This window comes from Rosa chinensis, chromosome 5, assembly GCF_002994745.2.
Source record: "Rosa chinensis cultivar Old Blush chromosome 5, RchiOBHm-V2, whole genome shotgun sequence".
NCBI lineage: Eukaryota > Viridiplantae > Streptophyta > Magnoliopsida > Rosales > Rosaceae > Rosa > Rosa chinensis.
In genome coordinates, this window is record NC_037092.1 from 7,977,909 (window position 1) to 8,099,828 (window position 121,920).

The window sequence follows — 121,920 nt, forward strand, 5'->3', positions numbered from 1 at the left end:
GCGAATTCCCATTGCTCCGGATCAATCTTTCGAAAACCCTATTGAAACACATTCGAATCAAAATTAGCAAACTGGAAGCAAATAAAGCACGACTCCAATCACACATATCCCAATGTCAAAGAACAAGGCAAAACAAACATGATCTGAACTGAAGTGGGAATCTCAGCCACTTACATATGTGTTGAGCTGCCTAATGAAGCTAGAGAAGTTGTTGTGCTTAAAATACTTTGGCAACAAATCTCTGGAGAACTCCGGAGGGTTCCAGACAATGAAGCTTCTATTACTCGCACTCCAAGACACAATTGAATCAGTCGAACAATCATCCACCATTTCATATGTCTTGGAAAGAAAAGGAGGTAGAGATCCAGAAACGCCTTGAACTTCATCCATCCTAATTCACCAACCCAATAACCCCAAATGAAAAACCCAGTAAGCAATGTATTAATCACCCCAAAAACTTTGATCCAAAAAAACCCAGTAAGCAATGTGTCAGCTACTCCGCAGAACTCCAAAATCCCAGCAAAGATTCAATCCTTTAATCTTCATCCACCAATTCAAGTCGCACAAAATCCGGATTTTCAATCGCAAATCCCTGAAATCCAAAATCCCAAATGGTGTGAAGGAAGGAAATGCTAGCCCAAGGAAATAATGGAAGCTCCGGACAGAGTAGGTTGTGCAGTTACCGTACTTTTATGCCCAGAAAAAACCACCCAATACTCGCATATTTGGTTTTTCGTTGGAGAAATTGAAGAGAACAAGATAGGAAACGCAGTTTGACTAATCGTTGAAACAGTTTCAAAGAATATAACTTCACTACATTTCAAAAAAGCTTGGGGCAAACGTAACGAGAATATTGGCGAATTATAAGACAAGGGGGACTAACGAAGTTGCAGAGAAGGCTACTGCGGTGGACTCTCAAATCCCGAAAACGATTCGTTTGGGTCGTGCTTCTCGAAATGTTTGGGCATCCTTTGTCCTCGAAACGCGTAAGAATTTTCTATCTATGTAAATTCGTTTTATTCTATATATCCCAAAGAAAAAGAAGGATATCTCATAGGAAAGGAATAAAGGAAGTGATTATCTGGATATTACCTTCGATTGGATACTGGATTAATTAGTCTGAATCTAGCATTACGAGAAACTTGTGGGTGGAGCCATGTGTTATATAACACGTCCGATTTATCTAACAAAAATGAGTGATACGTGAAAAGGTGATTTTTAGTCATGTGTAATTATGATGTTAACTTATAAGTCACTGTGAGATAATTGGCGATTGAACATGTCATAATAACCGCTAGCTATGATCTCGTTGATTTTCAATTTGGTTCAACAATCAATTTAACTACCTCCTCACCCTAACACCCCAAACAGAAACATACCACGGACTATGAAATGACCTTTTTTTTCTCAGTCAGTTGGGTTATGATTTAATGCTTTTATCGGTTCTTATTTTGCATTAGGTTAGTTAGAGACAAAATTTGGCAAGAAAAAATCTGATTAGTATATGATTCTGGTTTAGGGTTTGCTTGAGCGTTCACGTTTTCTGATTTCTATTATTGGAGTTGGGAAACGCCTGATTGAAATTCATCTGTCTTTAATATTTGCGTGCTTAGGAGGGGGTGGGAGTGACATGCGTGCTTTGGTGGGCGGCCCTCTATAATCAAGGGATTTGATTGTTTAAAGGGTAAGGCTGTTTTTTAAAGGAAAGGTAAGCATCTCCCAACGTCAGCCGTACACATGGCTTGAGATTAGCCCGTTACGCCACCACACGTTTTGGTTACAGATAAGTATAAAAATTGTATAATTATTCCTCCGATCACCGTTAAAAAAGTCTTTAGACTTTTGTGGTTTGTTTAGGAAATGTGACCTTTGAAACATAAATTATCTGTCAGGGTTAATGGGAGAAAGAGTATATCATATTGTGATCCAAATACTCAGCGCAAGATATTTCCAAAGAACAACCATCGATACCTAAAATGGTTTTGGGTATCAATCGTCAAACTCGATCGTGATAATATATGTTGTCATACGACTATGCACTAGTATGAAAACAGCTTAATATTAACTTATTTGCCGCTGAGAAATATTAATTTTCGTATTGTTGTCTGACTATCTAATAGTAGGCCGCCATCAGGGGCGGACCTACTATCATGCATGCCGGGAACAACACATCTAATTATGCATTATTAACTTATTTGCCGCTGAGAAATATTACATTTTGTATTTCCGTCCGACCTTCCAACAGTAGGCCTACTATCAGGGGTGGACCTACTATCATGCATGCCGGGGACAAGACATCTAATTATGCACTAGTACAAAAACATCCTAATATTAACTTATTTGCCGTTGAGAAATATTTCCATATGGCCTTCCAATAATAGGTTGCCATCACATGCATGTTGGGGACAAGACATCTAATTATGCACTAATACCAAAACAACCTAAGAGCAAGTCCACCGGTATGACTTTGCCCGGGCAAAGTGAGAGAATGATGATGTGGTGACCGGGCATGGAGAGAAACAGTCTTCCATCGGCAAACTCTTGACCAGCCAAACTTTGGCTTTACATGACTGAGGTCAAAAAAAGGGGCAAGCCCATGACTAAACTCTTGCCCGAAGTCATCCGGCTGCCAGCTCGGCCAACCACAGAACGTGGCTGACCTCACAGGGGCTGCAGAGAGAGAAGAGAAACAGACGCCAAGGAATTGCTTCGATCTCGGCCTGGGGTTGCTTCGATCTCGGCCTGGGGGCAGTGTCTGGGCCGGCTGACGCCACGGAGTGGCCAGATGAGGTGAGGCGACCTCGAGTTGCTTCGATCTTGGCCTGGGGTTGCTTCGATCTCGGCCTGGGGGCAGCGTCCGGGCCGGCTGACGCCACGGAGTGGCCGGACTAGGTGAGGCGACCTCGGGGGAGCCGGGTCCGTGGACGGAGGACGCCGAAGGAGGGAGAAACAGGCGGGTCGGGTCAGACGAGCAAAGTAAACAGTAAAATAGCAGAAAAGTAAACAGTAAAAAAGCATAAAAGCGAACAGTAAAAAAGCAGAAAAAAACAGAAAAGTGAACAGTAAAATGGAGAAAAAACAGTAAAAATGTGAACAGTGTTGCCCGGGCAAGAAAAAAACGGGTGCAAACCTATGTCCAGTGGCGGTGAATAGTAACTTGACTGGTCGAATTTTTGACTTCTCGACTTTGCCTTTTCTTGACTACGGGTGCACTTGCTCTAATATTAACTTATTTGCCGCTGAGGAATATTACTTTTCGTATTTTCATCTGACCTTCTGATAATAGGCCGCCATCAAGGACGAACCTACTATCATGCATGTCGGAGACCAGACAACAACCACCCCCCTCGGCGGCCCAACATTTATCCAAATCTTCAATAGTTGCCTCATGTATCATATAAAATGTGAAATCTGTCTTTGACTTAACCCCCTCACAAATAAAACTCAGCTCTTTTCAAAACTACTTAACACTATAATGAGTTAATATATAATTTTCTTTTTCAGCTTAAAGAGTTAATAATTACTATTTGTGAAATAATAAACTTATAACCTTCGACCCCTTCCAAACTTTATATCCTAATTCCACCCCCGACCGCCATTTCTCCAACCTTCAAATGTCGGACCGCCCACTTTGCGAATGGGCCTTGTCCAGGGTTGGCCTTTCAGCCCATAACATGCAACTACAAAGGCCCATTAAAAGAGCCCAAGGAGAAAAAGGTTTCATGGGTTACAGAGGAGCTGAGATTGAATGAGGGCAAGGCCTCTCAATGCCTCGTGGGTGGCGGGCATATCGGACATCACGTGGCCCCGCCGATGCGACGGACGGACATGATTAAAGGTGGATCCCCACCACAACTAATTAAAACCCCACAATCGGTGCCACGCACCACGGGGAACACAATAAACAAAAAAAGGCGCCAAAAGCCTCTGTCTCACTCTCACAGGGGAAGTGGCGGACCCGAGGGCGTGGGTTGCAATCGGGTTTTGATACGATCGTGGAGTCCGCGGCGCACGTGTAGGTGGTTGATTTTCTGGACGTGTATGACCCTGCTGTCCTTGTTTGCTTAGTTCATAATTTTGATTTCTTAAGCTTATCTTCAACGGTTTTACAAGTAGGAAGCTGCCAAAATTTGCAGGTTGCTTGCTGCTTTCCAATCTCCTAGACATAGATTAATAAGGTAGACCTAGGATGGATTACATTAATACTAAATTAAAGTATAAATCAAATCAAATCAAATCTTTATGCCCTAGATGCACGATTGGTTAAATAAGTACTTCAATGTTTTGAAAATAGAAATAGAAATATTTTCTAGTATTGTTATATTACAGACTCTTTTTGTTGGTAAATTTGATGTAATAAAATATAAACTTGGTAAATTTGATGTAATAAAATATAAATTTATAAAATACAAAGAGTGTATAGTACACTAGCATACTATCATACAAGACGAGTCCTGATCTTGAATCGAAGAATCGAAGAAGAAGTCTCATGTAAGGTGGAGTTGAACACGTCTACAGTTGTGCTCGTTACTTTGCTTCATTATCAATCTGTGTTAGACCCAACCATCATTAAGCTCCGTCAATATAATATGAGCTAAACAACCGAATTATGATTTAACGTGATAAAGATGTGCGCGCATGTAGAAATTTATTTGTTACTGATCATTTTGTATTTTTTTTATCATTGTTATAATTTTCAATCCAACATTTTCAGCATCAATGAAGTTGAACTCATTCTTTATATATTGTTAATTTTACAAATTAATGAAATGACAAACAACCTACAACTCACGGACGTCACTTCATTTTGCCCATTAATTTGTAGAAGTTATCTTTATGTAGATTTCTTCCTCAGCACTCTTGTTTAGTGAAAATATCTTACATACCCTAGATTGTGGAATACTCCATCGTGTTAACGCAGTATCGGACAGTATGGTTGATCGAATGGTAGATCGGAGTTAACGCGGTGGCATATATAAAGCCACAAATCGGCCGATCGAAGACCAAGGCATACATATGATTGGGGAAGGTGGAGCCAGACCATCCACGAGAAGCTAGCTGGCAAGGTGGCGCAAGGGCGGGCCCGTACAACGTCCCTGGCTCCGGTCCTATCAGAAAAAAGTAGTCCATCACTTCCTGGACGTCAATCATGTCAGTTTTTTTATACGGATCAGTAGCCAGAACCATACGTGAAACTAGAGAGATCGGACCTTTGTTCTCTGGTGAAGAAGCCTCATGCTATCATATCACACGTACTGCACCACCAACAAACAATTCTCCCTCTCTCTCTCAGCTCACGCATGTCAGTGGCTCCACTGACAAACGACAAAAGACAAAAGAAAGCAGCACCATCTCTGGCGTATCGTAGCCACCGCACGCCGGCAAGCAACCCGGCCCATCGGTCGCAATCTCTGTCCCACCCATGACTCATGTTTCTTTGACTTTTGATTATACACTCATCACCGCCCTAAGCTAATCTACGCTAGTTGCTCCTTATTGGCAATTAAAACCCTAAGCACCATCATTAACTTCTTTTGTTTTTAATTAGCCATAATAGTTCATGTCCAAATTTAGGCTTAGGTCCGTCCATTGCCCCAATCACACATTGACAGACTTCAAAATGGGTCGTGTAGCGGTGATAATTTCTGATTTGATATGCAATACCAAGAGATACTATGAATTGGATACGAAAGTTTTGATTTTCTCAATTGTAATTGGTGTGTCGAACAATCCTAACATTTACTCATTTAGTAGCACTTTTGTAAAAAATGTTTCAGGCTTGATGACACTTTTGAAATGGAAAGCAGATATAATCTTAAGGTTTTATGTTTGATTACTTTGTATAAAGAGACATATTAAAGCGAACTGAGGAACTAAGTCTCTGATATTTTGTCTGTACCTAAAAAAATGCAATTTTCAATTTATGATTGGTTTGTAATAAGGTTCCAATATTTTGTTTAAGATTTTTCATTCAAATAGTACTATTGCTTAAAATCCCTCAAACGAGTTCACTATCACTCATTTTTTAATTTCTTGAATTAGTTGAACCGGAAAGCTTAGTCAAATACTCCAACTAGTTTGACGGAAAACATTAGGGCTCAAGGCAGATCGTCAAAACTAGCCAAGGCAAGCTTGGTCAAACTGAATACGACCGTTTGAATTTCGATGGTCCACAGAACATTATTACAATTCTAATCATAATCCTATCCACCTCACCTCCTCAATTTCCCATTCTACCCCTCCCCTTTTAACCCCTAATCAACTTGCCCCCTTTGTTGGCAAAAACGATAATCATGAATCTAAACACAAATTAGCAAGCAATAATGTCAGGTTCTACTAAAACACCAAACGACGTCGTCTCCTCCACTGCCCGGGTGGCTACCACGAAAGTCGAAGGCCACGAGTCCACTCGCACCTCCCGGCCTTTTTAAAAAGCCTAAACACGTGTTAAGCCCCGTGATTCCGGAGTCAGAGACACAAAATAAAGCAGTGGCAGTTTCGTAGTTTTCACCCCAACCTCGCCCATTTACACCCACCACTTGTATTTAGCTCGCCTTGTCCAAACCCCCCCCTCATTTCTTCCTCTCTCTCTCTCTCTCTCCCATATTCAAAACCGCCAACAAACACCACCACCACCACCACCTCGTCGTCGTCGCCGGCCGGTTCCCGCCGGTCTGAACTCCCCGTCGGGATCCCGACCAAACCCCCGCCGATTAATGATGACGTCAGGGACGAGAATGCCTACGTGGAAGGAGAGGGAGAACAACAAGAAGCGGGAGCGGAGGCGCCGCGCCATCGCCGCGAAGATCTACTCCGGCCTCCGTATGTACGGCAACTACAAGCTCCCCAAGCACTGCGACAACAACGAGGTCCTCAAAGCTCTCTGCAACGAAGCCGGTTGGACCGTCGAAGAAGACGGCACCACTTACCGAAAGGTAAACTGTTAATTACTATTTACTACTCAATTTTCCGGTCACCGGTGCACCAATCGCTTCCGTTTCCGTTACGGATCCGATTGTATTTGAATCTTATTTCAGTTGAAGCTTCTTCTTTTTTTACTAACGTCCGCCGTGTCCGATCGCAGTGATCGGACGGTTGAGGTTGGTTTGTATATTATTGATTTGATTGGTTTCGCATCTACCGGTGTACGTTACGTTAATGACGACAGGGCGTAGCGCACGGAAAACGAGGGGACTTTGAGATTCGCTGTGTTTCGGTTTCTTATATGAACACGATGAACTGCACAGCTCAGAGGGGACCTGCAGGAGCTTTTTTCCTGTTCCCAAAATACCCTTACCTCTGAACTCACTGACACGTCTGTTTATAAAACGTACGAGTGTTTGCTGGAGGGTAGTTTTGTCATCTGGGGCTTTTCTCACCTCCCAAAACTTTCACTTGGCTTTAATGCAAGTGAATGTTCTTTTCCCTCTTTTTCTGAGTCTCTCTCTCTCTGGGGGACTGTTTCTTCTCTTTCTGAAAAAGATTCCGATAATCGGAAATTTTTTTCACCTTTTCCGTATTCTCTGCTCGTTTCTTTTTCGTTTTACTGCTTCGGACGCGGGGGCATTTCGGTCATTTTGTCACGCAAATTATTGATTTGTTTGAAAATTCTGCGGCGACTGCCCCGCTAATTACGCGTAGATAGATAACATGGGCATATATGATGGCTCGTGGAGGCGGTGCTTTTTTCTTCTTCTTCGTTTCGTTGTCAATTTCTTGACCTAGTGTTAAAGAATGTTGTTTTCGGAAATTTGGGTAGAAATTCATGGATTCCCATCTTGGGGTTAAAATTGTAATTGTGTGTTTGAGAGGCAGTAAAAGTAAAGTAAAGACTAAAGAAAAGGTAAAGTAAAGCGTGTAGGAAGAGGGAACATGTTGGGAGGTGGCGTGTCGCGGAGGGGGGCCGGAGAACCATTAAGTAGCCGCAGTTGTACATTATTTTCCTCTTCTACTTTGTCGCTGTTTTGGAGTGCAATTGGTCAATTACTTACAGTTGTGCCACCATTTTTAAGTATATATTAAATTGTGGTTGTGGGCACTAATGTTGCTTGTGTGCTAGAATGTATTTATGTGATAAAAATAGCAACTAGTATAAGTTAGGTTGGGATGGAAAAAGAGTGTACAAAAGGTAGACATTAGTTAAAGTTCAATGATTAGGAAGAATGACTCGAACACTTGGATTGTTTTTTGTTTTTTGGGGACAGTTAGGAAGTATTGTGAAATGTTAAATCTTTGAACAATTTTGTCTCATATTGCTGCAGGGATGCAAACCTGTGGATCGCATGGACATAATGGGAGGGTCGACATCAGCTAGTCCATGTTCATCATACCAACCGAGCCCATGTGCATCCTACAATCCGAGTCCATGTGCATCATACAATCCCAGTCCTGCCTCGTCTTCCTTCCCGAGTCCAGCTCGCTATCCAGCGAATGCAAACGGCAATGCTGATGCCAATTCTCTCATCCCATGGCTTAAAACCCTCTCATCGTCAGGCTCATCCTCTGCCACATCCAAGCTCCCGCAGCTGTTCATTCCAGGGGGCTCCATTAGTGCTCCAGTTACACCACCGCTGAGCTCCCCAACTTCGCGTACTCCTCGAACCAAAAGCGACTGGGATGAAGCTGTGGCTGGCTCAAACTGGGGTAGCCAGCATTATTCTTTCCTGCCCTCTTCCACCCCGCCAAGCCCCGGTCGCCAGGTTCTTCCTGATTCGGGATGGCTTGCCGGGCTCCAAAGCGGGCCATCATCCCCTACATTCAGCCTGGTCTCACGGAACCCTTTTGGTTTGAAGGAGGCCTTGTCAGGTGGTGGGTCTCGGATGTGGACTCCCGGGCAAAGTGGAACATGTTCCCCAGTAGTTGCTGCAGGTCTAGACCACAGTGGCGATGTTCCAATGGCAGATGGGATGGCAGCTGAGTTTGCCTTTGGGAGCAATGCAACAGGGTTAGTGAAACCATGGGAAGGTGAGAGGATCGAGGAATGTGTATCGGATGATCTTGAACTCACTCTTGGGAGCACGAAAACCAGGTAAAGTGGGAATCGATTCTCGGCTGGATGTTGGTGCTTGGAGAATTTCTCGCTTTTTCTGGATTTGTTCAAGGACTTATCTTAGTGCTGCAGATAGGGACAGGCTTGAGAGGATGGATTGGGAGAGTTCAACTTCATGTCCTGGGTGTTCTAAGTCAGCTAGAAGTACAGTAATTAGGAGCAGCTGTTTTTGTTTTTTTCTTCTTTTTTTCTTCTCTTTTTCATTTTTTTTCCTCAACAAAAGAGAACTAAAAATTGAATTTATAAATAGTTCATGGTGGTGTTTGCCCCTTCTTTAGACTCATTCTTCAATTTATGTACTTGTCCTCTGCCCCCATACAGTTGGTAGGATTGATTTTTCTGTCTTGGATGTTTACAGTTGGTAGGATTGATTTTTCTGTCTTGGATGTTTGTTTGTTTTGGATTCGAGATTGAGACAGAATTTGGATATGAAAGTTAACCAAAGCTATGGATTTCTGACCGATGTCATGCGACTATGTGCTAAATGTTCGCTATTCTTATTGTTTCAATTACAGTTCTGCTGGTTTACTGTGCTCAAATTCATTACTGTTTCGTTACTAAATTATCATCCAATAATAGGTTTTAGTAAGCAGATTTCAACCTTGCTTCAACCACCCCTTTCGAAAGTCGCGAAGTTGATAAACAAGAATCGGAGAGCAGGAATCGATTTTCTGCTGCTAATGTAATGAGAAATGGAACCTTATCTTTAGCTTCTTAGCCAATCGATTTGGTTACATGACATCGGAAGAGAACAGCATAGGCATCAAAACACTACGGAGAGACTGGAATTCACACTCCTTATACGTAGGCCACATGTTGTAAAGGCTTCGTTTACAAGCACACCTTAATGAACCCTAGAAGTGACATCATTAGTAAACACTTGCTGTTAAAACAAATCAGAAAAGCAGATAATGCTCAACAAATCAAAAGTCTTCTAAGAAAGATTTCTCTTTTCACCAAGTTTCTGGCTTTCTCCAATGGGTCATATTTACAAATACAAAGGAAGATGGTATGAATATATACAGGAAGTTGATAAAGGTTATTTGACAATAGAAAGCAAAGCTTTATCTATTAAGGAACGTTTTTGTTCCCTTGCTGTACTCCCCGTGGACATGCTATACCCCATTCAGTGTTTCATGGGCAAAGAATGGCAGCAAAGAACCTTCACAGCATATGCACATCAACATATAGACACAGTTCAACAATTTATTCCCCCCGCCCCCCACGATCAGTGTGATTCAGCACATAAATAAGACACGTACTCAACTTTGTCAACGATCAAGCTTCTGATATAGATCTGAAAGTGCACGATAGAGAGTGGCAGCCGCAGGTGGCTTAGGCAACGAGCCAAGAAGTATATCTGGTGCATTCAGTGACTGGCTGCCATAAAATTGTGAATTCACTTGTGTGCGGGTGGTTACAATGCTGCCTTCAAGGGAACATCCAACAAATGCGCCTGCAAATCCAAGGATGGGTGGTGGTATTAATTAGAAAACACTGCACAATATGAAAAAGACAAAGAAACACATTCCAAAAGGTAAACAAGATACTGAACTTCAATATAAACACACCTTTACTGCAGCTGTACGTATAACAAGCAGCGTAACCACCATCACCGGCTCGAAAATCAGCTTCAGCTGCCCTTCCAAAGGGGCCAACTGCAGCACTCAAGCCGGCTCCAACTGACAGATGAGCATTACCACTGAATGTCTTTACAGCATCACTTGTTCTCAAAATAATGATAAAGTCCGTCAACTCCCCTCCGGCCTGCAATAAAAACGCGGAAGTGGTACATATCTTAAGTCCACAGATATATAGAAAAGACACACAAGACTGGAACGACAAGTTTGGCAGGCTGGACATCACATTACAAACATCTTAAATGAACATGACACAAGAATGTTCAATTCAAAACGAAGATAGCAAAAGAGTTGTATTTTTGCAAAAATCATATGTTTTTCGAAAACTGTCGAGATTTAATGCTTTTGGTCTGTATTACATCTTAAATGTAGTTCCTTCCTTCTATTTGACAAAATCTGAATAAAGTATATGATCTGACAGAAAATTACAATTGAATGTTAAGAGATAAAATATTTCACCTGGGCTCCCCATCCTACACCGAAGGTTGAAACAGCAGATGGAGGGGACCAAGAGCCATCTTCTCTGCGAGCAATCACAAGTCCTGTACCTATATTGTAGGTAACCATAACTCCAACCTTGACAGCAGTGATTATTGCAAGGCCTTTTGCTTGTCTTAGAATGGCATCGGGAATTGACTTCTCAGGCTTTAGGGCACATACCTGACCAATTAAATCCATGAGGTACTTTCACTAAGAATCCATGTTAATTTCATATAGAGAAGACATATTCTGCTAATAACCAAATTAATGATTATTGTGTATGTTATGATCAGTGGAGGAACTAATTCTTGCAGCAGCAGCATTAAACTAGACAACCAATACAAATAAAGATTCTGTAACACAATTTCAGCAGTTGTACGTTTAATTCACTGTCTTTCAAAACAGTAGGCATCAAACATACATGTTAGACAGTCTTGACACTTTATACTCTTACCTTCTTATAACACTGGATTGCATTTGTCGCCTTATATATCTCATACTCCATGGACCGTCCCCAAGGAATATTAACCCATGATCTTAAAGTGCTAAGGTCAGTAAGATCATGGGTTGGCACCTGAGCAGCATGACTTACTTGGTCCATTAAATGCGGCTGTACAGACTCAAGTCTTACACAGCATACATCACAGACTCGCTGAGGATCTGCAACACGAAACTTTTTGGGCAATAGACTCCTTCCCTTGGAACAGTCACCACAAAATATTCCTCCACAAAACCGACAGTGATGCCTAGAGCACATGATTGGATGAAACTGCACGCCACAGAGCATACAAGAAGACGCAGAACTATCGGCCAGCCACTTTGGTGGATCTGCTTCCAGAATTTCGTGTACATGAGCCAGGTTAGCATCTGTGAGTGTTTGGGCCATTTCCTGCCATGCTTGCTCAAGTAGATTGTCGGACATCCATGAAAGTCTACATCCATATATATCAGGGGAAGCCAATGAACTTACTTTCCCACGGGCCGCAAGCAACATCTCGACCATCACATCCCACATAGTCATCTCCTTCTCATCCCCAATAAACTGGCCCCAACCCATGTCATTCTCGGGAAAGAACCCCCCATTTGCGGAAAAACCTTTCGCCCACTCTTCATGCTCTGTTTGCAACATAGGGGGAACGGAAACAGGTATCCAAACCCCCGTATCCTCAAAATGTGGAGCATCATAATAAAAGTACTTCTTTCGCTCCGAACGGCAGGCTTCTGATGCCTCGTTATCCTTCCCACGTACCTCACAGTCATCTTCTCTAGATTCTGTCATTTTCTGTTCATCACTACACTTATTCTCTGTACGATTTTTATCTTCTCTATCAATCTGTAATCAAAAGACAGTACAAACAACCCTTTTAGCTAATCCAAATTTTAACTAATTTGAACTTCACAAGTTGCAAATAGGAAGCAAAAAGTCAAAATTACAGCCAGCAAACCATGCTCAATCACCAAAAGACTTAAAATTTTTCCCTTCTCCCCTCTCCAATTTTGCTTCCATATCTCACACACAATCCATATTTTCACTTCAATACTGAGACTTTATTACGATTCATCATCAAATACGTCCAGACACTGATCAAATTCCAAAATTACCCAACAAATACCAAAAACTTACTTTACGATATTATAAATAATTTTATCACACACAGACAAAAACGAACAGAATCACGAAGCCCAATTTCAGAAACAAACAAAGAGAGAGTGAATATTACCGGCGGGTATTGAACTTTCGAACTGGGGATGTCTTCGTGCAGCGAGAAATCGAAAACCCTAGAAGACAAAGCGTCGGCTTCGAGTTCAGAATTGGGGTTGTGATGATCGCCGTCCATTGAATTTTAACCTAAATCGAGCTTTTGCTCTATGTTGTTGTTGGGCATATAAGAATCATGAAGGAGATTGTTGGGAAGAGACGAATTGCAAAAACCCAAGCTTTTGAGTTATCGGAGAACCAATAGAGGAATTTGGTTTGGGAATGAAGCTGTAATCGCGTGTCGGTCAGTGTTCGTCTCTTAAACGTTTTCCTCTCTCTTATTGCTTTCCGAGTTTTATTTAGTTTATACTTCACGAAAATTGATTAATTATTATTTCGAAATTACATTTAGTACTTTTATTTCACTTTTATTAGAAGATCGTGGTTCTAATACTAATTGTATTAATAACTCGCTAACGCAATTAAAAAAACACTTGCGATAAAAAAAGAATCGGAAAAGAAAACTTAAAAAAAATTACTATCCAGTTCGAGGTGTTAGTGATAACTCTCGAATTAAATAAATTAAATTTAAATTTTAAAATATCAACACCGTTAATAACTATAGTCTCATGGAATACAAATATTTTCTTGCTTTGTGTAGATTATGTTTGAGCCCAACGTCAAACAGCATATTTGATACCTAAATTACATTATTAGAGATTCAGAGTGAAGAGAGAAAAAGAAAAAGAAATCAGTAATAATAGTTACACCATTATTTATCAGAGGCTAAACTGATAATTGAAGCAAACTAAAAAACTAATGTTGAAGTTTAGATGTTGTCGATTACTGAAAAATGCTTACCTCTAAACCACTGTATTGATTAAAATTATGAAACTGGTTAGAAACACCGAACAATTAATTTTCAATCTTCAAACATGATAAATTAAGTTATTTTATTTTATTTTCTTTAAATCAACTCGAATTACTACGAATTTTATTAAATTTTTGCTCATTTAAGTTGTTCTGATAACTAGTTAGTAGCATTAAATAATTTCTTTTTGGGGCCAAGAAAGAGAATAAATAGTAAAAAATCAATTATCTCAGGTCTGACATTTATAGTTAAAGAGTCACTATTTTGTCCGAAAAAAGTCATTGAACTCTCTACACTTGCCAACATCGGAGCAAGCGACGCGGCGGAGACGAACTTAAACACAGCCTCCAATGGCGGCAACCACCACCGCCAAGACTTCCACTTCAACTCCCAAACTCAAGGGCTTCGCCCCAGTCCTCCTGCTCCTCCTCATCCTCGTCTTATCAACCTTCTCCGGCGGATCTGCGAATCGGATCCGGTTGGTTAAGAATCAGATCCCCAGCTGCTGCGACATGTCGTCGGAAGCGCAGTGCTCCCAGAACCCCAAGTGCCGGTGGTGCCGCAGCGAGTCCCTCGACGACTTGTGCTTCCCCAAGTCCGAGGCTCTGCGATTGCCCCCTCAGGTCTTCACTTGCAAATTGATCCGATTCAGCCAAAAATTTTGAGCTACTATGATTTGCATTTTGAGTTTGTTTACTAAGTTGTTGTTCAAATCTTTTCGCTTTATTCGGAATCGACTAGTATGCGTTGTTGTTTGTTCATTGAGTTATGTTCATCAGTATATGATGTACGTGTTGTGAATTCAGCTAATTTGTGATGACTGTGCTTCAGTTTGTGCAATTAATTCAACTGATTTTTACTTTCATGGCGTAAAGATTGTGGCACTTTGTGCAAATTTTGTTGCTACAATGTATGTGAGAGTTAATGAATTGTTGTTAAAGAGTGTGATTACTGATCTTGCCTGGCTAATTTAGCTGAGGATTTTGTTCTAGAAAAGACCCTAAATTGTAGGGCATTTAGGTTTTTAGAATGTTCGGATTTACAGCTCTTCTCTTGAAGATGCTCGAGGGTTTAAGTAGTTGAGGACTTTGTTTCAGAAAAGACCAGTCTTTGGATTTCGACCAGCATGGAAGTTGAGAAACAAGGTGTGATGGATAATTTAGTTTAGGACTTTGTTGAAGGAAGGAGACTTCATTTTAGGAAATTAGGTTGTCGAATTTTTGGACTTTACAGTTCCCTCATGAAGATGCTTGAGGGATTTCATTTCCTTGGCAAAGCTAGATTTGAAGTTTTGAACCCTGCAATAGCTTAGCAAGTAGCTCCTCTATTCAGACCCAAAAAAAAGGGGGTAGCTCCTCTATAGTAGGAGTTGATATGTTTGCACTCTTAAAGGCATAGGCTAGTGATGCCACAGATTGTCCTTTTAAGTAATATGTGTCACGATTTGAACCCATGACCTCTACTTCATAACTACTTTTATAATTTTTTACGCACTTGTAAGGTGCGATGCAAGAAGCTAAAAAGGAATGCTGATGGCAAAGACTATTTTTAATTTAATGCAAAACTGAAATGAGTTTAGAAATGATCATTTAGACTTTTTTACAGGGTTTTAACGCCCCCATGTAACCAAAAAAGAGTCTTGTACATGGTTACAACTCGATCATAATGTGGGATGGTTGCAGTTAGTTAAGCTATTAAGTTTCAGGTAAAAGGATAAACGAAAGACGTTTACAACAGCGATCCTGTTGGTTGAATCAAAGTGACAAAAACTAATTACAGCTTGGCTCCCGTGGAGGTTAAAATTTCTTCTTACTCTAAAGACTTATCCAGGAACTACCTTCGGAGATCGGTTGGTGAATCAAAGCAGAAGAATGTGAGGTTGTCCATATATCCAGGGCTTCGAAGACCTATATTGCAGGAGAGGTATGTGGATTCCGTAACAAATTCACAACTTCCTATATATAGCTATAGCAACACTTCAGCAGCATTAGTAGTGAGTAGTGACTAGTCAGTACCTGATCAGCATCACAAACAGAAAGCCAAAGCCTCATCCAATCTTTTGATGATTTCTCAGATCACAACTCCGCTAGCAAATGTTCCTACTCGAAGACTTCATGCATCGCCAACAGCAGCAAGAACTGGCTACCAAACTAGGCATCGTTATTCTACCTTACGAAAGATTATTCTGTATATCCGATACACTGTGTCCGCACTGTATCATGTTACTTAAGAATAGTACGTACTAGTATTTAAGTATATACAATTCAGTAGACAATACACAGATTCGATAAGCTTGGCCTGGATTAATATTGTACTCAATCGATCTCAATCACAAATTGAACAAACTTACTTAAACCATAAACCCTTTGTGGCAACTGATCTGAATGAGAACTCAGAATTAATTCAAATCGAAGTTGAACATGCCTGTTCAACTTTACACAACAGAAAATCAATGGAGAAAACAAAGAAATCAAGTCTGCAAAGTTGCGAATTCTTCGTCATTTTTCGCAACACATTCCCCAGCAGCAGCAACATAGTTCTTCACAGCATCCCTCATATCCTCACAGCAACCACACTGCTCCCCTTCAAAAAACTCCACCAACTTCCCCAGTTCCCGGTCCGCCATGTCATCCAAAAACGGCCGGACCGGTACCCCATTCTCCGGTTGAAGCGCGTAGGAGTTCGGATTGTCGTCCACGATCACCACGCGCCTCAAGTCCCTTCCCAAGCCGGACAAGTCCTTCACGAACTTCCCATCCACCTCCTTGCACGAGTCGCGGTACAGGCGATGGGATATCACGCGCTTCCGGTCCAACCGGTCCAGCACCAAAGAAGCGTACTCCCTCAGCCCCGCCGTGAACACCACCACCTCATACTTCTCGCCGAGCTTCTCCAGCAACTCGTCCACTCCGGGCCGCTTCAGAACGTAGAAATCCAACACCATGCCGTCGATCCTCGGCCGGACGACGAAGTCGTACTTCTCCGGCGGCGATCCGGCCTGCGAGTGGACCATGGTCTCGTCGAGATCGAGGACGATCGTCCTCTTCTCCGGCAAAATCTGCGGCGGGAGCGGGCCTCCGGCGAAGAAGAGGGCGCGGCAAACCGGGGCTTCTTCGGGTCGAGTCGGGTCGGGGGTTTGGGCGGTTGTCTTCTTGAGGATCTTGAAGCCTTTGTGGCGGTTGGGCGTGCCGACACGCGCTAGTTTGTTGAAGAGCTTGATGAGGCGGCGCTGGCAAGTGATCAGCGAGGAGAGGACGGCGGTTGAGGCGGCGGTCGCAGCTTTCTTCGCGGCGGACCGGCGGTGGTGACGGCGCTTGGTGGCGATGGACTTGCTTGGGCTTTTCTTCATGAACTTGGCCACCATTTTTTCTCTGGTTTATTTGAAATCGAGAGAGAAGAGAGAGAGAGAGAGAGAGAGAAGGGTTGCAGTTTGAAAATTGGTATTGAGAAAATGAGGTTTGGGGGAGTTTTTAAACTTTGGTTCGGTGCAACGGTCGTCAGGTAGGTTCGGAACCGAAGCTAAGGCTATGTTGTTGATTTGGTTAGGTGCGGTTTTTTGCTTTTGGTTTTTGCGTGATGTGTTAAAAACTTTATAATGAACCATAAACATTCTATATATGTACGGTTTATGATTACCGGTAGAAGTTCAACTCTACAATATTTCAGAACATATATCATACTATTAAGCGTAATAGAAGTGTCTTGTCTGCTTTGGGTAGGCCTATGTATGCACTCAAAGTGTTTTGTCTGCTCTGGGTAGGAGAAGGTTTTCTTGCTTTGTCAAATAGTAGTTACCGCCTAGTGGCATTGTGAGACTAAGTGTCGTTGGATCTAGTCTCCCAACAGCAACATAAGAGGAAAACTGTACTAAAGCTGGTAATTATGCTATGTTGTAATCTGGTTATATATCAAGTTATCTTTCCGCTGTGTTACTGCTATGTTAATGTAAATTGAGTAGCTATTTGTGCATTTTTTTCTAGTTGGTGCTTGTTAGAATATAAGTCTCATGTAGAGATTTCTGATATTATTTCGGAAATTACTCTAGACGCTTATTGTAATCAAGGGTTTAGGCTCAATGTCCCCCTTTGTATTTGACAGTTTCATTAATCAAAACTTGAGGGCAGCCGCACCAGCCTTTTATTCAAAAAAAAAAAAAAAAGAGTAATAGAAGTTCTCATTTATTTCCTTTTCTTTTCTTTATCAAGTCGTCAACAATGCTTTATTTAATATATAGATATCTCATTTATATTTAAAAAATTTCTAATTTAATTTGACTCTGAATAAGTAGAAGACATGATGACTAAGGTTGTAATTGCAGAAATACTCCCTTGCTTAGCCTGGAAAACCTAGAAGCATCATGACGAGGGACTCCATAATAGAAGATCGATACCAAAATAAAGCTAGATTCGCAAGGTTAAGGTTATCAGCAATAGAATGCTGCTCATGATCGATGTGAGAGATTTTGCAATTCCATTATATTAATCAACAGAACTGCTTGAAGGAATATATTGATTAGATTATCACGAACTACATGACTTGCTATATATACATATAATCAAACCTATAGCTACAAAACTGCGATCAAATTCACCAGTATGTTTTCTGTAACCTCAAGCTATATATGCAAATCTTTAATTTTTATTTGTTTGCACCAAGGTCTACAAAACCCTGCACGTACGTAATAATGGTTGAGTTTAGGATATTAGTGTGCTCGGTCACGCTTAATGATTTTATTTATCTATCTATTTTCTTTTAGCATGCTGCATAAGAGGAAGTGAGAGACTTGCTTGTTTGTGTAATGATCTGAGACTTTTTTTTTTAGAATAGATCTGAGACTTAGGAGTGCCAAACTGCGAATTTTACTTATTTTAGTGTATATTAGTATATGTAACGTGAATTGTTTAGTTCAATTTATAGATTTTACTTCGTATAATGAAAAAATCTATAAAAATTTTCAACTCTTTGATTTCCATTCATGTTACAAAAATGCCCGAAAGCAAAAAATTACATTGATAAAGCTCAATACCAAACTGCCTAAGATCACCATCTTCATCCAACTCTCCATAGCTACTGGTTTTCCCGACGGAGAATATTCATGCAGACTAATCAAGCAGCATGGTGTTGATGAATTAATGGTTGTTGGTACTGCAATATTAGTAGACTTTCCATTCCCAGTCTCCAACTAATCATCATTATCATTATCACTACCACCATTATCATCATCTTCATCATTCTCGTCATCGTCATTATCATCGGAAACCCATCCTTTGTCATGAACATACTCCCTCACAGCATCTCTAATGTCCTCAGAACAACGTGACCCCTCTCCCTCAAAAAACACCAACAACCTCCCCAGCTCCCCGTCCCCCATGTCATTGACGAACGGCCGGACCGGAACCCCATTTTCCGGTTGGAGGAAATACGAGTTGGGATTATCGTCCACGATCACCACTCGCCGCAAGTCACGTCCCAAACCGGACAGGTCCTTCACTAACCTTCCGTTCATCTCCTTGCATGAGTCGCGGTAGAGGCTGTGGGATATCACGCCCTGCCTGTCCAGTCGGTCCACCACCAGCGTGGCGTACTCTCTCATCCCCGCCGTGAATACCACCACCTCGTACTTCTCTGCCAGTCTTTGCAAAAACTGGTCAACGCCGGGACGTTTGATCACGTAGAAGGTCATCTTGGTGCCACGAATAATGGGCCGGACGACGAAGTTGAAGCGCTGGGGCACTGTGGCCTCAGTGTGTACCAGTGTTTCGTCCAGGTCGAGAAACACGGTTCTCTTCTCCTGTGAAGTTAACGGCGGGAGTGGGGGGCGTGTAGTTTGAGGTCCGGCGTCGAGGCCGGGTCAGGAGTTTGGGTTCGGGTTAGGATCTCGAAGCTGCATTTGTGGCTGCCAGTGCGGGCAAGCACGACCTGGAGTCGGCGGCTGCCTTCTTTACTGAGGAGTTGCGGCGGTGGTGCCGCCTTATGCCGTCGCGGTTCTTGATGGATGAAAACTTGCCAGCCCTAATCTTCATTATTTTGGACACCATTTTCTCTAAATTGCTCTTTGTGATTTTTTTTTTTTTAATAAAGCTCTTTGTGAATTTATCTTTTGAGAGTGAAAAGGATTGAAGCAGTGAAATGTTTTGGGAATCTGAGATTTCAAGAATGTGGGAGGGTTTTTAAACGTTTGTTTTAGATGGACGCGGCTTAGCTGAGAGGTCTGTTAATGATTGAGCCAAGGGCGGGTGAGTTTGTTTAGCGGCGGTTGCTTTGGTTGTGGGGTTTTCTTGTTAAACTTGAATATCCATGCATTCAGGGTTTGGTTTTTTGGTTACCCTGTTTAGTCTTGAGTGAGTTTTTCGCTAACAGTCAAATCGGATTCCATATTAGTTTAATTTTGTTTGACTAAGAACGTTCTACTTTGACTAACACAAAACAAAATCAAAATTACCAACTTTCGAAGCCTCGTCGTCTACTATTGTGAAAAGAAATAGTTATATATATATTTGACAGAGATAATTTTGGAGAGAAGAAGAAGAGGATTGTAAGTTTTCCGAATTTTCAATAACAAATTATATATGCTTGGGATTTGATATTAGCATATTCAGTCATCTGTTTATACCTTTATATTTTACAATAATGGCATATTTACTTACTTGAAATGGAAAATAATCATGAATCGGAGACAAGTGAAATGGGGGAAGAAAGGAATCCGTAATCAAATTCGGAGAATTGATTCCTAAACTCATCTCCCCCTTCGTAATCAAATTCCTTAGTATTCAGGAATCGATTCCTGATAAGGAGGTGAGACGTACATCCATTCTGATTTCTTCATGTGTTAGTAAACGCATGAATTTTTTTATCCAGAATCATTTCGATTCCTTTATGTGTAACGCAGGAATGTTTTTACCCCGTAATCATTCCCTCTCATTCCAAGTAAGTAAACGTGCCCTTAATGTTTTCATTCTGGTAAACACATATAATACTTATATATAGAAGGTTGCCGATTAAAGAAGATAACAAGAAAACAAATATGGAAGGCCAATTGGGAGACAAAAACAATTGTGTCCAAAATTAAAGCAAATCTAGCTAAGAGTAAATGAGTACAAAAATAATTATGTCCAAACTAGTTTGTTAAGAATTTATGAAAATATAGAAAACCAATCAATTTTAATTTCAGATTAAATGAGTACAAAAAGGTTTTTTCGACAAAGAATGAGTACAAAAAGTTACTCTCAATTAATAACTGCCAAAGTAATAAACAAAAAACAAAAAAACTAATCTCCAAAACGAATTTGCAAATTGATCATGTGTTCGGTCCTAAATATATGTTTTGAAACATATATAGTTTGAACAATCTTATAAGGCCATTGCAATCTTATAAGGCCATTGCAAGTTTGCAACCCTGCCGTACACTCTACCTAGCTGCAATCTCCAGTAAATCACCGTAGTACAATTCGACAACCACCATTCCAAGGAACGCCTCTAAACCTGCATGTGCTTTCTTCTAGCCAAAATACTTCAAGCCACCATCATCGCTGTCACCAGCTGTTCCTAAGGCGCTCCTCCTCATCGGGCCACCAACAATTCGAATTGGTAGCAGAACGCCAATAGAGAACCGCCATGGTTACGTCATCGCGCAAAGTGGTGGCAAGAAAGTTACATCTAGATCAGCAACATATGCTGCACATGCAACTAGGCTCAGGCATTTTAACCCGGAAACCCGAAAACCTGGATTGGACAAAAGAAAACAAAAGTCTTGCAACTCTACGTAGAATTGGCTCTAATTTCGAGTAAAGCCCTGCCTCTGAGTATAGGATGGAAGATTCTTCATTTGTTGGTTAGAACACGCAGTCTACTAATAACTATTAATTTTCTCCAATACCTCGAATCGTATTTTTTTTTTGGCCAATTAAATTACATTCCTAATCATCTGTATACAAAAATCTCATATTTCTAAAATAAACTTGCCAGTTGTAACACAATGTTCATGATTCATATATGCTAAACAAAGTTTTGTATAACTAACAACTTTTAAATTACATAAAAATTGGATGAATGGTCATCAGTTAACCTAATGTGTGTGACCTTTGATTCATCCTGACCAGCACCAAGCACAACCTAATCGATCTTTCGATCAACAAACTTAGAAAAATCGATCATTTCATAAATATGTTAACTCAACGAACTTGATCACACATTATCAACATGGTAGTTGATTGTGACAATAATGCATGATCAAGAATGAGGGGATATAAAAGTGGTAAGAAAATGGGTTCTTTGATTGATCATCACGCCGATTTGACTCCCCACACGGTTAGAAAAGTTGAGATCAAAGCTTAAGAAGGCCATCCCAACAGTCGGTAGTCGGAATGTCTTCGCAGTATTTGCCGATAAGTTATTCATTAGTAAAAAATAAAAATCGTTTAGCGATTTCATTTATGAGTTCTTTTTCTTTCTGACATTATCAAAGTAAAATCATAAACAATATCAAAAGTCTACTAACATTTGCATCTAAAATTACAAGTAAATTCAACAAGGAGGCTGACCATAATTGTCTCACATATAGAAGGGAAAAAAAACCACTACAGAGATGTTTTCTTTTTAACATCAACAAGCAACCACAGGACATGGTTTAATAGCCTGTACTACAACAGTAGAGCTGATCAATATGTAAAGGAACAGAAAACGCTTCTGGCTGGCACATTGATCGCTCGAAATGATATAATATCAAACTAAACTGCAAGCCTAAACCTTGATTCTGAAGTACTCCTGGTCAAAATGATTTATACGTACATAACCATCCTCACCTCCGGTTGAGAAACTGAAAATAATGTAACAAGATAAAATTAGTTTAAAAAAATAAACATATACTCTTGTTAAAATGAAACCTAGCTACAAAGCTGAACCATAAGTACCTGTTACCATCAGGATTGAAGTCCAAAGCATTAATAGGTGAGAAATGCCCTTTAACAGTTCCAATCTCCTTTTCAAGAACCTAATCATATTAAGAATATCAGAAAAACAGAGATCATGTACTGAAGACCTTCATAACTAACTGAAACGTTTATAAAAAGAAAGGAAAAAGAAAAAAGCCAAGTATGACAGACCTTGTCAAAGAATTTGGCCTCAAAATGCCCTGCGCGATGATCAGTCGTGGTGACTTTAGTGGCATCCTGGCCACCACCAAGCACGACCTGGAAAGCACAACAGGAACAAAACAATATGCATATAAATAAGAGATACAAGGAACTAGTTCAGTGGCTTGAATGAATTATAAGCATCTACTCTAGTAAGTATCATCATTAAGCAAACCAATGGGAGATTCATTACATGATCAAGCAGAGGAGACATTGCAACTGCGTTGATGGGAGGCTGTGTCACGTAGGTCTTGATAAGAGTTAATGTTCTAGTATTCCAGAGCTGAAAGAATGAATTTGAAGTAGCAATTACACAACACTATTCGGTATAATGCAGAAATTAACTAAATTGAAAACAGAAAAAAAAAGTATATGAGATGCAGTACCTTGGCAGATCTATCTCGGGAACCAGTTAGAAAGTGAGAACCATCCTTAGATTTTACTAGTGATTTTATCTCCTCCTTGTGACCAATCGCCGCCTCGTTCTTTTTGAGTAATTTCCCAGTCTGCAAGTTTCAAAGAATGTGGTAAACACAACTCATCTCCAACAAACAATTGTAATGTTGGTCACATACATGGCAATTTTTTATTATACGCATTGTGTTAAACAAAAATTTGCAAATCAATTCACTCTAAAAAAAATGTTTTGGTTCTCATTGCACTAGTCAATTTGATTTCATATAAGCTACGAAATTCACCAAACCATATATCAATACATGTAAGTTGCAAGCATTGTTAAACACATACACCAATAAGACTCACACCTAGACTAAATTGCATTAATCCAACCAAAAGCAACAGAACCAAATGTACAATTATCTTCCAATGCAAGCAACATTGAAATTTAATCAAATTAATCACCTCAGAATCCCAAATACGAATCACAAAATCTTCTCCAACGCTAATGATAGTTTTGTTCAAAGGCCCCCATACAGCTCTGTTTATCTTTCCTTGGTGCCCATTCAGTGTCAGAAGGGACTCACCAGTCTCTGGAAAAAATTACACAAATTGAAAAGCACAGACTGAAATTTCGACAATGATGAAAGAACAGTTCTTGTTCAATAAAAATAACTAAATAGATTGAAAATCACATAAATTGAGATAACATACGATCGGCGTGGTCCTTAGCGATGCGTTTGACGTGAATCGCAGAAGGAACTCCCATGAAGGGATCAGTAGTAATGACGGCGAGGCGATCCCCGACGGAGAACTCGACGGATCTCGCCGGACATTTGAAGTCGAAGGAGAATAGCTGCTCGCCGGTCCGAACATTCCAGAGCTTGGCAGTGGAGTCCCCGCTGCCGGTGATGAGGCGCGAGGAGTCTCTGGAGACGTCGCAGCACCAAACGGCGCCGTTGTGGCCGACGTAGGTGCCGAGGCGCTCGCCGTTGTCGGCGAACCAAACGTTAGGGTTGTGGTCTTTGGCGCAGGAGAAGAGGAGGTCTCCGTCCTTGTTGTACTTGATGAAAGTCAAGGGCCTCTCGTGTCCTTTCAGCAGAATCGGCCTCATTGAGAATAGCTGGTGCTCTACGGACAATGCGACTTCGCTTGTATGAAATTGAAGAAGACGATTTTGGAGGTTAGGGTTTTTAGCAACGTACCTGGTTATTTACTTAATTATGGCGGTGAAACTGGTGATGGGCTTAGAATACTAGACGACATCTAGACCCATTGAGATTCTTTTGAGTTTTGATCAACTTTTTTGAGGCTTTTACCATTGCGGTAAAAAGCACGTGCCCAATCACATGGTGAACTTTCACTACGAGCACCAATTAGGCAATTAGAATGTTCGTATCAATAACGCACAAAATTTTCAAAAAAAAAAAAATCAATATTCATGCAAAATAAGATGCCATAAATTTGTGAAATTTGAATACAGAAAAACTAATTTCTGTTTAAGGTTTCAAATTTCGGTTTCGGTTTCGATTTCGATACTTCAAATTTAAGGAAATTTCTGAGAAAGTTTCGATTTCGGTGGAAATTTCGGTTAAAAATAAAGAAATCAAATTAATTGCATTTATAAAATGATATTTTTGAATGAAATTTTTACATAGACTAAACTAACCTATAATAAACCTATTTACATTGTAACATCTCTAAAATTATACATTTATAATAGAATTATGATATTTTATATGGACAAGTAATTAACTAGTACTGTAGTAGATTGCTAAACTAGGGGTTTTGTCTATGTGTATTGATAATGTGTTGTATATTGATAAAGTAAATATGATTTACTTTTTTTAATAATTAAAAAATTACAAGGGGGTGGGGCGGGGCACGTAAAACCAAAACCCCGTGAATGAAAATGAACAAGTACAACAAAAGGAATATAAAAGCCACTACGATGTGATTCGATCTAGCTGGTTGAACTGCTTTCATTTAGTATCATACAATACTGCTCCCAAGTACATGAATTTTGGAAATGATTTTCGTACTTCATCACATGGTTATTGTATGTGTACGTGTTGTTCCCTTTCCACATGCAATCCATATATCAGATATTGTGGAATTACCTAATATGATGTTACAGTGTATGAAGCATACAATATTTTAGACGAAGCAAAAAGGAAATCATGTTATGGTTGGAGCATTCAACTTTGTAGCAGATAAAAACAAAAAAGTTTTTTGTTGTATTCAACTTGATTGCCAAAAAAAAATAATCAAAATTTCATATTTTCTCTATAAGAACATGAAATGAAGTAAAAAAATCATTGTACGTGACATAAAATTTAACAGAAATTTTAGAGAAATTTCGGACAAAATTTCAGTGTGAATTTTTAAATGTATATTGTGTGTGTAGATATTTCAGAAATTAAGAATTTCGTGGAAATGTATGGAAAATTTCGGGAAACTTCTGACGGAAATGATATAGCATATGAATTTCGTTTCGGTACTTCAAAATTACGGAAATTTCGATGGAAATTTTAGCAGTTTCGGAGAAATTTAAAACCTTGTTTCTGTTTTAGGGAAACTATATTTGAGACAGAATTGTTGCGTGTTCTCATTGATAATAGGGGTCTCTTTATATAAAGGATTACAATGCATATAATCTGAATCATACAAGGAAAGGTAATCATACATTGAATAAAAATATCTAGATCATTCTAATTAAACCCTATTACCACTAGGTCAAGTAACCTAGAGTTTGGGCCAGACACACAAATAAAGATTTACTTGAACACTCCCCCTTGTGTCGCCCAAACGCGGTGCTTCTCTCGTTGCCTCGCTAAAAACCTTGCCGAGTAACAAAAACTCAGGGGGACAAAAATAACCTTGGTCGAAGGGGAAAAAGAGCACAACACACCATTCACATTTCGAGACCATACATGTAGACACCTCCCCCTGATGTCTGCATCTCCCCCTGATGACTGCGGTCATTGGAGTTCGGATAACTTCCGCAAACGATGCTACCAACATGTTTCTCGAAAGTGGAATTTAGGCAATGACTTAGTGAGCAAGTCTGCTATACTGTCCTTAAATCGAACCTAGTTCACTTTGATCTTGAGGAGAGTTTGTTGTTGTTGATTATACTTGGTGTTGTCGCTTTTGATGTAGCCTTTGCTTCATTTGTTCAAAGTAAGTAGCATTATCCTAAATGCTCGTAGGCTCATCTGTGGTAGACTTCAAACCATAATTGTTCGAACATGTGTAACTATGGATCCAATCCATATACATTCACGAATAATTTTGTGAAGAGAAATAATCTCTGCATGGTTCAAAGATATAGCGACTAAGGTCTATTATGTAGACCTCCAACATATCATGGTCTTTTCCCATGGTGAACACTTAACCAGTTTGGGAATGACCTTTGTATGGGTCAAAGAGATACCCAACATCAGCAAAACCTTTCAAAACACTTATGTCATTTTGGGATGGGGATAGAGGAAGCATACCAGTGTTGGCGGCGTTCCTAATGTGTGATGGGTCCGAATCCATCATCTCTCTGTAGGGATAGAACAAGCCCATATCAATATTCGTACATCTCAAGTATCGAAAGATATCTTTTACAGCAATCCAATGGTGTCGCAATGGCGCAGAGCTATATCTAGCTAATAAGTTCATGGCAAATGAGATGTCCGGTCTTGTGCATTGAGTTAAGTACAATAATGTGCCTATTGTACTAACTAGGACATTTCTGCCCCTAGCACATCTTCGTCATCATTCTTTGAACGAAGAGGATCATTTTTAGGATCAAGACTATGGACGATCATGGGGGTGCTTGAAGGCTTGACCTTATCAAAATGCCTAAGCATCTATCAACACGATGCTCAAGTTCCAAACCGAGACATAATCGTGTTCTCCCAAAATCCTTCATCTCAAACTCGGATTTCAAGTGTTCAGCGGTTTCCCTTAATTTTTTAAGGGCTTCCAATGAAGATCATGTCCAACATGAACCGTGATAGAATCTGAAACTTGTTATGGAAACGCGTAGGCATATCCCTTTCCAATCAAGTAGTCAATTTAGTAATCGTTTCAATCTTATTGTAAACGCACTCTGTGGTCTAGAGCCACTTGACTTGGGTAAATGAAGTTCACCATGAACCTTCATGTATATTTCGTATCTAGATCCCCATAGAGATACGTAGTGACCACATTTGTAAGCTGCATAATCAGTTATTCGAAAACTACCAAACTAACAGGGTAGTGGAGTGCAATGACATCCATTACTAGAGAATTTATCTCATCGTAGTCGATTCCAGGGCGTTTTGTGAGAAGTCTTGCCCCATAAGGCTAGATTGCCATCTCTTTTTCTCATCACGCTTTCTAACGAAGACCCATTAATCAACAGGTTTTATGTTAGGAGGTGTTGGCATCACTGGCTCAAAAATCTTCCTCTTCGTTAGAGAATCCAACTTAACTTGGATCGCATCTTTCTATTTAAGCCAAATCTCTCTATGTTGACATTCATTCATCAACGGAGCGTGGTTCGATGTCATCGGACTCAAACAAACTCATGCACAACTAAATGCGCAACTACATCATCAATTATGATGGAGTTTCTATCCCACGTCTCATGTACACTAGTGTAATTTTCATAGAGCTCTATATTCTCAGGAATAAGTTTTGACGTTAAGGCGTCCTCCAACGATAACCATAATCTGGAAGATTTTCATGAGACGGATTTTGAGTCTTGATGATCAAAGGATTGGAATGTGTCAAAGTATCATTCGAACTCACGGGCCTCCCACGTATCCTAGCTAGGGGCATGGCCTGTAACGCCAGAGTGTCACTCTCTTTGGCGTTAGCGCCATGCCTACTTCCGTGTAGGGTGGCGCTACGTCCTCCTGTAGGGACGTACTTCCTTGCAGGCATATTTGCAGCAGATGTGTGATCTAGTCACTTTAGTAGGGATCAAGATGAGACATAGCGGGGACATGCCATAATAATTTCTGTCGTTCCTGCTGAACATTCATGTTATTATCTCCCCCTAACGACAGGAAGACTGTTTCATCAAAGTGACATCCTCAAATCTAGCGGTAAGGAGATCGCCAAGCAAGGGCATTAAGTGGCGAACGATTGTTGGAGTCTCAAATCCAACTGAGTTGCCCATTCGTCTGTAAGGAACCATTATAGAGCGATGTGGCAGCGCAATTGGCACATAAAGGCACACTCAAATATGCGTATGTACAATACTTGTATCCAGTCACTAGCGGTAACACAGAGGTATATTGAGTGGCGGTGGATTGTAGACAAATTAGCATAGCTGCAAGCGATATTGCATCACCCCAAGCAGATATAAGGAAATTAGTGCGCATTACCAATGTTCAGACTACCATCATAGTCGTTTCCGAGAGACCAATTGGGTGTCTTCATGGGAAGAAAATGTCCAACATTAGCCCCAATGCAATAACCATTAAAAGTCTTCGATGTAAACTCTCTAGTATTGTCAAGTTTAATTGACGGAAGAGGATGATCCAGGGAGTGAGCATGTTGTCATATGATATGTGCTAGAAGTGTAGCATAAGCAACATTTACAGGTGGACAATGACACAACACGTGACCAGCGTGTTTGCGTGTCAACCAATATCATGAGATATTTAAACGTCCGCAAGTTGGTTGAACACGTCCACAGAATCTCCACGGATTCTATGTAAGAACATAATGAGTATTTTCATATCCTTTGCATAGGACTGTCTCAGTCCTAATTTCCCTAAGGAACGGGCTTTGTAAAATGAGCGAGAGACTTTAAAAGCAACCAATGAGAATTTTGGTTAGGCTTGAGCGTCTGAAACTCTATTTGAAGTAAGTTGGTGATTGCAGCATCAACTGGGTCGCCATCACCATGATGGACGCTATCCATGGCGTCATGGATAGGGACTGTGTCAGCCCTAAGCTGGTGGTGGACAGAAGCGGTGCCCTAGGCAGCAGAGTCGGTCACACTTAGTGCAGGAATCAACTTTTGATTCATGCTTCATTTCGTTCGAGAGAAAAGATGTCCATGTGAAGTCTTTGGTAGACAGATCATCATATCATGACCAGGATGACCTATCCTGTTGTGACAAAGCCAATATGTGTCTAAATCCAAGAGATCTTCTCTCATAACTTCATTAGATTAATAGCTCGAATAGTGACATAGAGTCCACAAGAGAGACACATAAACTTCTCTAAGATGCACCTTTGTTCACAATCATTAGAGGTATTACAAAGGAACTCATTTTCCTTCTCTACATGCGTTTTCGCATGGAATCCTTTGGTTATAGGGTACGATTTGCCCTAAGAGCGTAGAGAGTTTCTGTGACAGTAATCAAGGTGCCATTTGGCAAGTAGAATTTGGGCTATTCCATGTCCTTGAATTAATACTGATGGCCCAGCCATCGTAGTCACAAAGTAATATGCTCAGAATCAAAATTGAGTCATAATGAAAAGAACTCGGAATTTTATTCATAAGGCAACGGAGTTACATCATTGTCTCTTTGACTAAAGAAAATCTAATCCAAAATGCTAGCTAATGTAAAACCATGGTAGTCGTCTAACTTCTTTCGGTAATTCCAAAAAAAATGTGACCAGATGAGTTAAGAGATGTCGGTGGAGCAAGGCTCGCTTAATTACCACTAATCTTAGAACCTTCCTAGACATCACACTTACTTTGGGTGAGCCTACTTTGAAGAAAAACTAAACCATTGGCATTTACGACAAAAATATATGGCAATTACCTATTATATCTCTTGGAAAAATAAAGACTTAAACAGAATTGGCGATCTATGGATCCCAGCCAGATTTGTAGTCTTCAACCCTTCACTTTAGATCATCTTCTTGATCTTCTCGTTCCACATCGTGAGCTTCTCTTGCTTCACAATATGTTTTGTAGGCGGTGACAATTTCTTCATGAGCTTTACAAATGTGTGCCCAATTACCAGATACTCCACATCGAGAACATACATCTCTTTACTCAGACTCCATTGATTAAGGCGCTTTGAAAGCGTCATTTAGATGGCTCTTAGTGTTGGTGGCGCCACCAACATGGCCAGAGGCGTTGCCTCCCTCTCTCTTTCCACATTTACCTCGTCGGTTCCATGTTCCCCTATTTTGGCGGTTACCTTCCCAAGTAGAGCGACTATATGGACCAGAACGTCCAGAAATATCCCTAAGATTAGGGTTTCGCTCTTGGCACCCTCTCTTAGAGGCATGACTATAATTAAATTCTGAAATATGCTCTGTTTCCATGGATCTTGAATTATAGTTCTTCATAAGGACGTTGTCATGCTTTTCAGCGAGATTCATAGCTCCAATAAGCTCATGAAACCTTGTGATCCGTCCTGCAGTAACATCGATTCGATAGTTCTTAGCAACCATCAATGCAGAGACGGGGAAGGTAGAGAGAGTCTTCTCAATCAACATCGCATCTGTGATCTCTTTACCACATAATTCCATTAAGGATTTAATGCAAAGTGCTTCCGAGTTGTAGTCAAGAACTGACTTGAAATCACAGAAGCGGAGGCTATGCCATCTCACTTATAGGTCAGGAAGCAGGGAGTCACGGACGTTGCCAAATCTTTCTTCGAGCGATACCCACAGCCTTCTGGGGTCTTCTTCATTCATACACTCGTACTGGAGCGAATCATCCATATGACGAGTCATTAGGATGATGGTTTTCGCCTTATTTGCGTCTGAGGCTGCTCTATTTGCTTCCAAAGCTTGCACTTACTCAACAGTTAGCACGTTCTGGCTAGGCTCGAGAATCATATCCAGGATTTCATCAGCCTTGAGATGCTGGCGGCTGTGATATTAAAATCCAGTTGTTCCCAATGGAGCAAAGTTCAATTTTTTCAGGTTACTCATCCTAAAAGAGAATAAGAAATTAGGGTTAGTTTCGGAGCATAAAAGGCTACCACGAAAACATATAAAATTTCTGAGCGTAATTACTCCCAAGAAATTATGAATTTCTGAGCATAATCACTTCTAAGAAATTCAATTCCAAGAGGTATTGGATTAGATCGAAACAATGACGTAAGTGGTTGATCATAAATTCTCTACAAACTCTAAGTTTGGAGATCTCAACAAGCTCCAAGCTTAGAGTGAGCACGAACCCCGACCGTTCGGCTTAATTAGGTCTCCCCTATGATGAAGAAAGGGGGGTAGAAGAAGAGAGTTTGCAAGTCCCCGAAAAAGAAGAAAAATTGATTTAAAAACTCTAAAAAAGGGGAAGTTTTTGTTAAAAAATACCTTAAAATAGGTCGCTAGAAAATTTGGCACGAAAAAGTGGTCGAAAAAGCCTCCGGAAAATGGCGAAAAAGACTCTTGCTGTCGTTGACTGGCTACTGACAGCTGACCGGCGTTGACTGATGACGTGGCAGTGGGGGTCCAGTGCTGAAGTGGCAATGCTGCTGACGTGGCTTGCGTCAGTGGGCCGCGACTTGGGCTCGGCTAGGCCTGCCTCCTCCTTTTTTTTTTCTTTTTTTCTTTTCTTATCTTTTCTGCCAGTTTTTTGCATAAAGTTTAGTTGGCCGGTTCACCAACTTTTAGGCCGGTTTTTGTGTTTTTTCTTTCGGTTCCTGAATCATCATATTAAGAGTTGTCGGCGGACAAAATTTGGTTGAAATTGGATGCCCGGAAGCTTGTGAACCGGTGGAATATTTGCTGAGGGTTGTATGGAGCTTCCGGTGGCCGGTTTGGTAGGTTTCCGGCCAGTTCTGTACTCCTGGGATCGTGCTTCAAGGTGTAAGGTGGAGGCAGAAAAGGCTTCAAGGTTTGGCTATTTGTTTCAGGGTTAGGGTTTCGTGCTGATAACGTATTTTAGGGAAACGATATTTGAGAGAGAATTGCTATGTGTTCTCATTGATAATAGGGGCCTCTTTATATAGAGGATTACAATGCATAGAATCTGAATTATACAAGGAAATGTAATCATACATTGAATAGGAATATCTAGATCCTTCTAATTAAACCTTATTACCACTAGGTCAAGTAACCTAGAATTTGGGCCAGACACACAAATAAGGTTTTACTTGAACAATTTCATCATTATTTTGATCTAGAAGTAATATTTTTTAGACGAAATTATAATTAAATAAAAAAATTGGGCATGAATTGTCACAACAACCGACTCATCCGAAAACGTGCATGCAAAAATGAAGATTAAGAGAATGAGATTCAGAGGTGGAGAGTAGGATTGATAGAGCTTTGTGGCTTCTTGGGCAAGTCTATTAAGTAAAGTGGCATCTTGGGCAAGTTTATTAAGTACGGACCTATTAAGTACAGGCAAGTTTACAGCCATGTAAACGATAGTTTCTACCTCTTAATTAGTGGTGGAGCCAGAAATTGATCTCAACTGGGGCACTCAAAAGATTAAAAAAAAATAATAAATTGAAACTTAAACTTAAAATATATCAAAATTGAAATAAAAATAAAAATTACAATAAGATTATCGAAAGATTAATGTTTTTTTTTGCTAAAAAAGATCAATATTTTTTTAAAGTTATATATTTTATTAATCAAACTTATAGTTTTTAGATTTTAGATAATTTTTCATAATGGAAATATAATTTTTCCTTAAACTTTGAAACTATATGAAAGAATACTATTAATGGTTTTTTTTGCTGAGAAGAAATAATACTATTAATGTTATGAAAAGAAATAAATAAAAAATCAGCATGTTGCTTAGAAGAAATAATATGTATTAACATTAAAAAGAAAAAAAGAAAAAAAAAGAATTAGCATATTGCTCCTACCAGCATTCGAAACAGAGACCAACCTAACAAATATATGTGCCCCTACCACTGCAACAAGAGAGCAGTCAATATCAAAATAAAACCAGATAACATATATATACAAATTCCCACTGGGACACAAGACTCACCATGCCCCTATGTGGCTCTGCCCCTGTTCTTAATAGTGTAAATTACGGACAAATATTATAGAATGTTTGCTAAAGTTAGTGTGAAATTTGTCATCTTTGTTTAAAAGTTTGAGAGAAGAATACTTTTTTTCATAACGTATATTCATCACTTTTGATAGTTTTTTCACAAATGATAAATAACAGTGTGACAGCCTGTGATAGCCTTCTAGTTACAATCTTTGAGTTTACATTCATTTTTCATTACAAATGGACTCGTGTAAAATTGGTAAATTGCAATTTGCACTTGCTTCACTCAAAATGGTAGTCCTTAGCATATATTGTTCTTTCAATAAAACAGAAGGGTTGGGGTGCCTAACTTCTTATGCAGGGTGCTAATTTAGGAGATGAAAATGAAAGACCAAATACATTAATTTTGTCAACATCCTATTATTATGGTGAAGAGCAGAGAAGTCATACAAGAGATTATTACACTAAAAAGGAAAAGAAACAGTACTGTTGTCTATGTGTCATTTCATGTCGGGTTCATATGATGAAAAGTTAAACTTGATCCAATTAATAAATGTGTTGGAAAATTAAACTCAAACACAACCTATTTTCAAATGGATTACTTTGTTGGGTAAACAACTCTTTAGAAGTAAAACCGAGTCAACCTATTTCACTTGTATAAGAGAGTTGAATTGATAGATATAATTTGTTTTAGGCTACATGAATGCAAGTTCACAAAAATCATCACTATAAATTTTGTATCCATGACTTACAATAAAGAAAAAAGTGACGAAATAAGCACTTGAAATTTATTAAATTTTAGTAGGTTGTGTATGTAGGTTACTTGAGTTTACCCATTTGATGAAATAAATGGGTTACAAGGTTCACTCATGAGTGGGCACTTGGCAGGTTAACTCTAGACCTGCCTACTTGGGGGTTTCGAATTGTGTTATTCTAGTCGTTTAAGAACTGACAACTCCAAATAACAATAAGATTAAGATGCTCTCCAATTGACAATTAATTAATTGACTTTGGTTATCCTTGGCTTTCAATATCAGCCGTTGATGAGGTATACAAGGGATAGTATTCCACCGTTAATCAATACTATATTTAATGGAACTTGCTTTGTCAGCCAAAATGAGTGTGAAAATACCAAATGTCCTTGAATTGAAGATAGCATCTCCAATAATAATACTTATATTCATAGCTAAAAATAGCTAAAAGTGAAATATAACTAGTTAGCTAATGAGTTATGTTCTAGCAGAATACCTAAATCCCAAGTTAAATTTAGGTTTTGGTTAAATTTTATCTCATCCGAGCTAAATATAGCTAGAGAATTTAGCAAAAGTTAAATTTAATTTCGTATTCTACTGGAGTAGAATTTTAGCCTAAAATTAGCTAAATATTAAATTTATTTTGAAATAAATAGTTTGTTGGAGATGCCTTATATGTAAATTTAATTTAATTTAAATATTGAATGAGAAATATAGTAAATCAAAAATAAAAATTAAAAGAAATAAATAGATAATCCCACGTTCTGCAGATACCTACCCATTATCCCTAAAAAAATCGATCATTTTAAAATAGTGGTAGTTATATGCAGATAATGACATCTCATCGGAGCGGAAATCTAGAGCATGCATATATCCACTTTAACGACATTCTATATTCAAACCAGTATCATTCTCATCTTACAACAAGTCCTCATTATTATGTTCAAGATCAGCATGCCTAACTACCCGTACTTAACGGTGATTAGAAGAAGATATGGAAAGCCATCAATATCGTCTCTGTAATTACGGTGGGTAGTTGAAGCAACCTTGAATGCCTTTATGCTGTTTCACACCATAAGTGGGAGTTGTCCTCCTGAGTTTTTTTTCTCACTCCAGTCTTCAGGATTGAGAAAAACAAGCACAAGAAATTTTCTCCTTCTGAGTCGCTCTGTTCTCTCTCTTTCTATCTTTCTCTTCATCAGCTGTTTTTTGTGTTCTGAAGCCATGGCTGAGAATCATGCAAGTGATGGAAACCATGTTCTCAATGTAGAAGATGACAAACCTTCCTCCAAAACCAACCAAGAATCAAGCAGTAGCTTGCTCGGTGTACTTTTTTTGCAGAAGGTGACATAAATCTATTACTAATTTCCTTTACTTTTGGTTTCAAGCACAATCAAAAATGTGATCTTTCAGTTCCAAAACCATTTCATCAAATGTTCGAAGTTGAGATCTTTTTATTTTCAGGTGATTGCTGAGGTGTTGGGGACATACTTCTTGATATTTGCTGGTTGTGGGGCTGTGGTAGTGAATTTCGACACAGATAAGATGGTGTCATCTCCGGCAGTTGCAATTGTTTGGGGACTGGTTGTCATGGTGATGATTTACTCTGTTGGTCACATCTCCGGTGCCCACTTCAATCCTGCTGTCACAATTGCTTTTGCTACTACTAAGAGGTTTCCATGGAAACAGGTGAGCTAATTAAACCAACTCATGATTTTATTTCATAATTTTTTTTTCCTTTGGAAATGGTAAACTACACAAATACACTCCGAGATCAATGTGTTATCTTAAAAAAAACTAGCATTTCTCCACACATGCTTTGCATGTGCAAGTTATTATTATTATTATTTTTTTGAAAATAAAAAAGAAAAGAGTTGGTTATTGTAGAGAAAAGAAAATGGGAGAGAAAAAAGTGGGTTGTGGGTACTTTTTTAAAAAAAAAATTATAATAAAAATACATTTTGTAAATGTCTTAATTATCCTTATGATTTAATTAATTCTCAAAGTTTATTAATCTTCTAGGTTCAATTCTGTCAAAATTTTAGATTTTGGCTAATAAAACATCTTCTCTTAATAATAGTTTAATAATAGTATAGATGTGTTACTTATTGAATAATATTAATGTAGGAATGACCAAGGTGTCCAGAAGGCAGTGTTGACTAGTTTTGGACTAGACAAGCAGTTAGTCATCATTCAAACTAAAAACCCACGTCCTTCACAACAAAAGGAAAAAGAAAAGAATAATAAAATTTACGGATTTATACAATACAATCTGTCAAAGCTCGTTTAGCATTGCTTCTGAAATTGCCCTAAACCATGCAAGAAAAACAAAATGCTCTTGCTTACAGCCTTTGACAGAAAGTTTCTGAATAAAGGGCCGGGCTTAGAGGCGCTGTGAATTTCGACAATATCAAACAGGCCCTTGTTATCGAGAAATGCCTGTACTTCATGCACACCTCAATTGATAACTACCTATCTTTTTTGTTTGTTTTGCTTTCTTTCTATAGGTACTCCCTTATATTGCTGCTCAAGTCCTTGGATCAACGCTCGCAAGTGGTACCCTTAGGCTCATATTTAACCAGCATCAAGACCACTTTGTTGGAACAAGTCCTAGTGGAACTCTGTTGCAGTCTTTCGTGATTGAGTTCATCATCACATTTTACCTCATGTTTGTAGTTTCTGGTGTGGCCACTGATAACAGAGCGGTTAGTACTATTCTACCTCTTAATCTCAACACTGGCTCTGATTTTTCAATTAAGAACAACCTAATATGGTTTGCCGGGCCTAATAGGGTTGGTGAGTTACTTTTTTAACTGATTAGGCTATTATATTCTCATATTACTTGATTGGGCAATGTTTTCCAAAATGTCTGCATCCTGAAACTTTAATATATTAAAGTATCAATAATAATGTCCCAAACTGTTTTCTTATTCAGATTGGAGAGCTTGCTGGGCTTGCAGTTGGCTCCACGATTCTTCTGAATGTGATGTTTGCAGGGTATAAACTAATTATATTAAGATAATATAATCATTCCTATCCAGTGGTATTTTATTAGTAATAAGCAGAGATATGTTTTCCCTTTAGGAAGTTTTCCATAGGTCAAACTAAGAACTTTGTCTTCTTTGTTTGTTCTTTAATCTGTGTTCATTCTATTAGTTTCTCATGTGATTTGGGCATCTGCAGGCCAATTACAGGAGCCTCAATGAACCCAGCAAGAAGCTTAGGCCCTGCAATAGTATCAAGCCATTACAAAAACTTGTGGATTTACCTTGTGTCACCAACTCTTGGAGCTGTATGTGGTGCCCTGGTCTACAATGTTATCAGATTTACGGATAAGCCACTGCGGGAGCTCACCAAGAGTGGATCTTTCTTGAAAGGCGCAGGCTGCACCTAATTGATGAAAATAGAAGAGGAATTGCGCCGTTGTGGCCGAAGTAGGTGCCGAGGCGCCCGTGGTTGCCGGCGATCCGGACGTTAGGGTTGTGATCTTTTGCACAGGAGAAGAGGATATCGCAGTTGTTGTTGTACTAGATGAAAATCAAGGGCCTCATTGTGAAATAACTGGTGCCGTACGGACAATCCGACTTGCTTGTATAAATTTTTTGGAGAAGACGATTTGGGAGGTTAGGGTTTTAGCTACGTACCTGGTTATGGACTTAATTATGGCTGTGAAATTGGTGTTGGGCTTAGCATGCTAAGACCACATCTAGACCCATTGAGATTCTTTTGAGTTTTGATCAACTTTATTGAGGCGTTTTACCCTTGCGGTAAATGGGAGCCCAGACGCCCAGTACTAGTTAGAGTGTTCTTAAGAATAGCGCACACATTCTTCAAAAAAAAATAAAGCCTTGAATTTGTAAAATTTGAATGCAAAAAATTAATTTAATCAATTTTCTTGATCCGGAAGTAATATTTTTTAAATGAAATTAATAATTAATAAAAATTTAGGCATGAATTGTTGCGACGATCGATTTATATTAAAAAGTGCATACTCCATTCATAACTAAAGTTTGTGCTTGTATTCCCCGTATCAAATTATTTTTTCCTCCCGTAGTACCCATAATTGGTTAGCTCATCTCACTAGTTGTCAATAACCTCTATAATTGATATTTGGAACTCTTCAACTTATCAAACCTCCGATTCATTTTTTTTCCAATATTTAAAAAGCTAAATACACATTTTTAATCATTTATAATTTATTACTACATCTTTCAAAATCTGCACACATTCTTCATTCATCCACGAATAACTCGCATTTAGATTAGGTGAAAGTATTTGTTAATTTTCTCCAATACCCCACAATTGAAAAAAATAAAAATAAATACCCCACAATTAATCTAAATTTTTGCACCAACACATGTATAAGCCTCATCCTAGTTATAGCACATGTATAAGCCTCATCCTCTGTGTGTGTGACTGTGTACGGAGAGTTCACATTAGATGAATATGCTAGAGACCATTGGGATGGACCATCTTACATATATTCTTCACGATCATAACCTAAATTACATATGTTTACTAAATAATATATGCAAAAAAATTCATCAGGCAACTCAGAAAAGAGATCCTCCCATATATTTATTTTGAACAATGCATATTGTCAGAGCTCGCAAGTCACTATGCATATACAATTCCCATAAATTCATAAACTTTTAGTCTTTTAGACTGTGTTAATGTAGTAGGCTTTTCTAGAACCAAATGAGGCGAAGCAGAGCATAAGAATGACATCAGTAGTGCTCATTGACTTTTATCCCTAGCATTTCTTTTGGTTAATTATTCACTTCCCTGGCAAAGCAATCCAGTTCAATAGTTTCTTCGTGCTTTGCTCCAACTTTTCTGGAAGTAACTGAAAATCAGCATGATATTGTTGGCGTTAGTCACTCTCTATAATTGTAGAGTATGATTAGGATTGTATAGTTCAGGAGAATATTATGTAGTTAACGGGGAGAATATCACGGTGTAATTAGTTTTCTATTAGAATTGTGTATACTTTGTATATGTGCTCTATCTTTGGAGAAGATCAATACATCAGAAATTCTCAAACTTTCTCTTTGCCTTTGTTATGTTTGACTTGGTATCAGAGTAGAGATCCGTCTGGACTCTGTTTGTTTGTTTCCGCTCCAAATTTGTCTTTGTATTCTTTAAGAGTTTGTCCTTTCTTCCTTTTGCCCTAAAACCCTATAGTTTTCAACACCTTGCCATCAGCCTCTCCTTCCTTAGCCGTGTCAAATTTTGTGGTTTGTGTTGTTATTTGAAGAAGAAGAATGACTTTGTCTCCTTAGAGTGGAAACCTTCAGTATCCGCCCAACAATAAAAGGTACAAACCAAATCAGAATTATAACAGGGGACCAGCATCATTCAACAGTCAGGTGATTTGCAACTATTGTAAAACTGTTGGCCACTACAAGAGTCAATGCCCCAAGTTGCTAAGATTCAACTCCAATAACTCTGGTTGGATAGGGAGTAACAATGGTCAGAAGGCAGCAATCCAACTGGTGCAGGAGCAAGAACCTGATTTCTATGGTGTGGAGGGCCAAGATCAAACTAAGGATAATGTTTCCCTAACTCAGGAAAATTGAGGTAAAATTGGTGTTACTTTAAATGTTTCTGGCTTTACTGGTAGTAACACATGGATAATTGATTCTGGTGCGTCTGATCATATGACCTATGATAAGTCTTTCTTTGTCACGTTGTCCTCCCCATCCATAACACTTGTCTCTAATGCCAATGGTGAGTACTTTCCGGTCTTAGAAATTGGGTCAGTCCAGGTTACATCGTCCATTACTCTTTATGATGTCCTCTATGTAACCTCTTTGTCTCATCATTTCTTATCTGTGTCTCAATTAAATACACAAAACAAATGCTTCGTAACCTTTTATCCTATGTATGTTATCTTTGAAGATCTGTGCACTCAGGTGATAATTGGCAAGGGAGATCTGAGGGAGAGACTGTTTCACTTGGATTGCATGTATGGAAGATCGACACAAGCACCGTGAAGTCCACAAAGTCCTATTGCCTTGACATTGAGTTCTGATCAGCTAAATGAATTGTGATTGTGGCATCGCCATTTGGGCCACCCATATTTTGGTGTCATGATGAAGTCCATGCCCTCTCTTTTTTTGGGAGTAAGTGATTCTAGTCTACATTGTGAAACCTGTACTCTAGCCAAGAGTCGTAGGTCTAGTTATCCTTCTAGCTTTTAGTCTAATATAATGTCTTTTGAATTAATTCATTCGGATTTATGAGGACCTTCCAAACATTCAACTCTTTCAGGAATGCATTATTTTGTTTTATTCATCGATGATTTCACAAGATTAACTTGGATTGTTTTGCTTAAATCAAAGGATGCAGTTTCTCTACCTTTACAGCATTCCATAATCTTGTTCATATCCAATATGATGCTCATATTAAGGTCTTTCAGTCTGATAAGGGGGGGGGGGGGGGGGGGGGGAGAGTTTGTTAATCATTCATTTCATGATTACTTCCAATCTCATGGAATTGTTCACCAAACCACTTGCCCACAAACACAAGAAGATAATGGGATCTCTGAACGAAAGAATCGTCATTTGTTCGCTAGACATGGGTCTCACCCTTCTGCTTAGTGCCAATATGCCTAAATACCTTTGGGGAGAGGTAGTGCTATGTGCCTCCCATCTCATTAATCGTCTCCCATCTTCATCTTTTCAAGGTTGTATTCCATTTGAGGTATTGTCTAGTTTTGTCTCTATCCCATCTCTTAATACCCTTCTTGCTCATGTCTTTGGTTGTGTAGCCTATGTCCATCTTTATAAGAACCAACGTTCCAAGTTAGATGCAAGGGCTCTCAAATGTCTTTGTTGGGTATGGGACTCATCAGAAAGGATACAAGTGTTATCATCCTCCCTCTCAACATTTTTATGTCACTATGGATGTGACATTCAGTGAGGACACATGCTATTTTCCACCTTCTACGACTCATAGTCAGGGCGAGCAGGGTGTTTTTTTATGAAGGATAGTACCAAACAGGGCCAACGACTGATCGCTTTATCCTAAACAATTGAACATTCAGTGAAGAGGAAAATGATCAGCCTTCCCACCACAGCCATTTTTCCCTTTCCAGCCTTAGATCTCTGTAAGAATGCAACTGCGAACAGAGCATTGTGAGTTCTGAAACAATAAAGACAATTGCCGAACCGTATATCCTTCGTCATGCAATTTCCGAACAGAGTATTGTGAATTCCTAAACAAAAAAAGACAATTGCCTAATAGTCTACCCTTCAAGAAGAAGCTCCCAATCATTCAGTCTCTCTCTCTCTTCATCAGTGGTCTCCCTGTTCAATCTTTATCTGAGGTATGTAGTAGTTTGCCTTTGTCCCATAACCCGGCCACCTTTGTCTAATAGTGTTACTCCTTTAACTGATTCTACACATGTTCAAACACGAGTCTTACCAGAACGGTCTAATCATGGTCAGCCTCCTAAGAAATATGAACCATGTGTGCTAAGACCAAATATTCTATAGCTAATTATGTGTCTACTCATAGGTTGTCTAAACCATATATAGCCTTTGTGAATCAATTATCTTTTGTGTCACTTTCTAGTCAAGTGCAGGATGCAATGAAGAACGAGAAGTGGGCAAAAGCAATGGTTGTGGAGATGGATGCACTTGAGAAAAATCAAACGTGGGAGTTAGTATCACTACCTCCTGGAAAGAAAACAGTAGGGTGCCGATGGCTGGGTGTATACAGTGAAGTACAATTCAAATGGTTCGGTGGACATATATAAGGCGAGGCTAGTAGCGAAGGGTTGTATCCAGAAGTATGGCGTGGACTATGATGAAACTTTTGCACCAGTAGCAAAGATCAATACAATCCGGGTACTTCTGTCTCTAACAGCTAATCTTGATTGACCTGTGCAGTAGTTTAATGTTAAAAATGCCTTCTTGCATGGTGATTTGAATGAAGAAGTATACATGGACTTACCTCCGGGATATGGTACTTCCACTGGGGTCAAGGTGGTGTGTCATTTAAGGAAGTACCTGTATGGCCTTAAACAGTCTCCAAGCGCTTAGTTTGGTCGATTCACGACATTCATGAGGAGGATTGGGTACAAGTAGAGCAATTCAGATCATACCCTATTCCTTAATTATCAGAAGGGTGAAGTTACAGCTTTAATTATTTATGTGGATGACATGGTGGTGATAAGTAATGATCTTGAGGAGATCCTGAGAAGTTGCAGAGTGCATTGTCAGCATATTTTGAAATGAAAGACTTGGGGAGTTTGAAATATTTCTTGGGAATTGAAGTCGCTAGAGGAAAAGATTGTATTATGTTGAGCCAGAGAAAGTATGTCCTTGACTTATTTGCAGAGACGGGCATGCTTGATTTCTTACCAGCTGACACACCCATTAAGCAGAACCATAGATTAGCTGAGTATCCAATCAAGTACCCACGAATAAGGCAAGATATCAAAGGTTAGTTGGAGGATTAATTTATTTGTCACACACTAGACCAGACTTAATTAGCTTATGCAGTTAGTGTTGTGAGTCAGTTCATGCATAATCCTAGTGAGGCTCATATAGCAGCTGTAGTTCGGATCTTGAGGTACTTGAAGTCTACTCCTGGAAGGGGGTTGGTATTTCTAAGCATAGGCATTTGGATGTTTTAGGGTATACATATGCAGACTAGGCGGGTTATATAACTGATCGACGGTCCACTTCCGGATACTTTACGTTTGTAGTTGGGAATTTAGTTACTTAGAAGAGTAAGAAGCAGAATATAAAGGACTGGCTCGTGGAGTTTGTGAGATGTTGTGGTTAAGGCACTTGTTGAGGGATTTGGGATTCAAGCCGAAAAAAGCGATGCCCTTGTTCTGTGACAACAAAGCTGTAGTTGAAATTGCTCATAATCTTATCCAACATGATCGCACAAAACATGTGGAGGTTAATAGACACTTCATCAAAGAGAAGCTGGATCAACAAATCATCTCTTTTCCCTTCGTACCTACTGAGGAGCAGCTGGCGGACATTCTTACAAAAGCAGTCTCTAGCAAGGCGTTTTATGACTCACTTGACAAATTGGGCATCTATGATCTGTATGCTCCAACTTGAGGGGGAGTGTTGTCGTGAGTCACTCTCCATAATTGTAATTAGGATTATATAGTTAAGGAGATATTATGTAGTTAAGGAGGAGAATATCATGTTGTAATTAGTTTTCTATTAGAATTGTGTGTACTTTGTATATGTACTCTATCTTTGAAGAAGATCAATACATCAAAAATTCCCAAACTTTTTCTTTGCCTTTATTTTGTTTGACTAATCGTGCGACTATAAGTATGCAAGCAAATGACTTTGACCAAACTTCACTAAAATTCAGTGTGTATAGTATCAAATTAAAGTAGTTGATCCAATATGGAGGTAATAATTAACCAACAACTAAACAAAAAGAACTAAAAGCGTAGGCATTAGATGGCAATATATTCTTTGTGTTAAGTAAGTGCAAGGTCGATCACGAGGGTCTTTTCCTGCCACTCAAGTAGTCAAACCCAGGAAGGTAGCTTTCTACATATATATCCCCATGAATCATGGAGACTTCTATGTATATATGCATGTCTTGGTCAAAGTGTGAATTCTGGTGGGAAAAGCATATACAAGATTACATGAATAATACCAGAAAAATTATGCTTCAATATTAGAATGCCAAATTGCAAATGGGGCGGTTAATATATATTAGCATGTATATGGTGTTGACTGTTCAGAAATTGGTGAATAGTGGGAGGTTAAGATTATGCATGCGCATTGAAAAATTGTTGCAATTTTTTTAGTTGGGTAACAAAATTTCTAAACTTCATCATTTTGCTCTTCTTTTGAATTTGGTGGAAGACCGAGAGAGAACTTGATGTTTGCATGCACTAATATTGTTTATGCTAATAATTAATTTTCATAATGAGTAGATTCATGTCACTAATTGATGGGGGTCAAGCCAAAATTAAGTTTTAATTATCACTTCATGACCCTAATTATGTATAATTATAGAGGCACATCTATAGCTAGATTCTTGACCGGTTCAATATATATCTTAGAGATCATATTGGTGTGGTTACACTTGTAGTTTTCTCTTTGGCATGATTTAAGGACCACATTGTTTCTACAGATTTTATCAACATGTGTATGGATTTTATAGAATGCCGCGCATTGTACTCCATAGGGAGGTAATGGTGATCATACTTGTCATTATGAATAGAGAGAGAGATTTGTCACCAGCTTAATGCTCTATTGTTTGTACCTAGCAAGGGTTTGTTCTTAAAGGTCGAGACGGATAATAGGGGTTAATTCTCTGACCAATTATCCGAAATTTAGCTAGGTGATTAAATAGCAGTTAAACATAAGAAAACAGATGCAAAAATATCATTAGTGGGATTCGAACGCCTCCTAAAAATTATCCTTTAAAGGCAACTTGCTCTATCTTAATTAAGAGTCTAAGACACTAGTCATTTGAGTGCAGAGTTTATATATATTATATAAATTATACTGAAAGTCAGATCTCCATAGCCCACCGGAAGCCTGTGGCCTGAGGCGGCTGTCTCATCATTGGGCAACTGTCAGGCCCGGCTCTAACAATGTAAAAAGTAAAAACACAAACAGCCGGAGAATATATATGCATGTAAACAATTACCTAAGTTGAAATATCATAGAGCTGTAGTCAAGTAACTTTCGACAAAATATACACAATAACATAGACAAGTATTTAAAGAGTTGTTATGGCTCCTTGGCTATATATCATAGTTTATGAAATGGGCACCAGGCACGGTCACAAGGGTGGGCTAAAGTGTGCTACAGCCCACCTCAACATTTTGGGGTTGGGAGGGTGGAATAATTATATATACCAAATTATAGCACCCTTAAAAAAAAAAAATCAAACATATATAATTGATTCAATTTGGATTATCGATGAGTTTTATGCTTCATTTAATCGAAAAGCACAACTTCAATAGTTGAATTTGTATTAACATTGAATATTTAATTTTCAATTGTCTCAATTTTCTATTTTTAGATTTGAGTAACAAAATGCATTTTGTGGATGATATTTTAGCAAGTGTTATGCAATTAAGATATTCCATCAAAACAAAGTAGACTTTGCCAAATTTTTAAGAATAATTTTTCTTACCAACATAAGATAAATTTAGCTCACCTCAAATCTAATTCCTGATTCCGTCCCTAGAAATGACCCTTGTTTGCTTGTAAGTAGGGCTGCCACTTGGTTTGGTAATTACCAAACCAACCGATATTTTAGATTTGGTAAACTGACTTTCTGGTAACTGAGACTGATAAAACCGAAATCGAAAATTACCGAAAAAGTTGGTTTGATTTTGGTAAATACCGAATCTACCGATTATCTAAATATTAGATTTATATACTATGGTTTTCAATATGTATACATGTATATAAGAAATAAACATAAAAAATTTCATAATAGTATGAACATTACTACATTAATAATACATGTATTTTAAGTAACCAGGTCAAAGATGATTAAATAACCTAGTTTTATTGAAAATGGCTAAAACTTGATGTCATATATACAAAAGAAAGCTATAATTAGTAGATGAATATAAAGTATACGACTATAAAATTGAAAAATCTTATTTTGTTCATTTTAATTTATATTATAAAGAATTAGTTATTCTAATGTTGGTAATACCAAAAACCAAAATACCGAATTAGGTAGATATATTTAAAAATCGAAAATTTTGGTTGGTAATTGGTAGCTTAGTTTTGAAACTGAAACCGAAATCTTTGATTTTTGAAGTTGATAATACCTATAACCGATTTAAACCGATCGAGTGATAACAACCTACTTGTAAGTGTTAAACCCAGAATATACTGTGACAGACTGCAAAATTGATATCATCACTCTGACTCAAGTAGGACAAATTTATTTGTCTACTTAGTAAAACTGGTTGAGGGAATAACAAACCGGCCAGAATCTTCTACCATTTCTTGGATTTCTTTCTTATTATATCTATTTGGATTCTCCGATGTTTCGAATAGTCCTTTAGGAATAAGTTTACTAGATAGTAGACATATATATATAATCTTATGACAAGGATATTCATTAGTATTTGTTGTTTTGGAAAAGTTACTTGGTATTTTTACCCTTTGATGCACACATATGCATATAGATTGTGTAGGTAGAAGGTTTGTTTATTTAATCAGGATATTCTTAATTTGTATTTGTTTTCTTAAACAATTGAAAGGTGCTGTCTTGCTGTAGTTCCAAGCCGAATGAACAATGATTAACCTATTTTAATTCAAATTTTATGTGTCTTTTTTGGGTCTAGCATCTTTTTAGATTATAAATTGACTGTGGGAGTAGTTTTCATCTCCCAAATATTGCAGTTTTCTTTTCCTTTTTTCCCTGTGGGTGGATTTGGAGCAAGTATTGGGCGCAATACCTTATCACTTTAGTTTACATACTTTGAACCTACATTTCCTTCGGTAGCTCTAAATAGTACCACACTTTTGCTAATTACGGATTTATTAAATTCCGGACAAAAAAGTATATGTGCAATAATGAATCATAGCTAATATTTTTAGTCTTTAAAAGAACACGTTACCTCTTAATAGTGTAAATTATGGAAAAATATTATGAAATGTTTGCTAACGTTATTGTGAAATTCGTCACCTTGTTTAAAAGTCTGAATAAAATACATCTTTGTTCATAAAATATATTTAGAGATCATTTTTGATAATTTTTTTCACAAATGATGAAAAACAGTGTGATAGCCTTATAGTTACAATCTTTGCATTACAAAGGGATTCGTGTGAAATTAGCAAATTACAATTCGCCCCCGCTTCACTAAATGCTAACTAAATGTTAACCCTTATCAAATATTGTTCTTTCCTTAAAACAAAAGAGTTTGGGTGTCTGACCTTAGATGCAGGGTGCTAATTGAGGAGATGGAAATGAAAGACCGATCGAATACATTTTGCCAACATCCAATTAATGTGGTGAAGAGCACAGAAGTCACACAAAGATATTATTACACTAAAAAGGAAAAGAAACAAATGTGTCGTTTCATGTCGGGTTCATATAATGAAAATTCAAACTTGATCTATATACTAAATGCGCCTTAGAAATTTATACCCAAACACAACCGATTTTCAAACGGGTTATATATATGACCTAACATGGTCACTTCGTCTGGTAAACAACTCTTCAAAAGTAGAATCGAGTTGACCTATTTTGCTTGTATAAAAGAGTTGGACTAACCAATTTAATTTATCTTAGGTTACATGAATACAAGTTCAGAAAAATTATCACTATAAATTTCATATATAAGACTTACACTAATGAAAAAAGTGACGATCTGCCATTTTTTTTTATTTTTATTTTCTGTGAAATTGATATGCCAATGTAAGCACTTGAAATTTATTAAATTTTAATATGTTGTGTATGTAGGTTTACTCGAGTTTACTCATTTAATGGAATAAAAGGGTTATGAGGGCCACTTGTGAGTTAGCAGGTTTACAGGTTATCTCTGGACCGCATGTTGACCTATTTTATAATTATGTGGATTTAGCACCTTATTTTAGGATTGTCAATTCTGATACGACTCAAAACTTGCACAATTAAAAAACGGATCATTTGCATGTCAACGTGTTAATATGAAATGAACTTGTGTAACCCATTTATTAAAAGGATCTAGTTAGGTTTTATGAAATTCACATGCATACAAAACCTATCAAAAATAAGTTTTTATTTTTATTTTTTATTTTATACATATATAGGGGTTTAATGTCCTAATTTGGTCAAGTAGTGAAGTTATGTTCTGTTATTTCAAAGATTTCATGCATCTTTTTCAATTAAATGTTTTAAATGGGTCAAGTTATTTAGTTTAAATGGATCATCCAATTCAATCCGAAACGATATATTTATTAAACAAGTTAGATGGATCATTACGGATCACCCGTTTAATAAGTAGGTTGGATTTGAGTTTGTATTTTTGACACGATTTTTAAATTGGTTGGGTTAATTTTCAAATTGATGACATTTTCTATGTTTTCTATGTTTGCCCATTCAAACCAGTAACCATTCTTTGAACCATTCTTGCATGGTTACGGGCCTGCCTAACCTGGTAGCCGTAATTAATAGCGGTTAGAGGATATGGAAAGCCATCAATGTCTTCTCTGTAATTACGGTGGGTAGTTGAAGCAGCCTTGAATGTCTTTTTGCTGTTTCACAAGCCATGCATGCCACAATTTTCAACGATATCTCCTATGGAAACCTTCATATGAATCATAAGCCCTTTTGATAAAACAAAGAAAAGACCAACAAGAGCACAAAAGCCCATCCCTGTCCAACAGGTCAACATCTCTTTCCCTCCTCTCTCTCTCCACTGTACTTGGACCGATTTGCACTCCATAAATTGGAGTTGTCCTCCTGAGTTTTTTCTCACTTCAGAATTTGAGAAAAACAAGCACAAGCAATTCTCTCCTTCTGAGTCGCTTTGTTCTCTCTCTTTCTCTCTTCAGCTGTTTTAGTACTCTGAAGCCATGGCTGAGAATCATGCAAGTAACGGAAACCATGTCCTCAATGTTGAAGAGGGCAGACCTTCCTCCAAAACAAACCAAGAATCAAGCAGTAGCTTTCTCTGGATACCCTTTATGCAGAAGGTGACATAAATCTTGTTACTTTTTAGTTCCAAGTACAATAGAAATGTCCTCTTTCAGTTTCAAACCATTTCATCAAAATTTTGAAGTTGAGGTCTTTATATTTTCAGGTCATTGCTGAGGTGTTGGGGACATATTTCTTGATATTTGCTGGTTGTGGGGCTGTGGTGGTGAATATTGACACTGACAAGACGGTGTCGTTTCCGGGGGTTGCAATTGTTTGGGGACTAGTTGTGATGGTCATGATTTACTCTGTGGGTCACATCTCCGGTGCCCATTTCAACCCTGCTGTCACAATTGCTTTTGCTACTACTAAGAGGTTTCCATGGAAACAGGTGAGCTAATCAAACCAACCCATGATTTTATTTCATAAATTTTTTCCTTGGGAAATGGTTAACTATCCTAATACACTCTGAGATCAATGTGTGATCTTAAAAAAATGTGTTACTTCTTGAAGACAATTAATGTAAGAAACTAAGAATGACTAGTTTTCGAGAAGGCATTGTTGACTAGTTTTGGCTTAGACAAGCAGTTCGTCATCATTCAAACTTAAAATCCGCGTCCTTCTTAAAAAAGGGAAAAAAAGGATATATGATTTAGGGATTAAATTATGTTGTATTGTCAAAGCTCGTTTAACATTGCTTCTGAAATTGCCCAAAATCATTTCAAGAATAACAAAATGCTTTTACTTACAGCCTTTGACAGAAAATTTCTGAACAGAGGGCTTAGAGGCGCTGTGAATTGAAGTGCTTTTGAAAGCACTTCGACAATAGCAAATAGGCCCTTGTAATCGAGAAATGCTGTGCTTAGACCACTCTGTCTTGTAAATGGGGAATTATTAGGGTGTAATAATTTCCCCTTGTAAATCAACTTCAATTTGATGGTCACCTGTCTTTCTTTCTTCTTCTTTTTTGAATGAACTACCTGTCTTTCTAATTCCATGTGTTTTTTTGTTTGTTTTGCTTTCTCTCTATAGGTACCCCCTTATATTATTGCTCAAGTCCTTGGATCAACGCTCGCAAGTGGTACCCTAAGGCTCTTATTTACCCACCATAAAGACCACTTTGCAGGAACAAGTCCCAGTGGAACTCTATTGCAGTCTTTCGTGATTGAGTTCATCATCACATTTTACCTCATGTTTGTTGTTTCTGGTGTGGCCACTGATAACAGAGCGGTTAGTACTATTCTACCTCTTAATCTCAACACTGGGTCTGATTTTTCAATTAAGAACAACCTAATATGGTTTGCCTAATACGGTTGGTGAGTAAACTTGCTTAACCGATTAGGTTAGTATATTATCATATTACTTGATTTGGGCAATGATTTCCAAAATGTCTGCATCCTGATACTTTATTATATTAAAGTATCAATAATAATATTCCAAACTGTTTGCTTTTAATGCAGATTGGAGAGCTGGCGGGGATTGCCATTGGCTCCACGGTTCTTCTGAACGTGATGTTTGCAGGGTATGATTCTTATTAATGTCTTCATAATATAATCATTCCTATCCATTGGTAATTTATTAGTACTAAGCAGATATTTATTATCCCTTTTGGAAGTTTTCCATAGGTCAGACTAAGAACTTTGTCTTCTTTGTTTTTTGTTCTTTCTTTGTTTTTTAATCTGTATTCATTCTATTAGTTTCTGATGTGATTTGGGCATATTCTGCAGTCCAATTACAGGAGCATCAATGAACCCAGCAAGAAGCTTAGGGCCTGTAATTGTCTCAGGCCATTACAAAAACCTGTGGATTTACTTAGTGGCACCAACTCTTGGAGCTGTATGTGGTGCCCTGGTCTACAATGTTATCCGATTTACGGATAAGCCACTGCGAGAGCTCACCAAGACTGGATCTTTCTTGAAAGGCTCAGGCCGCACCTAATTGAGGAAGATAGAAGAAGAGGGATTTGTTATATACAAGTCATTTCCTATCTATGTAGCTAGTTTCCGTATGTTAAGAGAGAAGAGAGGTAAAGACTAGACTCACTAGAGACCTTTATGCACACTTTTGTTTCTCTTCTCCAAAAGTGTGGTAATTAGGCTAGAAAAGGGAAAGTTGAATTCCCATGTTTGAATGTTACCATATTTGTAATTTTATTCTTATCCACATAGTTTGGGAAATCAAAGTGTGTTTTCTTGTTTTTTTTTTTTTTGTCAACTAGTGTGTTTTCTTGTTGGAATCAATGGAATGGAAAGTATGTTTTAATGTTTCTTATCATATGAGTCATAATGAATTAGTCGAATCAAAATATTTAGAGACGTACTGGAAACACGTGGGGAATGGAATGGGAAGAGAAATGATTCAAGGAAAATGCCTTGGCAGATAAGGATGAGATTGAAGATTCTGAAAATCTGGTGCGGATCACATGAGACCTGTTCATATATGGCACGGGAAAGTGGATTCTCACGCAATGGTTAATGGAAACCCTTATCGTTAACTTCCTGCCTATCACGGAATTGTACACACTTTTTTATGTAGCTGTTGGCTTGAGATTCATGGCTAGAAGAGAGATAAAAATTTGAGAATGATAAGTCTTTATATAAATTCTTTCCATCACCATGTTGTATACAATTATGTATTTACCTCTTGTGATTCCTGACTCAACATATGACACGGAGTACATCACCTGATGAGAGAATCCAAAGACATACGTAGCATGACGATAGATATACACATTTGCATACAGTTATGAGAGAGATGAAAAATTCTGGAATGAGATCATTGTAGGACTCGCATGCAAGTCATAATATTCCAACAAGACGTGCCTTTCAATTAATGAGCCTCTCATGAATTCAATTCTATCTTCAACCTTGAATTGCGCAGTCGTCCCGGAGATTAAATACCTAAAAGTCAGAATAAAATGAAAAAGAGTCCATATATCTGATTCCACGGAGAGGATTCTCGGGTCACTTGCACCAGCAGTGTGCAAGTCACGTGTGCTAACAGTTGAATACCAACGTTAGCTGGTCGTTGGTTAGCGAACAATAGTAAAACGCAGACCAAAAAAATCGTAGTGCAGTAGAAGCCAAATTTACCACAAGCAGTACCTACGTGGTCTGGGCGGCGCTGGGCATCTTGACCGTCTTCCTCACTTTCTCTCAAAACCCAGAGCGACTCTGCTGCGTTTCCTTTTTTCGGCGGGTCCTCTTCACAAATCACAATTGGTTCCACTCAAATTGAATATGAGGGTTTTGGATTCAATACCGAATCCGGAGTTCTTCTTAGCATTCAGCCCACGGAGCTCAAATTCCCCTGTAAGTCGTTTGGTTTTGGGTTTATATTTTATTCGATTTGATTTTATCCAGGTGATTTATTGATAGGTGAATCAAATTTGACACACGACTTCCTTCTTTGAATGGGTCTATTGTTTGGATTAACCCAATCTGAAATTATTGTTTCTTATTGATTGGGTATATGAAATCCATTTTTGGGTTGCTGCAGCTGCTGATTGTTTGGAATTGAATCAGTTGATGCTTCGTTAATGCAATTGCTTGTTGTTAATGTTTATTAAAACAATTACTGATTTTTTGGAAAATCCAGTGGATGATCTTTTTCGTGGGGGAGAAAATCTTGTAGAATTTCCAAACATTGAAAATGGTGGTGTTCAGTGCACTGTGTGCTTTGATCCGGTTTGAACTCAAAGTTGCAGGCTTTGTTTCTGACTTTCTATATTTTCCGACTTTCTAAGTGAGCAAGTGTGCTACTTAGCATGAAGGTTTCACTCTTGGTTAGTGGATTAGGGGCCATTGGCAAATTCTGAATATTCCAGTTTGCTCATCTCCTTATTCACTTTTTGCTGGTATTTGTTCCTGCCAGTTGCTAGCTACAGGAGAACACATATTCTGGTTCTTTCAAATTACGGATTAGTTAGTTACCTGGAAAGTCAAATAAGAGAGTTCAGTATCTGTTTGTAATTTTTCTTCCACTTATTGCCATCAGACGTCATTTGTTGTATGACCAAGTGGATTATTTAATTTTGCTGACTTACTGATCTTGTGCGCTTATTGCCAGGACCATCTGTCTTGTGAGCACTTTGGCGCCTTTTTGGCAAATGTTGAGGAACTAAACGCCCACGAGCAAAGAAAAGAGGTAAATGAGGTACATGCTCATTCTCTCAAACCCACATTCAATTTTGTGAGAATTTTGGTTATAACTTGTTTGCATTTTGTTATGGGGTGTTTGGTTGCTTTGAAAAGGAAGGGCCTTTCTCTGTAAATGGGTGTTTTGCTTTGTTGAGAATTTAAGGTGGAGAAAATGGAATGTGGGTTTGTTTGCGTTTTTGTTTTCACTCCTGGTATCCAAGAACTCTACATTTTCTTTTTCTTTTTGGGTTTTCCTTCTGCGTTTTGGTTTTTCTGGTCTCTAGTAGCTATTAGGGAGTTGTTCATTGCCCCATAAATATAATGAGATAATATATATGCATGCAGATGATGGTGTCAAATAAGGGGTGGATTGCAATCTTATCGGTGGTAATGGAATCGAAACATGTGCGAAACAATAGGGTGCAGATAACAGCCTAGTTTCGTGTTTGAGAGAGAACTCGGTGCTGCAACACCCCAACCAAGTTTGAGGGAGAATCGGTGGTATGAGACCTTTCGTGTTTCCTTCTAAGAAAAAAATAGACCTTTCGTGTCTTCTCCTGTCTGTTCCACAACAACCCAGAAAAAAAAAAAAAAAAATTTATACCCAAAATATTAAAATGTCGACTTTACCCTTCTATTAAACTGATAACAACCTTGAAAATTATTGTGAAAACAAGTGTTTGAAGTTGCCCATGAAGCAGATAGCAGTTGTTTCAGTCATGGATTTACCTTCTCAACTAATCCGTTTGATCCAAAAGTATTGTAACTGTGCTCAGTTCTTTTGCTGGTTTTCGTTTTGTTCTCCATTAGCATGTGATCTTGTTTTTAAGTTATGTAATTTGGAGCTTGATAAATCTTTAATCACATTTTGTTTTTGATATACTTAAATGTTTCTTTAAATATGAACATGTATCAATCCTATTCTTATGCGTATTTATGTCCTAATATATGGTGATTGCAATGCATCCCAATATCTAATACTATTAGGCAATATGTTAAATCTCCAGTTTCTTGGTCTCTATTTGTGGCAGTCTCATGAAGAACTGTAATTTTACTCATCTAGTATTGAGCTTTTAATAAACCTTTTTCCTGACATGTTACTGATGTTAGTACCATCCTTATGTTCTAATCTTTGTTTGAATAGATTGTTAGTCTCTTTACAGGCAATGGATAAAGTTTAAACAATGTATTCATGCTACCTGAAGGACAACTTAAAAAGATTGGAGATAGAGGTGAGAAACAGATTAGAAGCTGACTGCTCTTCAAGTAATATAGTGCAAGCATTTTCGTTGCTCATTGGTTTTTCAAATGGTTACATATTCGGATATTCCAGGTTGATAAATATGCAGAGGACTTGTGCAGGGAAAGGAGAAGATTGCTGGAGATTAAAAGGTGGCAGTTTGCATATGTATCTTGATTGCTGGAAGATCCCAGCAATCTTATTCCTTTCAAAAATAGATGCGACGTCAGTTGTATAATATAATAGTGAACTCATGCTAAGGGTTTAAGATATGTAACCAGCCAATCATGATCCAATGTGTTTTAATTGTGGAAGTTGCAATTCTGAGTATTTTGGCTTTCAAGGGGAGTTACAGAAAATGGGATTCTGATGTTGTATTCTGTGTGAAATTGAAGTTCTAGTCATTGATTGTAAACTCCAGTTTTTTTTTTTTGGCCGTTCATTTTGCTTTTCCACGTGATCTAATGTGAAAAAAGTATGCCTATTTGATCCATCAACTTGGGATGAGAAGATATTTACAGTAACCTTTTCGATTTTAAACAACAGGATCTGAATACTTAAGTCCCTATCTGGCAGTACCTTTCATGACTCTCTGGTAACCGAAAATACCTTCCATGACTATGTGAAGAGTGTCAATCATTTTGCTTTCCGCGTAATCTAACTTAAACCAAGTATGCCATAACAGTATGGAAATTTTTCCTAGCTTTCCGCGTAATCTAACTTAAACCAAGTATGCCATAACAGTATGGAAATTTTTCCTCAGAGATGGAAAGTAGAGTGTCAATCATTTTGCTTTCCGCGTAATCTAACTTGAACCAAGTATGCCATAACAGTATGGAAATTTTTCCTCAGAGATGGAAAGTAGAGCATGTATGCCATGCATAATGTTTTGGGTAACTTGAACGAAACAGAAAAATGTGCTCTCTGCTTAACTTGAAGCCGTATGGCAATTATAAAAACAAAAAACTACTGAATTCCTACTTGTACAGTTGTACTTATCCTTTGGGATGAGAGATTTAAAGAAACCTTTACAATACAAACCGGATCTAAATAATTAATACCCTACATCACAATCTAGACTATTCTCACAAGTCAGTACCTTTCATGACTCCCTCTAGTAAACGGAAATAGCCTCTTTGGTCTCCATCTGATAAACCGGAAACAGCCGCATCTTTACACGTAATATGCACTTCCTTGGTCGAAGTCACTAGCTGACCACTTTAGTCTCAATCATTCCCGTGATGTCTAGTTGCTCCTTCCTTACCCAAACCCTTGCCTCCATTTCCACTTCCAGACATCAGTGCTCTGCTTGAATCTCAAGGATCTAGAATCAAAAAACAAAATCGAAGAGTTAAAGAGACGAAATAGGACTAGAATTTTATAATTTTAAACCTAATGGAGAAGAGATTGGGAAACACTATATATATATATAGGATTTTTCTCAGGTAAGGATGTCCTTAGTTTTTCTTATGGAACGGATTTACTGTTTTCACCCACTTTCCGATCACATTTTTACATCTTAACCGTTCAGTTTTTAGGTCCTAATGTATGGATCACCTCTGCAAAATTTCAGCCAATTTGGTGATCGTTAAGACGTCCAAAACTGCAATTTACACGAACGAACCGAATCTGTCGAACCGGAACCGTTCGTTTACATTGTTGTAATTTGCAGTTTTGGATGCCTTAATGATCACCAATTTGGCTGAAATTTTGCAGAAGTGATCTATACATTAGGACCTAAAAACTGAACGGTTAAGATGTGAAAATGTGATCGGAAAGTGGGTGAAAACCGGAAATCCGTACCTAAGAAAAACTAAGGACGTCCTTAGTGTAGCCGGACTGTATATATATATATATACATACATACATATATAGATAGAGAGAGAGAGAGAGAGAGAGAGAGAGAGCCAGAAATTGGATGCGTCCAATAGTGACAGGGCTGGGGGCGACCTCTAAGACCGACTCTCCTTTTCTTCTCTCCGTCACTTTGTTTTTTATTTACTCAAATTTAGGGAGCGGGAGAACAAAATTCGTGGCGGGATTTTTGAGTTTTAAAATTTTAATTCAATTTTTCGCGGCCTCAGAACGAAGAGGATGAGAGCTGTCGGTGATGGAATGAAATATTTACAACATACTGCTAAAATTCGCCGTAAAATAAGAAATATATATATATAATTTTTTTTCTCAAAACAATATTTTCATTTAATACATTAAAATTTGTTCTTTTCAAAAAAAAAAACATTAAAATTTGTTTTAAATTTCTTGTAGTGCGATAAATATACATACAATGACAAATTTCAAAAGAACAATTAGATTTCTGCAATACTCATAGTAGTGTACTGTGTACGGTCAAAACAGCTCAAATATTGAACTTTTTAAAGTTGTTTTAGTAACAAGATATTTTGATAAAGATAAAATTAAGAACCAACCGCCTTAATTGATGCTGGAATGAAGATGTACAAGACCAATTTTTCTCACGTTATGCATATTGCTATGACAAATATATTTGGACGAGATAGAATCTATCATTTTTCATTAATTGCACGAAATTATTAATGTATCTACTAAAATTATCTAACCTTTTTATTAGTTGTATAGAAATAAATACATGTCAAAATCAATTGATTAAGAAAAAGAAAATGGTCAAATCAACCATTGGATATGATCATCGGGATGTCACAAGCACATGGTAAAATTCTTAACCGTTGTCGTCATCTTTTCGATCTTGATCCACGTAATCAACTGAATATACATGTATGCCTCAAAGGTCAACCCTATCAACACATATGAAATTTGGAAAGTTAACCGATGGATATGACAACTGGAATATTTTATAGTTATTGTAAAAATTTTAGCAAGATTCGTTTACAAGTCGACTTCGATCTATTTAGTCAACCTATGTTTTATTTATAATCCTATATTTATTTAGGGAAAACATCACCAATGGTCACTGAGTTATGACTTATTCGACACTTAACTCACTGTATTTTCAACAATATCACTTAACTCACTCAGTTTTACATCCGTCTTTCACTTAACTCATTGTCGTTAATTCTGTCTTTAAAAACTATTAAAATTGAGGGTATATTTGTCTAAACACTAAAAAAATGCATTTCTAACTTTAAAAAATATATATATAATTTTTTTTTCAAATTATATTGAAGTTAAAAAATTTATTTTTTATTAGAAATCTCATAAATTGAAAAAATTGAAAAATGTCTAATAAATGTAAATTGAGGGTATATTTGTCTAAACACTAAAAAAATGCATTTCTAACTTTTTTTTTTTGTTAAAAGACAATTTTTTTTTCAAATTATATTTAAGTTAAAAAAATAATTTTTTATTAGAAATTTCCAAAATTTAAAAAAAATAAAAAAAAAGTCTAATAAATGTAGTTTTTTTTTAAGTTAAAAATGATTTTTAACTGTTTTGACAAATATACCCTCAATTTTAACGGCTTCTAACGGTAGAATTAACGGCAGTGAGTTAAGTGAAAGACGGATATAAAACTGAGTGAGTTATGTGATATTGTTGAAAATACAGTGAGTTAAGTGTCGAATAAGTCATAACTCAGTGACCATTGGTGATATTTTCTCATTTATTTATTAGATTCTTCAAATGACAACACCTTCACGGGATATGAAACTCGGGAAATCAACCATATGATGAGATGATTGGAATATTCTATGCTTTCTGTAAAAAATTTAGCTATAGTTTCAACTTCGATCCACTTGGTCAACCAAAGTAACCTTTATAACCATTTGGTAAACTGATGTCATATCGACCACGAACGATGCCAGTTTTTCCATGTGGCGTATATAACATGGTGGATACCTGTTAAGGGTTGAAAACAAAAATTTTCAATTTCGAGTTGGCGAATCACAAGAAATACTTATGTATCTACTAGTGTTGTTTAATTTATATATTGCATATAAAGTGAATTTGACCTTCTAAAAGTGACGATGCATAGAAAAATGAATCTGACCAAACCAACCGTTGGATGAGAAGATTGGAATGTTTTGTGGTTGTTGTAAAAAATTTGGTCAATTTCGTCTTAGTTTTGACTTCGATCAACTTGATCATTGTTAACTTTATAACACTATGTTTATATATTAGATTCCTCAAAGGGCAACCCCATCTAGATTAATGAAATTGGCGAAACCAACCGTTGGATGAGATGATTTGAATATTTCATCCCCGTAGTTACATTACTATGAATTTCGTCTTCGGTTTAACTTCGATCCACTTGGTCAACCGAAGTTACATTTAAAACCATATAATTTTCAATTAGATTCTTCAAAAGGAGTCCTTATCAACTCTTAATGAACTAGGAAAACCGACTTTTGGACGCAATGATATAATAAATCAGCCGTTGAATTGTGGTTTACTTCCGTACTCTTTCTAATTAGTTTGATTTTCATAATATTTTAATATATAAAGGGTATTATCTAAAATAATTGTGATTTGACTGACAAATTCTTTTATCTTTATTAGTTAAATATATTCCTATTCAAAAAATATATATATATATATATATATATAAATAGTATAGATAAGCAACTAAAGTTTTATTGAAGTAGTAGTTTATTAATGCTCGATAAAGAAAGAAGAATAAAAAAATAAGTAATTTGCAAAGATTAGAAAATATATATATATTTTTTTTAATTAAAAAAAAAAAAGAACCTCAAGATGGTTCGAACCCATGTGAAGCTGGCCACTAAAGCAACGGTAGGCATGGCTGCTGGTTACGCTCCGATTGATTTTGATTATTATATGAATACACTTAAAACTAAATGGAAAACCGGACGCCAGACCATCTCAGCCAGTACGCCAGACCAGATCTGATTAACCTCTGCTTCAATACCAGACCCAATTACCGATTCACCTCCATAAAACCAATTATTCTAGAATCATGGGAAAGCTGAACCTGGAGGAAACCAAAACGATGACGCAGAGGAGGAAAACAGTGGCCACGAGTCCGAGCTTCCGCGCGCTAAAGAAGACGGGTCTGGCGGCGGCTTTGGCTTTGGCTGAAGAGTAGAATCCGCCGGTATATCGGCGGAGGCTATGGCTGAGCCATGACTTCTTCGGTTTCCTACTTCCAGATTTCACCCTAGTTTAATTCCAGATCTCTGTTTCTACTTTCTACCATGTTGACCAGTTTTTTTTTGGAGTTTCAATTCGTAACGGCGTTAGTGGGAATGCTAGTGTCAGATGAACGGTTGGATCAAATGAATGGCTGAGATTACATATTTACTGTCAGATCACTTGCACCGTCGGTGCGTAGAATAATTTTCGCTGATCGGATTCCAAATGTTAATATGATTCCCTTGGCATTTTGCCTTTCAGCAAATGTCCAAGATTATTAAAGTATGCTTAGCAATTCACAGATGATCATAATCGATTAACATTACTTTGCTCAGTATTCTTTTAAGTATACATAATTTACAAAACTAAAAATATAATGGCTACATCTATGAATATAGAATACAGATGTATTAACAAAATGCATATGCACTTCCCTGCATTTATACGGAAACTAAATTCCAAAACACATTCGGCCTTATTTACACTGCTGTTCAAAGAATTAAAAAAATGGATGGAAAATTTGAAGCTACAGACTAATTAATAGGCTAAACAGCGAGAACATCTATCAAGACTACCCTACTTCAATAAATACCAGCATCTTACAGCTAGTTTCGTACTGGCGGGCTGCTTTGAGTTTGAGTGGGACTGGTGCTGGCAGAAGCAGCCCTTGGCCTTGCTCTCGGAATAACTAGAGGTCTACAACAGACAAGAGTAAAGAGCATCTCCATCATAAACATCATCATACTCATCCAAACAAATAAAGTTCTCCTCCAGTTCCATATAATCCTTTTAAACAGGGGAAGTTCCGATTCAAGGGTCATGGATGCATCGTATATTTCGGGAATACCAGCGCCAGGATTGTATTCTGCACGTTGTTCGATTGTCACTTTCAAGCAGGCAGTAGGACTATCACCTTCCACAAACCCTCGGAACTTCAGATTCAGAGTTTGGGACTCTGAAATGTAGCCAGATATAAGTGGAGCCATCTTTATGAATGTCAATAGAAGGCGGATTGGCTCACTTTTAAAATATAACATGCATGGATGGCTCAAACTGGCAAGGGTTTTGCCTTCAGCAGACAGGAACTGTACCCTGACCTACATAAACAAAATGAAATTAGTCAAATAAAAATCATCCAATGGAAACAAAAACAGCAAGGACCATGATGAAAAAATTGTAACTAGCATACATCCCACAGATACAGAAAAACAAGAAGGACCACAAAAAGTGAGAGATTAAAACCATACACAAACAAAGCAAATAGCATTTCTCTCCTCCCTCTCTTTCAGATTCCTAGAACTTGAGTTTTTTGGTTTGCAATTCACATGGTACAAATGTAGAATGAACTAGTTTCCAATACCACATTATTTGTTTTTCCTTTAACTAGTGGCTTGAGGTCACACCATCCAGTTGAAAATGTGAGAAGAAGCAGTTGGCATATTTACAACCTCTTGCTGATTTAGTCCGGAGAAAAAAAAAAAACAATCTTCACTGATTTGGAAAAAAATCTTATTAGATCCTTTCTTCCCACTGCTTCAACCTATCAACAACCTAACCACCCGCTGTTGCAGCAAAAGGTTTTTCATGATGATGGTAACTGGGGACCATATCTCCAAACCAGAGGCAGCATCACCATATTCTTTTGAAGAATCCATACTAATTACTACTCTGAGGGTGCCTACATAACATTGACTGACAACTGTGATACACCTTAGGTGTGTGCATAATGCCACTTGAAGTAAATGAAGTCCATCACTTGAAGTAAACTCAACCGTTACTATTGATCACTTCAACCGGTTCTAGTTTCATAGGTGCAATAATTTGAGAATAAACGAATTCTATCACAAAACAGCAAACTAGAAAACAATGGATTTCATTATGCATCAATCACACAACAAGATTAAGGATAAAACTCTGAAACAAACAAATAGAAAATCGAAAGTACCTGAAAGATCCCAAGATTCCTGTTGTACTCCGATTCAGGCAACACAAACTTAACACTAGCCGCCAATTTGTGACCAGGAGGTATAACCCTATACCCGAAAATCCCCCCATCCCGAACCTTCTCTTTACAATCCACACCACAACCGACCCCTGCACACAACACCACCGGCACATAGGCCACTGGACTATGCTTTGTGTAATCAAAGTTCAACATTTCCTTCATCTGCAGCGGCTCAACCACAATGTACCTCATAAAAACCCCACTAAACACAAGCGACGACACCAAAAGACCACACAACAAAAAACCTACATAAAACGCCCAAACCAAACCCCACCCGAATCGCAATGCCACCTTCCAAACCGAGTCCTTGTCCTTCACCCACTCACCAACCAAAGGACTAACCGCTCCGGCAGCCAATGCCGATAAATTTACCAACTTTGCCCTCAAAAACTCTCTCCCTCTACCCACAATTTGTAAAGGGTCAACCAAAAGCATGTAAGAATTATACAAAATCCAAGCTGGGAACGTTACAATGCTAATTATCAGATTAATTTGGAGCCCAATTGCTTTGATTATCAATCCAGCTACGAACACAAGAGGGTTAAAAGAAGTGTCACCGAGTTGCATGGCCGAGTCGGCCGAGTCACCGCCTCGGTCATCGTCGGCGGCGGTAGTTACAGTCGAGCCCTCGTCTTTCTGGTCGCTCGGAGCTGGCACCGGTTCGACCGGGTCCTGAATCGACTCCGGCGGCTTCAAATTCCGGCGAAGTCTGAACTTTCTGCATCGGTAATTGAGCCTGGCGTCGTTGATTGGGTCGGTTTGGGAGGATTGTAAAGTGGAGGTCTTGGAGTCGTCGCCGGAGAGTTCTCGGCGGGAGGCCCGGAGACGGAGGTGGGAGGTCGGAGAGGGTTTGGAATCGGGGACATCGAGGGTGGAGGATGACGTGGATTGATCGGGTTGGTCGTCGTCGTCGGCGGAGGAGGGAGGGAAATCGTCGAGGGCGTCGAAGAAAACGTCGACGTTTTGGTGGTTGCTTGGGATTGGGAGTTGGGTATCTTGTTCCATTTGGAGTTGGGATTGGATGAGAGGAAAGAGTGAACTGAACACACCCAGATTGCTAATCTGAATAGGTAAAAGCTACGACGTCGTTTTGCTTCTGGTTTGGATTTGGTTGGGAGGTTCCAGGTGGGGTTGACACGTCTGAAAGGTTTAAACTTTTGGTGCCAACGTGTCCTTTCAAGAATATTTTTAGGAAAATGTATATCTATGACTCTATACAGTTTAGCTTAGGGTTTGTATGTGCTGACAAATAAAATCTAAAATTAAATTTAGTATCATGATTCAAAGGTAGATAATAATCGAAAACTATTTAGTCGTATAACTGTATCAAATTTGGGGTCTTGTTTACATTTAGATGTAGCTATGTAAGGCTATGAATATCTCAAGTCCCACTACTATGTATTTTGCACCTTCAGTGAAGATGCTTGGTCTGAAACTGCAGACTACAACAGTGGTGGGCTGAAGATGACAGTTTATAAATGTTGAATATTCAGGATATCTGAGTAGTAGGTGCGCATTAGCTGCTTTTGCATAAACCCATTAGTTTGCCAACACCATTTCCTAATTCTTGATCATGTTGGCTTGTAAACTCTTTGTTTGCTTCATCGTTGCATTGAGTTGCTTCAAGCTGATAGGACTTGCTGAGTCTAGGGTGCCTCAACAGGAAGGTGAGTAGTGTTCAATGTTTCTATTATTGGCCGGTATTTGGAAATGCCTAGAAGCTGTATGAGAATATGAACGAGAGAATAACAAACGTTGGGTCTCATCAGAGTTGCTTGGGTTAGTTGGTCTGATCTTTTGCATTTCATAAACCAAAAATGGTAGTTTTCTCTTATTTGGTTTTAGTATTTCTTGGCAACCAAACTGAAGATTGTGACTTTTTACATCAGAAGTCTATGACTCATGAGCATAGAGCTTGATTACTCTTCTTACTGTCTTGCAATTTGTTGTGTAAATATATGCTCATCTCATTCTATACTGGTTTGTTATCTGATGCATGTATTACTTGAATACCTAAACCTTTTAGTTGATGCTCTCCAACAAATTGCTACCACGATTGGCGCAATATATTGGAAGTTTAATGGTGATGCTTGCCGGATTGAAATGGTTGGTCTAACAGAGAAGCCGCCAGAGGAATCTGAGAGCACAACTGAATGTGAATGCCACTTCGAGAACAACACAGTTTGTCATGTCGTCAGATTGTACGTCTTAACTATCTTTTACATAGATTGTTCCATTCTGGCTTAAGAAAAAGTCTTCCATGACCCAAACCTATCTTTGGTATTTGTTTCTTCTTCTAATTGTAGATGGTTATTACTCTTACTACTACCTCTGAATTTCAGTAGAAATAGCTCTGTGCTTGATACTTCAGTTCTTTGTTAAATGTTTTGTAGAGTGCTCAAGCGTCATTTGCTTACACCTGAACTAGTCAAGCTCCCTTACCTCCGAGAAATGTAAGAGCTATTGTATTTGATTTACATTTCTCAAGATTTGAATGTTTATTGATTACATCTATATTTCTTTACTTGTAGTGATTTTGCTTACAACTATCTCAATGGTACGATACGGAAGGAATGGATTTCAATGAAATTAACTTCTATGTGAGCCTTGTTAATCTATATGATCAAATTTTAGTTTAGGTGCCGATGATGTATAATTATTAGTGAACTTTCTGCAGATCTGTTCTTGTTAATCGCTTATCGGGGAAAATTCCAAAGGATTGGGAAATATAACTACTCTCAAGTACCTGTACGTATTGAAATTCGGTTTGTATATCAATATTCTAGAACTCAGATAATCCTTGTTCTTAATGACCAGTGTCATCTTCGCCATCCTTTTCTCATTTCTTTCGTATACAGGTCCCTTGAAACAAACCAGTTTTTTGGCATTCTTCCTGCTGAGCTTGGTTACCTGATCAATCTGCAGACTTTGTAAGCATCCAATTCTCTTTCTCAATTTATAGAAAGGATTGTTGAGTTTGTAAAGTGTTTGGTTCCATGTCCTGCATTTTGTGAGTGCAGGGTGCTTTCCCCTATTGCGCTGACTGGAAAGCTGCCAAAGACATTTGCTCGGCTAACAAATTTGACAGATATGTAAGGTTTACACATACTTTTTGCAACTTATGTATTGATCCCTGTGTCAAATTTAACAAACCTGGTGCACAATGCAGACGTTTAAATGATAACAACCTCAATGGAACAATCCCCGATTGGGGGCAGAACTGGAAACAACTCAATAGATCGTAAGATCCTATCCGTTTGTAAAACAAGTTTTACACTGACCTTTGAATTTTGAAAATTTTATAAGCAGAAAATCATTCTTTGCTTATTGAAATCTTGTCTTTTCGAAGGGAAATGCATTCAAGTGGACTAGCTGGTCCCATTCCATCAAATATTTCTCTTTTGTTCAATTTAAATCGAGCTGTGAGTACTTTATTGGCTGCACATTCTGCACATTCTTTTTAATGACCTTTCGTTTGTCTTGACTATCGTTAAGCAAAGCCTTGTTTGGTTCCTACATCCAACTCCTATTTCTCCTACACATCAAACTCTGTCAATTTAGTACTCACGTATGCATAGCATGGCTATGAAGGGCAGCAAATTTGATTAAAAGTTCTGCACATCATGGCTTATCTTTATACAGGAGGATTAGTGACATGGATGGGCCTAATCAGGAATTTCCTTTGCTCATAAACATGACAGGAATAGTAAGATTGTAAGTTGACAGCTTCCTCAGTAAATAACTGCTCAGACAGTCACAGACACACACAATTATGCAGAGTACAAAAGTCCATTTTCATTGATTCTCAGATCAAAATCCAGTAGCTCTTTTATTCAAAAGGAAACAATTCTTTTGGGATTGCTCATTAGATCTTGGAGATCAAAATTGTGTGTGTGTGTTCCTATTTCCAAACATCATATATGAGCTGTTCTGAAGCGGATTTATTAACTAATTCTAGGGTTCTGAGAAACTGTAACATTTTCGGAGAGATCCCCACATATATCTGGTCCATGAAGAATCTGGGAATGCTGCAAGTAATGAAAGTTGCATAAACTACTTTTGATGTTTGAACATTATCACCAACAGACACAAACAATTATGTGTCTATCAGCCTTTGAAAGTAATCAATGTATGTTTGCAATGAAACACTATATTTGCAACAGTTTCCCACTCTAGTGATGAATTGAGCCGTCTGCTCAATTATATTTTGACAGAAGCAAAAAAAGAAAAATGATATAGTGACAGATACTCATTCTTATGCCGGACGAGGAATGTGTCCAACAGTGCAACCATATAATTAGTCAGTTTCTATATCTTATCAGTTTCGTGCTTTGTATATCTTATCAGTTTCTATAGCAGAAAACTATCAGTATTGATTCTTTATTTTTTACTTCTGGATAAATTAGTCATATGGTTTCAGCTTTCAGTATTCTTTCACGAGCATATGCACACTCAAATGGCCACAAACTAATCTTGAACAGTTTTCCATCTCAACACTTTACTGTATGGGCCAAAACATGTCAGAGAGATGCAACCTAAGATTGTGAAGTCAGTACTTTTTTCCTGATTTGGATTGAAGTATCATACTAATATTTGGCGTTGCTTTGATCAGCCTTCTAACAGGAAATCTGCTTAGTGGAAACCTGCCAGATTCACTCTTGCAAGATGGAAAGAATGTGTATGATCTTTATCTGCAATGTTTTCTTTTCACCTTTATTTGGTTCTTTTGTTTTTTATATCTTTGCAGCCAACCAGTAGCTGCATCTACCCTTCTATATTTAGAGTCCTTGGTTATGTTGTGAGCATGATACTTTCTTTTTATTCTTTATGCAGTGATGTGTCATACAACAACTTCACATCGCAAGGCCCTGAAAAAGGCGATTGTCAAGAACAAAAGTCAGAATACAATCTCACATTTTCTGTAGGTTATAATTTTAAAATATAAAATTTAATCTTTTAAACTGCAATTAAGCTACAAATTTATGTTTTTTCAAAACTTGAGGTGGACTGTAGCTCACCAGAGCCCCTGTGTAGGTACGCCTTTGCCATTTCTTCTCTGACATTTTCTAGACACACAGAATGTCTATGTATGCATCTCCGACACTAGCGCCTAAAATGTCTGGGAGAGCATGCTTGATTGACGAACAACAGTCATGCAATTATATACACAAAGCAAAGTCAGTCAAGTTTTTTTGAAGTTCAATCGGTACAGGTGTAGTGAGTCCCACAATTGACAATTCTTCCTATTTTAATTGATCGCATACGGAGGACTTGCTATTTGTCCTGTGATAGAAGAGAGAAACTTGCTAGGGTCAAACATGAATTGCATCTCTTTTTTTTTTTGACCTTTTTAGTTTTTAGTTTTTTATTTTTTGTTTTTTGTTAATGTGACATGTTTTTGTTCCAAATTCAAATATTCAATAGACAACTAAAAGTATATACAAATGTAAGAACTTATCTTTGTTTTGGAAGGGGAGTAAGGGTTAGTTTGGGATTGCTGTGACTTTTAAAAAAAACTGTTGTTGCTGTATTGTGAGAATAATCAGTTGTGAATTAAAACAATTTCATGTTTGGTAAATAGTATTTTTAAAAGTGCTGTCAGTACATAAAACAACAGCAGAATGTGTTTTGATCCACATCAGCTTCTAAAAGCAACTTCTAGGCTGATTTTAATTAAAACTGTTTTTTATTTATTTACCAAACACAATAAAATCTAAAATTTTGAACAAAAGCTGATTTTTTTTTAAAAGCGAAGCAATCCCAAACAAGGTCTAACAAGGGTAGGAGGGGTTTATGGTTCTACTATAATGATAACTTTAACTAACCAAATCCGAGATTCGATTCATTGTAGAAGTGTCAAACTTCCTAAGTGTGCACAAGAACTACAACATTTAAATAGACACGATATATATTTTTTTTTGACTTTGTCAAGGGGAATCCAAAGGCTTCTTAGGCCCAAGATCTCTTCGGCGCATGTGAAATGCTCCAACTGTGCATTGCAGCACAGTGCTTGGCCACTTGGACAGCTTCGAGGTTCGAACCTAAGTTAAAGAGTACACCCAATTACGTAAAAATCACTCAGCCACTTACAGTGGTTTAAATAGACACGATATAGAAAAGCACGACACAACATGAGCATGCTAATAATTACTTTGAGTCATAAATGACACAAAGCACATAAAGTAATGCGACGGGTTGAAGAGGCGTAGCAGGGCACAGTTATTCAAACCAAAGAAGAAAAAAAAATGACTTGCTAAACAAAATTGGGACTGTGTTTAAAAGTCAATCATCTATGGTAACAATGTTGATTGCTGATTGCTCTGTGTAGGTCATGGCAGAAGAATCTAACGAATATCCGATTCGGTTCAAACTATGACCACTGACTCACTGTATTATATCTGTTTGACTCTGAGTATTACATGAAAATAAACTTGTAATTTCTTTCAAAGATGTGCATGTCTGGTAGGGAAGATGACAGTAAACCATTTGGTGACACATAGACGAACACACATACAATAAAATGCAATTATGAAATGAGGCGGCACAAATACGACACGGGCTCAACCCACGAATAATAATCTGTCACTTAATCACTAGTCTAACAGCCCATAAACTCTGTTAACTCTAATTGAAAATATATATATATATTTCTCTCCCTTGATTCAGAATTTCAGATCGATTCTGATATAAAAAAATATAAAAAAAAAATTCAGATCGATCGAGCCCAGAAGAAAATGTTTCAAATCTGAACGAGTAAACTCATCTCTTCGTCCTTGCCTCAATAGTCTCATACCCATCTTTGTTTTAGGTCTCTCTGTCTCCGTCTTCATTCTCATTGGGTTCCACAAAGGCGCAATGCCCTCTTCTTCGTCTTCTTCCTTTTGGTCTCTGCTCTCGTCCTCGCTTTCATTGTCTGGAACACTCGTCATTGGGCAACCAAAGCTGTAGTCTTGTTCTTTCTCAACTCTCAACTCTCTTCCTGAGTTTGACCTTCATGTGGGTCAGCATGGAGAGCTAGCGTTCCTCAATCCAAGTGGGACGTTTCCCCAATTTTTCAATCTTGTACAATTTTTTTTTTTACTAGATTTGTTAGATCAGTTGGGTTCCTTTAAATGAAAATCTGAAGAATTCATTTGTCAGATCAATCTTACTAGTCCAGTCATATTTCTCAGCAAAGAAAATCTGAAGAATTTCAGAAAGAGGATGGAGAGTTTTGCTTTAATGGTGTGTATAGATAGAAAGAAACAGGGCCAGTTTTGATGGGATTGGAATTTGGGGAAGATGGGTTTTTGGAGGAGAGAACATGATCATCATTCATCAGGGTGACAACGAAGGAAACCCGGCCACAGGAATCTTGCGAATATTGAGTTTAATTATTTGTTATTTTTTAAATTAAAAATAATATAACTTAACAGTGTTAAGTTTCTGTTAGTGAAAAAACACATGGCAGATTATTATTCGTGGGACAGAATTAAGACATTGAATTCCCTTCCAAAAGTGAAGACTTTTTTTTAACAAAAAAAAGTGAAGACTTTTCCACGTACATACAGAGGTTGATGAAGAATTGAAGATGACGGTAATCATCCACAGCCTCACACACCCGCATCTTCACGTACATATCCTATTGACTTTCAGGCTTTCTATTATCATATATATCTGTGTGCGTTAGCTGCATTTGCAAAAACCCAATCACTTTGCCAATACTATATATATATCCTAGTTCTTGATCATGGTGGCTGTTAACCACGTTCTTTGCTTCATTATTGCATTGATCTGCTTCAAGCTACTGGGACTTGCTGAATCTAAGGTGCCTCAAGAGGAAGGTGAGCGCTAGCTATAAGCTTTCTACTATTGGCATTTGGCAATGCTTAACTAATTAGTTGGTTTATGTTAAAATGCATTTGAGGAGAAACTCATATATCAAAGTTGCTTGGACGAGTTGGCCTGATATTGCATTTCATTTACAAAATGGGTAGTTTTCTTTCTTGGCAACCAAGCACCAAAATGGGTGGTTTCTTAGGTTTCAAGTCGTTTGTATGCACATCTCGATCAGTTTACGATTTTTATTGATTTGCTATTTCATGCTCTTATTATTTCATTATGGATGCCTTTTAGTTGATGCTCTTCAAGAAATTATGACCAAAATGGGGGCAGTGTATTGGAAGTTTAATGATGATACTTGCTGGATTGAAGTGGTTGGTCTAACAGAGTCACCACCAAAGGGATCTGAGCGCAGAATTGATTGTGAATGCCACTTCAAGAACAACACTGAATGTCATGTCATAAGATTGTACGTCTCTACTTTGTTTTAGATTGATTGTTTCACTGTGGCTTAAGAAAAAGTCTATCGATCTTCCATGTCCGGAATTAGATGGTTATTACTCTTACTAGCAAGAGCTATGTGATTAATACTTCAGTTCTTTGTTTGATGTTTTCTAGAATGATCAAAGGTCATAGTTTACCTGGTTTGCTTCCACCTGAACTAATCAAGCTGCCTTACCTCCAGGAAATGTAAGAGGCTTTACTATTTGATGATGCTCTAAATACCTAGACAGTTTATTAATTGCATCTACTTTTCTTTCCTAGCAGTGATTTTGCTTACAACTATCTCAGTGGTACAATACCACAGGAATGGGCTTCAATGAAATTGACTTATCTGTGAGCCTTGTTAACCTATGTGATAAACCATTATAGTTTATTTGTAATGATGTATAATTAGTAGTGAATTTTCTGCAGATCTGTTTTTGTTAATCATCTATCCGGGGAAATTCCGAAGGAGTTGGGAAATATGAGAACTCTCACATACTTGTAAGTACTGAATTTTGGTTTATCCCAGTACCTAGGGCTTGGGCAATCCATGTTGCTAACGACCATTGTCATCTTCAACATCGTTCTTTTCAATTCTCAACAGGAGCCTTGCAGCTAACCAATTTTCTGGCACTCTTCCTTCTGAGCTTGGTTATCTGGTCAATTTGCAATATTTGTAAGGCATCAAATCCTCCTTTTTTCATTTTTTTAAAAGGATTACAGAGTCTCTTCTGTGGATAAATATATGCTGCAAGTTGCAAATGCAGGGTGCTTTCCTCTAATCGACTGACTGGAAACTTGCCAGATACATTTGCTGGGCTAAAAAATCTAAAAGATATGTAAGGTTTTATTAGATTTTCTGTTCTTTCGAAACCTATACACTGATCCTTGTGTCAAAACAATAAAATTCTAATGAACAATGCAGCCGTTTAAGTGACAACAACTTTAATGGAACAATCCCGGACTGGGTGCAGAATTGGAAACAACTCAACATACTGTAAGATACTTTTATTTTTCCATTTTGTTGAATAATTTATTCCCATTTGATTTTGATTTTGAAGTTTCTATAAGCATATAGTAATCCTTTGCTTTATGAAAACTTGCCTTATTGAAGGGAAATGCATTCAAGTGGACTGGCCGGACCCATTCCATCAAATATTTCTGGTTTGACCAACTTGCATGACTTGTGAGTAATTTGATTCCACATTCTGCTCAGTACTATAATATGATCATCTTTCCTTGAGGTATTTGGTTTAAGATTTTTGTGCATCATGGCTTATCTTTATACAGGAGGATTAGTGACATGGATGGGCCAAATCAGGAATTTCCTTTGCTGAGAAATATGACTGGAGTAGTAAGATTGTATGTTTGGCAGCTTCATCATATCAATACTCGAGGGTTTCATATTTATCCATACACACTGTCACACACACACGCACACAATCAGGATCTCTGCTCATAGCGTGCAACAAAAGTCCACTTTCACCGATAGTCAGATCAAAATCCAATGGCTGTTTTATTGAAACGAATTATTGTATTGGGAATTAATTACTAGCTGCTGGAGATCAAATTGTGTGTGTTAATAATTCTTTTTCCAAACATTGTAGTTGTGCTGTTCCTTTTATTTCCAATAGAGATATATTTGACTCTAATTTCTTTAACAAAATTTAGGATTTTGAGGAACTGTAACATTTTCGGAGAGATCCCCACATATATCTGGTCCATGAAGAATCTGGAAATGTTGTAAGTAGTCGAAGCTGCATTAACTTTACTTTTGATGTTTCAATTTCACAAACGCACACATACAGTTATGTGTGTATGTATCTGTCAATGCACAGAATACTGTAACATTAGCTAGCCCTTTAGCACCATGAACTGGAGGAGGAATATGTCTAGAGAACGACCATATAATTAGTCTTTTATGATTTATACATATCTGGTTTGATTATCAGAGATCCTATCAAATGCAACACATTTTTCTGGTTTAATGAAACCTGTGTTAGGATGGAGATTAAGTGATTGTTTTGTTGTGATAGGGATCTCAGTTTCAACAAGTTAGCAGGTGAACTTTCATCCACCGCAGGCATTACTGAGCGCCTGAAATTTGTGTAAGAATTAATGAAGCTTCTTGAGTTGTTTCTCATCATATCACTTCCAGAATTCTGGATGGTCATATTATTTCAGTATTCTTTGATTTCTTTCGTACTTTTCCATAGGCACACTTGAGAATGTGGAGATACTGATATTGAACAGTTTTTAATCTCAAACACTTGCTTTTTGGCCAAATACCATGTCATAGACATGCAACTTAAATTTATCAACAATTATTTTTTGATCTTGTATTGATGTTCCATACTAATATTTGGTGTTGCTTGCATTAGCTTTCTAACTGGAAACCTGCTAGGTGGAACTGTGCCGGATTCACTCTTGCGTGATGGAAATAGTGTGTACGTGTTTATCTCCAATGATTGCTCCTACTTTCTGGTTCCTTTGCATATCTTTTTATATTTTCAGTCATTGGTTTTGTTGTAAAAATGACACTTTCTGTCTATTCCTTTATGCAGTGATGTGTCGTACAATAACTTCACACTGCAAGGCCCTGAGAGCCCTCCTTGTCAAGAACATAAGTCAGAATACAATCTCATATTTGTATAGATTAAATTTTTAGATTGAGGTGGTTTAAGAAAACTGATAGGCTGATAGTTGTTTCATTCAACAGGAATCTAAGTCTAAACTTGTTTCGAAGCTCCTCAAAGGAGAATGACTTGTAAGATGCATCTTTTTGCTTGTTGCTCAATTCATATTTATTTTGTCAAATTTCAAATTACCTATGTACAAGATTGTGGAGAAAGAAGTTATAAAAAGAGAGTAAAAATAACATTTGCACAGCACCACCAATTTTTGCTTATTTATACTTCCTTTCATTCTGTGACAGAAGGAGTGTTCTTCCATGCTCGAAGAATTTTCACTGCCCACGATGTAAGTAAAGTTCTTTCATGCTTTGCTTATCTCTCATATCTAATCCTCACAAATTTCAGTTTTGGGGGACAGATTCAAACTGTATGCATGTCAATTGTGGTGGAAATGACATAACTGTCAAGGAAGAGAATAACTCAAAGGTCATGTATGAAGGCGATGGTGGAGTTGAAGGTGGTAGTGCAAAATATTTTAGAAATGACAAAAGTATGTGGGGATTCAGTAGCACTGGTGACTTCATGGATGTCTATGATTGGCAAAACACACGTTACTCTATGTCCGTGGCATCTTTGGGTCTCTCCGAGTTATATACAACAGCACGCATATCACCAATTTCACTTAGTTATTTCTACTATTGTTTAGAAAATGGGGTATACACTGTTACTCTCCACTTTGCGGAGATTAAGATCACGAATGTCGGTACACATAGTCTTGGGAGGCGGTTTTTTGATATTTATGTTCAGGTAAATAGTACACTAGCTAATCAAATCTCTCTTGATACAGTTGCAACTTGAGGTTTTGATAAGTCCACTTTGTCACAGGAGAGATTGGTTTGGAAGGATTTCAATATTGTGAATGAGGCAGGTATGGCTCAGAAAAGAGTAGTTAAACAATTATCTAATGTCAGTGTGACAAGTAATGTTTTAGAGATCCGATTCTACTGGGCTGGAAAAGGGACAATGAGGATTCCTGAGGGAGGAGATTACGGTCCCCTTATATCAGCTATTTCTGTGGTTTCTGGTGAGTTAGTTGTCAATGTTTCCAACATTATCATTTTAGTACTCCATCTTAGTAAAGATTCTGCATGAATAAGAGATGATGCAAAGGTTGTTTGAGAACTACTTTAGACATGTCGACCATTGGGCTTGTCTTCCGGGAAAAAGGTGGTTTAGTGGGACTAACTCGTTCAGTTTATTCTTTTGGACAGATTTTAAACCTTGTGGAGGCTCTGGAACTTTGAAACTTGTTTATACTATTACGGGTGTTGGTGTTGGACCACTATGCCTAATTCTCTTCATACTGGCGGTCCTTTGGTGGAAAGGATTCTTTCAAGGGAAAAGGGGGATTAAAAGAGGTGCATATTAATCTATTATACAGTACATTGAACATCTCATTCTCACATAGATAGCTTGCACCTACTGAAATTCTATTGAAGAAAGCTAGATGTCTTTATGACTCCAATATATTGTGATATTACAGGAGGAGATATCCAGACAGGGAATTTTTGTTTGAAAGAAATAAAAGCAGCCAGTGATGACTTTGATTCAGCAAACAAGATTGGAGAAGGTGGTTTTGGTCCTGTGTTCAAGGTAATCTTTCTTCAGCATTTATAATTCTGAGAGGAAGTGTTTGCTTATAAGACATTGCTATATGAGCAGAAGTGAACTCTGAAATATGAGGTTGGGATGCAGGGTCAGTTACCAAATGGTTCTTTGATAGCAATTAAGCAGCTCTCATCTAATTCAAAGCAAGGAAATCGTGAGTTCTTAAATGAGATGGGAATGATATCTTGTCTGCAACACCCGAATCTAGTGATACTGCATGGATGTTGTATTGAAGGGGATCAGTTATTGCTGGTGTACGAGTACATGGAAAACAATAGTCTTGCGCGTGCATTATATGGTATGTTTTCTGTCATTTTCTGAATCCTCAACCTCTTATCAAGTCATTATCTGGATATACAAGACATGTAACATATGTTTTGAGCTAGCTTACCTGCTATTCTAAGTAATTTGTTGGATAATATCTAGGTCCAGAGAAGCATCAGCTAAAACTGGACTGGCCAACAAGGCTTAAGATCTGTATTGGAATAGCTAGAGGTCTAGCTTTTCTCCATGAAGAATCAAGACTCAAGATTGTCCACCGAGACATAAAAGCTACGAATGTGCTGCTGGATAGGGATTTGAACGCTAAAATATCAGACTTTGGATTGGCTAAGCTTGGTGAAGATGACAAATCACACATCAGCACTAGAATTGCTGGAACCCTGTCAGTTGCCACTACAATTAATTCCACATATGTAAATATCATTGCAGAAGTTACATATTTTTTTATTCATAATCTTTATGTGCAGAGGATATATGGCGCCAGAATATGCGCTATGGGGTCACTTAACCTACAAGGCAGATGTTTACAGTTTCGGAGTTGTTGCCTTGGAAATTGTTAGCGGGAAGAGCAACAACAGCTATGTGCCAAATGACAGTTATCTCTGTCTCCTAGACTTTGTACGTTACAGCTTTCAGTCTCTCTCTGAAGCCAGTGCATAAACACTGCTGTTTTTTTTTTTACAGTAACTTTGTGTTGATAAGAAATTCTTCTTGTAGGCTTGGCACTTGCTACAGACTGGAAACTTGAAGGAGCTGGTTGATGAGAGGTTGGGGAATGAAGTCATTGATAAAGAAGCAGAACTTATTATTAAAATTGGTATGTTATGTACAAATGCATCTCCAACGCTTAGGCCTACGATGTCTGAGGTGGTGGGCATGCTTGAAGGACGAACAGCAGTGCCGAACATGACCCTGGAAGCAAGTTCCCATACCAAAGATTTGAGGTTCAACGCCTTGAGGGACCTCCAACGTCAAAGGAAAAGGCAAAGTTTAAGTGAAAGCCAGCCTCAGAATTTGCCAACCACCAAAACATTTTGCTCTTCCTCTACTTCAAGGTATGACTTGAGAGTTAGAACAGCTTAAGATCAAAATCCTCTTAACAATAAATTGATATAATTGTACCAGCCTAATTATGTATTGAACATACACATATATCCACACCATTTCCCTCCAAATCAAGGCTTAGTTAGGAACGCAGGTGCAGAACCAGGATTTGACATCTGAGAGAGGGTCCAGACATATATAGTATATAATATTAAAATTTCGCAAAAAATTAATGTTTTGTATATTTCCCTTATAGAAGATGTTCATCTTCAAATCTAGCAAGATTCTATTTTATACATCTCCTAAACTCATATAAAGATTACAAATGTTCATGTGACGAAAGTAATAACTTATTCATCAATTACTTTACTTTTTCTTGGTAAATTAATTACTTTCTATTTTTTAAATAAAACAAATCAATTACTTTACTTATTCAGACATAAAGACCAATCAATTTAATAATTATGTTTCTTAATATAATTGATTAATTATTCAAATTGATTGATTATAGAAGTTTTTGGGGTGTAATACTTAAATTAAGCCTATTTTTAATATTAATAAGGTAAATAAGTAACTAAAATTGAAGTATATACCGAAAATTCTTGGGGGGGGGGGGGGGGGGGGGGGGGGTGTCAGGACCCCTTCGGGCCTATGAATAGGTGCGCCCCAATAGGAAGGACTGATATCTCTCATTCTTTTGTGATGTTTTTTCATGAAAAGGACATCTGCTAATGCAAGACATGTTACAAACTGGGCCAAATTTTAAATCCGATCTCCTTGAAATCCTTGAGTTGAAACTGTAACCTTCTTCTCGTACGGTCGCACCTAAACAAAGCAAGTCACTCACATCTCCTTTGAAGTTTGAACAGAACAACAAATATTGATCATACATGTCAAGTGATGACTTGGAGCAATTCTCTTCTTTTTTTAGGTCTTGGTTGTATCCGTGGCTCTTCTTTGTAAATTATTTTCTACATCGGACAAAAAAAAAAATGAAAACAACTATAGTAGACTTAAATCTTTAGGCATTATAGTAAACATCAACCCATTCAAAGTAAAAGTTGTCTTCATCATTCCACGTGTTGGCTTGATTATTCTTAATTAGGTAGCTTAATCAAAGAAAAGGGATTAATTATAGACGAAGTAAAACTTGCTTTGTTCATTCTCTAGCCGCATGCCATTGAATTGTTGTTTCGTTTCGAGCTCCTAGACGTCGACCTAAGTTTGATTAATGAAATGTCGTTGGCATGCACATTAAAACTGAGAAAATGTGGTGCCAAATGCCAATGATCTATAAAGCTAGCGTGGAAATTCTTCAACTATAAACTAATAAAGTTGTTGACAAACCATTCTAAAAAAAAAAAAAAAGTTGTTGACAAACGAATATAGCCAAGTTGCCAATATATATATATATATATATAGAAGGGTTTTAAATACACATCCTTATTTTCTTAATACACATCCCATACTTAATACACCACCTATCTAATTTTTCATTCTAATATTTTACTAGATACACAACCCAAAGTACCTAAAATACCCTTACTTTTTTTAATCCTATTATTTGACTATATTAAGGCAATTATTTAATAAAATTATTATATATTAGTGTATTGACATTTCATTTTTTTTTTTTTTTTACTTACTTTGTTCTATTTTTTGCTCGAAATTTTGGCTTGTCCTAGCTCCATTACGACATCAATCAATTGAAATTTGAAAATATAAACTTTCAAACATTAATTTTCAAGTCCTTCAAAATTCACACTTTCAATATGGTCTGTAAGGTGAACATGTATACATATTCAATATGGTCTGCAAGATGAAAACTAAAAATTGATAGGAAAAAAAAAAACCAAAATGTTATACAAATTCAATACATAAATATAAGTTGAACAGTTAGCTAATAAACCCAACAATACATTTCTAACAGTTCAGTCATCACCAAGATGCATTGTTTCTTCTTTGCTAGATATAGTGGCATCACCAAGTTGAACAATTTCATCAGTAAGTTCATTGTCATCGTCAAGTTGCACTGTTTCTGAGGATATGTTAGTCACTCTTTCAGGATGTGGCAATTGATCATATTGTTGGAAACGGTCTTGATATTTCAAGTACAAACTTTTAGATTTATCATCTGCATGGTAAATCCAATTTGGTGTAACCGGTGGCAATGGGTGCCCAGGCAATAAACATATCTGTGTTGAGAAAAAAGAAGTTTCATTAGTCACATAAAATGATATATATGAAATTTATCAGCAAATTGATCTATGTTACTCCTCACCTGAACAAAATGATCGCTGTTCACAAATCCAAGGCCAATCTCACGTAAATTTACTTCCATTGGTTTTCCCTTGCTGTATTCACGTAATGGGAGAAATGTGAAGCACTGACCATCTGATAAGTTGACAACCACTACTCCATAACAAGTTGCAATCAAATGCCCCATGTCTGGTAGATCCATCCATTTCCGTTTAGGTGCAATATTGGACGCAGAATGGTTAATTCGTTTACAAAGTTTGTCCACAGCACTTTGTCCTCCATAAAGAGCTTCATAAAGCTCAGGCGTGCCTTTTAGCTCATTTAGCAAATCAATTCGCACTTTACGCCAATGTTTTCTACCAAATCCCAAAGCCGATGCCACAACTCTAAAACCACAATTACCATCATTTTCGACATCCATCGAACCGATAATATATGGCCTCATACCAAATATGAACTGTGCCGTATACTTCTGAGTTAGCTCAAACCTCATATCCTTCTGAGCCAGCTTATCTGCCTGTGAAAAGATAATACTCTACATAAAACAACTAATAAATTATCCATAAAATTCAAGTACATTTTACTAAAAGCATATTTGTACCGTACCTTACTTTTCTCTGAGTTGTCATTTGTCTTCGTATTTGACTTACGTGAGACTTTTTGAACACTTGGAAGAGGTGAATGGGTCTCATGCTCAGACAACAATGTATTTATAATTTCAAACCCAGATGGCAAACGACGAGTGCCACTGTCTTCCTTACTTGGACGCCCTTTGGTCTTTCTCTTTTCAGCTGGCTCCCTAAGTAAAGTAGAGGTCGGATTTATCAGCTCATCAATCTTCACTAAGATTTGACGTCTTGTATCCTCATTTTGTTCTTCAGCCCATTCTGCCAATCGTTCTAATTGTGCTTTTAAAGGAACCTTTTCGTGCACTTTCGAGTCTTCCACTATTGCCCCGATCTCTAACTTTCTCCAGTGGTGATGCACAGATGTAATTGGTATAGGACTGTCACAACGCTTATATTCAGCTATCTCATGCGCACATGGTAACCCATGTGTTTTACGTATGGAACAATTACATGATGCAAGTTCCGATGTAATATCATCAGCCCTATGTAATCCAAAAAAAAAAAAAAAATTCCTGCCATCAGATCTAAACACAACCTCGCATTGTATAAATTAATTTATCTCCATAGAAGGTTGCCAACATAATAAATCTAAAATTCAATGAGTGCTTACTTGTTCACTTCATAGACGATCTTGTTCAATGCCGCAATAGACACAAATCCTATCAACTCTCTCAAGTATGCATGCTTAAACTCATGTTGCACAAAACATCGACTTTTTTCAAATGAAGCCTTAACTTCAGTATGATGCAAACACAATAATGAGTGGATGTGCTCCCATGATACATTGAAGTCAAGTTGGGAAGATCTAAGTTCTCGCTTGAGCTTTGCATGTGCACTCTCAGCCCTGATCAAGAAATAAATTGATTGAGTAAAAAAGATAAAAATAACAAAGTTGAAATGAGGCAATATATAAATATTACCGATTCGAAGTCTTTGCACCAAGATGCATATAGTTGTTTGTCCATGCTGCAATGAACATTTCCTTATACTTGTTCAACCAATTGGTCTTCAAATAATTTATCTCCTCAGGAAATGCAAAGTATTTTGATTCAAAAGCTGTAAGGCTATGTACATACTCGTCCTCAGTGCTACAGTCCACCAAGCTATGCCAATCATTATTAAATGCTTCCCACCCTTCTTTTGTTGTAAATTTTCCTTTGCATTTTCTCATTACATTCTTACCAATGTGCCACTTACATAAAATCTGATGAGTATCAGGAAAGACATTTTCAGTGGCTTTCATAAGTGCTAATTCCCGATCAGTGACAATTACCCCAGGCATAGAATCCTCATCCATAAGTGTTCTTAACCTACTTAGTGCCCATCTGTAATTATCTTCTGCCTCCTTTGACATGTAAACAAACGCAACATTGAAAGTTTGCTCAGTGCATGTAATACCCACAATCTCAAAAAGTGGAAAACGATACCTGTTTGTCTTATAGGTGCAATCCATGATAAGTACATGTGGGAATGTACGTAGCATTTGAAGACTGAATGGATGACACCAAAACAAATCAGAGACCACGTGATCTTCGCTTCTATGATGCTCAATATAATGATGATCGGGCAAATTCTTTAGTAATTGTTGCATTTGAGTTCTGCCTGCTCTAGCAATAATCCGAGCAAAATACCTAGCATTGTATATAGTTCTCATCGTTGATGTATTACTTGGATCTCGGCTCTTTATCGCAGTCAATATATCCTTGGGTCTCATTAAACGCTTAGACATATCCACCAACAACTCATGTTCTTCTTTAGATAGTCGCCCTGCATAGGAATGACCTTCTAGATATGATGGGGCAACATGATTGTGGATTCCGCAAGCAACCTCAAGTACCCACTCATCCCTACCAATGTTAAAGGCTTTTAATAAGAATGGACATTCACATTTCTTTGTAGAAGTCAGCCTCGGGCGTTGTTGTTCATCAGCCTTGTTACTATCTACTTCAGATTTTTGGGTACTTTTGTCAACCATCTTGGTTATTCCCTTAAACTTTCTAAACTTTCCACCCCTCTCACAACTGAATCTTATTCTTGGTCTCCTTCTTTTCTTGCCCGAGTTTCCGAAATTGGACCTTTGTATGACTATGACACAATTGTTTCTCTTCCCTGTCGTAAGGACCCATCGAATCAATGCGGCTTTGCTTTCAAATACCTGCACACAACACATTCGACTTACTACCTAACATACATAACAAATCACAATCCAAATTCCAACTTGAACAATTATTACATGGTACGTCGTGAATTCATTGGTATAATCACGTGAACATTCTTCTCTAATTCTGCTATATATGGTCGAGACATCTTGTTGTTGGACTTCAGCGTGCTATAATACAATAAAAGTTAGATGTCAAAACTTTTCCACTTGACCGAATAGTAGTAGGTCAAGTAAGAGTATTGCAAAAGAAAGCACTATGTTACAAGAATCATGCTTATGCTCACAAAGTCATTAATTTAGGTATCGAAATCATGTTGTATTGTATTCAATTTAGGTGAAGTCAAATTCTAATGTATGGTTGGCTTGCTATATTAGAGGCATCACTAGAAGTTCTAAGCCAAATTCAGTTCTATATATCCTTCAATGCATGACCAGAGGCAGAATTTGGCATGAAACAAAGTTACCAGAGGCATGACAAATAGAATAGAGGCATGACAAATAGAATGAAATTACAAAGTTCAAAGCATAGAGGCATGACCAGAGGTCTTCGAAGTGTTGATTAGGATGAAACAAAGTTACAGTACTATGCAAACAAGGAGCCAAATTAAGTTCTATATATCCTAAAATGCAAAAGAGAACAATTCATCATATTAAGCAAAAATTCAATGAACGTACGTCCCAAGTTAATAATCAAGAATCGATGCAAAAGTAACAAAACCAAACTTCTATTGCAGCATTGCTTAACCTCCAAATTGGCAAAAGCAACATTCAAATATCTAAAACTACACAATCAGAAAAACGAAGATAGCACAAACTATGTGAGGCTTAGTACTGGATTTGTTCACAACTCAGCAATTCCGAATAGGTTTCCAAAACTTTTTACCATTTGAATCAATATAAGTTTGGTAAGATAACTTAAATTCCCAAAAAAAAAGTATCAGAAGTGGAAATAGATTAAGTATATGAATGAGTTTCCAGTAACCATGACCAACCTAAGAACATGATTAAAAGGCATTTCAATTCCAACTTCCAATAATAAGAGTCCTGGAAGAATAACTTTGAAGTTGAAATCCATAGATTCAAATATAGTTTTCATCAACAAAATAAAAATAAATGGATCATACATGTCAGATTCCCAAAATTTAAGGGTGAAGAATGAAGGAATGCGCTTAACTTAGTTTTCCAGCAAACATGCTTATTGTCTACAAGAATGAGAAGAAAAAAAGTAGCACAAAGCTGGAAGCTGAAGACAACAGCGGGTATGTCACAAAATGGCATAAGAATAGGCAATAATACCAGTGCATAGTACTGACTCTAAAAAGTTCAAATACAGCAAAATAATCAAAGACAAAAAAGAGCACTATTATGACCTTAAATTTTTTTTTGTCAAGGGTCAAACTTAGTTTATATCACTTTAATAATAGAATGATGGTCAATGATATTCGACAGAAAGAGCAAATGAAAACTCACAGTGTTGATCTTAGATGTCTGCAATACCAAATTAGAAGGAATTTAACACAAACGGGCAGAATATTTACCAACCCAGAAGCTATGGTTACTCTTCAAGTGCTCAACAATTGGAAACAATTAAGCAACATGAGAATGTTAAACAAGATGAAGAATACATACCTCTGTTGAAGATTGAGAATTCATGTGATTATATCAACAGTCGAAATTCAGGTGATGAATTGTGGAGAAAAGAGATGTATTGCAACGTCTAAGCTAGGTTTAGGAAAAGAAGACGTCTAGCCGTTTAGGCGCGATTCAGTTTTTTTTTTTCTTTTTCTTTTTCCCTAATGATAGATGCCTGTTTTGGTCATTTAACCTACCTATAAAATCTGATTTGAAATATAAAATAATAGGGATGTGTATTAAGTAGTTAGGGGTGTGTATTTAAAATTTCTCATATATATATATATATATATATTTTTTTTTTAGGGGAATGAAAGACTAATTCATTGATGAAACATTATTACAATCAGAGATTAAAATTGCCTTTACAAATAGAGGAATAGTCGAAAAAAATTCCAACTGAAAATCGGCATTCTTAGCATCTTGCACCAAGATATGAGCCGCTCCATTGGCTTGTCTTCCTACTTTAAGAACACGAGCATCCAAAGCTTCATGCAATAGCTCCCGTAGGCCTGCTAACAGAAAACCCAAATCCGAATGGTCTAAAGAAGAAGACGACAGAGCCGTCACCAACTCCAGGCAATCGGTTTCCACAATTAGAGGTGTGAGATGATTCTCAAGAGCTGTCTGCACCCCAAGAAGTAGGGCCAACAGCTCAGCATGTTTGGCTGAGTTTGCTGTCATGGCTGAATGCCGAAACCATTGCAGAAACAGCCCAGTATGATGACGAAACATTCCTCCCAACCCTGTACACCTAGAGGTCTGATCAAACCCTGCATCAACATTCAACTTCACATAGCCAACTGGAGGCTTAGTCCACTTTGGCATGACCCGGATCCCCGACACGGACTGAGTAGCAACATGAGCTGCTTTGTAATCCTTCCACCATCCCAAAGTCATGGGTACCGCCTCAGAGGCTTGCTTGAAATCTCCATCCCAAACTTTGGCATTCCTATTTCTCCAAGTAGCCCACAAGATCATCAAGGAAGGGGCAAAGTTTTGAGGAGTCAAATTATGGACAGTAACCAACCAGTCAACAACGTTTGTAGGGGTCGAAACCAAGGGTAAATTGGCACCTTCAATCAAGCTAGCAGTGTGAGGACAGTCACGAACCGCATGGATAGGCGTCTCAACGTCTTCGTCACAAAGTGGGCATTGGGTATCAAGATCAATACCACGTTCACTTAGCTGACTCCGAGTAGGAAGAATATTAGCCGCTGCTTTCCATGCACAAATTTTCACAGTATTGGGCACAGATGCTTTCCACAATTGAGTCCACAGAGTCGCACTTGGATTGAGTGCGGAAGAATGATCAGCAAGAACTCTATGTCGAGCCACATGGTAGGCTGACTCCACTGTAAACCGGCCTTTTTTGTCGCCACCCCAAATCCATCTATCCTCATGATTCCGGGGACTAAGCGGAAGATCAAGGATCTGTTGAACAATATGAGCAAGAAAAAGTTTTGAAAGCAAAGTAGAATTCCACACACCTAGGGATAGAAAGAGGTCAGCTACATATGTAACACGATCTGAAAGATAAACACCCAACTCCTCCCCACATAACCACGGGTCTGACCAGATGTTAGTAGACAAACCATTCCCAATATGACGCTGAATACCAGCTCGAAGTATGTTTCTCCCATGCAAAATACTTCTCCAAGCATATGAAGGTTGTGTCCCCAATGTAGCTTCCCAAAAATTGCTAGTTGCAAAATAAAGAGCTTTGAACAATTGACCAATCAAAGAATCAGGGCTTTGGATTAATCTCCAGCCCTGCTTGGCTAGCATAGCCAAGTTGAAAGCAAATAAACGTCGAAATCCCATGCCTCCCACACTTTTAGGTTTACACAAATCATCCCATGCCCGCCAATGCATCCCCTTTTTCTCATCCGTACTCCCCCACCAGAATTGGGCACATAACTGATGAAGTTCCTGAATAAGGATCTGGGGGAGCAGGTAACAATTCATTGTGTACAACGGCATAGCCTGCGCCACCACCTTAATTAAAATCTCCGTTCCTGCTGCATTAAGTAATTTAGACCTCCAACTAGTTAGTTTTTTGGACAAATTATCTTTAATATAAGCAAAAGTATCAGACTTGGATCTGCCAACAAGAGTTGGAATGCCCAGATATTTCTCATGCTTATCCACCACTTGCACTCCCAGAATCTGTGCCATAGAAACCCTCATGTGGGGAAGGACACTCCCACTGAAAACCACATTACTCTTCTGCAAATTCACCTGTTGCCCAGAAGCTCATTCATAAACAATTAATAAATTCCGAATCAAGTAGCAAATATATTAGATGGACATTAGTTTAGTTTAATTTTTCTTTTTTTTGATAAAAAGAGATCGGCCTATTATATATATTCAGCTAGTAGTACAAAAACGAAACACCCTTATGAGGTTGACAGAAAGAATCGTTCTTTAGGGAACCCTAAAACCTATTATGAAAACAAGAATAAGACCCAGAAAACCCTTAGTACACCCACCTTTTAGGAAATCCGCGCACCATTATTCCAAACAAAAATCTTGACTCCGAAGCTAATAAAGCAAAATGATCTTCAGAGCCACTGGTCTTTACGACCTAACAAAAATTTAAACAGTACTCTGGGCCATAGAGGCCCAAACCAGCCAAACAGCCATCAAGGCCCAAGCGCCAATGAGCCCAGACCCACCAAAAGCCACTAGAGTAAACCCTAGAAGCTTAGCGACCATCCTCCCCGCCACCGTCATCGGCCAGCCACCGCCTCTGCTGTTGAAAGTAGAAGAGACACCCCAGCATATATCACTGTCCCCTACGCCGTCGTTGCCACCACCGGAGGAGAGGTTAACCCCATCCTGGGCAAAGAAACACCGCGTAGCACCCAGCCTCAAGCACAACGGCTCTGTTGACGTCACCGGCATAACTAGACGCCTAATTGTTAGCCACCAGAGCCTTTCATCGCCGATCCCCCGATCTTCTAGCTCTATCGCAACGTCTGTCACCGAAGAAGAATAGGGATCAACACCGATCCCTTCGTCCTCCATAGAAATTGACAACCCAGCCAGATATCATCATCACCAAGCCAGGCACCGACACAGATGTCCGCTCTAGCAATCTTCATCCAACTTACTTCCCAAGCCAACCCAACGTAGAACAAAGCCATCCCACAGGCAAGCCTCCTCGAATCCCAACAATCCAAATATGAGGGAACACTATCTCCACCACCGATCGTACTCCCAGAACACAAACACATACCACCATCTTTATCACCGACAATACCACCTATACCGCTATCGTCATCACCATAGAGCACTACCTCCCGTCCAAGGTACACGACCACCACCAACAGATATCAATCGTAGTCGAGAAATCTCCCTTGCAGGAGTTAGGAATAGGGATTGATGAAACACTCCCTCGCCGCTGTCTTCAAAAGCACCAGAAGAAACGGGAAACCCGCCATGGAGAACCACGGTTAGAAACCCTAGAAACGCTCTCAGAAGGGAGAGCATTTTTTTATTGTGATAGTATAACTAGCATTCTCACTTATCTCTACTTTAGTTTAGTTTAATTCTTAATAACAATCAATCTTATCAAACAAGAACACGTAGAGTTGGCTTTTTCATCAACAATATTCATGGAGTGAACACTAAATCATTCCCTCTTTTTTTTTAAAAGTTATATTTGTGAAAATAGAGGGATGAATTTAGGTAGAACTAATCGTTGAGATGTTGAAACTGAGTTACTAAAACCAACCTATTCAAAAGATGTTCATACACTTGACATAATGTTCGGACGGGTGACCATTGATGTTGTTAAAGCTGAAACAATTAAACATAATCAAAATCTACCATGTATCAAGCTTTCTTACTGTTTGATCAGCTAGTATTAGTATAAGATTAAATTCAGTTTACTCCCTGAACTTTGGGGTTAAAATCAGTTTGGTCCATCTTTTTGAGAATTAATCTGGACGGTCCCTGCACTTCTAATTTTCATCACCAGGGTTCAAATTTCAAAATTTGCTCCAATCATAACGTCACAAGTTGACGTGACACAGACATGATCGAGGGCCCACTTTGCACATGTTAAACCCCGATGAAGGGCAAAATAGACATTTTCAATTTAATATAATTTTTATTTATTTTTATTTTTCTCTATACTCTCTCACTCTCTCGGGCAAGTAATTGAAATCAATGCTAACCAAGTCTAGAAGTGGCATCATGATCATCATCATTTCCACCCTGAACTGAAATTTGGTGATATCTCCCTCGAAACGGCCACAAAGACCTGAACCGACTCCACCTCATGCCCCGCCCCACTCCTCCCTCCACCGATGTTTGAACCCTCCAACTCCTCGTCAGTCAAAATCAGAATCTCCACCCTGCGAACCGGGCCAGGGATCCTTTCATTGAGATCGATGCCGAGTCCGAACTGCATTGTCAGCTCAGTTCCGGAGTCCCGGAGTTCGTCGATACTTAAATCTATGAGTTCCATTACCTGCGTTAGGGTTCAGAGATCGAGGTCATCGTCGTCGGCGCCGGTACCATTGTTCACGGTTTAGATTTTTCAATCTCTGCTCTCTCGAATCGGATTACTCAAATTCTCCGGTGAGGTTCTGGTTTTCTGAGACACATCAACCCAGTCAGAAGCATGTTGGTTATGGGCTTCGAATCACCAGTTCATCATCAACCCAGTCTTGACAAGGAATTCTAGGAAACTGAGTTGGTTGTAGTCGGTTCTCGAAGGTATATTCCCAACCTTTGAATCAAAGTTGTACTCTTGTGGTGATAATTGGAAGCAAAGCAACTGAGTTTTGTTCGATTTGGTTGAAATTGAATTCTCCCTGGTTATTGATTTCATCAGATTGTTGTAGCCTTGGTGGTTAATTGAAGATGGAAGAAAATTTGGATGAGATGATGAATCTGTTATTGGTAATAGGACTGGAATTAGTTGCGCCATGTTTTGGAAGCTTGGCTCGATTGTCTTATAAACAACTGATCGAAATCGCTCATGGGCTTGAGAATTCTAAGCAAGCTTTTATCTGGGTTATTGGGAAAGTGTTTACATCTGAGAATGAGGATCATGAAGATGAGAAAAATTGGCTTGTGGGTTTTGAGAAGAGAATGAGGGAGAGTCAAAGAGGGGTTGTGATAAGGGGATGGGCTCCTCAAATTTTGATGTTGGAGCATAAGTTTGTAGGTGGGTTTGTGAGTCACTGTGGGTGGAACTCGACATTGGAGGGAGGGGGAGGGAGGGAGAGAGAGAGACAGAGAGAGTATAGAGAAAAATAAAAAATAGAAATTATATTAACTTTGAAATGTCCATTTTGCCTTTCTTGGGGGTTTAAAATCTAAAAAGTAGGACCTTATGTCGGTGCCATGTCAGCTTGTGACGTCATGATTTGAGCAAATTTTGAAATTTGGACTATGATGATAGAAATTAGAAGTGCAGGGACTGCCCAGATTAATTATCAGAAAGAGAGACCAAACTGATTTTAACCCCAAAGTTCAGGGAGTAAACTTAATTTTTTCCATTAGTATATTATGGATAAGTATCTCATAAAACATTTCAATCAAACTTCTGAAAATTGAAATTTCCTACTTAAAATACTCCATCTCATTATTTGTACCAAAAAAGAAGAAAAAACACCGATGTTCATTTTTTTTTTGTCAATATCGACGTGCACTTGCACTGACATTAAATGATTTGATTATATTAAATACACTCTTAGGTTATTAATAAAAATATTAATTATAAATATCAAAGGTTGAGATCATCTTATAAGTGTTGAGTCATTTATATCATTAATGCATAGAATAATTGTCACTAAGTTCAATCTTGCGTCTAAAATTATAAGGTTATTGCCTTATTGGTTAGTCAAACAAAGCCTGAAAGCAAAGTAGTCATAAAAATATTTGGCGGCATTGAGCAAATTGTACGGTGCCCGGCAATAATACCCCATCAGATTCAGGTCCATGGGGCCGTCTTATCCTATACTGTCATTTTCTGGGTTCTGCATGCAAAATCCAGCTCCTAGGGAAATATATAATAATCCAAACAGAACTCACAGATCTCAATTACCTATTTGGTATCTTATCTTCAACTTGATTCATTACTCATTTACTTATTTATCATTGGAACCACGTTTACTCAGCATCAAGATCATAGCTAATTATATAAACGATTTAACAAACTATAGCAATCAAAATATCCTGAAAATATAGATATTTTATGAGCAAACTATAGCAATCAAAATTGAATGAATTAGGAAGAGGACAAAGCAAAGTCCAACCTTAGAGGTCCACCGCTTTCCTCACCATCCCCGTGGTTTGCCCCAACCAGTTCAAACTCCAACCGTTGCTTCCCAAAGCATTTTCACTGTTTATGGGTGTTTCTTTAATGTCAACAAACTACATGCATTATCAGACTAGTACATTGTAAATCAGCCCCTAGAAGATAACACATTCCCCTAGTATTCTTGCAGTACTTCTTTCACTACTCCCCAGAATTCCCAAAAGCTTCAATCTTTACTCTCCAGTCTTCATCATCATGCTACCCAGAAGCAAAAGCCGCTTGCTTTTTTCATTGGTCACTTTTTTAAGTTGCTTATTCAGCTTGTTGAGATTTGCTGAGTCTGAGGTTCCCCAAGATGAAAGTAAGAGCTAATTCCTTGTTCTATTGCTTAAACACTTTGTTTGGCTTATGAGAAAATGTGGGATTTATTGGGCTAAATTTGGATTCTTGGGTATCAGCACAGAGCTTTACAGACACCCACTTGGTTTTTCTTCATTTTTGTTAAGAATGAATAGTTTTTGTTTCTTTTCTGGGTAGAATTTCTCATTTGGCCATTTACTTGTGCATAAAGTTCTGGTCTTTTGGAATTGGTTTCATTAATTCTCATTTAAAGTTATCTGTAATGGTAAATTGGTGTGTAGCAACCGAATTCTGATAAAGGCTTCACTTTTTTGAGGGGCTCTCTTACTTTGGGCATCAGTTTTTTGATCTTGTAGTATCACTAGTATGTTGGTTAAACATGTGTTGCTTTTATGTGCTGCCTAAATGTCAAAAGTAAACTTGGTTTGCCTCCATTCCTTCTTCAATCTATGTACTTATTATGTGATGGTGTTTGATTGTGGATAGTTGATGCTCTGGAAGAAATTACTAGTACAATGGGTGCTAAGTATTGGAAGTTCAATGGTGGTTCTTGCCAAATTGAAATGGTTGGGGTAACCATGGAGCCGCCAAAGGAAGCTGAGAGTAGTGTTGAATGTCAATGCAACAACACTGTCTGTCACGTCGTAAAGCTGTATGGTTCTCTCATCTTATTGCTAGATGCTTTTACATTTCAATGCATAATTATACATCAGGATACCGGTTGGTAGTTTAATGCTAACTTTACCAGGAAAAAAAAAAACGATTGAGGTTGTTATACTCGATGTATTTATATTTCATAGGGTAAGCTATACTGACCTTTGATGGGGTTAAGTGAAGTACAGTACCTCCTTGCATTGCGAGAACTTACCTTGGCCTTCCTTATCTACTAGGTGCTAGAAGTTCTCAGCTAAAACTGATCTCCTGGTAGGTGCCAAGGTGGTTTGGCATTGGAGGTATAAGTTCTCAGCTATTGTAAATTTCTGATGGTGATAATCTTGATGATTTTCACCTTAATCTATTGGAGGTTAGTGTAGTTGCCAATATTATTACCGTATAAAAGAAGGGTTTTCTCACAAAGAGAAGATAATTGTAAATGAACACCACTAATCATTAATTTCACAGCAATCTCTGTTATTATCATTCTGCTTTCTTGTTAATATTCTCGGCTTAGTACCTGAATTCATATATTTCAATCCGACAGAGGACTCAAGAGGTTTAGTCTACCGGGCACACTTCCACCTCAACTGGTGAAACTTCCTTATCTTAGAGAAATGTAAGAGCATTTATAAAGTTCAAGACTTCAAAAATGATGTCTGATGACATCTTTTTTGCTGAGTGCACTCCAACTTTTTTTCATCTGTGTGCAGTGATTTCGTTTATAATTATCTTAGTGGTACAATACCACCAGAATGGAGTTCAATGCAATTAACTTCAATGTGAGCTCTCTCAATTTTCTTGATCATATATTTTGAGTCGATTGTTCTTGTTCTGAAATAATTAGAAGGCATGTGCAGCTCCCTTCTTGTAAATCGCTTATCAGGGGAGATTCCAGAGGAGCTGGGAAATATTACCACTCTCACATACCTGTGAGTTTTGGGATTTGTTACAGTTACTGCATGATCTTGTAGTTTGGGTCGTCTACTGTCATCATCTGTTTCTAGTAACAACAATCTTTCTTTGTTTTAAAATAATCAGGAATCTTGAAGCAAATCAATTCTCTGGAGTTGTTCCTCCTCAGCTTGGGGGTTTAATCAACTTGGGAAGTTTGTAAGGAACATTTTTCTTTCTGGGAAACTTTGAGTCTTGACTTTTCAATACTCTGTTACCATTGCGGAAGGATGAATGATAGGTAAAAGGTGTTGTTGCTTTGGTATTGTAATTTCAGGATATTATCCTCCAATTATTTGACTGGAAACATACCAAAGACATTCGCTGGGCTAAGAAATTTAACAGACTTGTAAGTTTTTACTGCATTTGCTTTTCTTATAAACTGCAAAAGTGGTTTACATGCCGAAATAATACCATTTTGTTGTCCAATGCAGTAGGATAAATGATAACAACTTCAATGGGGCTATACCTGATTTTATACAGAATTGGAAACAACTCGATAGATTGTAAGATCTTTTCTTCTGATGCAATTTTCACCCGTCTTTCAGGCTATCTTTTTTCTTTATAGGTGACCCTATGATTTCATGTTTATTTCTTATGTTTAATGTTTATACATTATTTGGATTTGAAGAGAAATACATGGCAGTGGGCTTCATGGACCTATCCCATCAAACATATCTCTCCTGAGTAATTTAGTTGAGTTGTAAGTAAAAGGCCTTTTCAATTTTGTTTAGGATTCCTTTCCTTCCCCCCCCCCCCCCCCCCCTCCCTTTAGTGAACTAATCCTTTCTTTTTCCTTTTGTGGTGTCATATCTATATAGGAGGATTAGTGATATAAATGGAACAGAGCAGGATTTTCCTATGTTGAAAAACATGACTGGCCTAGTCAGATTGTAAGTCTAGTATTTGTATTATCAGATATGGTGTACATGTTTTCTTATATTTGATAAGGGTTTGTTAATACAACTCCGTTATGTATTTTAGGATTCTGAGAAACTGTAACATTTCTGGTGAGATCCCTCCTTACCTATGGACACTGCAGAACCTGGAAATGTTGTAAGTAAAGCTTGCGAAGATAAGATATTGATTACATGTGATGTATCATGACCGTAAATGGACGTTGATTATATTTTTGTATGGTGATAGGGATGTAAGTTTTAATAAGTTGATAGGGGAAATTCCAACGACAATCAGCTTACAGCGTTTGAGATTCCTGTAAGTAGAACTTTGTACTTCATTCAATTATAAATTGCAAGGTCCATTGCATGTGGTTTTTTTCCCTTAAAAGTTTCTGGAAAATGCTGAGACATATTTCTGGGGAGGGACAAAAGTGCTGTGACACACATGGGCACACGAATGCACCTATATAAGTTTCGTATATTTTGATTTTATAGCTCATACTACAGTCATACAAAATCAACCAAATGCAATCTTACTATTTAGGTTGGTGTCTGCTTAGCTTTTGATTTTTTTTTTTTTTTGGGTATAATTTAGTACTAACTATGACATAGCACTCTAAAACCAGATACTGCTTTCTGTAGATTCTTAACTGGCAACTCTCTGAGTGGAAGTGTACCAGACTCAATCTTCAAAGATGGAAGCAATGTGTACGTGTCATCATTTTGGATGCTTCATATTATTTCTTTTTGTCTTTTCATATATGCAATTTGCTTTCTCATGGGTATTTTATTACTCACTGGAATTCTAGGACACCATCACTTCTACCTTGTATCCTTTCTTTTAAAAATAGAGTAACCTTTACTATTTATGCTTTTATGCAGTGATCTTTCGTACAATAACTTCACATGGCAAGGCCCTGAGCAACCTGCTTGTCAGGAGAACATGTCAGAATACTTTCTAGTGAATATTTATGTATTTTTTGCTCGTTATATGGATTTAAATGATACTGGTTTGACTATATTTCCTGTTATTAGGAATCTAAACCTGAACTTGTTTCGAAGCTCTTCATCAGAGAGCAACTTGTAAGATACTATTTCTCTCTATCTTAGTTTCTTTCTGTTCTTTCCATCGTAAGTAAAGATGTTCAATATCTGTATGGTGTACAATTGTTGCTAACATATTTTCACTTGCTTGTCACAGAAGGAGAGGTCTTCCCTGCTTGAAGAATTTGATTTGTCCTCGTTGTAAGCATTCTATTTGGTTTGAATCTCTCTTTTTGTTCAAATGGGCTCGACTGTCATGCAATGCTCTACAAGTAAAACTAGTTATAAAATGGTCATCGATAAAGATTGTACACCCTAAAAAGTAAATTCTTCTGATTTTAAAGTCTTTCTTGCAAAAACAATAAAAGCTGGCTCAATTTACTTAATTAAGAGATAAACGTCATGAATTAATCGTATATACATAAATTCTAACTGCTCTTTCTTCATTACTTATTACCCATAGTTGAGTTCAGATGCTCTCACTTATTATTCTTTTTGATATATTATGCCAGATTCGACTTGTTTGCATGTAAATTGTGGTGGGAATGACATTACCATCAAAGAAAATAAAGAAAGCATTTTGTATCTAGGAGATGGAGGAGTTGAAGGTGGCACTGCAGAGTACTTCTTCAATGACAATCATTATTGGGGATTTAGTAGCACCGGAGACTTCTTGGATGACAACGATTTCCAAAATACACGATACTCTTTATCTCTGGCATCTTCGAATCACTCTGAATTGTATACAACGGCACGCATAGCTCCAATTTCAATCACTTATTTTCATTACTGCTTAGAAAATGGTGACTATATTCTAAGTCTGCACTTTGCGGAGATACAGTTTACAAATAACCAAACATTTACAAGTCTTGGGAGGCGCATGTTTGATATCTATATTCAGGTAGCTAGTTACATTGTTAGAAATGTTTCTTTAAAGGAGTAAAGAGATTTAATGTTGAGAACTTTGTCTCAGGATAAACTATGGTGGAAGGACTTCAATATTGAGGACCAGGCCAAGTTGGCTGAAACTCCAGTAGTAATACAACATAATATAAGTGTGACAAATAATGTCTTAGAGATCCGATTCTATTTTGCGGGTAAAGGGACAACTAGGATTCCTGACAGAGGAGTTTATGGTCCCCTTGTCTCTGCTATTTCAGTGAAATCTGGTGAGTCATTCAACTGCTTACAATGCATGTAAAGATATGAATTTGCTTTTAACCCTTGTATGACAATTTTGTATAAAGGCTCTAGTGACACTTCTCAACCTCTTTTACAGTTTTGCCTGTCATTTTGTGGCCAATTTTTCTTGTCCTTGTTCATTTTACACCTTTTTCTTGTACTGCTGACTTATAGTTACACCGGCAGATTCCAAACCTTGCTCAAGTGGTGGGAATAAGGGAACTACTCAAATTGTCATTGGGGCTGTAGTAGGAGCACTATGCCTAGTATTTCTTGTTTTAGGAATCCTATGGTGGAGAGGCAACTTACCAGGAAAACTGGGCAGAAAGAAAGGTACTTGGTCATATGAAATGTCCCATCTTTAGATTCTTGGGTTCCTACTGATCATTTCAACAAGTAATGAAATGAAAAGGAAAACACGATTTAACAATTGCACTTTCTTGATCACTCAAGCAAGAAGTCATATTTGACTAGATGAGACTAACTGGCGTACCATTCTTTCTTTGTGCCACCATGGTGACAGATGGACAAGAATCTGATCTCCAGATGGGGAATTTTACCTTAAAACAACTACAAGCTGCCACTAATGACTTTGATTACATTAACAAAATTGGAGAAGGTGGTTTTGGTCCTGTGTACAAGGTACTTTGGTTATATATACATTGACCTTTTTTGTTCTATTATAGATGTCCCTTTTTGCATTAATTCTGAATAAGAGTGTTGATACAGGGTCAATTGCCTGATGGCACAGTGATAGCAGTGAAGCAGCTTTCCTCTAAATCAAGGCAAGGAAATCGTGAATTTTTAAATGAGATGGGCATGATATCTTGTTTACAACACCCGAATCTTGTGAAACTTCATGGATGCTGTATCGAAGGAGGTCAATTATTGCTGGTCTATCAGTACTTGGAGAACAATAACCTGGCTCGAGCTTTGTTTGGTGAGTATTAGTTTATGCTGTTAGTTTTTTTTCTTCTCTGTGTACTCTCTAAGTACTTGAGTTTTGTTTTATTTTGGAAATTTGTTTGCCTGTTTATTTCTAGAAAGAAAGAAAAAGAGTCAAACTAAGCATCAATTTCTTGGATATTTTATAGGTCGAGGCACTCAGATCAAAATGGACTGGCCAACAAGGCATAAGATTTGTATTGGGATAGCAAGAGGACTTGCTTTTCTTCATGAAGAATCTGTATTAAAAATTGTTCACCGAGACATCAAAGCAACTAATGTGCTGCTTGATGTGGACTTAAACCCTAAAATATCCGACTTTGGACTGGCAAAGCTTGATGAAGAGGAGAAGACACACATAAGCACTCGAGTTGCCGGGACCATGTCAGTTTCCCTGTCCTTATTTAAATTGACTTGTTGCTGACTTGCTGTTTTGACATGCTTACCGTATTGCAAATTTTTTTTATAGCTGAGTAACAAATATTGGCATCTTGATTTGCAGAGGGTACATGGCACCGGAATATGCACTATGGGGACACCTGACCTACAAAGCAGATGTTTACAGTTTTGGAGTAGTGGCCCTGGAACTTATTAGTGGGAAGAACAACAATGCTTATGTGCCAAGTGATGATTGTGTTTGTCTTTTAGATTGGGTACTCTTACCAGTTCCATATACTGATTATATATTGCATTAAGGTTGTTATCATTGTTAGTAATTCACAGTGAAACTTCAATAAACATGTGCAGGCTTGTCATTTGCAACAATCTGGAAAGTTGTTGGAGCTAGTCGATGAGAAGTTAGGGTCCGAGTTTGACAAAAAGGAAGCAGAGATCATGGTCAAAGTAGCTCTGATATGCACAAACGCCTCCGCTTCACTTAGGCCTATCATGTCTGAGGTGGTCAAAATGCTTGAAGGACAAAAAGACGTTCCCGACGTGATCCCAGAACCGAGTAGCTACAAGGAGGATTTGAGGTTTAAGGCCATGAGAGACCTCCATCGCCAGAGGGGAACTGACAGTTCAACTATGAGCCAAACACAAATGACAGTCCAAACATTCTGCTCCACCTCTACCATTTCTGGCATTGACTCCTATGAAATCAACCCAGAATCAATACCCACTTCGCAGAGGTGAGAATTCTATGGTAAATGTATCTGCAGTGAAGCAGTTCCATTGCCATACTTATTTTATCTATCTGTAAATATTTACCCTTTCGGTTTATCATTTGCTTATTCTTGTAGGGATTAGAGAATACCTACTCTACTTCGATTTATTTCGATGTATACAGACTGATGGTTCTATTTAAACCCCAAAGTTGGCATTGTTATTCGATATACAGGGGTTGTTGATCAATTGACACTTGAAAAGCCCTGATGTTTGACTCCATAGCAAACGATACCTAGCAGTAGTGAAGAATGAGGTTCCCTATTTGTAGTAAGCTCTGGTAGTGATGTGAATGAATACAAGACTATAGCAAGATAAAAGTGGAAGGTGAATTTGAATGGTAACATCACTAATGCATAAAGCAAACTAGAAATGGAAATTTGGTTGGTTTGAGATGTGAATCCAAGACTAAAGCAAACAAGTTAAACAAAACTAGGTATAATAGTTACCACATGCCTCTTGTAATGGAGATGTAAAGTCATACCATTTTGTGGACACGATATGAACTTTGTTTGAAAATACACAACTGAAACGCACCTTTATCAGATGGTGGAAGTACACCAGCAAGGTCTTGCCCTTTAAGAAAGCTGCATTATAAACAAGTCATAAAGTTCAAGTTTTTGTGCATTTGGTTTGGCCAACTTTGAAAAATTGAATGGAGGACCTCCCGGTTGTCCCAAAGGGTATGATTATTCCCAGGAAATTCCAATCTCTGAAGCATTTAAGATTTGGTAAACGGAGTGGGGAATAAAGTGAAAAATTTAGATAGAAGATGTTCACGTACTTGAATTTGACAAAATGCTCACATCGTGGAATGGATCACGATTGATGTCGTCGAACTGAAACAGCTAGTGTCGTACATTATTTCAATCAAATTTTCGAAAATGGAAACTTCCTATAATACCCCACCATTGTATCCTACCCTAAAACTGTCATTTTCTGGGTTCTGCATGCAAAAACGCAGCCCCTAGCTTAATGGCTTTTCACTGGCTTCTGCTTATGGCTATAAAAAAGCCCACGGCTTGATAAAAAAGCAGGTGCTTTTAATTAATTTTACTAAATGGACAAGCTGGTGTGTCCATTGCTTAAAAGTAGGGCTGCCACTTGGTTTGGTAATTACCAAACCGACCGAATACCAACCGATATTTTAGGTTTGGTAAACCGACTTTTTGGTAACCGAGACCGATAAAACCGAAATCGAAAATTATCGAAAAAGTTGGTTTGGTTTTAGTAAATACCGAATCTACCGATTATCTAAATATTAGATTTATATACTACAATTTGCAATACACATACATGTATATTAAGAAATAAACATAAAAATTTTTATAATAGTATGAACATTACTACATATACTACATTAATAGTACATGTATTTTAAGTAACCTAGTCAAAGATGGTTAAATAACTTAGTTTTATTGAAAATTGCTAGAACTTGATGTCATATATACAAAAGAAAGCTATAATTAGTAGATGAATACAACGTTTATGACTATAAAATTTAAAAACCTAGTTTTGTTCATGCTAATTTATATTATAAAGAATTAGTTATTCTAAAGTTGGTAATACCGAAAACCGAAATACCGAATTTGGTAGATATAATTAAAAATCGAAAATTTTGGTTGGTAATTGGTAGCTCAGTTTTGAAACCGAAAGCTTTGGTTTTGAAGTTGGTAATACATATAACCGATTCGAACCGACCGAGTGACAGCCCTACTTAAAAGAAAGGGGGGCTTAAAAAACCCCCCAAACGCAGCCAATCAAAATTGAGTAAATTGGGAAGAGGACAAAACAAAGTCCAACCTCAGAGGTCCACCGCTTTCCCATGGTTTCTGACTTTCCCCAACCAGTTCGGACTTTGCTTGCCAAAGCATTTTACTGTTTATGGATGTTTACATTGTCTGACAAGTACATTGTAACCAGTCTTGCACTACTTCTTTCACTAGTACTACTGCCCAAAAGCTTCAATCTTTATTCTCCAGTCTTCATCATCATGCTACCCAGAAGCAAAAGCCGCTTGCTTTTTATATTGCTCACTTTGTTAAGCTGCTTATTCAGCTTGGTGAGATCTCAGACTCAGCAAGTTCCCCAAGATGAAAGTAAGACCCAGTTCCTTGTTCTATTGCTTAAACCCTTTGTTTGGTTTATGAGAAAATATGGGATTTATTGGGCTAAATTTGGATTCTTGGGTATCAGCACAGAGCTTTACAGGCACCCACTTAGTTTTTCTTCATTTTTCTTAAGAATAAATAGTTTTTGTTTCTGTTCTCATTTGGCCATTTACTTGTGCATAAAGCTCTGGTCCTTTGGAATTAGTTCTCACGTAAAGCTATCTGTAATGGTAATTGGTGTGTAGCATCTGATAGGCTTCACTTTTTTGTAGGGGCTCTATTACTTTGAGCATCAGTTTTTTGATTTTGTTATATATTGGTTTAACATGTTTTGCTTTCATGTGCTGCCCAAGTGTCAAAATTAACTTGGTTTGCCTCCATTCCCTCTTCAATCTATGTACTTATAATGTCATGTGGTTTGAATGTGGATAGTCGATGCTCTGGAAGAAATTACTCGTACACTGGGTGCTAAGTATTGGAAATTTAATGGTGGTTCTTGCCAAATTGAAATGGTTGGGGTAACTACGGAGCCGCCAAAGGATGCTGAGAGTAGCATTGAATGTCAATGCAACAGCACTGTCTGTCACGTCGTAAAGCTGTACACTTCTCTCATCTTATTGCTAGATGCTTTTACATGTCAATAAATGATTATACATCAAGATATGGGTTGGTATTTTGAGATTAACTGTCTAGGAATAAAATAACGATTGAGGATGTTATACTTGATTGATATCTCTACTTCATAGGGTAAACTATACTGACCTTTGATGGGTTTAAGTGAAGTACACTACCTCCTTGCATTGCCAGAAATTACCTTGACATTCCTTATCTACTAGGTGCTAGAAGTTGTCAGCTAAAACTGATCTAATGGTAGGTGCCGAGGTGGTTTGGCATTGGACGTAGAAGTTCTCAGCTAATGTTAAATTTCTGATGGTTTTCACCTTAATCTATTGTAGGTTAGTATAGTTGCCCATATTATTACCGTACATAAGAAGGTTTTTCTCACAAAGAGAACAGAATTGTAAATGAACACCACAATCATTAATTTCAAAGCAATCTCTGTTATTATCATTCTGCTTTCTTGTTAATATTGTTCTCTGCTTAGTACCTGAATTCATATGTTTCAATCTGACAGAGGCCTCAAGAGGTTTAGTCTACCTGGCACGCTTCCACCTCAACTGGCGAAACTACCATACCTTAGAGAAATGTAAGAGCATTTATATAGCTCAAGACTTGAAAAATGATGTCTGATGACATTTCTGAAATAGTTATTTTTTGCTAAATGCCTTCCAACTTTTTTCATCTTTGTGCAGTGATTTGGTTTACAATTATCTTAGTGGTACAATACCAGCAGAATGGGGTTCAATGCAGTTAACTTCAATGTGAGCTCTCTCAATGTTTCTGATCATATATTTTGAGTTGATTTTTCTTGTTCTACCAATTAATTAGAAGGCCTGTGCAGCTTTCTTCTTGTAAATCGCTTATCAGGGGAGATTCCAGTGGAGCTGGCAAATATTACCACTCTCAGATACCTGTGAGTTTTATGAATTTTTCTCAGTTATTGACCTTGTAGATTGGGTCGTTTACTGTCAAAATCATCTATTTCTAGTATCAACAATCTTTCTTTTGTTTTAAAATAATCAGGAGTCTTGAAGCAAATCAATTCTCTGGAGTTGTTCCTCCTCAGCTTGGGAGTTTAATCAACTTGGAAAGTCTGTAAGGAACATTTTTCTTTCTGGGGAACTTTGAGTCTTGACTTTTCAATACTCTGTTACCATTGCGGAAGGATGAATGATAGGTAAAAGTTGTTGTTGCTTTGGTATTGTAATTTCAGGATATTGTCCTCCAATTATTTGACTGGAAACATACCAAAGACATTCGCTGGGCTAAGAAATCTAACAGACCTGTAAGTTTTTACTGCATTTGCTTTTCTTATAATGCGCAAAAGTGGTTTACATACCAAAATAATACCATTTTATTGTCCAATCAGTAGGATAAATGATAACAGCTTCAATGGGACTATACCTGATTTTATACAGAATTGGAAACAACTCAATAGATTGTAAGATCTTTTCTTCTGATGCAATTTTCACCTGTCTTTAAGGCTATCTTTTTTTCTTTATAGGTGACCCTATGATTTCAAACTTATTTCTTATGTCTAATTTATACATTATTTGGATTTGAAGAGAAATACATGGGAGTGGGCTTCGTGGACCTATCCCGTCAAACATATCTCTCCTGAGTAATTTAGCTGAGTTGTAAGTAAACGGCCTTTTCAATTTTGTTTAGGATTCCTTTCCTTTTTTTCTTCTCTTTAATGAACTAATCCTTTCTTTTTCCTATTGTGGTGTCAAATCTATATAGGAGGATTAGTGATTTAAATGGAATAGAGCAGGATTTTCCTATGTTGAAAAACATGCCTGGCCTAGTCAGATTGTAAGTCTAGTATTTGTATTCTCAGATATGGTGAACATGTTTTCTTATATTTGATAAGGGTTTGTTAATACGACTCCGTTATGTATTTTAGGATTCTGAGAAACTGTAACATTTCTGGAGAGATCCCTCCGTACCTATGGACCCTGCAGAAACTGGAAATGCTGTAAGTAAAGCTTGCGAAGATAATTATTGATTGCATGTGATGTTGATGACCGTAAATGTACGTTGATTATATTTTTGTATGGTGATAGGGATCTGAGTTTTAACAAGTTGATAGGAGAAATTCCAACCACAATCAGCTTAAAGCGTTTGAAATTCCTGTAAGTAGAAATTCTTGCTTGATTCACTTATAAACTGCAAGGTCCATTGCATGTGGCTTTTTCCCTTAAAAGTTTCTGGAAAATGCTGAGACATGTTTCTGGGGAAGGGACAAAAGTGCTGTGACACACATATGGGCACACAAATGCACCTACATAAGTTTCGGATATTTTGATTTTTATAGCTCAAACAATGGTCATACAAAATAAAAAAAATGCAAGCTTACTATTTAGGTTTGGTGTCTGCTTAGCTTTTGATTTTTGTTTTATTGTATAATTTAGTACTAACTTTGACATAACACTCTAAAATCAGATGCTGCTTTCTGTAGATTCTTAACTGGCAACTCCTTGATTGGAAGTGTACCGGACTCAATCTTCATAGATGGAAGCAATGTGTATGTGTCGTCATTTTGGATGCTTCATATTATTCCTTTTTCTCTATTCATATATGCAATTTACTTTCTCATGTGTATATTATTACTCACTGGAATTCTAGGACATCATCACTTCTACCTTGTGTCCTTTCTTTAAAAAGAGAGTAACCTTTACTATTTATGCTTTTATGCAGTGATCTTTCGTACAATAACTTCACATGGCAAGGCCCTGAGCAACCTGCTTGTCAGGAGAACAAGTCAGAATACTCTCTAGTGAATAGTTTTGTAATTTTTGCTGGTTTATATCGATTTAACTGAGTTATTTGACCACTTTTCCTGTTATTAGGAATCTAAACCTGAACTTGTTTCGAAGCTCTTCATCAGAGACTGACTTGTAAGATACTATTTCTGTCTACCTGAGTTTGTTTCTGTTCTTTCCATTGTAAGTAAAGATGTTCAATATCTGTATGGTGTACAATCGTTGCTAAGTTATTTCACTCGCTCGTCACAGAAGGAGAGGTCTTCCGTGCTTGAAGAATTTGATTTGTCCTCGTTGTAAGCATATATTCTAATTGGTTTGAATTTTTCTTTTTGTTCAAATTGGCTCGAATGTCGTGCAATGCTCTACAAGCAAAACTAGTTATAAAATGATAACCGATAAACATTGTACACCCCAAAAAGTAAATACTTCTGATTTTAAAGTCTTTCTTGCAAAAACAATCAATTCTGGCTCAATTAAGTTAATTCAGAGATAGATGTTTTGAAATTAATCGTACATACATAAATTCTAACTGTTGTTATTTCATTACTCTATTACCCATAGTCGAGTACTTGAGTTCAGATGGCTCTCACTTATTATTCTTTTTGATATATTATGCCAGATTCAACTTGTTTGCATGTAAATTGTGGTGGGAATGACATTACCGTCAAAGAAAATAAAGAAAGCATTTTGTATCTAGGAGATGGAGGAGTTGAAGGTGGCACTGCAAAGTATTTCATCAAGGATGATCACTATTGGGGATTTAGTAGCACCGGAGACTTCTTGGATGACTATGATTTCCAAAATACACGTTACTCCGTATCTCTGGCATCTTTGAATCACTCTGAATTATATAAAACGGCACGCAGAGCTCCAATTTCAATCACTTATTTTCATTATTGCTTAGAAAATGGTGACTATACTCTAAATCTGCACTTTGCAGAGATACAGTTTACAAATAACCAAACATTTACAAGTCTTGGGAGGCGCATATTTGATATCTATATTCAGGTAGCTAGTTACATTGTTTAAAATGTTTCCTTAAAGGAGTAAAGTGATTTAATGTTGAGAACTTTGTCTCAGGATAAACTATGGTGGAAGGACTTCAATATTGAAGATCAGGCCAAGTTGGCTGAAACTCCAGTAGTAATACAACATAATATCAGTGTGACGAATAATGTCTTAGAGATCCGATTCTATTTTGCGGGTAAAGGGACAACCAGAATTCCTGACAGAGGAGTTTATGGTCCCCTTGTCTCTGCTATTTCAGTGAAGTCTGGTGAGTCATTCAACTGCTTACCATGCATGTAAAGAAATGAATTTGCTTTTAATCCTTGTATGATAGTTTTGTATGAAGACTCTAGTGAACCCTTCTCAACCTCTTTTACAATTTGCTTATCAGGTTTTCCATTATTAGTCCATGATTCTCCTATTATCTTATTCTTGTAAGCTAACTTATAGGTACACTGGCAGATTCCAAACCTTGCTCAAGTGGTGGAAATAAGGGAACTACTCAAATTGTCATTGGGGTTGTAGTAGGAGCACTATGCCTAGTCGTTCTTGTTTTAGGAATCCTATGGTGGAGAGGCAACTTACCTGGAAAACTGGGCAGACAGAAAGGTACTTGATCATTTGAAATGTCCCATCTTTGGATTCATGAAGTCCTACTGAACATTTCCACAAGTAATGAAATGAAAGAGAAAACAGAATTTAACAATTGCACTTCTTGAGTACTCAATCAAGAAGTTATATTGATTTCATTACACTAATTGGCTTACTCTTCCTTTTTTGTGCCCCCATGGTGACAGATGGAAAAGAATCGGATTCCCAGATGGGGAGTTTCACCTTAAAACAACTACAAGCTGCCACTAACGACTTTGATTACAATAACAAAATTGGAGAAGGTGGTTTTGGTCCTGTCTACAAGGTACTTTGGTTATCTATTCATTGACCTTCTCTCTCTCTCTCTCTCTCTATTATAGATCTCCCTTTTTGCATTGGCATACGTAATTTTGAATAAGAGTTTTGATACAGGGTCAATTGCCTGATGGTACGGTGATAGCAGTGAAGCAGCTTTCCTCTAAATCAAGGCAAGGAAATCGTGAATTTTTAAATGAGATGGGCATGATATCTTGTTTACAACACCCGAATCTTGTGAAACTTCATGGATGCTGTATCGAAGAAGGTCAATTATTGCTGGTCTATGAGTACTTGGACAACAATAACCTTGCTCGAGCTTTGTTTGGTGAGTACTAGTTTATGCTGAGGAACAATAATTTTTTTTTTTTTTTTTTAAATACAAGAATACAAAAGTGAATTAAAATGCAACTGATCAATAACCTTGAGTGTAAAGCCTTGAGTTGTATTCGTTTCTAGTTTTCTGTGTTTTGGTTTCTTTCGATGTACTCTCTTGAGTACTACTATTTTGGAAATTTGTTTGCCCTGTTTATTTCTAGAAAGATAAAAAAAAAAAAAAAAATCAAACTAACATCATTTTCTTGAATATTATGTAGGTCGAGACACTCAGATCAAAATGGACTGGCCAACAAGGCGTAAGATTTGTATTGGGATAGCAAGAGGACTTGCTTTTCTTCATGAAGAATCCGTATTAAAAATTGTTCACCGAGACATCAAAGCAACTAATGTGCTGCTTGATGTGGACTTAAACCCTAAAATATCCGACTTTGGACTAGCAAAGCTTGATGAAGAGGAGAAGACACACATAAGCACTCGAGTTGCCGGGACCGTGTCAGTTTCCCTGTCCTGTTTAAAATTGACTTGCTGTTTTGACATGCTTACCATATTCTGCCTAAGTTTGCAAATTTTTTGTTATAGCTGAGTAACAAATCTTGGCATCTTGATTTGCAGAGGGTATATGGCACCGGAATATGCACTATGGGGTCACCTGACCTACAAATCAGATGTTTACAGTTTTGGAGTAGTGGCCCTGGAACTTATTAGTGGGAAGAACAACAATGCGTATATGCCAAGTGATGATTGTGTTTGTCTTTTAGATTGGGTACTCTTACCAGTTCCATATGCTGATTATATATTGCATTAAGGTTGTTATCATTGTTGGTATTTCAGAGTGGAACTGCAATAAACATGTGCAGGTTTGTCATTTGCAACAATCTGGAAAGTTGTTGGAACTAGTCGATGAGAAGTTAGGGTCCGAGTTTGACAAAAAGGAAGCAGAGATCATGGTCAAAGTAGCTCTGATATGCACAAACGCCTCTGCTTCACTTAGGCCTATCATGTCTGAGGTGGTCAAAATGCTTGAAGGACAAAAAGACGTTCCCGACGTGATCCCAGAACCGAGTAGCTATAGGGAAGATTTGAGGTTCAAGGTCATGAGAGACCTCCATCACAAGAGGGGAACTGACAGTTCAACCATGAGCCAAAACAAATGACAGTCCAAACATTCTGCTCCATCTCTACCATTTCTGGCATTGATTCCTATGAAATCAACCCAGAATCAATCCCCCCTTCGCAGAGGTGAGAATTCTATAGTAAATGTATCTGCAGGGTAGCAGTTCCATTGCCATACTGATTTCTCTATCTGTAAATATGTACCTTTTCGGTTTTATGATTTTATCATTTGCTTATTCTTTTAGGGATTAGAGAATACCTACTCTACTTCGATTTATTTCGATGTTGATGCAGTCGGAAAAGATCACCTAGATTTACAAGCAATAAACCTAAAACAAAGGTTCTGGAGTCCACCAGAGATTAACGAGATAAATCTCAATTTGATTGATAATATGATAAAAGATAGTTCTGCAGCAGTTTAAGGTTGCTTATATATAAGAAAAGAAATCCTAGGGCGACTAACAATGAAACCCTAAAGCCCACGAGTAAAAATAAAACAAACTCAAAAAAAACTAAGAAACCGAAAATTCGAAAAAACAGTAAATTGCAGTTTTGAGGCCCTAAATGACCTCGAAAGCCTGAAAAATCCCACACATCATAGCTTAGTTACGAGTTTTGTTCCTGGCGCGATTCCCTTTCCGGAAAGCTATGGCGCGCTCCAATCGGACACCAAGCTATGGCGTAGCTACTAGAGTACTAGTAACTTTCGTTTTCCTCATTTTGCACGATCAAACTACTCTTCGAATTGGGCTGTCATCCATTCTGCATGAGATGTATACAAATTGATGGTTCTATTTGAACCCCAAAGTTGACATTGTTATTCGATATACAGGGGTTGTTGATCAATTGACACTTGGAAAGCCCTGATGTTTGACTCCATAGCAAATGATACCTAACAGTAGTGAAGAATAATGAGGTTCCCTATTTGTAGTAAGCTCTGGTAGTGATTTGAATACAAGACTATAGCAAGATAAAAGTGGAAGGTGAATTTGAATGGTAAGATCACTAATGTATAAAGCAAACTAGAAATGGAAATTTGGTTGGCTTGAGATGTGAATCCAAGACTAAAGCAAACAAGTTAAACAAGTGCATCTCCGACGCCTAGGCCTACGATGTCTGAGGTGGTCAACATGCTTGAAGGACGAACAGCAGTGCCGAACATGACCCTGGAAGCAAGTCCCTATACCAAAGATTTGAGGTTCAACACCATGAGGAGCGTCCATTGTTAAAGGAATAGGCAGAGTTTAAGTGAAAGCCAGCCTCAGAGTTTGCCAACTACCAAAACATTTCGCTCTTGCCTACTTCAAGGTATGACTAGAGAGTTGGAACAGCTTAGGATCAAAATCCTCTTGACAATAAATTGATATAGTTGTAGCAGCCCAATTAATTATGTAGTGAACATACACATATATCCACACCATTTCCCTCAAAATCAAGGCTTGCTTAGGAAGGGTTGAGACGTCTCATTCTTTTGTGATTTTTTTTTTCATGAAAAAGGACATTTGCTAGTCAAGGCATGTTACAAACTGGGCCAAATTTCAAAACCCCTCGAAATCCTTGAGTTCATACTAGTGATTTCTTCTCGTAAGGTCGTGCCTAAACAAAGCAAGCTAGTCACTCAAATCTCCTTTGAAGTTTAAACTGAACAACAAATATTGGTTATACATGTCAAGTGATGACTTGGAGCAATTCTCTTCTTTTATTTGGGTTTTAGTCGTGGCTCTTCTTTGTAACTTTTTGGAGAAAAAGAAAAGAAAAGAAAAGAAAAGAAATACAACTATAGTCGACTTGATTATTCAAAGTAGACATCAACCCATTCAAAGTAGAAGTTGTCTTCATTATTCCACGTGTTGGACTGTTGGCTTGATTATTCTTAATTAGCTAACTTGATCAAAGAAAAGTGATTTATTATAGACGAAGTAAAACTTGCTTTGTAATGCCATTGAATTCTTGTTTTGATTCGAGCTCCTAGACGTCGACCTAAGTTTGAATAATGAAATGCCGTTGGCATGCACATGAAAACTGAGAAAAGATGGTGCCAATGATCTATAAAGCTAGCGTGGAAATTAGTTGAAGAGTTTATGTGAGGTTGTTGACAAACAAATATAGCCAAGTTGCAAATATCTATCTTAAATGGACATTAGTTTAGTTTAATTCTTAACTACAATCAATCTTATCAAACAAGAATACATCAGTTAATAAGAGCTAGGCCCCTCTTCATCAACAAAATGGAGTGAACACTACATTTTTCTATTTTTATTTGTTTTTTTGTTTTTCAGTTATGTGGAAATGGAGTGATAATCTTAGGTAGAAATAGATATCGAGATGTTGAGATTGAGTCACATTGAAACTAACCTATTCAGAAAATGTTCATACACTTAACATGATGCTCGGATGTATGACGATTGATGTTGTTAAAGCTGAAACAATAGAAAATGACCAAAATCTACCACGTATCAAGTTTTCTTACTGTTGGATCAGCAATCAGTATCTCATAAAACATTGCAAAATACTCCCATCTTATTAAGTCCCATCTTGCGTCTAAAATTATAAGCTTATTGGTTAGTTAAACAAACTAACAAAGCCTGAAAGCAAAATAGTCATAAATCATAATAATATTTGGCGGCATGAAATTGAGCAAACTGTACGGTGCCCGGCCATCAGGTGATTCGGGTCCATGGGGCCGTCGTACCCTTTACTGTCATTTTCTGGGTTCTGCATGCAAAATCCCAGCTCCTCGGAACTATATAATAATAATCCAAACAAGACTCACATGTCTATTTTGTATTTTTGTATCCTATCTTCAAATTTATTCATTAATTATTTACTTATTTATCATCGGAACCATGTTCACTCATTTTCACAAAATCATAGCTAATTATATAAACAATTTAACCTTGTTTATTTATTTAAACCCTGAAAATATACATATTTTATGAGCAAACTACAGCAATCAGAATTGAATAAATTAGGAAGAGGACAAAACATAGTCCAACCTAAGACGTCCACGGCTTTCCTCAGTCACCCCCATGGTCGTTTTCACCAAATAGTTCAGAGTTCAAACTTCAAACGTTGCTTGTCTGACTAGTACATTGTAAATCAGCATCTAGAAGATAACACATTCCCCCTACCAGTCCTGCACTACTTATTTCACTACTGCCCAAAAGCTTCAATCTTTATTCTCCAGAGTCTTCATCATCATGCTACCCAGAAGCAAAAGCCGCTTGCTTTTTATATTACTTACTTTGTTAAGCTGCTTATTCAGCTTGTTGAGATTTGCCGAGTCTGAAGTTCCCCAAGATGAAAGTAAGACCCAGTTCCTTGTTCTATTGATTAAACCCTTTGTTCGGTTGATGAGAAAATGTAGGATTTATTGGGCTAAATTTGGGTTCTTGGGTACCAGCACAGAGCTGTACACACACCCACTTAGTTTTTCTTCGTTTTTCTTAAGGATCAATAGTTTTTGTTTCTTTTCTGGGTAGAATTTCTCATTTGGCCATTTACTTGTGCATAAAGTTCTGGTTCTTTGGAATTGGTTTCATAAATTCTCATTTAAAGGTATCTGTAATGGTAAATTGGTGTGTAGCAACCGAATTCTGATAAAGCCTTCACTGTCTTGAGGGGCTCTCTTACTTGGGGCATCAGTTTTTTGATTTTGTTTTACATTGGTTCAACATGTTTTGCTTTCATGTGCTCCATAAGTGTCAAAATTAAAGTATTAAACTTGGTTTGCTTCCATTCCCTCTTCAATATACTTATTCATCATGTGATGTGGTTTGAATGTGGATAGTTGATGCTCTGGAAGAAATTACTCGCACACTGGGTGCTAAGTATTGGAAGTTTAATGGTGGTTCTTGCAAAATTGAAATGGTTGGGGTAACGACGGAGCCACCAAAGGATGCTGATAGTGGCATTGAATGTGAAGGCAACAGCACTGTCCGTCGCGTCGTAAAGCTGTATACTTCTCTCATCTTATTGCTAGATGCTTTTATATTTCAATACATGATTATACATCAGGATACAGGTTGGTATTTTGATATTAACTTTACCAGGAAAAAAAAAGATTGAGGTTGTTATACCTGATTGATATCTATACTGCATAAGGTTAACTATACTGACCTCTGATGGGGTTAAGTGAAGTACACTACCTCCTTGCATTGCGAGAACTTACCTTGACCTTCCTTATCTACTAGGTGCTAGAAGTTCTCAGCTAAACTGATCTAATGGTAGGTGCCAAGGTGGTTTGGCATTGGAGGTAGAAGTTGAATTTTCTGATGATTTTCACCTTAATCTATTGGAGGTTAGCATAGTTACCAATATTATTACCGTACAAAAGAAGGATTTTCTCACAAAGAGAAGATAATTGTAAATGAACACCACAATCATTAATTTCAAAGCAATCTCTGTTATTATCATTCTGCTTTCTTGTTAATATTGTTCTCTGATTAGTACTTGAATTCATATATTTTAATCTGACAGGGTCCTCAAGAGGTTTAGTCTACCTGGCACGCTTCCACCTCAACTGGTGAAACTACATTACCTTAGAGAAATGTAAGATCATTTATATAGTTCAAGCTTTAAAAATGATGTCTGATGACATTTCTAAAACAGTTATTTTTTTCTGATTGCCCTCCAACATTTTTCATCTTGTGCAGTGATTTGGCTTACAATTATCTTAGTGGTACAATACCAGCAGAATGGGGTTCAATGCAGTTAACTTCAATGTGAGCTTCTCTCAATTTTGTTGATCATATATTTTGAGTTGATTGTTCTTGTTCTACCAATTAATTAGAAGGCCTGTGCAGCTCTCTTCTTGTAAATCGCTTATCAGGGGAGATTCCAGTGGAGCTGACAAATATTACCACTCTCACATACCTGTGAGTTTTATGATTTTTCTCAGTTATTGATCATGTAGATTGGGTCGTCTACTGTCATCATCTGTTTCTAGTATCAACAATCTTTCTTTTGTTTTAAAATAATCAGGAGTCTTGAAGCAAATCAATTCTCTGGAGTTGTTCCTCCTCAGCTTGGGAGTTTAATCAACTTGGAAAGTCTGTAAGGAACATTTTTCTTTCTGGGGAACTTTGAGTCTTGACTTTTCAATACTCTGTTACCATTGCGGAAGGATGAATGATAGGTAAAAGTTGTTGTTGCTTTGGTATTGTAATTTCAGGATATTGTCCTCCAATTATTTGATTGGAAACATACCAAAGACATTCGCTGGGCTAAGAAATCTAACAGACTTGTAAGTTTTTACTGCATTTGCTTTTCTTATAATGCGCAAAAGTGGTTTACATGCCAAAATAATACCATTTTATTGTCCAATGCAGTAGGATAAATGATAACAACTTCAATGGGACTATACCTGATTTTATACAGAATTGGAAACAACTCAACAGATTGTAAGATCTTTTCTTCTGATGCAATTTTCACCTGTCTTTAAGGCTATCGTTTTTTTCTTTATAGGTGACCCTATGATTTCAAACTTATTTCTTATGTTTAATTTATACATTATTTGGATTTGAAGAGAAATACATGGGAGTGGGCTTCGTGGACCTATCCCGTCAAACATATCTCTCCTGAGTAATTTAGAAGAGTTGTAAGTAAAAGGCCTTTTCAATTTTGTTTAGGATTCCTTTTTCCTTTTTTTTAGTGAACTAATCCTTTCTTTTTCTTATTGTGGTGTCATAATCTATATAGGAGGATTAGTGATATAAATGGAACAGAGCAGGATTTTCCTATGTTGAAAAACATGGCTGGCCTAGTCAAATTGTAAGTCTAGTATTTGTATTATCGGATATGGTGAACATGTTTTTTTTATATTTGATAAGGGTTTGTTAATACAACTCCGTTATGTATTTTAGGATACTGAGAAACTGTAACATTTCTGGAGAGATCCCTCCTTACCTATGGACACTGCAGAAACTGGAAATGCTGTAAGTAAAGCTTGTGAAGATAATATATTGATTACGTGTGATGTTGATGACCGTAAATGGACGTTGATTATATTTTTGTATGGTTATAGGGATCTGAGTTTTAACAAGTTGATAGGAGAAATTCCAACCACAATCAGCTTAGAGCGTTTGAGATTCCTGTAAGTAGAAATTTTTGCTTGATTCACTTATAAACTGCAAGGTCCATTGCATGTGGTTTTTTCCTTAAAAGTTTCTGGAAAATGGGGAAGGGACAAAAGTGCTGTGTCACACATATGGGCACACAAATGCACCTAAATAAGTTTTTGGATATTTTGATGTTATAGCTCAAACAATGGTCATACAAAATCAAAAAAATGTAAGCTTACTATTTAGGTTTGGTGTCTGCTTAGCTTTTGATTTTTGTTTTATTGTATAATTTAGTAATTTAGTACTAACTTTGACATAACACTCTAAAATCAGATGCTGCTTTCTGTAGATTCTTAACAGGCAACTCTCTGAGTGGAAGTGTACCAGACTCAATCTTCATAGATGGAAGCAATGTGTATGTGTCGTCATTTTGGATGCTTCATATTATTCCTTTTTCTCTATTCATATATGCAATTTACTTTCTCATGTGTATATTATTACTCACTGGAATTCTAGGATATCATCACTTCTACCTTGTATCCTTTCTTTAAAAAGAGAGTAACCTTTACTATTTATGCTTTTATGCAGTGATCTTTCATACAATAACTTCACATGGCAAGGCCCTGAGCAACCTGCTTGTCTGGAGAACAAGTCAGAATACTCTCTAGTGAATTGTTATGTAATTTTGCTGGTTTTTATCAATTTAACTGAGTTATTTGACCACTTTTCCTGTTATTAGGAATCTAAACCTGAACTTGTTTCGAAGCTCTTCATCAGAGACCAACTTGTAAGATACTATTTCTCTCTACCTGAGTTTGTTTCTGTTCTTTCCATTGTAAGTAAAGATGTTCAATATCTGTATGGTGTACAATCGTTGCTAACATATTTCACTCGCTCGTCACAGAAGGAGAGGTCTTCCGTGCTTGAAGAATTTGATTTGTCCTCGTTGTAAGCATATATTCTAATTGGCTTGAATTTTTCTTTTTGTTCAAATTGGCTAGAATGTCGTGCAATGCCCTACAAGCAAAACTAGCTATAAAATGGTAACCGATAAAGATTGTACACCCCAAAAAGTAAATACTTCTTATTTTAAAGTCTTTCTGGCAAAAACAACCAATTCTGGCTCAAATAAGTTAATTCAGAGATAAATGTTGTGAAATTAATCGTACATACATAAATTCTAACCGTTGTTTTTTCATTACTCGATTACCCAAAGTTGAGTTCAGATGCTCTCACTTATTATTCTTTTTGCTATATTATGCCAGATTCAACTTGTTTGCATGTAAATTGTGGTGGGAATGACATTACCGTCAAAGAAAATAAAGAAAGCATTTTGTATCTAGGAGATGGAGGAGTTGAAGGTGGCACTGCAGAGTATTTCTTCAACGATGATCACGATTGGGGATTTAGTAGCACTGGAGACTTCTTGGATGACTATGATTTCCAAAATACACGTTACTCTGTATCTCTGGCATCTTTGAATCACTCTGAATTATATAGAACGGCACGCAGAGCTCCTATTTCAATCACTTATTTTCATTATTGCTTAGAAAATGGTGACTATACTCTAATTCTGCACTTTGCAGAGATACAGTTTACAAATAACCAAACGTTTACAAGTCTTGGGAGGCGCATATTTGATATCTATATTCAGGTAGCTAGTTGCATTGTTAAAATTGTTTCTTTAAGGAGTAAAGAGATTTATTGTTGAGAACTTTGTCTCAGGATAAACTATGGTGTAAGGACTTCAATATTGAAGATCAGGCCAAGTTGGCTCAAACTCCAGTAGTAAAACAACATAATATCAGTGTGACAAATAATGTCTTAGAGATCCGATTCTATTTTGCGGGTAAAGGGACAACCAGGATTCCTGACAGTGGAGTTTACGGCCCCCTTGTCTCTGCAATTTCAGTGAAGTCTAGTGAGTCATTCAACTGCTTACAATGCATGTAAAGAAATGAATTTGCTTTTAATCCTTGTATGATAGTTTTGTATGTAGGCTCTAGTGAACCCTTCTCAACCTCTTTTACAATTTGCTGATCAGGTTTTCCATTATGAGTCATGATTCTCCTATTATCTTATTCTTGTAAGCTAACTTATAGTTCCACTGGCAGATTCCAAACCTTGCTCAAGTGGTGGAAATAAGGGAACTACTCAAATTGTCATTGGGGTTGTAATAGGAGCACTATGCCTAGTATTTCTTGTTTTAGGAATCGTATGGTGGAGAGGCAACTTACCAGGAAAACTGGGCAGAAAGAAAGGTACTTGATCATTTGAAATGTTCCATATTGAGATTCATGGAGTCCTTCCACTAGTAGTGAAATGAAAGGGAAAACAGAATTTAACAATTGCACTTCTTGAGTTCTCAAGCAAGAAGTTATATTGATTACATGACACTAATTGGCTTACTCCATTTTTTGTGCCTCCATGGTGACAGATGGAAAAGAATCTGATACCCAGATGGGGAATTTCACCTTAAAACAACTACAAGCTGCCACAAACGACTTTGATTACAGTAACAAAATTGGAGAAGGTGGTTTTGGTCCTGTGTACAAGGTACTTTGGTTATGTATACATTGACCTTTTTGTTCTATTATAGATCTCCCTTTTTGCATTGGCATACATAATTCTGAATAGGAGTTGTGATACAGGGTCAATTGCCTGATGGTACGGTGATAGCAGTGAAGCAGCTTTCCTCTAAATCAAGGCAAGGAAATCGTGAATTTTTAAATGAGATGGGCATGATATCTTGTTTACAACACCCGAATCTTGTGAAACTTCATGGATGCTGTATCGAAGGAGGTCAGTTATTGCTGGTCTACGAGTACTTGGAGAACAATAACCTTGCTCGAGCTTTGTTTGGTGAGTATTAGTTTATGCTGTTAGTTTTTAAACTGTATAAGTACAAAAGTGAATTAAGATGCAACTGATCAATAACCTAAAGTGTAAAGCCTTGAGTTGTATACGTTTCTGGTTTTCTGTATTTTGGTTTCTTTCTGTGTACTCTCTAAGTACTTGAGTTTTGTTTTATTTTGGAAATTTGTTGGCCTGTTTATTTCTAGAAAGAAAGAAAGAAAAGAAAAAAAAAAGGTCAAACTAAGCATCATTTTCTTGAATGTTTTGTAGGTCGAGACACTCAGATCAAAATGGACTGGCCAACAAGGCGTAAGATTTGTATTGGGATAGCAAGAGGACTTGCTTTTCTTCATGAAGAATCTGTACTAAAAATTGTTCACCGGGACATCAAAGCAACTAATGTGCTGCTTGATGTGGACTTAAACCCTAAAATATCTGACTTTGGACTAGCAAAGCTTGATGAAGAGGAGAAGACGCACATAAGCACCCGAGTTGCTGGGACCATGTCAGTTTCCCTGTCCTTATTTAAATTGACTTGTTGCTGTTTTACCATGCTTACCATAATGTCTAGCTAAGTTGACAATTTTTTTATAGCTGAGTAACAAATTTTGTCATCTTGATTTGCAGAGGGTACATGGCACCGGAATATGCACTATGGGGTCACCTCACCTACAAAGCAGATGTTTACAGTTTTGGAGTAGTGGCTCTGGAACTTATTAGTGGGAAGAACAACAATGCTTATATACCGAGTGATGATTGCGTTTGTCTTCTAGATTGGGTACTTTTACCATTTCCATATGCTGATTATATATTGCATTATGGTTGTTATCATTGTTAGTAAGTAATTCAGAGTGCAACTGCAATAAACATGTGCAGGCTTGTCATTTGCAACAATCTGGAAATTTGTTGGAGCTAGTTGATGAGAAGTTAGGGTCCGAGTTTGACAAAAAGGAAGCAGAGATCATGATCAAAGTAGCTCTGATATGTACAAACGCCTCTGCTTCACTTAGGCCTAGCATGTCTGAGGTGGTCAAAATGCTTGAAGGACAAATAGCCGTTCCGGACGTGATCCCTGAACCGAGTAGCTACCGGGAGGATTTGAGGTTTAAGGCCATGAGAGACCTCCATCGGCAGAGGGAAACTGACAGTTCAACTATGAGCCAAACACAAATGACAGTCCAAACATTCTGCTCCACCTCTAGCACATCTGGCATTGACTCCTGTGAAATCAACCCAGAATCCGTACCCCCTTCCGAGAAGTGAGAATTCTATAGTAAATGTATCTGCAGAGTAGCAGTTCCATTTCCATAGTAATTTCTTTCTGTATATATGTTCCCTCTTGGTTCTGTTATTTGGTTATTCTTTTAGGGATTAGAGAATACTTATTACCGGCCTTCTCTCCTTCGATTGGTTCGATGTATACAGCTTGATGGTTCTATAAAGTTGACATTGCTATTTGATATACAGGGGTTGTTGATCAATTGACAGCCCTGATGTTTGACTCCATAGCAAACGATACCTAGGAATAGTGAATAATGAGGTTCCGTATTTGTTGTAAGCTCTGCTAGTGTTGCCTACATTGAACACCAAGTTACTGTGGGTCAGTGAATGGGCTTCATGTAAGCCTAATATTCGGTTGGGCCAACCACGTTGTAGTATTTTCTCTTTTCATCAGATATAGAATGTTTCATGGATTTGAAATGTGAACCGGAAAGTTCTAGAGATCTTTTTCTCAAGAGGGAACTTCTGATCGAGTTTTCTGTTTTGCTCTTGCCTGGTTTGAAGGCTGAAGAGGTTGATGTGTTATTCAATACACTAAAGCTTGCATTAGAGGACAAGAAAGGTTTATCCTGAGAGAAGCTATACAAAACTACAAAAGTCTTTCGATAGTTCTTAGGCATGGTGATGGTTGTCTTGAACGTACGGAATCCCTAAGATTTTATTCTACTTGTGATGAAGCGCGGCCTCAATGCCCTTCAGCGAAACAACATAGGCTTGAGTGCTTGTTAGGGATGGCAATGGGGAGGGTTGGGTAAGGGGATTAAATTACCATCCTCATACCCGACTTCATTCCTCATCCCCTTACCCACCCCAATCCCCGTAATAAGAAACTGGGGATTCCCCGTCCTAGTCCCTATTGGGGATTAGGTCCCTGTACCCGCTCCAATCCCCGTTAACAATATTACTAATTTATTATATAAAAATTCATACAAATAATTATTGATTGTAAAGTATGAAGTTAAAATCAAACATCAACATAAAATAAATTCTTTATTTCAATCAAACAAAAACAAATATAAGTCTCGCTTAAAAAAGAACAATAAAAGTCTGCATTCGACAAAAAAATTCCACAATCAACTGCTTAGTGTAACCTAACAACTTACTCATTCACTCCAACACGGTGAATTGAATAATATCAAAAATATATTGACAGAATTTAAATATTGACAAAAAGATGAAGTTTACATAGATATATATTTATAAATAATATCAAATATACATATATATATATATATATATATATATATATTAGATAATTCTTATTGGGTGGGTATGGGGATGGGGATCAAAATATCATCCCCACCCCGTACCCGATTTCAGAATTCTAATATTGGGGATCCCCATCCCTGTTACCCGATTTTCCCCAAATTTATCCCCATTATGGTCGAATACCCGATAGGTACCCTACCCTATGGGGATTATTGCCATCCCTAGTGCTTGTACTTTGTGGAAAGATCTCACATTAGAAAAGTGACAAATAAAATATAACTTATAAGTGAATGTATCTCACCCAATTGGACCGAGGCCTTTTGTGATTAAAACCCAACACCTAACGGGTGGAAGTTGGGACAGTATCGGTACAATGGTAGACCACGGGCCACGCTTGTCGCTGTTTAACATGGTATCAGAGCGGGTCCTTCTCCAATTGCGTCTCCACGTAGGCATGTATCATGAGCCCAAATTGGGGTTCCTTGTATTGCCATCGAAATTACCAAGTGTCCAATGTGGGCTTTGGATCTCACATTGGAAAAGTGACAAATAAAATATAACTTATAAGTGGGTGGATCTCACCTAATTGGACCGAGACATTTTGTGATTAAAACCCAACATCTAACGGGTGGTTAAGTTGGGACAGTATCGGTACAATGGTGGATCGCGGGCTACGCTTGTCGCTGTTTAACAGGCACCACACTTCTCTCCTGGAAGACATAATTCTTGCACTTAATAACACAAAGTACAAGAATGATATTCTTGTCCAAATTTGCTATGCTTCTGGGAACGAGAACCTGCATAAGTTTTTTAAGGTGGCCGGTAGCTGAAGGCCTGGATAGCAATATGATGAGTGCTACGTTTTATGGGTTAGCTCGTTTGACTCTTGAGTTTCCTGACCTTGTTTCAACTGCCACCAGAGCGAAGAGATTAAAGCTACTTTAGGTTTCTTGGAGATCTTGGTGGTTGATTCACCATCTGTAGTGTTGCAATTGCATGCAAAAAGCATTTGTGGAAGACGTGCTGATTTGTCATAAGCATAGTAATACCCATTCCAAAGTCACGGTCAAGAACCTCCTAGCAATGCTTGTTGAGAAATGTTGGGATACTATTTTGGCTGTCATGACCCACGAGCACACGGAACTGCTTGCCAACATAAGAACGATGGAGGAGCATACTATATTGGGTTCTGATTCTCGCTTCCACAGAGGGATCATATGGAGATATTTCCCGATTCAGATGAAGATACTGTTGATGCCAAAACAGTCTCATCACGAATCAAGAGTGAAGACTGAAGATCTCAACTTGTAACACAGAATTTGGAAAATTCTATAATACATACTTGTATGTCATACATACATTTACAAATATGACAATAAATTTATTGTTAGAATGGTAACGTGAGTCATATTTTGTGTAATCTAAGTTCTATTAATATGATTATACCACCTACGACATTGTTACAAGTTTTTTAACAAATTCATTATCAATGTTGTAGTTTTTGTTTAATTATATGGAAACAGTGTAAATGAATACGGTAACTTTATTCTCAATGTTGTAATTTTTATTTAATTATATGGAAATAGTGTAAATGAATAAAATAACTTTATTCTCAATGTATAATTTTTGTTTAAGTAGATGTAAAATAAGTGTATGATAAACATTATAGTACCTGCAGTACTTCCATTATCTATTGTGAAGTTACCATACCTAACAGACAACACTCACATAATTTTTTAGTTGTATATTCTGAAATTTACAGTGATTTACCATATGCCTTCTCAGGTAAGGATATCCATACCTTAGCTAAGGAACAAATTTCCATATTTTGATCACTTTTCGATCGTATATTCACATCTTAACCGTTCAGTTTTTAGGTCCTAATGTATAGATTATTTCTGCAAATTTTCAGCTAAATTGATGATCGTTAAGGTATCGAACTTGATTAAATCAATGAACAATACCGAATCTGTCCAACTCGAACCGTTTGTGTTCATAACTATAACTTGCAATTTGAATGCCTTGACGATCATTACTTTAGCTGAAAATTTGTAGAAGTAATCTATACATTATGACTTAAAAACTGAACGGTTAAGATGTGAATATGCGATAAAAAAGTGGTTAAAATATAGAAATCCGTTCCATAAGCTAAGGTAAGGAACTAAGAATATCCTTAGCAGAGAAGGCCTATATATAAAGGCCTGCTCACCTAAGGGGCAGTTTTTAAAGGTCTGTGAGGGACAAGTAAATCTGACGGCTGAAAATGAATGCACAGTTTTAAGTTATTATAATTTCTACTTTTATATTTAATACATGTGATTAAGATGCATTTGTCCCTCACAGTTCCTTAGGTGAGCAAATATGTATATATATATATATATATATATATATATATATATATATATATATACAGGCCCGTTCCAAAGCGGACGTCCGCACTTTGCTGAAATGGGGACGGTGACGCAGCGGAGGCGTTTCAGGCGGCGACGGCGGCGCGCGGCTTGCAGGAGGGAGGCATCTCGAACGGTTCTGGGCAGTGTTCGTGTTCGAGGTCGGAGGAGGTCGGGGTTGCAGGTTCTGGGCAGCTCTGCAACGATGTCGCCGGTGACTCCACCGACTACAGACCTCTCCGCCCGACCCCTGGCGTCCTTCTGGTAACCCCCGCCGCTCTGTTGAGCCCCGAACCGAGCTGCAGCATCGCCGTTCGCACTTTAGCGAAAGTGCGGACGTCCTCTTTAGAACAGCTCTGTGTGTGTGTGTGTGTGTGTGTGTGTGTGTGTGTGTGTGTGTGTGTGTGTGTGTGTGTGTGTGTGTGTGTGTACAGGTCCTTTCCAAAGTGGACGTTCACACTTTGCTAAAGTGCGGAAGGCGTTCCAGGCGGTGACTGCGGCTCAGGGCTTGGCGGACGGTTCTGGGCAGCGTTCGAGGTCGGAGTTGCAGGTTTCTGGGCAGCGCTGCAACCATGTCGCCGGCGACTCCACCGACTACAGATCGGTCCGTCCGACCCCTGGCATCCGTCCGGCAAGCCCCGCCTCTCCATCGCGCCCCAAGCCGAGCTGCAGCGTCGACGTCCGCACTTTAACAACAGTGCGGACGTCCTCTTTGGAACCGCTTCGTGTGTGTGTGTGTGTATATATATATATATACATACGGATTTGCTCACCTAAGAGACTGTGAGGGACAAATGCATCTTAACCACATGTATTAAATATAAAAGTAGAAATTATAATAACTTAAAACTGTGTGTGTGTGTGTGTGTGTATATATATATACAACCCCCTTCCAATGAGGGATCCCTATTTTTTGCCAACTTGAGGGATAGGCTCCCAACCCTTGGATCTGTTTTAATAAGGCTCGACTGCTGAGATTAAGTCCAGCATTTTCACTCTTTTTCTAAGCCTCCAACTCGTGAACTCGGGTCCGTTCTCAAATTCCCAATTTCTTCTCTTCCTCTCTCTCTCTCTCTCTCTCTCTCTCTCTCTCTCTCTCTCGCTCAGATAATTCACTCGATTTGCATGTCAAGCATATCTCTTGCATAAACTTCTCTAGAAATCAGGTGGGTTTTCAATTCAATTGCAGCAATTTCCAAGGAAATAGTCCATCAATCCAGAGCAATCCCACCGCCATTGATTGGAAGAGATGTTGTCGGAGCTGCATGGATAGAGTCCTGGAAGACTCTTGCTTTTCTATTTCAAGCTATCTAGTTATATAAACATGCATAGCCTATGTTTGTGCCCTACCCTCTTATTTGTTCCTAAAGTGTATATCTTCTCTCTTTGTTTTTGTTGATATGATGTTGGGCTATGCAAATTGAAGTTCAAAAACAATAGCTATAATCTCTTTCTTACTGATTGAATAGAAAATTGAAGTTCACATACTTGCATTTTGGTTTAGTCTAATCTGCGTGTTTGCTTGTATACAGATTGAAACTTTCACATAAGGGTTTTTGTACTGGTGCAGCTGCTAAAGTTTCCAGCTCCAATGGTATTTTGTTTATTGAATTTGTACTTGTTATTTTGTTTCATGGATTTTAGCTATTGGTTGTTGGACTGGAAGTTAGTGTTCTATACTACACATTAGTAAGCTGCAAGAATTGTAATATTGTTTCGTGGTTGGGGATTTGATAGTTCTTTTTAAACTGCAGATCATGTGGGGCAGCATAAATCTTCAAATAAAAGCTAACCTTATGACATTGCTATTGTTGGATGTGGCCCTTGCTTGTTCCTTGGATAGGTTGTCTTTTGTGTATGTTTTCGTCACTTTGGTTATTTTGTGTGTTGTGTAGTTTATTGTGTTAGATTTGGCAGGCAAGTTGTTCTAATAATCTAGTTGTATTTTAGCTTGAGAGTGATGTTTACTGATTGTACAAGGAATGACTCATATATATATCAAATTATTGCAATTTTGTAACACCTTAAAGTAGTCAAATTGTCTAATAATAACTTATCACTCCTATGTCTGATGTAAAAGTTTTGAGATTACTGTCAGCCCAGAATTTGAGTACTTTGTAATGCAAAGTTTGTGCTTTCTTAGTCTAATCCAAAATTACATGTTGGAATAATTGGGTACTCTGTATTGAATCCTTAAAGCAGGTGAGACTTCGGCAAATCCTTTTCATGCGTGCTCAAGAGGATGGAGAAGCCAGGCCAAAGACCTTAGCTCAGTGATCAAGCATGCACATGTCGGTGATGAAGGCAGGGACACCCCTTACCATTGATGTTGTCACTATCAGTTTTCCTATTTGTTGTATCAATACAATTCATGTTTCTTTATTGTGCAATTTTAGTCTCTTGCTGGCCTCAAAATGGCTATTAATGCTCATTATCAAATGTTACTCTGTAGTTGAGATTGGAAAGTAATTGGTGTTCTGAACTGGTGTATGTATTTTAAAAACTTATGAGAATGTATATGTGATCATTTCTAATTGTCAATTGGATTGCATTTCTGAAAACTATGAGGATGTATCTACAAACATTTGCAAGCAAGCAAGCATATATAGCATATGCAGGGATATAAAACAGATGTAGGGACTAGAAGCAATATAATCAATCAGTTTGTTGAATAACAACCACAGGCCACCTTCTTCAACTACTTAATTACACATCTGCATTACATCATTGTGATATCTTTTGGATAACAAGCATCGCAGAGTTACTACTGAAAAGAAAACTCCTCTCGATCAAGCACAGCAGAATTACTGGACTATTCCAGACCTAGCTTTCAAAAGCAAAAAGCAAATACTAGCAGCAGCTAATCAAGCACAGCATGTCTCCTATGGCTCTCCAAAATTACTGCTGAAAAGAAAACTCCTCTCGATCAAGCACAGCAGCAGCTAATCATCCTGACCACAACATGTACATGGGAAAAAGGAAGGTAATAATTCTTTGAGAAAAAATTTCAGACTCTATGTATGGTATAGAGAGGTATTAATATTACCTGTGATGAATAACTATCATTGTCTATGTCATCTCCACTAAAATTTTCATTTGTGTCAACATCAGCGGATCTAAAAGAGCCAAATAAATATATTTAGTGACACACTAACCATTAGTCTCTAATTGCACAGGTACTGACATCTCAGTAGTTTCATTTTCCATAGGGATTACAGACATCTCATTTGCTGCCATTTCTTGAACAACAACAATAATATAGAAGTTAAAGCTATCTCCACTAACCAAAGACAATCAAATTCAAACAAAATAGATTTTCCCTTTTCAGAAGCAAACCAAATACAACAAACACACAAACAGACTAAATACACACAATTAAGAACCCTTAGAACACATACAGTCAATAGTTTAACAAAATCAAATTAATGTTATTGCAAGGCTATGATGACATAAAGGGTAATAAAAGTAAATTACTATCTTGATCTTTTGGTGCTTTCAATTGTCAGACAAGAATATAACCTATTGCTATGATGTTATTGACTGTAATATAACCCATTTCAATTTAGTCAAATTAATGACCATTCTTCACACGTGCTTCAGAAATCAATAATTTAGAGATGAACAAACAATGAACAATCAAAAGCTTCAGAAAACAAGGCCTCTTATATACGAAATTGGAAACAAAGAAATTGAAAACTCTTATTATGAGAGAAGAAGAATCATACCTTATTTGTCTACCAAATAAGAAACAGGAAACCATGGACAATTGTTTCTTCGACCTATCTCTTTGTAAGCGGGAACTTGGGTTTTCTCGAACTCTTGTTTCGCACTCTTTTCGTCTGCAAGCTCCAAATAGGAAGAGAAGAAATTGAGAACATGGAAGGGGGCTGAATGGGTCGAATTCGGGGAGGTATTAGAAAAGGGTGAAAAGGCTGGACTTAATCTCAGCCATCGAGCCTCATTAAAACAGATCCAAGGGTTAGGAGCCTATCCCTCAAGTTGGCAAAAAATAGGGATCCCTCATTGGAAGGGGGCTATATATATATATATATATATATATATATATATATATATATATATATATATATATATATACAGGGCTCTTCTAGTGAGGGTTCCTTTTTTTTTGTCTTTTATAGGGATAGGTATTATACCAACTTTTAGATCATA

At 37.7% G+C, this 121,920-nt stretch overlaps 14 protein-coding genes and 1 long non-coding RNA gene across 20 annotated transcripts in view; 9 read left to right on the forward strand and 6 right to left on the reverse strand.

Moving 5' to 3' along the window:
• The window catches only part of LOC112165287 (heat stress transcription factor A-4c), a 2,291-nt gene extending 1,224 nt beyond the window's left edge, over positions 1–1,067 (reverse strand). Inside the window, exons 1-3 of the mRNA XM_024301777.2 lie at positions 689–1,067; positions 175–592; positions 1–38 (exon numbers count right to left, since the gene is read on the reverse strand). The exon at positions 1–38 is cut by the window's left edge and continues 1,224 nt beyond it. Coding sequence (XP_024157545.1) covers positions 1–38; positions 175–390 — 254 coding nt within the window. The 5' untranslated portion in view covers positions 391–592; positions 689–1,067. The remainder of the gene's footprint in view (positions 39–174; positions 593–688) is intronic.
• A 5,497-nt stretch (positions 1,068–6,564) lies between these two features.
• On the forward strand, positions 6,565–9,439 carry LOC112167590 (BES1/BZR1 homolog protein 4). Its single transcript, XM_024304629.2, has 2 exons — positions 6,565–6,935; positions 8,262–9,439. Exons 1-2 carry the CDS (start codon positions 6,717–6,719, stop codon positions 9,030–9,032), a joined length of 990 nt encoding a protein of 329 aa, XP_024160397.1. The 5' UTR covers positions 6,565–6,716; the 3' UTR covers positions 9,033–9,439.
• Positions 9,440–9,961: 522 nt separating this feature from the next.
• LOC112167589 lies at positions 9,962–13,207 on the reverse strand. Its single transcript, XM_024304628.2, has 5 exons — positions 12,891–13,207; positions 11,624–12,502; positions 11,149–11,349; positions 10,621–10,816; positions 9,962–10,505 (listed from the first exon to the last, which is right to left on the reverse strand). The coding sequence occupies exons 1-5, from the start codon at positions 13,005–13,007 to the stop codon at positions 10,321–10,323; spliced, it is 1,578 nt and encodes a 525-aa protein (XP_024160396.1). The 5' UTR covers positions 13,008–13,207; the 3' UTR covers positions 9,962–10,320.
• Positions 13,208–16,104: 2,897 nt separating this feature from the next.
• On the reverse strand, positions 16,105–17,161 carry LOC112167355 (carboxy-terminal domain RNA polymerase II polypeptide A small phosphatase 1). Its single transcript, XM_024304368.2, has one exon. It carries the CDS (start codon positions 17,101–17,103, stop codon positions 16,210–16,212), a length of 894 nt encoding a protein of 297 aa, XP_024160136.1. The 5' UTR covers positions 17,104–17,161; the 3' UTR covers positions 16,105–16,209.
• A 1,729-nt stretch (positions 17,162–18,890) lies between these two features.
• Positions 18,891–19,590, reverse strand: LOC112203047 (CTD small phosphatase-like protein; the record flags this gene model as incomplete). The annotated part of the gene is made up of 1 exon (XM_024344074.2): positions 18,891–19,590. A coding segment is annotated over one exon (669 nt), but the record flags the coding sequence as incomplete, so codon positions are not given.
• A 2,671-nt stretch (positions 19,591–22,261) lies between these two features.
• Positions 22,262–24,511, reverse strand: LOC112202569 (eukaryotic translation initiation factor 3 subunit I). Of its 2 annotated transcripts, XM_040519425.1 has the most exons (8): positions 24,472–24,511; positions 23,981–24,397; positions 23,732–23,859; positions 23,257–23,376; positions 23,064–23,153; positions 22,841–22,927; positions 22,649–22,728; positions 22,262–22,554 (listed from the first exon to the last, which is right to left on the reverse strand). In XM_040519425.1, the coding sequence occupies exons 2-8, from the start codon at positions 24,378–24,380 to the stop codon at positions 22,479–22,481; spliced, it is 981 nt and encodes a 326-aa protein (XP_040375359.1). In that variant the 5' UTR covers positions 24,381–24,397; positions 24,472–24,511; the 3' UTR covers positions 22,262–22,478. The 2 variants fall into 2 exon arrangements, with proteins under 2 accessions (XP_040375359.1, XP_024199340.1); XM_024343572.2 differs by having other exon boundaries at positions 23,981–24,498.
• Positions 24,512–34,975: 10,464 nt separating this feature from the next.
• LOC112167211 (nodulin-26) lies at positions 34,976–37,700 on the forward strand. Of its 2 annotated transcripts, XM_024304186.2 has the most exons (5): positions 34,978–35,272; positions 35,393–35,617; positions 36,436–36,633; positions 36,864–36,925; positions 37,112–37,700. In XM_024304186.2, the coding sequence occupies exons 1-5, from the start codon at positions 34,988–34,990 to the stop codon at positions 37,320–37,322; spliced, it is 981 nt and encodes a 326-aa protein (XP_024159954.2). In that variant the 5' UTR covers positions 34,978–34,987; the 3' UTR covers positions 37,323–37,700. The 2 variants fall into 2 exon arrangements, with proteins under 2 accessions (XP_024159955.2, XP_024159954.2); XM_024304187.2 differs by lacking the exon at positions 36,864–36,925 and having other exon boundaries at positions 34,976–35,272.
• A 10,540-nt stretch (positions 37,701–48,240) lies between these two features.
• LOC112165627 (aquaporin NIP1-1) lies at positions 48,241–50,729 on the forward strand. Its single transcript, XM_024302211.2, has 5 exons — positions 48,241–48,579; positions 48,687–48,911; positions 49,553–49,750; positions 49,981–50,042; positions 50,248–50,729. Exons 1-5 carry the CDS (start codon positions 48,460–48,462, stop codon positions 50,456–50,458), a joined length of 816 nt encoding a protein of 271 aa, XP_024157979.1. The 5' UTR covers positions 48,241–48,459; the 3' UTR covers positions 50,459–50,729.
• Positions 50,730–59,290: 8,561 nt separating this feature from the next.
• Positions 59,291–62,075, reverse strand: LOC112167599 (seipin-2). The gene is made up of 2 exons (XM_024304642.2): positions 60,933–62,075; positions 59,291–60,084 (listed from the first exon to the last, which is right to left on the reverse strand). The coding sequence occupies exons 1-2, from the start codon at positions 61,995–61,997 to the stop codon at positions 59,593–59,595; spliced, it is 1,557 nt and encodes a 518-aa protein (XP_024160410.1). The 5' UTR covers positions 61,998–62,075; the 3' UTR covers positions 59,291–59,592.
• A 382-nt stretch (positions 62,076–62,457) lies between these two features.
• LOC112167600 (probable LRR receptor-like serine/threonine-protein kinase RFK1) lies at positions 62,458–64,352 on the forward strand. 3 transcript variants are annotated; one of them, XR_005799149.1, is made up of 8 exons: positions 62,458–62,659; positions 63,019–63,193; positions 63,386–63,445; positions 63,524–63,549; positions 63,670–63,740; positions 63,851–63,922; positions 64,013–64,084; positions 64,162–64,352. XR_005799149.1 is itself a non-coding variant. In XM_040505435.1 (7 exons), exons 1-5 carry the CDS (start codon positions 62,895–62,897, stop codon positions 63,857–63,859), a joined length of 465 nt encoding a protein of 154 aa, XP_040361369.1. In that variant the 5' UTR covers positions 62,458–62,894; the 3' UTR covers positions 63,860–63,922; positions 64,013–64,084; positions 64,162–64,352. The 3 variants fall into 3 exon arrangements, 1 of the variants encoding a protein (XP_040361369.1); XR_005799148.1 differs by having other exon boundaries at positions 62,458–63,193; positions 63,524–63,592; XM_040505435.1 differs by having other exon boundaries at positions 62,458–63,193.
• Positions 64,353–64,361: 9 nt separating this feature from the next.
• LOC121049024 (probable LRR receptor-like serine/threonine-protein kinase RFK1) lies at positions 64,362–66,293 on the forward strand. The gene is made up of 3 exons (XM_040505436.1): positions 64,362–64,706; positions 65,605–65,670; positions 65,826–66,293. The coding sequence occupies exons 1-3, from the start codon at positions 64,648–64,650 to the stop codon at positions 65,935–65,937; spliced, it is 237 nt and encodes a 78-aa protein (XP_040361370.1). The 5' UTR covers positions 64,362–64,647; the 3' UTR covers positions 65,938–66,293.
• Positions 66,294–67,702: 1,409 nt separating this feature from the next.
• Positions 67,703–75,179, forward strand: LOC112167598 (probable LRR receptor-like serine/threonine-protein kinase RFK1). Its single transcript, XM_024304639.2, has 24 exons — positions 67,703–68,815; positions 69,108–69,282; positions 69,432–69,503; positions 69,582–69,650; positions 69,729–69,800; positions 69,904–69,975; positions 70,067–70,138; positions 70,225–70,296; positions 70,414–70,485; positions 70,590–70,661; positions 70,971–71,042; positions 71,336–71,407; positions 71,681–71,746; positions 71,864–71,926; positions 72,019–72,066; positions 72,235–72,278; positions 72,351–72,739; positions 72,818–73,016; positions 73,204–73,350; positions 73,476–73,585; positions 73,688–73,898; positions 74,027–74,264; positions 74,350–74,500; positions 74,600–75,179. The coding sequence occupies exons 1-24, from the start codon at positions 68,722–68,724 to the stop codon at positions 74,963–74,965; spliced, it is 3,018 nt and encodes a 1,005-aa protein (XP_024160407.1). The 5' UTR covers positions 67,703–68,721; the 3' UTR covers positions 74,966–75,179.
• A 12,697-nt stretch (positions 75,180–87,876) lies between these two features.
• LOC112167602 (probable LRR receptor-like serine/threonine-protein kinase RFK1) lies at positions 87,877–95,416 on the forward strand. The gene is made up of 25 exons (XM_024304646.2): positions 87,877–88,245; positions 88,731–88,896; positions 89,446–89,517; positions 89,612–89,680; positions 89,759–89,830; positions 89,940–90,011; positions 90,130–90,201; positions 90,287–90,358; positions 90,484–90,555; positions 90,674–90,745; positions 90,837–90,908; positions 90,999–91,067; positions 91,394–91,459; positions 91,634–91,696; positions 91,787–91,834; positions 91,953–91,996; positions 92,308–92,696; positions 92,769–92,964; positions 93,164–93,310; positions 93,501–93,619; positions 93,707–93,917; positions 94,072–94,306; positions 94,425–94,575; positions 94,670–95,052; positions 95,262–95,416. The coding sequence occupies exons 1-25, from the start codon at positions 88,140–88,142 to the stop codon at positions 95,269–95,271; spliced, it is 3,048 nt and encodes a 1,015-aa protein (XP_024160414.1). The 5' UTR covers positions 87,877–88,139; the 3' UTR covers positions 95,272–95,416.
• Positions 95,417–96,871: 1,455 nt separating this feature from the next.
• LOC112203048 lies at positions 96,872–114,624 on the forward strand. Its single transcript, XM_040505700.1, has 48 exons — positions 96,872–97,185; positions 97,630–97,795; positions 98,333–98,404; positions 98,511–98,579; positions 98,660–98,731; positions 98,842–98,913; positions 99,032–99,103; positions 99,188–99,259; positions 99,384–99,455; positions 99,562–99,633; positions 99,725–99,796; positions 99,885–99,953; positions 100,280–100,345; positions 100,519–100,581; positions 100,671–100,718; positions 100,836–100,879; positions 101,206–101,594; positions 101,667–101,862; positions 102,057–102,203; positions 102,392–102,510; positions 102,618–102,828; positions 103,097–103,331; positions 103,452–103,602; positions 103,697–103,987; positions 107,063–107,258; positions 107,743–107,908; positions 108,432–108,503; positions 108,608–108,676; positions 108,758–108,829; positions 108,936–109,007; positions 109,126–109,197; positions 109,283–109,354; positions 109,480–109,551; positions 109,653–109,724; positions 109,817–109,888; positions 109,978–110,046; positions 110,364–110,429; positions 110,603–110,665; positions 110,754–110,801; positions 110,919–110,962; positions 111,280–111,668; positions 111,740–111,935; positions 112,129–112,275; positions 112,452–112,570; positions 112,666–112,876; positions 113,141–113,375; positions 113,498–113,648; positions 113,747–114,624. The coding sequence occupies exons 1-48, from the start codon at positions 96,912–96,914 to the stop codon at positions 114,131–114,133; spliced, it is 6,246 nt and encodes a 2,081-aa protein (XP_040361634.1). The 5' UTR covers positions 96,872–96,911; the 3' UTR covers positions 114,134–114,624.
• Positions 114,625–118,771: 4,147 nt separating this feature from the next.
• On the forward strand, positions 118,772–120,271 carry LOC121049025. Of its 2 annotated transcripts, XR_005799151.1 has the most exons (4): positions 118,772–118,916; positions 119,283–119,344; positions 119,505–119,605; positions 119,950–120,271. It is a non-coding gene; the product is annotated as an uncharacterized LOC121049025 (long non-coding RNA). The 2 variants fall into 2 exon arrangements; XR_005799150.1 differs by having other exon boundaries at positions 118,772–119,344.
• The last annotated feature ends 1,649 nt before the right edge of the window (positions 120,272–121,920 follow it).

Bases quoted from the DNA above. Each gene is read 5' to 3' on its own strand.
- LOC112167590 (XM_024304629.2), top strand. From the start codon at position 6,717: ATGATGACGTCAGGGACGAGAATGCCTACGTGGAAGGAGAGGGAGAAC. The intron at 6,936-8,261 runs GTAAACTGTTAA...ATATTGCTGCAG, and splicing joins ACGGCACCACTTACCGAAAG to GGATGCAAACCTGTGGATCG.
- LOC112167589 (XM_024304628.2), bottom strand. From the start codon at position 13,007: ATGGACGGCGATCATCACAACCCCAATTCTGAACTCGAAGCCGACGCT. The intron at 12,503-12,890 runs GTAATATTCACT...TTTTGATTACAG, and splicing joins CGAAAGTTCAATACCCGCCG to ATTGATAGAGAAGATAAAAA. The intron at 10,817-11,148 runs GTGAAATATTTT...TTTTTATTGCAG, and splicing joins GTGTAGGATGGGGAGCCCAG to GCCGGAGGGGAGTTGACGGA.
- LOC112167355 (XM_024304368.2), bottom strand. From the start codon at position 17,103: ATGGTGGCCAAGTTCATGAAGAAAAGCCCAAGCAAGTCCATCGCCACC.
- LOC112202569 (XM_040519425.1), bottom strand. From the start codon at position 24,380: ATGAGGCCGATTCTGCTGAAAGGACACGAGAGGCCCTTGACTTTCATC. The intron at 23,860-23,980 runs GTATGTTATCTC...AATTTTTTCCAG, and splicing joins CGCTAAGGACCACGCCGATC to AGACTGGTGAGTCCCTTCTG. The intron at 23,154-23,256 runs GTACTGCATCTC...TCATTCTTTCAG, and splicing joins CCCGAGATAGATCTGCCAAG to CTCTGGAATACTAGAACATT.
- LOC112167211 (XM_024304186.2), top strand. From the start codon at position 34,988: ATGCTGTTTCACACCATAAGTGGGAGTTGTCCTCCTGAGTTTTTTTTC. The intron at 35,273-35,392 runs GTGACATAAATC...TTTTATTTTCAG, and splicing joins GTGTACTTTTTTTGCAGAAG to GTGATTGCTGAGGTGTTGGG. The intron at 36,926-37,111 runs GTATAAACTAAT...GGGCATCTGCAG, and splicing joins CTGAATGTGATGTTTGCAGG to GCCAATTACAGGAGCCTCAA.
- LOC112165627 (XM_024302211.2), top strand. From the start codon at position 48,460: ATGGCTGAGAATCATGCAAGTAACGGAAACCATGTCCTCAATGTTGAA. The intron at 48,912-49,552 runs GTGAGCTAATCA...TTCTCTCTATAG, and splicing joins AGAGGTTTCCATGGAAACAG to GTACCCCCTTATATTATTGC. The intron at 49,751-49,980 runs GTTAGTACTATT...CTTTTAATGCAG, and splicing joins TGGCCACTGATAACAGAGCG to ATTGGAGAGCTGGCGGGGAT.
- LOC112167599 (XM_024304642.2), bottom strand. From the start codon at position 61,997: ATGGAACAAGATACCCAACTCCCAATCCCAAGCAACCACCAAAACGTC. The intron at 60,085-60,932 runs GTACTTTCGATT...TTGTTTATGTAG, and splicing joins GGAATCTTGGGATCTTTCAG to GTCAGGGTACAGTTCCTGTC.
- LOC112167600 (XM_040505435.1), top strand. From the start codon at position 62,895: ATGAGCATAGAGCTTGATTACTCTTCTTACTGTCTTGCAATTTGTTGT. The intron at 63,194-63,385 runs GTACGTCTTAAC...AATGTTTTGTAG, and splicing joins GTTTGTCATGTCGTCAGATT to AGTGCTCAAGCGTCATTTGC. The intron at 63,550-63,669 runs GTACGATACGGA...AACTTTCTGCAG, and splicing joins TGCTTACAACTATCTCAATG to ATCTGTTCTTGTTAATCGCT.
- LOC121049024 (XM_040505436.1), top strand. From the start codon at position 64,648: ATGGATGGGCCTAATCAGGAATTTCCTTTGCTCATAAACATGACAGGA. The intron at 64,707-65,604 runs GTAAGTTGACAG...TGCTTTGATCAG, and splicing joins ATGACAGGAATAGTAAGATT to CCTTCTAACAGGAAATCTGC. The intron at 65,671-65,825 runs GTATGATCTTTA...TTCTTTATGCAG, and splicing joins TTGCAAGATGGAAAGAATGT to TGATGTGTCATACAACAACT.
- LOC112167598 (XM_024304639.2), top strand. From the start codon at position 68,722: ATGGTGGCTGTTAACCACGTTCTTTGCTTCATTATTGCATTGATCTGC. The intron at 74,265-74,349 runs GTCAGTTGCCAC...CTTTATGTGCAG, and splicing joins ACTAGAATTGCTGGAACCCT to AGGATATATGGCGCCAGAAT. The intron at 74,501-74,599 runs GTACGTTACAGC...TTCTTCTTGTAG, and splicing joins ATCTCTGTCTCCTAGACTTT to GCTTGGCACTTGCTACAGAC.
- LOC112167602 (XM_024304646.2), top strand. From the start codon at position 88,140: ATGCTACCCAGAAGCAAAAGCCGCTTGCTTTTTTCATTGGTCACTTTT. The intron at 88,897-89,445 runs GTATGGTTCTCT...TCAATCCGACAG, and splicing joins GTCTGTCACGTCGTAAAGCT to AGGACTCAAGAGGTTTAGTC. The intron at 92,965-93,163 runs GTGAGTCATTCA...TTACACCGGCAG, and splicing joins TGCTATTTCAGTGAAATCTG to ATTCCAAACCTTGCTCAAGT.
- LOC112203048 (XM_040505700.1), top strand. From the start codon at position 96,912: ATGGTTTCTGACTTTCCCCAACCAGTTCGGACTTTGCTTGCCAAAGCA. The intron at 98,405-98,510 runs GTAAGAGCATTT...ATCTTTGTGCAG, and splicing joins CTACCATACCTTAGAGAAAT to TGATTTGGTTTACAATTATC. The intron at 103,988-107,062 runs AAATGACAGTCC...ATCAGCATCTAG, and splicing joins GTTCAACCATGAGCCAAAAC to AAGATAACACATTCCCCCTA.